This window comes from Thunnus albacares, chromosome 12, assembly GCF_914725855.1.
Source record: "Thunnus albacares chromosome 12, fThuAlb1.1, whole genome shotgun sequence".
NCBI classification, from domain to species: Eukaryota; Metazoa; Chordata; class Actinopteri; order Scombriformes; family Scombridae; genus Thunnus; species Thunnus albacares.
In genome coordinates, this window is record NC_058117.1 from 17,409,537 (window position 1) to 17,535,721 (window position 126,185).

At 40.2% G+C, this 126,185-nt stretch overlaps 1 protein-coding gene across 5 annotated transcripts; it reads right to left on the reverse strand.

Annotated features, from left to right (window-relative positions):
• Positions 1–11,177: 11,177 nt before the first annotated feature.
• LOC122993718 (adhesion G protein-coupled receptor L2-like) lies at positions 11,178–99,337 on the reverse strand. Of its 5 annotated transcripts, XM_044368108.1 has the most exons (23): positions 98,946–99,337; positions 77,339–77,551; positions 60,232–60,445; positions 55,887–55,996; positions 51,170–51,970; positions 42,564–42,863; positions 40,132–40,232; positions 37,952–38,137; positions 35,514–35,552; positions 31,970–32,153; positions 30,239–30,361; positions 29,094–29,299; positions 28,471–28,644; positions 27,150–27,359; positions 25,325–25,545; positions 24,486–24,552; positions 22,279–22,370; positions 20,699–20,867; positions 20,048–20,176; positions 18,379–18,475; positions 17,167–17,292; positions 13,807–13,845; positions 13,180–13,215 (listed from the first exon to the last, which is right to left on the reverse strand). In XM_044368108.1, exons 2-22 carry the CDS (start codon positions 77,412–77,414, stop codon positions 13,808–13,810), a joined length of 3,663 nt encoding a protein of 1,220 aa, XP_044224043.1. In that variant the 5' UTR covers positions 77,415–77,551; positions 98,946–99,337; the 3' UTR covers positions 13,180–13,215; position 13,807. The 5 variants fall into 5 exon arrangements, with proteins under 5 accessions (XP_044224038.1, XP_044224039.1, XP_044224041.1 ...); XM_044368103.1 differs by lacking the exon at positions 13,807–13,845 and having other exon boundaries at positions 11,178–13,215; XM_044368104.1 differs by lacking the exons at positions 13,807–13,845; positions 35,514–35,552 and having other exon boundaries at positions 11,178–13,215.
• Positions 99,338–126,185: the final 26,848 nt, after the last annotated feature.

Sequence of the window (126,185 nt, forward strand, 5' to 3'; positions counted from 1 at the left end):
ACCTCAAACTGAAATGAGGGGATGATGACACGTGCATGGCTGCGATTGCACAAATGAATAGAAAACAGGTGGAATCGGCATGCGCCCACCAGAGACGCGCAATTTTACGAGTGTTAATTTTTTGCAGGATGTGTCTCAACCATGTTTTTTTTTTTTTTTTTTTTTTTGCGAGGAGAATCCTTCTTTTTGGTTGTGCACAAAGAATTCACTTAAGCCACCCAGCCTCCATACAGCTTTTCCAATTGTACGCATGCCAGTTTCACACACCAGGCTCATCCTTTTATTTCAAACACTGAGGATTGAGACCTCTCCATCTAGACCTGGAACGAGGCCAGTTATATCAGTGGAGAGCTAAATGGAAAGTTCAGCACAGGACACTATTTAACGCTACAAATGGATGTCTGAAGACTTTTGTCAAGTCAAACGAAATGACTGCAATATTTAGTAACAATTTGCTGAACATACCCAACCAGTTTGAAAAGTATATTAGCATGATATTGATGCCAAAAACAATCATGGCTGACACGTTGGACATCCCGGCTTCTTTTCTATAAAAGTCCCATGAACATCATACCCCCACATCCATTGCCTGACTTGTCCCTGTCAAATTGCACCCTGATATTTTGTTTTAACAGAGCTGAGGTGATTTAAGAAACCCTAACAGAAGAAGACATGCGGTTTGTATTCTCATGGCTGTCTCAGCTTAAATGTCTCCAGATTCTTTATGGAAGGGATTGTAGGGGGTGATTTGCTGACGTTATTTACATGGAGAAGGTTTTGTAGCCTCCCTTTTGGCCAGAACATCAGGATTTTGGAATTTTTTGGCAGTGACCTACATCTGGATTTCTGCACTAGAGGGTGCCCCACCCCCTGACAGCCTCTCACAGAGCCACAAGCCTGATTTTCTCTCCCTCTCTCTCTCTCTCTCTTTTTTCTCTCTGAGTAACTCTGCAACACCACCACACTGTTGAGAATGTAACCCTTCAGTGTTCCCTGTCACACCTATCAGAGCAGAGTCCAGTTAAGGCCCAAAACAACACCTCCTGTTGTTGCAAATGTGAAGCAAAGGAGACAGAAACAGAAAGCGTCCTTCGAGTCTTATTCTTCATACTGCATGTGGAACAGTACGTGGAGCACCCAATCTGGTTTTCATCCTCAGTGCCCCACCCTGGCTGAAATACAATGGATTGGGAGCAGGCCTGTGACTTTTAACTCACTCTACAGATTCTATGCTCTGCCGCCAGTCTGGCCAATCTGCAGCCCAGAAAATTCCCTTGATGTGTCGGCCAAAGCAGCTTTGAATCCAATCATAAGGCCATAGGTTCCCTTGTAATAGTACATCCATGTTCCTTCACTTAGACACAAGGGAATTGCGTTTATGGTCAGCAATGTGGAAAAAGACAGATTGATTTTAGCCATGAATCTCACTTCCCAAAGTGATGTATTGCAAGACACCGATAGTTTAGTAAACCTTTTCAATAGTTAATCAGTGAACTCCCTGTGAATTCCCCTGCATATTTTGGGCTGGAAAACAGTTAAATAACTTTTTTTGTCAGTTGTTGAAATTTTACCATCATTTTAACATACAGTCGTATATATCGGTTGGCATACCGCCCAGAGTGTGTAATCAAATCTATATTTGTCTTTGTTACTTCCAGCCTGTTATTGAAGCACAGTTTTCCATAATAGAACAAGGATGGACACTTTAATTAAAGAAAGCTGGAATGAAAGAGTGAATAAGTCTATCAGTCTTTGAAACCCAGTTGTTCATCTGTCAAACTTTGAACCGCTGTTCTACAGACTTTCCGCAGTGGGTTTTGAATGATTTTCTTGTTGTAGCCACCGTACAAACAAAGGCACCCCTGTAGATTTATGTCTCATCCCTCTCTCTCATATTGGACTCTGAGGGCTTTAAGGCTGTAATTAAATTCCAATCCCCACTCTCACTTCTCCACTGACTGTCCCCGTCTCTGTGGGAGGTTGAGAAGCTGGGTTTACCGCCTGTTGTGGTTTGTTTGAAAGATCCAGAGTCCTCTGGAAACCCCAGCCATTATGATAGAATTCACACATGTGGTGCAGAGAGAGAAAGAAAAGGCCTCTGCTCATACACAGACGCGGGACTGGTGACATCCGGTCTGGTTGAGTAGTTGAGACATTGCAGCATGTGTGCGTGTTTTACCCACATCGCCACCTCTCCCTGTGAACTACAGGATTTGTGCATTCTCACGTTAAAGTCAAGGGAGTGCCATTCCAACATGCTGCTATTTCATGCATATGATAGCGCTTTTGGGGTGTTAAGATGCCCATATAAATAACTCCATCATTGTACCTATCAAAGCTTTTCCTTACCAGACGGCCACCCACTGCCAAAGCACAGATTACTGGCATCAGCCCATAGCAGGGCCAGCAAACTGGAATCAGCTGCAGCAGCAGGCTGTCAGTTGGGACTCCTGACAGCGATATGAGGGGCTAGGCTGAGCAAGTCCAGTCCAGCGGGGACCAGCGGGAGAGGAAGGATGAGTTCTGCACCACTGATCCAGAGTGACAGTGATGGACAGGTTCAGAGAGGAGAGCTGATGGCCAAGGTTTTTCTCCTGTCTGGACAGTGTTTGAAAAGATGGACATGACGGTCGCAAGGCTTCGAAGTCCAACAGGGCATGTGTGCCTGTGTGTGTGAGAGTGTGTGTGTGTGTGTGTATGAGTGCCTGTCCCAGAGTGTCGATGTGGGTGTGCAAGCATGTCAAACGGTCAAGCAGAGCCATAAATGTGAAAGGTGACACTGAAATCTGAGATCAAAAATTTGTTTTTATGTTACATTTTTGTCCATTTTAGAAAGAGTGATGTATTAAATATACAGCGTGTGATGTAAAAATACAGTGGGGCTGTGACTAATAAATATTTTCATTATCTATTATCTGTCAATTATTTTCTTTATTAATCCATTTATCTTTTGGCCTGTAAAATGCCAGAAAATAGAAAAATTGTGTCTATCACATTTTTTGAGAAACCAAGGTGAAACCTTTTTTTTAACCAACAGTCCAAAACGATAAAGATATTCAATATCTATCACATGAAAGAAAGAAAAGCGGTGAATCCTCACAAATAAACTGGTACAGAGAATGCTTCTTTTGCTTGAAAAACAATGAATTGATTATCAAAATAGTTGCAGCTCATTTTTCTGTTGATTAACTAAGCCCAATCAACTAATTGTTTCAGCTCTAAAATACATCAACAGCATTCTTTACAGCTTAGCCAATATTGGAGCTGCACTTACTTTATAAGCACCAGGAATAGAGGGACACATTTGCTCTTTATAGTGTTGGGAACCAGCTATGTCTTGTTAAAAACCTGAATTATTTGTCACAAAACATGTTCCTCTGCAAGTTCATGCTTCATCGAGAGTCAGGGTTTCCTCTGACAAGTAATTACGTCAAAAACAAATGTTCCCAAAGGCAGCAATTAATGCTGAACTCATAACACACAATGATACCCCAAGGCCCTGGATCTAATATGAACGTTGGCACCCCTTGTTGTGCCGTTTACCCAGTTGTCTGCTTTCATGACTCACATGCTCTCACAGTTTTTCTTATTAAGCTGCATGTATGTGTGTGCTTGTTTCATTCACATGCTTTCTCTCACTCAACTCAGCGCACAATATAAAATATTTCCTCTCTGCCCTTAATTCTATAGACTCCTGTCCTACAGACAGATTATATGTGCAATCATACCCAAGGACAAGTAATAGAGCTCATTCTTTTCCAAGGGAGCAGATTTTTTTCAGACACATACATTATCAAACTGTACAACTTCAGGACGCAGTCTGGCTATATATCCTCTTTATGATGAAATTAATCTTTTTCGATTTTTTCATCATGATTTGCTGTTCCTTCAGGAAATGCACGGTACATACAGGACAGATCCTTCTTCCCCCCCCTGTGGAAAAAGCCCTGTCCTCCTACTGGATGCCTTCAAGGTCTCTACTATATCTCACACACTACCCGTCCAAATTTAAATTATGTTTATGACAGCTCAACCGTAGTCAGGAGATTCTTTCAAAATCAAAACTTGATAGGCTTGGTCAGAATAAATGAAATGAAGTGACCGTTGCATCTGCCTGATGTGGAAGATTGACATGCAGCATTTGGAATCTGCGGTTTGAGGGACTGCTTCCTCTTTTGCGTGAGGTGGTCAAAGACAGCTCCGGGTTTGGGCTTTAGGGGCTTTGTGAGGTTGTTAAAAATGTTCCTGTTCACTTTTCCAGCTGTAGCCTTTTAACGGTGCATTAAACAACGGTTACCCCCGAAGAGTCACCAGGGAAAACAAGAAATGCCGTTTGAAAATCAAGGCAGGGTCAAGAACAATTCTTTTGCACCATTCAATCTTTTTTTGGGTGAGGGGGAGTTAGAGTTTGTGCAAAGAGAAAAAACAGATATACTTTTAAGGACATCTTAGATAGGAAAATTCTCCATGTGACCAAGAAAAGATATTAATGGCAATTTTGAACATTTAGATTCCAAACACTCTTTTAAAAAAAACAGACATTTTTGGAAAATGGTACACCAACAAGACTAAGAGACTATAGTCATGCTAGCAGCTCTGTGAGGCCGTACCTAATGGTGCTTTAAGCTAGAAAGCAAACATGGGAATGCTAACATGCTCACAATGACAATGCTAACATGCTGATGTTCAGCAGGTACAATATTTCAATGATGTTGTACTTAGTGGTGCTTTGAGCTGAATGCTAATGTCTGGACAACATACTGGCAAATAAAATGTCCTTTTGTTTTGACTGTATTGGACAGAAAACCATATAGATTGGAACTGAATGATCATTTGCTTTATAGACCTCAGAGAAAACAGCTCACTCTCAAGGCCACATTATTTTCATATAAACCAATAGAGAAAAAAATTATTACCATCACTGTGTAGCCTGCTTCTTTTATTTCTTCTACAAGGTTTCATTCAGATAATGACACAATACAGAGCATTCACATTCTCAGCACTCTTACAACAGTTTTGAGTCAAAGCCGTTTCTCGTTGTAGAAAAAGCAAAGTGATAAGGAAAGGAACACGGAGCGCACAACACATCCCCTGAGCGCAGTGGGGAATTTTCCTTTATACATTCCATGAAAAGACCTTTCTTGCCCTTTTTGCTCTGTCGAAGTGGGAAAAGCAAGTTCCTGAAATGCAGCTTATCATTTGAAATGCACCTCCTCAAGAAGTTTGTTTATGGTGAAATAAGCATGATGTGACCAAGACAGGAACAAGTGTTGCACTGTGCTCTCCATAGACTGAAATGTGAAATATGTATGGAGGTGTGGGGTGAAATCTTGGAGATTCCTTGGGCAGCCTCAAGCTTTAGTCTGATCTCTCACAGAACAGAGAACATAGAGCTGCAGCTCAGAGTGACTTACCATAAAATCACATGCTTTCTTTTCCTTCGACTGTTTCAATGTTTGTTTTTTTTCCTTTCCCTTTCTTGCATTGCATAAATGAAACAAGAAGAAAAAGCGATTGCTTCCAAACAACACAGAGGCAAGCATTTGCCCTTCTATCTATTATTTATTTTGCATCATTAAAATTCTTACATCGTGAAGTCTTTTTCTATCCAGGAAAAGTGAGTGAGCATGCTCGCATTTTATCAGCACATTTATACAGTCATTCGCAACCAGGAAAAATCATCAGGCGGAGGAAAAGGTGCCTTGCTTGTAGGCATGGTGATGACGGGAGGTTGAAACAGCTGAGGAGCTTCCTTCTAAAATTCTATCCCCTCGTCTATAAAAGTGTCGGGAATTCTTCCAGAGAGGTTATTGGCATCAACGTGAAGCACATGCTATGTAGTTATGTGTGTGATGAAAACCTTGTAAAAAAGATAGGTCTTTATTTATTTTTTCACATTGTCAGGAAGTTTAGATAGCCGAATCTTTCCAAAACAAATGTCACAATGAAACATCGTAGTTATTTTATTCTAGCTTTGTGTTTTCATGTGTTTGTGGGTGGTTTGCTGCATGTGTGTCTGTCTAACTCCAAAGCCAAATATTTTGATGAAATATGAACCTTTGTTGATGTAGTCTGTAGTAAAGGTCATTAAGTGGCAACATAGCAATAATAAAACATGTCACCATGTGCAGTAGCTCATTGCATCATAGCTCCACAGTTTCAAAGCTGAAGCCAAACCTTTATCCTACTTTTTCTTCTTTTTTTTTTAACCTGTCACTTTGATTTTCAAACCAATGGCGCAAGAAAACATTGCTTTGGGCATCTTTTGAATTGAACTTCAAGCATGACATTGATTATCTTAGCTTCATAATTATCTCCACATGCTACTGTACCACTGTGTTTCACATTCAGATGAGGCTCAGTACATCCTGTGTGAGTGATTATAGTGACTGTAAGTAAATTAGCTGTGAATAAAACTCTTTTAAATAAAGCATTAGTCAAAGAAACCCTGCAGTTTAATGCTATAAATTTTCTCAGTGATCCAACAGTGAAGTCGGTGGCAACACAGAAGGGTATCCACAGCCACACTGACATCCAGAAATGACTTATGTACAGAAAAACTATTATAAAATTCTGTTAATAGTTTTTCTTTGTACATTTGAAGCAGTATTTTACAAAAAGAATCAGACCAGCAGTGTTTTATTTCCACGTTTTGTCTCTTTTCTGTCCTTTTTTTTTTTTGCTGTAATAAATTTGAAATGCAAAATAGGTACAGATGTGTTTGTGTAATGGTGGGCTTTTCATGTAAATAATGGTGATACAGTTTCAGAGATATATTGAAAACATCTGCAAGAATGATCTGTAATTATCACTCTGAAATACCACTGAATAAAACAAGAACTAGGCGTTTTCTTGAAACATTTAGATACTTGTTTCAGTGAGAGAAAAAAAAAATCAGTCTCATTTATCAAAGATTTCTCTGTCCAAGCTGTTTTTGACAATGCTGTCTTTCAGAATTGGCATATCAAAAGGGACTTTGAAGTGTGGGACATACTGTTAAAATGACCATATTTTATTTTCAAGGCTGTTTTTCACATGTTTGAAGTCGTGTTGGATATGCAGTTTATTCAGATATTCACTTTTTTTTTTTCTCCCACTCCTACATTTTTAAAAATGACAATCATTATATTTTCGTCTCAAACAGCCAAAAACTGTGGAACCAATTGCTTAAATATGGGAAAATCGCTCTCTTGAGCTTTTTGACTAATAGCAGTCATATGTTATATTTGTGTCTCAGGGGAATTGCATTGCTATTATTTTAACACAGACAACCCAACAAAAACACAGGCCTCTGTAGAGTGTTTACTGTATAATGGGTGTGACAGGCTACCTTAGCCCAATTCTGAGGTCACTGCTGGTGTTTCCTACGAGGTATGACAGTTTTACAACTGCGGGGCTCAGACTCAGATTGTTTCTGACATGTAAGACTGCTGCTACTCTGTCCGTCTCGCAGTCTCTCCTTCTTTTCTCTTCTTCGGCCACTCTGACTTTCTATCTGAAACACCCTCGTTTTCTTTCTCCCATTTCCTCTCTCTCTCTCACACACACACACACACACACACACACGGGCAAGAAATTATATCAAGCCTTTCTCAGCCGGACTCAAAGAGGACTCTTGAGCATATTTTAAGCCTGAAGTCTTAATCTCTTATAATAGGCTTCTTTGTGGAAGTCGAGGAAGCCCATATTTCTTTTTAAACAGCTCTCGGTTGCAGGGGGCATAGTTGTGGTGATACCCTAACAAGCATTAAAATAACAAACTAGAAATGCCACACTGGTAAAATTAAAAATTTTGCAGCACAGTTAAAATGCAATAATTGCATCGAGAGATTACGCAACAGCTGAGAAAACCTGAAAAAAACACAAATGCTAATTTAAACAGCGGAGCAGCGTTTTCAGGTCATCATTAAAGAAAAAAAAAATTGTGGTTGTGGTTGCCATTTTGGTATGTGCAGCTTTTCCTCAACACGTATGCTCACACATTCACTTCCAGCCAATAACACAGCCTGTAAGTGCAATATACCTTATGTGCTACAGCTATAAAAAAAAAAAAAAAAAAAAGGTGAGGGAACCCGAATGGGCTTGTTTTGCTGTTTTTGTAGGCAGGAATTCTCGGTCTTTACTAGAGCTTTAAATGCACACAGAGAAGCCGAGTCACAGTTTAGTTTGTACGGTGAGACGGTGGCAGCAGAGCAGGAGTGATTCAGATGTTCTTTATCTTCCTGCTGCAGAGTGAAATGTAGAGGAATGTAAGCTGTACATTTACAGAGGCCCCAAGGAAATATAATACTCCTTCTGCATTGTGGCTGTTCTAATGTAATTATGCATAGTTCCTGCACTAGCTAAAGAAAAGATTGCTATCCAAGAATATAAACATTGTCTGCAAGAACGCCTTTTTATTTTAATAATAATGTTATTATTTTTTCCAGCAAGACCTTGGTGGAGTCGGTCAAAAGGCTGATTCTGTAAACATAATATTCATTCCAGTTTTGCAGAAAAGTTTAGGATAATTCATAAGGAAAAAAAATATATAGATACACCTCACATCTAAGCACGCACACATGTGTAAGTATATATAGACTACATACAGTTAACACACACACACACACACACACACACACACACACACACACACACACACACACACACACACACACACACAGATGTAGGCACACACACACACACACATCACATTTTGGACCAGGCTCTGTGATCTGATTTTGAATGCAGCATCTTGTTTGATGTCTTTTTGATGATGGACATGAAATAATGTCCAAATCACCAGAGGCTGGAACATCAAACAGATCCAAATGAAAACACGGTAATGTCTTCTCGGACTGAGCCTTATTGCGCCTTCATTTGCCACTGCCCAATGGAAGCTGGGCTTTGACTGTGAACAGATAAAAGACGAATTGATAAATGAAGCACTTTCATCTCCAACAAACTTTGACAACTTTTTCATTTGCAAACACTGCATGGCTAATATGCCGCATCATAATATTATCAGATAATCACAGGTGGTGATGTCAGTGACTCAATGAGAAGTCAAAGGTGACGGGAGTATCATCACAGCAGGATAGGAAAGCCCAGGATATGCTGATATGCTTTGTATCGAGACCCCTCTCCCACCCCCCCAGACTTATAGCAGAAAGGACGTGATCATCTATATATTGTTCAATTTCAGAATCCAATGTTCTTTGGGTGAGAGAGCTAATACAGAGCACAGGTGACTTAGTGATAATGAACCAATATATATGCATCATGCAAAACCGATCCTTATGCTTGGCAAAAGGGAGCTCAGCACATTCATTCATCACGATTTTGTCTGTTATGAAAACGCAGATGAGGAAACTTCCACTCCTCGAAGTGACATCACACACACCCTTAAAGGGTTAGCCTCATGTGAAGCCCATTGTGAGCTGCCATGTCGGTTCCCCACTGTTTATAATAAGGAAGCTTTCACAGACAATGCCTGCCCATTCCCAGCGAACCCTGGGCAGGTCATCAACTTTGCATTTAATTTGATTTATAACTGAACGGAAGCCAAGTTTCCATATAATTTACAGACCGGCTTGGTGTCTCCCAGGGCTTTTGGATGGCTCTGTGTAAACTGAGAGGCTGATATTCAAACAACAAGGCAGAGAGCCATAGTGGACTCAGAGCTTTGCCTTGGCTTCCGCATCAGTCTCCTGACAGCAAACTGGCACCCAGCTCCAACTAATAAAGTGCACCACCCAGCTTCTACAGCGAATGCATGTCCTGTGTGTCTGCTGAGTGTGTGTGTGGTCAGTTGGAGCAGAATACTCCTGGAAAACCACGGATGAAGGACATTCTGATCGCTAAATCTACTAAATTTACTGTATGATGTGAGTCTCATCCACTCATTCTCCTCTTCAGATGATGTGCTACAATTCAGCACATGGAACGATTTAGACACCAAGACCGATCAAAGTGATTACGGATCTTGTTAAACCTGCATAATTACTGTCATAGTGACAGCTAAAGGATAAGATGATGAGAAATCCTATGAAAACACCACAACTAATAATGAATTGATCCCACTAACAAATATTAGCTGTGTAGCCAAAGACTGATGTCTATTATTGCTCTGTCCAAAACCTATTAAAAATACATCAATGAGCCATGCTGTTGCACTGGGTGACATGTTCCTTCATTATGATCAACATGGGCACTGTAGTTTAGTTCAGGTAGTCCCACATACACAGCCTTACTGCCATAAGCTCTCATTAGCACAGCAAATGTGTATTAATCCACAGCTGAAAATAGTTCCTAACAAAAACACTATTTACTCCTGTTTGAGTGGAGTTTGCTAAGAAACTACAGTGCCCCGCTGATAAAGGAAGTTATTTAGCATTTTTCAAAAATGAAAGTAACGAATGGTAACGATCCACCTTCCATCTCCATGTAGTGATGATGTAACCTCATATAAGGCTTGTGAGAAAAAGTAACCTTCCTTTTTCAGAAATATTTGAGTGACTTTGGCAACATTTGGTAAATTTATTACATTTTGTGGCGTAAGATCATCTACTGATGCACCTGAGGCTGGGTGTGAATTTAAGATAAGAAATTATATATATTTACATGTATTTGTGGAATCATTTGGCTTTAATTTTTTAATATTTTTTCTTTTTTAAAATTATTACAGTTTATCCACTAATTGAACTCAATGTATTAATTACTATTGTCATCAATATTATTATTTTTTAATATTATTGTGGGTGGGTGATGGAGATGGTGAACATGGGAAGGCTTTGATGGGTGGCAGACACTGTGTGTAATTTTTCAAACCTTCTGACATAATCCTGTTTATTGTCTTTTCTTTTTATTAAAGATAATGTGTCATGGTAGTGTAAGCACATCCCAGTATGATATCAGGTGCGTAGGCAAAAAAACATGAAAGTACATCTTTGTGATCAGGTTTCTGTTCTTCACTATGAACAAATGGGTTTAGGGCTGAATACCCCAGACAGGCTGGGAAAGTCGACAAGTATAAAGAGACAGACTAACACATTGTTGGTTTTGGTCTTTTTATGGGATTTGTTGACAGTAACAAAAACACAGAATATCCCCAGCCTTATCCCTTTTCATTTTCCTTCTTGTGTGGATCACGGCAGATTTTTTTGTACAAATTATGAATGAGCAGCCAGACATCTGCGAACAAGAAAAAAATTCACATTTATTTGATATCAAACAGGAGTTGAATTAAATATCAGCTGATGATGGGCTCTTACAAAAGAAATAAAAGGAACCTAATCAGTGCTGCAACAACTTTTCACACTTTCCAACCATGTTCTTTTTTTATCTTTTATCTTTTATTCTGAATAGTTCAGTTAATAAATTAATTAGTGTCAAAGGATGAAACATGTCCGCAAAAACTGCAATATCGCATTGACACGAACATAAGTCTTTAAACCTGACAATTTCTTTCAAGTAAAATAAATTACACGAGTATCCAATTCACTCCAAATCTGTGCATGGCCCGGTGTTAACAAATATACTACTGGCAAAAACTCATCATTCATGAAAGCAAAAGCACTTCACAAGCAGAGACGTGAGCATATGGATTGATATCTCTCGAAACATTTTTTTTTTTCATATTCAAACATACTACAACGAGTCAAGTGTGAGAGGAAAAAGCACATTTCCACCATTTTGATTAACCTTGTCTGAAGAATCTTATTAACATTGAAAGGGCTTAACTACTGAATGGTTGCCGTTTCTTTTTTTTTTCAATTTTTTTTTATTTATTTACTTTTTACACTAGTGGTACAGCAAAATATATTTTCTTTAGCTGTTACTTTGACAACAGTTAAATGTGCAATAGAGAAAATATAAGGCCTGAGTCTGAATTAGTGGTTTCTTAACTTTACAGTCCTGACCGTGTAGTGGAGCCACACTAGTTCTAGTTCTGTACTTCATGACTAAAAAGACCCTGGTTCTGCAAAGTCCCCCAGCAAACTGTCAGGAGTTTCAAAGTTCTTTGCTTGGAGTATATTTTTTTTATCACTTATTCTTCAACTCTTCCTTCAGTACAACAGCAATGCCAGACTTATCTCTGACACAGTGGCCCGTGTGTTATTCTCTGCACCTCTTTAGTCCAACAGCAGAGCTTTCACAGTCCCCATTTGTCTGGCCTCGGATAGACGTGTTTTGTGTGTTAATGAGATCTGTGTGCAAAAGTCATTTATTCATTCCTTTTCCCACCCAACAACACTTCACTTCCTGTTCTAACAGGAAGGGCATGTGGAATGCAGAGCCAGACTCGCCAGCTCGCTTGACATCAACCGAAAGCACCCATCTGTTAAAACCTGTGCAAACAAAGCCGGCCGGCTCAGAGGCTAGTAATGAGCTGCATTTGTCCGTCGCTGGGGGCCTCTCCTTCCTGTGCACAGCCTTCATTGCTGGGTGGGATGATGCACCCGTCGCTGGTGCCTCGGTTTATGTGGTAGTAGGACAGAGGCTGCGGCGCATCGCCGAGCTCGGGCATGCTTTTATGATATGCGTCCTCGCTCTCGCTTCGAGGTGAGGGGGAGAGCTCCTCCTCCTCTTCCGGGGGGTACGATGAAGCTGAGGGCGAGGGTGAGTCTCTCAAGTTTGGCATGCTGGTGTAAAGGGAGTCTCTATTATTGTTGGGTGAATGGGAGCCCATGTCCTCCACTGCAGTAACAGTCTCAGAGCCATGGCCACCCTGCCCCTCCAGGTGCCTGGGGGCCTTCTGGGCACTGTAGAGCAGAGAGTGAGTCCTCTGGGGCAGGAGAGGGGCCTCCAGCGCCTCCTTGTGGTGGGGGTGCAGAAGCAGCTCCAGGGTGGCGTGGCCTCCTCTTCCACTTCCTCTCTGGGGGGATGAGGCCTCGGGGTGATCCACCACGATGGCGTCATCCTCGCTGCCACTCCCACCCCCACCTCGGTCCACTGTCACCCTGGTCTGGGGAGGCAAGGCTCTGTCCCTCTCCCTCTGGGCGTCGCGACCTTTGGGGGCCCCACGGGGCCTTAGGTTGTTGTGGACAATCTCAGATATAATCATCTTCTCAAAGGCAGCATCGTCCAGGTTGAGTCCCCCCAAGTCACCTGGGGCTCGAGCGCCCACAGCCTCATAGTCATCGTCTCGCAGGGAGTAGCTGTTGTTGAAATTGCCATTGAGAGGGAGGGTGTCCATGGCGCTGATGTCCCTGCTGTTGCTCAGAGAGTGCTGTCCTGCAAGAAAAGGCAAAAGGAACAGGTGAGATATAATTTTCCTCCGTTTTTTAGAACAAAAAAGTCTCCCATACACCATCCACATATACTTGATACTGCTCAGGACACTTGTGCTCTTTGATCTCTGGGTTAATTTTAACATTATACAAATACGTAAAAGTTTTAAAATTCAAAGGAGAACCCAATTAGCTCTGCACCATGTTCATACTCATTATGTCTGAATATCATTATAGCCAATCTAAGAGATTATCCTGAACAATATTGGAGAAATGAGAAAAAAAAAAGATGACAAGCGTAAAAAATATAATACAGCAACACGCTATAAAGTAGCCAAGTAACACCATAGCAGCATACAAAAAGCAACAGACGGGATGAGAGTAAAATGAATAAATAAATACAAGCTGATGAGGAAGTGGTGTGACATTAACAATGAATAAAACATTCCACCTGTTAAAAGAAAGCAAGACAAAAGAGTAATGTCAAACACAGATGGCCAGCCACCTCTCTGCACTGGGGCCCCACAAGCACAGCAACAACCCCCACACCACGACAGACAGGCACGGTGCAATGACTCACTTTGCCACCACTCACATCAAGTGTGTCTGCTCAGGCTATCTGGCCTAAGAACAGCTGATGTGCAAAAAAGTAAAACAGATGCTTTCTTTCAATTGCAGCAGAAACAACAAAATCACTGAAATAAGACAAAAGTGGAAGCTCGTAACATCCAGCCTGGATTCAGTCGATCCAACTCGGATTGTGTCCTTGCAATTAACTATAATTTAGAGCATGCAATGCTTTGCTCAAATTGTTGTAGGTGGATGGAGAATGACAGCGAAATTATGTGTTAAACAGTTTGAAAGAGCTAAAGGACAAATCAAGGACAACTGAATCCTGGACTCAGCAGGTGAAAGGGTTCAGCAGCAAGCACAGTCTTTTTAAGAAGTCTACAATAAAAGAAGGAACATTTCCTGATGAAATTATTTCACTCCCTTTTCTGAATGACACATGTATTTTCTTTCTTTTTGAAGTGTACATCTATCAATTTTATGTGAACAAAACACACATACACACACATGGGAGAGTACTTAAATTTTGTGCAGCCCTTTGACTAAGCTCTAGTAGCAGGATGAAAGTGAAGAGGACTATTTTGATTTTGATATGAGGATTTTATTTACTGGGTACAATGTGAGCCTGTAAGTGAAAGGCTGACATTTTGTATGTGAGGGGACGTTGTCACAGGCAGTCTTTGGAGGAAACTGTAGTCTTAGGTTTCAAACGAACGTGTCAGAAAACGGATGATAGTTGAAATCTCAACTCTAAAAACAACACCGGCATTTCTAAAAAGAGTGAGAGGAGAGCAGGAAGCAAAAGGGCAAAAAGAGGGGAGTAGAACGATTATTAGAGACTTCTACGAATAGACCCCGCTCCAAATTTGCATTTGTTTATGTGCAGGCAGTGATTTTATTGCAGACAGGTATTGTCTTCTGGGAGAGGGGGAAATGATGTGGACAGAATTCAACTGGACACCGCGACAGCTGCGCTCTGGGAACCGATCCAGGAGAGGTTCATCCAAGATGTTGCTTACCGATTTTACTGCATCAGATGAACATCTGCAGAGTATTACTTAGTATTAATACACGTATAACAGGAGACACGCTCATCCTTTTGCAGGAGCTAAATGTAATGACTATAGCAGGCAAAATTTGAAAAAGCTTATGTAAACTTGACAGTCTCTCAGCGCATCTTTCATACTTGGTTGGTGATCTTCACACCAGGTTTTGACATTTGTGTGTTATACTGTTGCCTGCTCTCCTCAAACTAGTTTCCATATGTTCAATTTTTGGGTTTTTTCCTGTTTGTCACTGCTGCTGTTAAATAAGGCTATATGTATGGGTAAAATTTCCTCTTGCAGTCAGTTGCTCTTGTGTTTGAACACAACAGTGGTTCGCCTCCGGGGGGAGAAGAAGCGTTTCTACAGGTAAAGGAGATGTTTACGCTGATCACCACTTTTTATCTGTCTCCAGCGCTCCAATGTTAACATGCAATTATTCTACAATGATTAAGCAGGTAAACATTTTAGGGTAATGAAACACAAGCTGTCTGCACACACGTTGAATTCTGCGTCTGAGCTACTCGACTGCTGCTGAGCTCACAAAAAAAAAAAAAAAAAAAAAAAAAAAAAACGTGGTTCACAAAATGTCTTTGATTTTCTCTGCAGACATTGTTTGGTCCCAACCCTGCTTCATTATCTGCGAGGGTGAAGTGCTCTCATTGTGCTGTAAGCAAGCTTGCAGCAGAAAACAAGACTGTAATGACTGCAGCGGGTTAAAGCTATATGTTACAACATATGCTTTCCTCACACACTTTCCATACTGCTGTTTTTGTATATTCCCTTTTATCATCAAATGCCTGAGAATATCTAAGGGCTATGACTCTGCCCGCATTGCGTCATGTGCTTCTGTTTTTTTTTTTTCTTTGATTGGGTTTCTTTTGCTCTGCCAGTGAGGAACTAGGTCACCATAAACACTGACATGATTTAAAAAAAAACTTGGTCTAATTTGAAGTGATCTCAATAAAATGTAAAGATTTCAACATGTCATCATCCATAAACATAGGGGTAACGGCATAAAGGATCAGGACCAACGTGCAAAGCTCATATTCAACACAGAGGAATTCCCATATGACTACTCAGTAGACGAAATAAGATAGCATTGTCGTCTATGAGTTTATCTCCTTCAGTGATTACAAAGGAGGAACTTGAGTAGATAAGAAGAACTACTGGAAATACAGAGAAGGAGGAAAAGAAGAAGAACAAATGATAAACCTGGAGTAATTATTCTAATTTTAACACATGCTGTGTCAGAGCCACATCCATTTTCTTGTTTTCAGTAAATCTAACACACTTAAAGGGTTAGTTAGACATTTTGGGAAATTCGCTCATTCACTTTTTGATGGGGAGTTAGATTAAAAGATCAATACCATTCTTAAATTTGTCCATTTTAATAAAAAGCTACCAGCAGCAGCCAGTAAGCTTAGCTTAGCATAAAGACTGGAGACAGGGGGAAACAGCTGGTTCTGTCAAATGGTAACAAAACCAACCCACCAGCACCTCTTAAAGTCCAACTGAAATTAAAGTAAAGCATTCATATCTCTCTGCTCTGTACATTTGTTCTGTGTTCTCCTCAGAAACCAAAAAGGGGGAATTTTTAAATTTTAATTCTTTAATTTCATGATGGTGCCCCGTAGTTTTACATCATTTCGATTAAATTCTGTTCTGTCATCTGCTTACATAGCTGGATTCCTTATTTTGATCCAGCATATCAAATCTTGAATAAAGAGATATCGTGGTATTTGATCATAGGCAGAGCAGACGGTCACACTGAGCCTGATAGCATCCTGCTACACAATGCAAGAGCCACGAACTCTAAACAAGAACCCACATCAGCTTTCCTGCTAGAGTCTTCTTCTTATTTTACTAACATAAAAACATGAACACACAGTCTTATCCTAGCTTGTTGAACGAGTCACCAAATAAATATTCATCAGGGTAAAACCACTAACGTCAGTTAGCCAGCTAGATAGCCTTAATAGCCCTAATTAGCTGCTCAGCTGCAGCACATAAAACAGCATGTTAACATACCAGAAGTGGCGTTATATGTCGTTTTTACACTTTGGTTTAAATACAGATTAAACAAATGAGATAGAATGTGTTGATTAAGTGAGATTTAGGGCTGCTGGAAGGCGGATTTTGTTACCTTTGCACAGAGGCAGTCTTTATGCTAAGCTAAGCTAACCGTCTGCTGGCTGTAGCTTTCTTTTGGCCAGACAAATCAGTCTTCCGATCTTACTTTACCCCAAAAAGTCAATAAGCATATTTCCCAAAATGTCAAACTGTTGCTTTAATACAAATACAAATCTATGTAAGAATAAATGCGGAAGGTAGTTGTGCACCTGGAGAGTGAAAGGCCGGTGGAGAGGGGGTGTTGCACACCACTGTTTCTGCCAGCAGGTTGTTATAAGGGTTAGTGTCGTGGGTTCGAAGGAGAGGGTTAGTTAGGAGGTAGTTGCCAGTCATCCCTGGAATAACAGGAAGAGAAAGAGAGAGAGAGAGAGAGAGAGAGGGAGAGAATTCAGAAGGGACAGAGAGGAAAAAACAGTCGAGGAAAAAGAGCATGAGGTACTTCATGGTCTGTGGTGCGCTGGGTAGCTGTCAACATAAACAAACACTGACATTCCCTGTCCAAAGTCTGACACCGCAAAAGATTTATGACCTGTGATCGGTCTGTCTTCTATTATGGACAGAACAACCATAGAAACGCTGGTCAAAGCAAGACATTATCCAAACAGTCAGCTAATGTAGCTGACAAACAATATTATCACGACAAGTGTTGACCAGAGCATAGCAACACAATCAGCTGCAGTGTTTATGTGAAACAAATTCATCTAAACAAACTCATCCAGTCGAGACACTAGACAAAACATGTCTAAGTGGCCTGCCATGAATAATACAGTATCCTTATCATCCACAGCATGCTTGTGTAAATCCTCAAGAATGTAATAACTATTCTCAGTCATTTAGATTGATGGCTGAGAAACACTGCACTAGCATGTGTGTGTGTGTGGTTTTTTTTTTTAATCTAAACTAATTCACAACTTCAGCCAAATTTGCATTGGCACAGTCTGGAGCCTAAGCTTCATGATGCCAAGATCTATCCCAAAACCTGCTCTGACCTCAGTCTGACTTTGCTTATCCCCCCACCTTCATCCTGACAGTTACTCTGAAGTGAAGATGAGGCTGCACAACCAAGCTCTCAAGACAGGATTTGAACTCAAGTCCTCATCAGTAAAATTTTATGCCGAACTAAATATCATACCTCTTTTCTGTCCCTATCCCTCTCCTTTTAGATGATCCCAATGAGCAGGAAAGCGTAGGAAAATGCTGTGAACTTTGATACACAAGCTTCATTTAACGCTATTTTTGATTGCTTAACAGTAAGAGAGAAAAAAAAAAAAAAAAAAATCGGGTTTCATCTTCCTCTTTTCCGGACTGCCACAGAGCCATGTAGGCTGTATCCATTGAAGTGTTTATTGTGAATTCCAAGCTCCATCACAAAGAGAATAGCATATGTGTCTTGTCTGGTGGTGGAAGCAACGCTCGCTTACCCTGGTTGAGTGTGGAGGTGCTGTTTATGTCTCCTGAGATGAAGGAGGACTCAGACTGCTTCCTCACAGTGTCGTTCCACATCCGCCTGATGCGACTCTGGATAGAGAGAAAAGGAGCCATTGATCAGGACTCAACATGGTTCCGCTGTTAGTGAAGGCTTTTGGCCCTGAGGATTGAGCGGCTACGTGGGTTTGCGATTCAAACCTACACTTGTAAACATGATTTAACTCATTCACTGCTTGATAATTGGTAGAGACAAAGCCTGCAAGTGCTATTGATCCTACCGATACCAAAAATGGATACTCTAACAATCTCAGCTTGTAATTTGAGAGATTGGCCCTAAGAGGTTCATTTTTCTCTTGAGCAGAAGCCACCACCAAATTCCCAGAAGAGCTGCTAAGATAGATGAAAGAAAGTCACCAGAGAAGAGTTTCTAAGAGGTCTGCATGTCCATTTCAACGCTATTTTCTTATCTGTGTTTAAGTTCTCTCGGTTTCTTTCTTTTCAAATAAGGTCTACCTCCCAGTCATTATAAGAAGCACAAAAAAGGCACATTCACTCATAGTGAGCTTGTAGCTACATTGTAACAAATTCCAGACCTAAAAAAAGGCACTCGTATCCCTTGATTTACAACCTTGGCCAACTATCAGCTTGATAACTAAGCTTAACACTACAATGTGAAACCTAAAATGTGATATAAGTACCATATTGAATTTTCTCTCTCAATGCCCAAACTGATATGGACACTTTGCTTTACAATGGTATCATTCAAGGTACAAGACGGACAAGAATTGAGAGTTATGCTTTTAAGAATACCATTCACTACCAAATCTTTCTTTAAGTCTAAGACTGCCCTTGATTTTTGTTATTGTCAAAACCAACAATGCGTTATATCTGTGAAGATTCTCAGTCGTCCAGGTCATGGTTATCCAAGGAGGGTTGAATCGAGAGCAACTGGACTTGGTTTCCTTTCGTGAAACGATAACAATAACAGTGTGTTAGTGGCTATGTCAGTGCTCTTACATACCCTCTCTATGGCACATCCCAAGCCCATTCATTCCTATTAAAGACATAAATCTTTAAAAACTGGTCACAACAGTGCACTGTAGCACTGTAGGTTTTATGAAATATTACTCCAACAAGAGTAAATTGAGCATTTGTTAGGGACTATTGTCAGCAGTGGATTTGGTGTGTTAGCAAGCAATTATGCACCAAGACAATGTATGTGGATTGACTCAAAATACATAACTGTGCTCAGGTTTGTTCTAATGAAGGAACATGTCACCCAGTGTGGTGCATTGATGTGTTTTTAATAGTTTATTTTTTTTTACAACAACGGAAGTCTGTGGAAGAAATGAATAAACTATATCAGGCTTTGGTTACACAGACAATACTTGTTAGTAGAATCATTTCATTATTGTTGTTGTTCTTTTCATGGGATTTGTTGACAATAACAAAAAACAGAATATCACTAGAAGTAAAAAGTAAAAGAAAAACTTCTTAAGATAGATTCTTGAAAATTTTTTTAAAAGCTTGTATTTCTGATATGTCCATAAAATATAAAAACAAAAGCTATGAACAAAATAAAATTAATCAAACATTTTCACACGTTTTTCTAAATCCTAAACCTTGATATCTGATGGTGTTGTTCTGGTGTTGTTCATGTACCTGTGTGGCAGATGAGTAACGGGCCGTGGATCGGGACGTGGCTGTCTTGGCTGAACTGTGGGAGCCCTCAGGTGGAAGTGCGCCGCAGCACTGGGACTGACGGAAACATTTGCTGTACTCTTTGCGGACCTGCAGAGGAACAAAAGATCAGGACAGATTGAGCACACAGACAGTGACACAATTCCCCCCCCCGCCATCTTTATCAAATGCCATCCAGCTGACAACAGTTTAAATGCCATATCTCTAAGGACAGGGATAATTAATACTGTGATAACATGTTGAAATTTTGTAAAGAGGAAGCACTTTGATGTGCGTGTTGCTAAAAGTAAGAATTTTAATACCATGCCTTTCATAAATTCAAATTTGAAAATGTTGCAATATTATTAACAAGATTTAATATTAAATATAAGTAAACAGTGAGAAAAATGGCAATTACAGTTTTCTAGAGCCCAGGGTGATGTTTTCAAACTGCATATTTTGTCTAACCAACATCAAATCTTCACATTTGAGAAGGTGAAACCAGGATGTGTTTGGCATTTTTGCTTAATAAATGACTGAAACTATTAATCAAATTTTTGTAGATTAATTTTCTTTTGATTGACTGAGCAATCATTTCAGTATTATATGAAAGTCATGCAGAACAAAACATACCTTTTTCTGGAGGAGGCAATGGAAGATGAAGATGAACATCCCTTGCAGAGTGTTGAAGATAGTGAAGAGGTAAGCCATTACGATGGAGGATTCGTTGAGGAAGAACAAGCCAAAGGACCATGTCAGCCCCAAAAGACAAAGTAGGGCAAACGCTCCCAACACCCACGACCTGTGAAAGAGAAAGAAGCAATATTAACTAGTGAAACAGCAAAACCGCAGTGGATTTCATCTTTGTTTGTGACGTTTTCACTTCTTCTGGGCAGCAGCTTGTTAAAAAAAAAAAAAAAAAAAAAAAAGCAAAAAACCTCATTTCCTTTTTTGCTTTTGGACAAGTTGCACTAACAGCAGGGTGGCATATAAATCCTGATGCAAAGTTTTGGAATAAACGTGCATTTGGTATTTGACACTGAATCAAAAAATATTCCCTTGGAGTTGGCTAAAGATACTGCAAACACAGCAAGTTTTTCCTTGGTGGCTTCCAGGAAAGCCTAGAGGAAATAAGATAACTTAACAGTCAGTTTCAATGACGATGGCTGGTCATTATTGATACACAAGAGAGAACTGAGCCACCCCGAGAGAGATACGGTGAGCCTGGAGAAGAGAGAGGAAATAGGACAGCAGCATGTCACTGGGAGATCCATATACAGGAGGAGAAAAACAAGAAATGGTGTTAAGAGCGATGGCTGATTCCATTTGCTGCCCAGCTTTGTACAAGGATACAATTTTGTGTCTGAAAAATCCCACCGCAAGCAAGCAATTATTTCACTTTTTAACAAGTTACCACATTTGACACAGAAACTAAAATACACATTGGATTTGAGGTAGACCCTAATTAATGACAGTTAATGAGTTTTGACTACTTAAGATAAAGTGTGAAATCCAGCATGTAGAAACTCAGGCTTCTGTGTGCTAAAAACATTCAGATTATAAACCTGAAAGCCAATTTGTTGCTTTTTTTGGTTTGGAGAGAAATCTGAGTGGCTGCCCAAAAATCAAACACCCACGTAAGATATGTTGGCCTCCCCTCAAACATATTGTTGAACAAGAATCCAGGCACAGAAATGGTCAGGGACTTGTCTTTTTATCGAGCAATGCAGCCCACTGGAAGCGGAAAGATGGGGGCCCCTTTTTCCGTTTTTGTCATCCTTAAATCTACAAGGCATGTGGTTGAATCTGTCCTCTAAGGAAAGCCTGTGAACGTTGCCAGCACAGGAGCAAAAAGATACCAAAGGTCAGGAATGTAGTTATGAAGAAATAAAAAAAAAAGGCAATATAACCCTGCGTAGTGCAAATACTGAAATCATAAAATGGACTAAAAAGGCACCACCTACGGACAAAAATAAAATCTGTTAGGGAAAAATGCCGGTCTGGTCGGGTTTAAGAGAAGAGAAAATCAAATAAATGTGTAAGTCAAATGCACCTTTGAAATTTCAGGAGGGAGGCAAAAGCGGTAATGGTGCATATTATTTTCCTTTTCGCACACAAGTGATCCCCACACTCAACACACACACACGCACATTCAGCCTCAGACCAGGCAACCACAGTGCGGCCACCTAATCTCCCAGAGTGACACCCCTCACCTGATACCCCCCAGCCTGGACGAGTCCGGTTTCATGGAGGTGGAATGCTTCACCATCTTGTACATCGTCACCACCAGGAAGATGACATTGACCTGTCAAAACAGACGTATCAGGGGGTTAACGGACTGCACTCAGGATGGCATCCGGTTCCTGTTGCTAACACTCGTAGTTGTGTTTCACATTGACTTATGGCAGCTTTAGAATATTGCTTAATCTATAGTGGTTTTTAGCTCTACAGCGAGCGCCAACACCAGCATACCTTTACCGAGAGGAATATGAAAATTTAATGCCTCAGTGCGGATCATAAAGTACACTGACTTCCAAGAGAAAAAATAACAGTGAGAGGTTAACGCTTTGGTCTACTTCACACAGCTCTGGCCTTCAACATAAGCTGCACTCAAAGTTTCTCTTCCCTCTCTCCTTGTTGACATTATACTCAATCCCAGGCCTTGAGCAAACACACGGTGAAAATCCTCATCTGTACGAATATAAGAATCTATATCTGATTACGCCCAGACAGATCTGACGCAGCACGGACAACAGCTCTAGAAAAATACAGAGAGGAAAGAACGGAGATGAGTGCCATATTTTAGAAACAAATTTTCTGAAGCCAGGGAAAACACTGAAGTGATTCAAGCCATACATCCAGAAAGGTTTCCATACTTACAGGATGTCTCTCTGTAAGCACCGGAGGGCCTGCCACCAAGGGAAAGGGAATGTGCTTCAATTTGTGCTTAATATCGAATTAAACCTTTGAAATGCTCTTCAGTAAATATTCAATGAAAAAAAAAAACTATATGCAGATTTTTACGTTATTAAAAACTTCCATACCATATTTGCTCTGATCAATTATTTTGAAAGTGTGCCCAATCTAGTCTACATGAAGGAAAATAAATTATTTAAAAAAAAGCATGAGTTGGCAAAGAAAAGAAAGCATAATGATCTAGATGTAGTGTACTCTGGTGATCAAACACTTTATTTTCAATGCTTCATTCAACTGAATTCACAAAGGAGCCGAAAGCTCCACATCATATTCCCATATGGATGCATTCTGAAACACTACAAGGCAACGGAAAAAGGGTCTTTAAATGGAAACAAAGAGAAATGTGAGCAGAAAGCAGATGGAAACCAACAACAGCAGGGAAAGATGGAAGGAAAAAGGAGTGGCTAACAAGACAGTAGGAGGCTTTTAGATCACAGCTTAGAGTAATGCCGAGTTTTGTCTCCCAGCCACTGGGGCCGATTTACATCCGCATGAGTCGAGTAGCTGGAGATGCATTTAACACAGCCGCAAGTGATGACACAGATCCGATGAGACAGACAGACAGACGGACGGACGGACGGACAGCGAGGCGAGGAGGCACTCTGCTGAAAGCTGAGGCAAACTGCATGTGGACTCTCCCTCTTTCTAAGTCTCCAAGGGGCCGTCCTCTACAATATTCAGGTCTCTCACTTCTCTGCCAAATACAGCGCAAAAAAACATTGCTGCCGACGCAGCACTTCTTGAGGTTTTACATGTATTTACAGCCTATGGACAGATTTACATGTGTGTTACCGTCTATATGGATATGCAGTGTGTGTTTGTCCAGGGACTCTGTGCATGCATTCTTCCATGCATGCATGTGCACGTGTCGTGTGTGTGTGTGTCTATGTGCGTCGAGGCACTGTGAACACCCGGTGCACCACATGAAATATTAAAAGGTGAAGATGGAGATGTCCGTGTGCTGCGATTGGCTGGGGACCTGTCATGATCCTCAGCAGGGCTATGAGCTGTGGTAATGGTTGTCTGGCCCACCCACTCATTACTTCCATGTCCACCCCCCGCACCACCGCCACCACCTCCACCACCACCACCACCACCACCACCACCCTTGTTTTCCCACCGAGCAAATGACCTTCATGCCTGAGATGATTTCTCCTCCTGATTGCGAGGGGAGTATTCTCTAGATGTACAGCAAGGACCAAACAGCTTTAAGTTGTTGCCGCTCACCAATTCTGATTTCAGAGGATTTCATAGCTGAGTGGACACTGATGTCCTCGTGTCAGCTATAATGGGACCACTTTCCTTTCATGCAAATTGATCTGAGAATGCAGAGCTAAGAGGCTGCCAGCACACAGAGAGAGAAAATCTATAAACTGTTTTCAAAGCTTTTCTTTGAAAAGAAGAAAAAAATGTTATCACACTTGTGCATAAAATTACAACTTACCACAATTATGAAGGTTACAGGTCCGATGAAGCTCCAGATGAAGTGGTTATCAACCCTCAGCCAGCATCTATAGGGTGCAAAAGTTGATATTCAGTTCATTAAATCATCTCATTGCCAAAACAAAGTTGTGTCTCATCGATCAGGGCCCAGCAGAGCAGGAATGATGATAGGCCACAGCAACAGAATAGAGACTCCTCTGACCACAGAGAAGAAAACCCGACCTTGAGGGAGTTTTGGCCTCGTGCCATGAGAAGCTGCAGTCTGAGAGGCAGTGGTTATAGGACTCATGACTTCACAGTCTGCAAATGTCTACAAATGTGGGATCTCTGACTGTGTGTACCTAAGACTCTGAACAGTAAACAATGTATTGTAGACAGTTAAAGAATGAATTGTACATCCATCTGTGTTTATCACCAGGAAACACAAATGAAGTAAAGACTACAGCAATAAAATGGAGTTTGAAAAAGGCAGTTTACTTAAATCCCATAAATTAGAGGATTGCAGTCTTACAAATCATAAAGCTTGCTGCTTGGATGAAGACCAGTGGAGAAGTGCATAAACTTTTAACTGACAAGAGCGGCAATTATCCACATGCAAAGAATAAAAACTCAGCAGGCCAGTGTAGCTAGCCGGCACATTCATTAATGTTGCAGCTTTGCTCAATGCTTCTACTTTTAGAAGTGACAGGGTGTAAATTTGCCAGGGAGCAGAGGTGGGCTGCTCTTTGTGATATTACTATCATTAGCACATACATGCATGCTGTTTGGGCGTGTCTTTATGGAGAGGAGGGAGGACTAATGCTTGTGATTTTCATCCCTGTGCAAAGACGCCACACTTACGCCCGCTGCGTGCCGTAGCTTCGGTAGTCGATGGCTGCTGAGATGCCCACCACCACAGCTGGGAAGAGGTACCCAGAGATGTAGTAGTACTTTCGGCGTGAGAACTCGCTCTCAAACACCTCGACCAGCATGAGGTACAGCTGCACGCCCTCCAGACACATCCAGGCAAACGCAGCCAGGAAGCAGAAGTGGAGAACCCCGGCAATGACCGAGCACACCAGCTGACAAGAAGATAGATGCAGATGTCACACACAAGAATACATTTTTTAATAAAAGGATAAAGTAGATTGGGTTTTTTATGCTTTTGCTTGTGATATTAGTGCAACAAACACTTAATTATTGGATGTCTAAAGGACCAAAAGAACAAAAACATTTACATATCTTAATCAGCATTTTACTACAAGTAAAGGGATCCTACATAACACCTGTTTTTCACCCTAAGTTAGAAGACTTTAGGTTGTTTCACATGAGAGATTTCTCTCTTTTTTTCTCTTTGCCTTTCTCGCTGGTCTGAAGTGGGTGGGGTCAGTTGGAAAAAGGTGATGTCATGATTTTCTGTGCACCAATCAGGATTTAGCAACATTTAAATCAAAATCTGATGACAGTTTGGGTGGGTGTTTGTTTCACTGTCAGTCAAATCTGATCAAATCACACCCACAGTCCTGACAAGCAGATGTTTGAGTCAAAACCCTTAAATAATACCTATTATTTTTTCGCTTTTTGCTTATATTTAGTCATGAATATTTAATGTTATAAAGAAATACTTAACATTTGAAGCCACATTTTTAGGGGCTTTAAAGGTAGGAAAATACACCTTTTGAATGTTTTCAATGACAAACATCTGGCTGAACTATAGTACAACTTGTGAACATATTTATTATTATTATTTATATTATTTAATATATTTATACAAACCGTATACTATGAAAAAGACATGTCTCACTACTTTTAAACAGAGCTATTACTGATCCCATAGCTATCAAATAACTAAGCTAAGCTAAGCTAATATACCTGGTCAACAAACAACAACATCTGAACAATAAACAGATATTTTTTCCTCATTCTGGATAACTAGACAGAAATTGTACAATTTTCCAAAAATCAGCTTGTGGGTCCACTGTTAAAGAACACTTTATGCAGCCAAGATTTATTAATTTAAGTGGTGGAATCCAAAGTTTCCAAAGATGCAAATGATATAAGAGAACTGTGTATAAAATCCTGCACAGAATATTTCTATTTGATTTATTAGTGCGGCCACAAAAGTATTGCACTGACTCAGAATTAGCATCATATAGATTTGATGTGGCATTGGAACAAGCAGATACAGAGTAAATATATGATATATTCTCACTTTAAAGTTACTTGAGGAAAAATTGAAGGGGAAATTTAAAGTCCCAGTGAAATGAAATATATTCCCAGTTTTAATCCTGTATCCCTGTTATTTATCTCTTGTTATATGCCAAATATATGTCAAAAAATCCATATCAGAGTATTTTAGATCAAACTCCCTGTCTTTTCTCTTCTTATAAAACGGTTTCAAATTTTTGATGACTCATCCTGCACTCTTACCTTGCGAGGAAACTGAATTCGCAAGATCAAGAAATCGCAAGATCACGCGAGAAGGATTTTATTTCAGTCCCTCATGTTACTTCACACCGCTCAAATATACCGTTTCTCTGATAAATACGTCACAGTGCAGAGGCTAAAGACGCTCTACCTTCCGTTTTACTGGGACTTTAAGTGCTTAAAGGTTAATCACAGCTGATGACACCATTCATTAGTAGTATCAAAGTTGAAACTCTCTGCACTGTAATTTCCACGTTACCTTTGGTTCGGTCATATTGATGCCAACAAGGAAGACCAGCTCTCCTATGAAGAGGTTGAGGCAGAGGTTTTTGTGAATAGTGTTGCGGTCACTTTGCAGACCTCTGAAGAAGCAGAAGGTGAAGAGGCTAATGGCCAGGCAGACGAGAGACACTGCAATACCCATCCTGGTGATGACAGTAAGAAGAAGCTCATGGACGCTCCCCTCCCCCTACGGAGAAACAGACATTATGACATGACCTTCCCTCATGAACTCCCCACTCATCATAATGGTAGCATTTAAGCACATAATGGTCATACTGTAGCTATATTTACTTAAGTGTAACACTACAAAACAACACTGACCTGATGAAAACCTCTATATATTCTGTCCTAAACCTCATTGCACCTGCTGACATCTTGCTCTCAAACTGAACATGCTTAGATCACATTATGTGGTCCATGTGACATTAAGTGATGTAAGCTGAAAAACCAAGTGGCCATGAGATGTGACGTCCAAACGTTGGTTCTGTTTTTGAGGTTGAATCACGCTGCGTTTCTGATGATCTAAAACTGAGCATGTTTCAAGATGGGCACTAGGCAAATGTGAAAATAGCAGACCTGACCATACAAAATATCACTCAAGGACTTGGTGGCCTGAAAGTGAAGCAATTCCTCCTGTGATATTTGTAATTTTATTGAGGGCAGGAGCTGCAGTTGAGGTGATGTGTAGGGAATTGGTGTGAGGCTAAGCCTAGCCTCGGGGCTCTGGTTTCAAGCTGTGGTTAAGGTTGAGGTTAAGACAGATGACAGGGACAGAGTTCATGAGTTGGGACATATTATTAAACGAACCACAAACTTATCCTCCACTTTTATTACTGGCTAGGTCCTCGCTACACATGCTATTTATCATGTAATTGGATTGTAATTGCATTTCACAACCAAATGGATCCTACACCACTTCAAGAGGAGTGGAAACATACGTTTAAGATGAGGTTATACTTTTTCCCATGATTCTCAGTGACATATACATGGAGGAATATTAGACACGGACCATAGGTAAAATATAATTACTTCTGATAATGGTATGGCACTTCCTACCCTGATCCACAATCTCGCTCTTTTAAAGTGACAGCCTGCTTCCTTTTCTCCACCTCCTCTCCCTTCCTCCACCACCCACCCACCCCCCTTACCTTCTCCTCCAGCAATAATCTAATTATCTCCACCGAAATGCCAGTCTTGCTCTTGCCGTGTGAGCACAAATCTATCAGCGATACGGAAGAACAACTGACTGAGGCAGAGAGAAAGCTCTCGCTCGCAACCACAAGGCGAGAGCCACTTACCACATTTCCCCGATGAGCCATGAGGATGGCGAAGTTGGTCAAGTGACTGCAGGAGCAAGTGGTGTGGCTCTTGTTGGTTTCTAGCAGTTTACAGCCTTGAGTGGACCAGTATCCCATCATGCTCCGCTCTGAGTAATTCCAGAAAGAACAGTTGGGATTGTAGTAGTGCTCCTTCTACAAAATACAAACAGAGAGAGACAGAAAAATGATTAAACATATATGAACATGCACTGCAATATGCATGATTGTACACAAACTGTACTACAGAATATGTATATTTCATATCTCTAACTGTATGTCAATGCAGATGATTTGTAATTAAGATTTTTTAAGTGTTATGAGTTGTTGGAAGAAATGAGATGAAAGAGATCCAAATAAAGAAATAAAACAGAATCTTAATGAGATGAGATGTGAGAAGGGTTACTATGGCAATGTCCAAGCACAAAAACCAAACTTACTTCTCTAATGTGTAATGATGTTTTCTCTTTAACTGTTTTTCTATTTCAACAATACATACAAGTGCTGGATTTGCCCCTCACTGTAAAAGGCTGTACAGCCGTTTCAGGATTTTTAATATCCTAGCCATATAGTGTGGTCTGAAGAGGTGTCAAGAGGTGGCTTACATCCAGGTGCTCAAGTGTGAAGATCACGGGGTCGGCCACAAACACACGGCTGGACTCCTTGGTAATAGAGGCTGACAGGATGTGAGAGTTGACGGTGAGCGAGAGGTTGTGTTTGTTCATGTCCCCTATTCCCCTCAGTGTAGCGTTCTCTGTGCTGAGGAACTGACCCAGGTGTTTGTAGAGCACAAACACTAGCTTGGCCACACCTGCAATAATAAAATCAGAAATAATTGAGCATAAACAAGCAAGGGCACAATTGAGACATATTAATTCATTGGTAGTATATACAGTAAAGCCTTAAAAGAAGTAGTTTGACATTGTGGGACTCGCTTTTTTTAATAGGTATATTTAGCTTACGGACATGAGAGTGGTATTGATCTTCTCATCTCACTCTCAGCAAGAAAGTGAATAAACATATTTTCCAAAATGCCATCCTATTCCTCTAATGCATTCATTGCTGCCTCTTATGTCTATAAAAAAGCACTGAGACAATTATAAATTTGCACCATGGATAAATTAAAAGACTTCGCTAGCTGTGGGGATGCAACAAAATATATATATAAAAGACACATATCTTAGCTTGACTATTGATTTAATTATCAGTTTGATTATGACATTTTAAAAATTGTGGTCCCCATTTAATCCAAGATCATGTAGCTCTCGTCTGAGATATCATAGTTTAGTAAAGGAGTAGTCCGACATTTAGGGAAATACACTTTTTGACACCATTAGGTTGCCAGACAACTAGTGCAGAATCCAAGATGTCACTGTGCAAACTACTGATCACCAAAAATAGTTGTAGCACATGACTAGCAGCAACACCACATATTGTTGTTTTAACATTTCTGTTTTTGTGCAGGTTAACAAGCAAGGTACGTGTTAATTAGTGAGCTTTAGAGGTGTTGGTGGGTATATTTTAGCCCCTGTTTCCAAGCTTTATGCTAAGCTAAGCTAATCGCCTCCCAGCTCTCACTTCATAGTTAATGCATAGACATGAGAGTGGCGTCAATCTACTCAACAAAAAAGTCAAACAGGGGGTGATTTTATTTCACTGGTTGCAATCGTCCCAAAAAAACAAAAAGGTTAAAAAACAGCCAAAACTTAAGAATCATTAAATATTTATGCAGCAGTTGTGTATTTCTCACCATTTTTACTGTTGACTTTGACCGTGTTGGAGGAAAGTTGAAGAGATGCTCCACCTTTATTTGTCTGAGGAAATCTGAAGTCTTGCACCTGACCGTCGGTGCTTAACACATACACATCCAACACTGAGAGAGGCAAGAGGTGAAGGGAAAGAGAGCGAGAGTGAGAGAGAGAGAGATGTATTACTCGAATGAAAACATTTCAAAAAGCAATACATGGTATTTAATTGAGCTCTGACGTTGAGGCCCGGCAGGGTGCATGTAAAAACTTGAGGTTCATTGTAAGAGTAACAGAATCCAATCTTATTGGCAAGACCCCATGGAGTATCATTTAGTTAAAAAAAAACATGTCACTAAGCTGTTGGTTGGCACTGTGAAAGCCTCCGAGGCAAGAGCTAAAGAAAAAATAACAACAAGGGTGGGAATAGAGGATGAGCAAACGCAGGCACACAACCTACCGCAGCATGAATGTCAAATATTCATAGGATCAAAAATATCATTGAGCTTTTACTTTTACTTTTTCTTTCCCCTGTGGGTTTAGATAACTCTGGGCTCGACGAGCAAATCTCTGAAAATCCTCCAAATTCCTGCAGCCCCTCTCTATGGTATGCCAGCTGCCGGGTGGTGCTCCCTTTGATGTGTGAAATTACTGAAGGGTCAGGAGGACACACATATCAGCACACTCCCTCCCATCAGAAACGGCCTCACTTCCTCAGATAGATGGCTTCTGACAGACAGAGATGAGGAATTGTTCTCTGGTCGCTCTCCCCCTCTGTCTAGTTTTTAGTTCCCTCTTTGCTCTCCCTCCCTTTTCCCTTGCCTTGCCCTTGATGCTCGCCTGGAGGTGCCATTTGGGCTTTGACAAACTGCTAATTAGGAGCAACAATCATTTTCACTCTTTTTTTTTCAACTCTTCAAGGGAGGTCAGGTAAGCTAGTCTCTGAGATTTAGATTGTGTTTCCTCATGTGGGTGTATTTATGTTTCTCCACTGGAATATTATCTCTATTGCGCAGATAAGCGAGAGCTTGACAAGCTCATAAAAACTGACTGAATGCAGTGATTAAATAGCCAATATACAGCCTATTACAAAATGTATTAATCAGTGCTTCGGTAGAGACAGAGCAACTAGTCCTTATCAGCTTAGCTAACTACCACTTAATGGGAAAGGCTTGCAGAGAACAGATAGAGAGCTGCATGAATGGAACAATGCCATTCAATTGGTTTCTTTGTTTTGCACCTGGAGGTCTGTACAGTTCATCTTGCAGCACATATTCAATGAGGTGACTATACTATGCAAGAAAAAGATTAAAAATCAATGAGGTATAAGACAAAAGGGATGAGTGGGAGACCATAACCATAGTAACATACAGTAGCGCTATGAATAGAAATAAGACAGTTCGCTGCACAAAGCTGACTTAAATGAATGAGATCATGTTGCTAATAAACTGCCTGTGAGGATACATTTCTTTGTTTTTCAGCAGCAGAGACCAAGTCTTTTTTATGACCTCGGCAAGATGAGATATGGCCATTTTTAAAAAAAACATCTTCTCCTTAAGGAATAGCTGTCCCAGTACCAAAAAAAAAAAAAAATTACCCTGAAGACAATTTCATGGCTCACAACAGTTTTAGTGAAACAGCCAAGAAGAGGAATAACCATCAGCATCGAAGATTTTGACTGACAGACATGTACATGTAGTTTTATCAGTTTTATAGCTGGCTGGAGAGCGACTTACTGATATTCTCTGCAGGCACTTTTACGATCGCGGGCTCGATCAGGTTTTCTGCAAGGACAAACGCCCCTTCCTCCAGGGTATCCAGTAACATTGTAGCGGCGTGCGTTTGTTCTGTGGAATTCATGTCTTTCCAGGATTTCAGAGCTTCCGGCCTCAGGAGGTTGTCAACAGTGTCCACGATTGCCTGTATCCATGGAGACAAGTGAAATGTCAGCTTGCTGATTCCTCCCATCATAACTTCAGTTTAATAACAAAGAGCGGGGGACTGGGCAGCAAATGACAAAAAAAGGGCATGCATGGCCAACAGTGACAGCAACAACAACTGAAATATCAAGATCACTCCGACTGAAGACATGAGGGTTCAAGGAAGTCGAGGGTAACTGAAATAATAATGATGATAAAAAATGCAACATGTAGTATTATTTAAAATTCTGTTTACGAAAAATAGGCTTAATCTGAGGAAGTCTCTTTTGGTCCCCTCTTTCCTTTACTGAATAATAATGCAAAAACGCTTGAAGGGAAAAAGAAATACAGACCAAATGTTTTTTCCCCTCTGCTGAACATAGCCGTCTACTGCTGCATTCTCAATTCCTGGTTTTTACTTTCCAAAGAACAATTATCTTCATAAACAAAAGTCTTATTTCCATAACAGGATCTGCCCATAATGGCCTTGAATACTATTCTCCTGAAGGAAAGAGGGCATTATCATGTAATCCATGTCCAGAGTGGCAGTCTGAGTCAAGATAGGGGGAAAAGTTCTGCTTGTTTTCAATGGCAAATCCTTTCATTTCCTGGTTTCTGATAAGCACTAAGTAAGGAAAACATTCCACAAAACCCACACAAGTATCATATGTTGATAAAACAAGAGTTTCCTTTGACCCTGGCAGAGTGAGTTCATGACTTTTTGCCTGGCACAGCGTCTTTAACTGTCTAAAATCCCTCTAAAGACAGACAGTTGTACAAAGATTCAGAATCTAGAGCTGCTCTTGGTGTGATAAATCAGAGTGACAAGTTAACCATAGGTGCCATTAACCACAGCAAGGCCCTCCACAACAACGGTAATTAACCAAAACAAGCCCTTGCTCACTGTACCAATTAGTCACAGCTGTGATTATCCAAAACACTCATTGTACAATAAGGGGATTAGGATTATTAATGATTTATTAAAAGAAAGTAGTTTGTCATTTCATCAGATTCAGACTACATATGGAATAACTTTATCTCACTTTTTTCTTCAAATTTGCATTTCCATAATGGTCAAATGTCCAGATTTAAGCAATATGCCTCCTTTACACAATATGGAGAAATTATAATATATAGACAGGATTAACCGTTTGCCTGGAATAACAAGAACAGGGATCAACCAAAGTCATCACCAATATATGATTAACCACAACATTTAACCACCAAGTTCACATTAACCACAGCAAAGATGACTGTATCCAGACACAGGGCTCTCAGTGTGTCTTTATATCTCAGGCCTGAGCACAGAAATCAATCTCTGTGGCCCTGACCTTGCAGGCAACTGGAAGCTTGCGAACTGTGACTATGATGGGAATTAAGTGCGTGTGTGTGTGTGCAGGAGAGAGAGTAGTGGTGATTACAGGGTCGTAGCCATTACAACCAGACAGACACTAAATGGTTCTCCCCCCCTGGAGAGCCATCCTCAAAGGACCCATGAAATCCAAAAGGATAAAAAAAAAAAGTCTGCTGTCTCTAATTTGTGTAGCACAGAAAGAAACTGTGTTCTGATTGAATCCTCTTTAATTCTCGCCTGGATGGAGGTCACTTTACAAATCACAGGGGTGCTACAAGGGGAGCCCCTGTGGCTTGCAGGCTAGAGAAGTTCATTGCTTGGTGAGAGCTAAGCAGACACTAAAACTTGATGAACAATGACAACAACAAGCAATTGTGTGTTCAGAGTGCAAAGTAAATTTTAGAGGCAGCATGCAAATTCAATGGAAAGACACTATTAAATGGCGCTGAGACATGTCAGTGAATCTATTTCATAAAGGTATAGAGACCAGAGGAAAAATAACAGAGAAAACCAGAGTTTCTGGTTCACAAGTTCTAGGTACACAAACACACCAGCACACACAGTTGGTGCATCAGTTGCTAGCGTAGCATCTGTTGCCTGTTCTGTGAGCCTGTACTTAGGCATGGCAGTGGTGCTTTGAGCCAAATGCTCAGCAGGTTTACCATTTTCACTATCTTAGTTTAGTGTGTAAGCATGCTAACATTTGCTAATTAGCACTGAAAACAAAGTTCAGCTGAGGCTGATAAATATATAATTACTTTTGCAGATATTAAGTCATAAAGCAAAGAGTTGGACAAATCAAAAATTTTACTTGATGCTAGAACTTAAAGAAACACCAAAGTTGTTACAATTAATCCTGGGGGGGATTCATTTTCATGGCAATCCGTCCAATAGTTGTTGAGACATTTCACTTATGTCAAGCTCATGGTAGTGCTAGAGAAAAGTCAGTAGGATACCTCGTCTAGGAACCATGAATGTCTGTACAAAATTTTGTTCCAATCTGCCAGGTAGCTGTTGACATATTTCACTTGATAAGTGCAAAGTTTGATGCTTGGGGAAAAGTCAGAGGATCATCAAAGTCAGTAGGTTTCATCCACTGGGGACCATGAATGTCTTTACATCCATCCATCTGACAGTTGTTGAGATATTTAGTCTGGGCCATTCATGGTCATGCCACTAGAATGAATAAAAATAAGTGAGGGGAAATGCATCACCCCTTTCTCACAGTAAAATGAGTCCTCAGGTAAAGACAACCTGAACTGATGGGGAGCCCCCATGAGCCACTGAGAGATATAAAATCTGATCATTTGTTTTATGCCATGCAAGGTATCACATCCTGAGTGCTTATGCCATGGCCTTGTCTCTCAGCAGAACCTACCCGATGAAATAAATTCTGTCACAGCAAAGGAAAAGCAAAATGTCTGGGGAGGAGACCGAAAAATCAGAATGGAGCACAAATGTATTAATGGGCTCAGAAATTAATCCCACAGATAAAACACAACTGCAACGGGAGAGGAGATTTTCTTTTTTTTAGCTAAGGGGACAAGGGAGACTAGAAACTGTACAATGTAAGCAAGTGAAAATTGAGCACACTGCCACTTTGATCACACTTCTGGCTGACAGGGAGGTGCAATTACGGCCGTGGGAAGGCAATTATTCACACAACGTATAAAGAGTAGACAGGAGAGACGGAGAGAGAGAGAAAGAGTGGGGGAGGAAGAAAATGAGGGGAGAGAAAAATGAAAGAAAGATATACAAAGTGATAGCGCAGAGGAGTGAAATAGGACAAAGACGGAGTGATATTGACAGTGGCATCCTCAGATGGACAGCATGACAGGAGAACAGACAGCCGAGTCAGATGAGGAAGCAGCCGTATCTTGTACAAGCACACCAGGCACATACTGTAACAAAACAATCAAGGACATGGAGACAGACAGTGCTGCATGCTGCTGGTCAGGCGGTAGGGATCAGGGTAAAAAAGCAACATGGAAAGCCTAGTTGTTATACCTTCATATATGCCCTGCATGTCTTCTCTCTTTTTTGAAGCTTTTCCACACAACAAGAGAATCAAGCACAAAAGACAAATTGTAGAAAGAGGCGGTAAGAAAAGATCTTAAAAGACAGGAAGCATTAAATCATGCCACTTACCATAAAATTACAGAATTCAGGAAAAGAAAGATAAGGTACAGGTCTATGAACTACAACCTTAAAAGAATGCGACAGCTCTAAATGCTTTTGAGGGGAACAGTATTTGAATTCTGAATATGAATATGGATCGCATAATAGTGAGGGGAAGTGATGAGAAATGCACAGCAGTGTGGAGGAAAAATGCTGAGACTGGATTCTGATGCTCCCCCCATTAGTGGTGCTTTAAAATACATTGAGAAGATAAACAATGTGGGATGAGGTCATTTGTATTTCATGGCATGGAGAGAATAATATAGCACAAGCTCTTTTTAAAACCCTTTGTGGGTCTCTTGGTATTAAATAAGTCGACTTCTTTTCCTAATTGAGTCAAACTGGAGAATATCACTTGCTCTCTCTCTATCTTCTATCTTTCACACACACACACACACACACACACACACATGGGAAAACAAAGAGATAAAAAGTTCTTAACAAGCTTTGGGTTTTAAGCACATCATAAATACCTCAAGCAAAGACACACAGGAAACCAAAATGTTTCTTCAACTGAGTCAAAATTTCTCCCATGGACATCACCACTTACGTGTTGATTTGTGGGAAAGGGCTGCATTAAACCTAAAGGGCCATATTGGTGGTTTTGCAAGTTTTAGCTCTTTAAATATGACCATAATCAATATTTCTATACTAACAATAAATGAAATGACTGTGTGTAATGTGAAATGGGTCTCTTGTAGTGATGAACGCACAGAGAATTATCACCTGACTCTGCAGTTCCTCTCAGTGTTTTAGCCTCTTTCAGCTCATTGTTTTGGTTTTAGGGCCCGCAACTTTACTGTTTTGCTTCACTCTCACCGCTCTCATTAGCATTGTTTGCAACCACAGCAGGCAGCTGTTTTCAGCAAAAAGCTCTGATAAAAAGTTAGTGACTAGCTGGTGAACATAGTGGAGCATTTAGCAGCCAAATGTTTCCCTCAGGAGTTGGTAGAAAGAACTAAAAGGAGAGTAAATATTGGACTTTATTATTAGATTTTTTGGGTGGTCAGAATCATAACTTAAATTAAAGCTGATGTTATTCCATGTTTGCAGGATGTAAAACTGGTAACTATTTAATCAATATTTGTTCTCGAAAGGCCAAAAAACTTTCACACTTTACACTTTTGCTGTCCTTTTTTAAAAGCATGTGGTTTCTTGATTTTCACATTTTCAGTCAGGTTTTAGACACCCATTGGTACCATTTATTTCCAAATGGCATAAAAATCTAGCGGCAGACTCTTGAAACTTGCTCAAGTCATCTGACCCATCACAGATAACATCCTCCCTGCATTAACATGTTGAATTATTGTTGCCATACAGGCTTTTTCAATCAAACTGCAATTAATCTACATTACCGAGCAGAGATAGTGTAACTTTAACAAAAATAAATGCAAACCTGATATTCAGTGCACTGCAAGTTTTCAAAAGATTTTCATATTGTGCAGAAATGAATAGGAACCAATCAGAATAAATCAAAAAATCTAATCAGAAGTTGTGATGTGAGGTGTTTGTGATTTGTGGTTAATAGGATAAAACATGCAAAACCACTGGTATGGTCCTCTAACTTCTGACAAGGTTGCTTGTCATCAGCCAGTCGTGCGTTGTTGTTGTGATGAACAAATCACAGCAACACTATCAGCGATGCAGTGAGAAACCTGTTAGCTCTCATCTGGAAATGCATAATAGCAATGTAGCCGTCTGAACATAAGGGCACAAACAACTGGCGTCATCTTGGTGCAAATCACCTTGTTTACAGAGCAACCGCTGTCTAGAAAGTCTGAATAACAATGTAATTTTTCAAACTGTCACTCATCTCTCCACGGGACTGCTAGCAGCTGAGAGATGTAAGTATATCTTGGGCTTACTTTTTTCTTGCTGAGTGCCTGCAGAAACTCCAGCAGAAAGCAGTTCCACACTTGTCAGCCATGAGGAGTTATTCTTTGGGGCTCATGGCCATTAGCTCCTTAAAGGTGGAACTACCAGGTGAGCCTGTGTTTCCAAAGCCGGTAATTACCAGGGAGCTGTAGAGGAATGAGCTTCCCCTCAGGGCTAGACCTACCTTCTTAGCCCCCTCACCTGAGACTGTGTGTGTCCATGAGTATGTGTGTGCACATGTAAGCAGGTTTGCACATGTGGGCTTGTGTTTGTGTGTATCGGTAGGTGTCCTGCTAATGAATGTCCTGAGTCACGCTGACACCGAGTTGGAGCAAAAGAGGGACAAAGTTTAATGAGAGGTTACAATAGGCCAGGTAGGAATTTCACAGTACCTTGTTGAAGCTGCGTCCAGCTGAGTCCTTCTCACTGGGTCTGAGCTCCTGCAGCTGGGCATCCAGGATGTCCACGAGCTGCTCCATCAGGCGCACTGAGGAACTGACGTCTCCGGCGAACACCGGTCCCTGCGTATGACGTGCCAGCTCATTGGCTAAATTAGCGGCATTTTCGCCACTTCGAATCTAAAAAAAGCAACAAGGAACAAGGAAAACAAAGAGGTGCCAGTGAAGTGTTACTGAAGCAGGCTTGAAATGATGGTTCTGCAATGTGAAGCTGAAATAATAATGTACCTCACATACAGTACACCTCAGAGTCATAAGCCATTACAACACGGCTTGCTCAGAGGGAACAATTCATTGTGCGCAGAATGAATGTAAACAAAGGGATTGCATATGTAATAGGAAATATAATAGCAAAAGAAAACAGGCCACCAGTGTTCCACAATAATGATAAGTTGTCTGTGTTATGTAATATCATCTGTGATCAGTGCCCAGAAGTTATTTTGTGTTCTAATTTTAATTTCAATTCACCCATCCGCCCCCTACCTGCCTTGAATGAACCGTGACCTAATTTCTTACAATATACTAACTTCATGCAATATGTACTACATGCTAATCTTCAATATACTGTTTTTGCAGTAAGTATACAAGAAGTCAATGTACTTTTACATTTGTACTAGCAGAATATGAGCCAATACATGCGCCAATGGAGATTAAATTATTGTTTTTGTTTTTCAAAGATTGTTTTGAAACTGTCTCACTACCATCCTGTATTTATTTTAATGTTTTGCATCCATAAGTAGCTCCTCTATATTGTTCATGTATTGCATTGTGACAAAATTTCAACATCCGTTCTGACTTTTTGAGTCAACATGTGCATATAGTATGGAACTAGGACACAGCTCATTTCCTACATTTCCCAGAATGCCTGTTTACAACACTCATCAACCCTTGGTGTTTTTCCAGTCAACAGAAAAAAGCCTCTCTTTCTTAAGGCCCCAACGCACTGAGAGTGATAACTGACGCGCCTCATTTAATGCGTGTCAATTTATGCTCCAATGGTGCCTTGCAACACAACAGAACCAACGCAGCTTTGTCCTGTTGTTCTTTGTATTTACTGCCGCATTAGTTGGATGTAATGAATGAATGAAAAGGAGAAATGCAGAGGACGAAAAAGAAACTGAGAGCGTCTGTTTCCACAGTAAATCATCTGTTGACTGTTTGATGGTTATTTATTTGTGCTTTAGAATGTAACCGCTGTGAAACAATGAGAAAATAACATTTTGTTTCTCTCATTCAGCGGCTTTGTTCTTTGCTACCGCTCCCTCTCCTTGCTCAACCACCGCCACACTGTCTCTCTCTCTCTCTCTCTTGCTTGTGCTCTAAGCTCGCTCACACTATCTCTCTCTCTTCTTCAGCTGCAGAAAAAACAGCCCTGGTCACTGACGCTCCAAAATTGAAACAAGGTCTGAGTAGGCACGTCAAGGCAGTTTGGCGCACCTCATACCACTTTTGGTGCGGGTTCGGCCATTTAAAACAATAGGTGTACTTCAAAACGTGTTTGTCAGACACTCTCAGTGCATTTGGGCCCTTAGAATGCAATATGTTTTGTGTTTGTACTGCATTATAGCCTGCTCAGGCTGCTGAGACTCTTATCTGTGCATCTATGTTCGATTTCTACCTGCATGACTTTTGAAGATCAAAGCAGACAAGTCACTGAAGAAAGAAGCTCTGGCTCTTTGATTCTGAGTAACTGACTGCAGCGGTTGGCATTTACTCCTGATGTTTTAGATAGCTTATTTTTTTCCTGCTACCAAACTATATTGTAGCTACCCTTGAAATAAGCTTAAAGGATAGGTTCAGGTTTTTTCAAGTCCTGTTCCAAGAATATAGCTTCAGAGCCAGTATGGAGAGTAGGGATTGTTACAACAACCAAAACCCATTTCCACATGAATATGAGCTTGCTAGTAGTCTATTAAGACAGACTTGAAAAACCGGAACCTGACCTTTAAGTATTTTCACGTTACGTAACTTCCGCTCGTCATATGCCAGAAGAAGAAGTTAAACAAGCAAGCAAGCAAAGCACAAGTCAAAAATTGCCACTAGATGTTTGGCTTTAGCAGTGTAATATGTTTTTTTTCTGCTATATTTTGTAATAGACACATTCCCATTTTTACCTTTTGTGCCACTTGAGTCACCCAGTGGGACGTGCAGTTGCTGAGGTCTGGCCCTTTGGAGCACCAGGTCCCTGCCACAGTGCAGAGGAAGGAGGCGATGCCTGCAGTACCACAGAATAAACACAACAGTTGGAGGGTGGCCAAAACCTTGCTCAGATACTGTTTCTCATGCTGATCTTTCATTCATCCCGACTCTCTGCTGCAGGAAACTAAGTGTTCGGCAGGAACAGCCATTTCCAAACAATGTCAAAGCCTGCCAGCTTTGTACAGCATACAAGAACAAAAAAAATGAACATGTAGAAGGGATACTAAAAGACTATCAGGTTGCTACACAGCTTGGACAAAACTGTCAGAAAAAACAATAGACTCTGGGTTGTTATTGCCTGTAAACAGACACATTTGAGAATTGTAAACATTTCATATTCTCTCATTGTATGCATGTCTAAATAAAATACAAGATTACGCCTAATGAATGCCGCTTCACTGACAACAGCGACAACACTCGAAATCCAAGTCTCTTTCCCTTTTCACCCCAACAGTCAAAACATTGTCTCTACCTTGCTTTCATCCTCCAATAGCCCGTCTTTATATTTTGACACTTCTGTCAGTCTCTGTGATAGGGTGTTAAGGTAACTTCTGTGAGGTTCCCGTGTGAGTATCATTGTCAACTGAACTGGTATAACGACCATCAGCACAATGCTCATCCTCACTGCTGCTTTTGATACCTGACTTCCCACACCTCCAGAAGTTGTTTTTTTTTTTTTAGCTATGATGAGTCACTGTGATTTACTGATACCATCTGAATATACCTGTTCAACCAATTTCCCAGGTAATAGAAAAATGTTGGAGGTGATAATGGTAATAGGTAATAATGTAATAATGTTTGGACTCCCCAAATATTGTCCATTATTTTCATTGGTTGTTCCTTTGTTTTGTGAGTGGGAAATAAGCAACAGCATTTTTTTTTCTCCTCATGAACTCTCATTGCAAGAAGAAACAGACATACAATAACAATGTATATTATGCCATTATGTTTAAGAAAAAAAAAAGTCTTGTTACCTATTTATCGGGAATGTGAGAGGCCCTAATCATGCTTGATTTACCCGAAAGCCGAAATGTCACAAACTCAGTACATGCAGAAGAAGCTAAGATGAAAATAGCATATTAACATCTAAATAAGCACAAATAAAGTAAGAGGGCCATTTTAATATGTTCTGTCAGAATCTTTGAAGCATTTGTTCCTGTTCATTTGGATGATGCAAGTGTGATTTTGAGACTTTCTTTAGCACACTTGTTAATGGAAACAGTAATGACTAATCAAGATGATTAAAAGTTGTTGTTGAACTTGAACACACGAATGGTAATGCAATCTAATACTTTAGCTTTGCAACCTAACAGTACTTTTGGGAAGTTTGAATAGCCCTGTTTTTGTTGACACTTTGTCAGAAAATGTTAAACTTTGGCAATTTTTGAACTGCAGTTTGTGGTCTTTTTGTACTGGATTGTATCAGGTTATAAGTTGGGCTATTGTATTGAATTTCATTAGATTTACAGATGTTTTCTATTTTTGCCAACTTAGACTAAGCTAAAGTTTTGTTACTGTGAAGTTGCTGTAATTAAGCCTTTAAAGGAACACTTTGACATGTTGGAAAAAAAAAAGTTATCACTTTCTTGTTGAGTTAGATGAAAAGCCTGACACATTAAGTACGGAGCTAAAGCTAGAAGGCTATTAGCCTAGCATATCATAAAGATTAGAAGCAAGGGTAAACAACTAGGGTGGCTGTGTCCAAAGTAAAAAAATATGCCAGTACCTCTGAAGTTCACTAATTAACATGTTGTAGGGTTTTTTTAATATCATTTTGCCATTGTTGACATTGTTGATTTTGACATTTCTGTTTATGTACTGATTAAACAAGATATAACATGTGTCCATGCTAGCTGTTTTACCCTCTTTCCTGTCTTTATGTTGAGCTAAGCTAATCGCCCTCTAGCTCTAACTCCATGCTTCGTGCACAGACATGACAGCAGTATCAATTATCTCATTGAAATTTGGTAAAGAGGGCAAATAAGCAATTTTCCCTAAATGTCAAACATTTCCTTTAGCAACAACCACCTGGAGTCATCATGTTTTCAAGGTTTCAGTTGTATCTTCTGCTGTGCATTGTACTGGGATTATTAAAATGAGAATAATGATGTAAAAACGATCACTCCTTCTACTATCGCAAATCATATCACAATTGCAAAATCAGTCAAAATAAACACAATTAGATATTTTTTTCAAAGTCGTGAAGCTCTCAGCGCTAGCATTCTTTTCCCACTAGTGGGCGGTAAAAGGTATAAATAAATCTAGATGACTTTATAGAATAAAGTGTACAAGTAATGAAAAATTTGGGTTCCAATAAGTTATAAATCACACCATAAGGTAGGCTTACCTCTGGTTCCTTTGGGGCAGGGCCTCTCCACAGTGGTTCCAGTGTGGGTCTGGGGCCAGTCGATGGCTCTCCTCCTCGTCGCCTCACAGAAGCGTCGGGGTGTCGGCGGCAGCTCAGGGACTGTGGGCTCCACTGTACCTGAGCCACGGGTGTCCTCAAACGGATCTCTCCCATCCCTAGGGTCTGCTCCTGCTGCAGTGGTGTCACCCTGCCCCTTCACAGTGGACACTGCGGTGGTAGTAATGAGTGTGGCAGTCTTGGGCACGGATGATGAGACGGAGAAATCTTCAATAGTTGGCACTGGAGCGAGAGAAAGAGTGAAGCTGTTAGAGCTCGAGTCAGTAAATGTCCTTGCCTTGAACTCCTGTCGTTTCTAGCAGCGGGAAAACTTCAACTATTGTGAGTCCTACTGCTGGAGTTATTGCTGGAAATAAAAACTCTGTGTAGCTTTCACTCGCAACTCCACTTCTTTTTGGGTCCTTCACGGAGCAAAATCAAGGCAATACTATCTATCACTTAAACTCATAAATAAGACAAACTGGTGACAGACTGGTGGAGGGGCATCCATTAACATAGCAGTAAAATCTTCCCAACAGAGTCAGTACCTTGAGCTGATTAAATGTCAAAAATAAAGACAAAGCCTGCCTGCCTGCATTTTACTTTTTTCTGCCTGGTTCATCTCTCTCACTTGGATAAAAGCTGGTGTGCGGAAGCAGAACTGCACTGCTCCAAGCAAAAACCATACATCAGCAATAATGCGATTCCACTGTATTCAGTCCACGCCTGGCCCTGCGAAGCAAATCTATGTGTGAATGTGCACATGCACGTGTGCAAGTGCGCTCATGTTTGCTCCATTGCTCAGGTGTGTTTCTGCTTAAAATCACTGCCTGCGCACAGATGGATATCTGCTGCGGAGAGCCTGGAGATAACTAGGAAATGAGAGCAGAAATAGAAAATCTATCAATTTTATACAGTATGAATAGCCAATATGAATAAAACACAAAACACAGTGCATGTTTGTGTGTAGGTGCATGTGTGTCTACATGGATATACAAGGAGACCTCTCTCCTGCATGAATGATCATACATTTTACCCACAACAACCTGATTGTATTTTGAGATAAAAGCAGCCCCACAATGAGGTCTGCCGTCCCTATAGTGTTCTCTTCAGGTTCCCTGGGTGCTTCTGGGAAAATGCAATATCATGCTATCTGACACTCCGTCATCAGACACATATCTCCATTTCCTGAGAGAGAATGGTGACAAGGCCCACATTTCACGTTTCACACTAATCAGCCAGTCAGGGGGAATCTTTTTTCATTCCAGCGAAATATCTGAGTTTATTACAAAGCTGATATCTGGTGATGTGGTCAGGAGGCCACAGCAGGGAGAGAATAGTGGTCCTGTGAAGCTCACTATAAAAAATTTAAAAAACACCAGCCCACCCTACAGTGAGGTTGAATTGTGACATTTTACTCAGTGACCTTTTCCCCTGGCAGGCGCCCTGGCTAATTACTTTACACTCATTCAGTCATTGTGTGTCTGTCACCCACACATTCACAGGTTGGCCTGGCTGACATGGCTGCAAAAGTAACAGCTGACATGTGTGGTTAGCATGATGAGTAGATGATCACGAAGCACTCGGTTAGCACCCTCAGCTATGAAGGTATACACTATTACTCTGAGGAAATGAGGTAAGAAAAGGGCTGTGCAAAAATAGCTAAAAAAAAAAGACAAGAAAATCGAAGAAAAGGACGTGAGATTATTAGAAACGTCATTCTTAGTAGAAAACAGGATCACCATAGAGAGTAGTCTTCCTTTTGTATCTTCCCTTCCATAGACTTTCTACGTTTTTAAGGATATTTAAAGTACACTGAAATAAAATTTATTAAAAAATTGCTTTTATTTTTTCATAAATGGACAAATAACTCTGAGCAGGCTATATTATAATAGTATAACAATGCTACGTTTAAAACAAAAAAACAAGAACAGTTTCAAATATAATATGTATTGCCTGTGAAGATTTTTATTGACTCAGGAAAAGTGAGATGATTCATAGGCTGACTCGGTTGATTCAATATGAGCGTATAATGCAATACCAGGGCAAGTGTAATTGGGTTTCAGAATATTAAACCTCTCCATACCTGAGCAAACTTCATCTTTTCCAAGGCCTGATATAAGCCCTAATATGCATCTGCCTGTAACAGCATGCTTGCATCACCTGATTAACCTGCTCCTGAGACCAGACTGCTCCAACTCAGGAGTCCAAAGCACCTGCCTTTCACATTTTAGCACATATGGTAACAAGAAATATTCAGTTTGGTCTTGACATTTCTTTTTAACGTATCTTTGTCATTTTGGTAAATATAAATTGTTTTTAATAGCATATGTCATCCTTAGTGATTCAATCAGTTTAGAGATGCTGCAAACAACTGAGAGTATAAAGTGCGAGGTGAAGAGTATGGTATAAATGTCAGGAAATTGTGTAAAATGTCCGCTAAGGTGACGTCTTCGACTAGTTTTGTTATGACCTGTAATCCAAACCGCAAAATATTCAATTTATCATCATAGAAGGCTAAGAAAAAACACAAATATTCACATTTGGAACCAGAATTTTTGTCATTTTTGCCTAAAATTTTGTGTTGTTCAACTAATCAATTTATCTGCTAATCATTTCATCTCTTCTACCTGCTTCAAATGCATGTAATTCTTGGGATTTCCATGTTTATTTTTGTTGACAAATACATCCATTTCCAAATGATTATCTAGCCTAAAATACCATTTGTTGACATCATTAATTAACATCAAATTACGGCTGAAATGTTTAGTTGATAATTCAATTAGTTAATTGATAGAAAATTAAGCATCAACTATTTTGATAATCATTGAATTGTTTAAGTCATTTTTCAAACAAATATACCAAATAATCTCTCACTCCACGTTGTTTGAATGTGAGGATTCTTCTGTTTTATACCACTGTAAATTTAGTATCTTTGGGTTTTTTGGCTGTTTAAAAAAATAACCAAATACATCACCCTGGGTTTTCTGGAATATTGTGCTTGGCAGTTTTCAATATATTCTGACATTTTATAAACCAAAGGATTAATCAATAAATCAAGAAATCATTCAGTAGATTAACTGTAAATTTAATTAAATGAAAATAATCACTAGTTGTGGTCCTTCATCACACACAAAATCCTATGAAAATGAGAGTTTAGGAACATTAAGACAACCGCTTCTAGTCTAGTTTACAAAAAGGCACCAAATTAGCCTTTTTCCTGAATTAAAATAATTTCTCAGTTGTTTAAGGCCACAAGACACTTGGCCTCTCATGTTCAGTCTTACAGGCAGAATCACAAAATCGTATCACTTTAATTAGGAGGGGCACTCAGATGTTGACTGAGTGATTTTATAAATCAAAGACAAGATACAGTCTTTGTGGATGTTTACAGACAGCATGTCGTGGGTTTCATATCAGAGTTTGCTTGTGAATAACATAAGAAACATCAAATATACAACACATCTATTCAATACTACATCAAGTAATGGGCTTGTCAGATGTCGATGCATTTGTGGGCTTATTTTGATGTCTCTGCACCAAGCGCGCTACAATTTTCTTTTGATTGCGAAGAGCAAATTCCCCTCCAGTAAGAGCCCTGTGTCCTCTGATAGCACTCAACCAAGAGAGGACTGCACCAATTAGCTACCATTTCTCTCAAGAGGCAATGAAGTCACTCTTTATGGGCAATCTGACACCAAAGGCATACTGTTGCCATATGCTGAATAATACCTCTTGTAAATAATGTAAGAGTTGGAGATTGAACACTTGAAAATGGCTGTCATCAGACTCTAAACAGAGTGTGTAAATTAAAACAGAGCTAAAAGGAAGGAAAATCATTATGCAAGATCATCAATCAAGACATTGGAGATGAAGCAGTATTAGTTTTTTCACTTTATAGGCCCCCAGAGTCATTTACGTATCTGCTCGGAAGATGAAAAAAAAATATTAAACCATTATCAGATGATCAGAGGCCTCCATATTCTGTTTGTCCTTGCTTTTGTAGCTCACACCACTGCACTAAAAAAACATTTTATCTCAAATTACACACACATAGTCAGAGCAGTCAAGACTATCTACCTGTCCATACAGACATCATAATAAATGCATCATAAACTGCCTAATACCCAGTATTAAGAAAAGCAATGGCAACTTGCAGACAAATCAAGCTGTTTTAAATTTTGGAGATTAATCACTTACAAGGCTAATCCTCTCAGTACAATAACAAATAGACCCATATTGTTGAAAGGGAATATTAAATAAACAGAACCCAGTTAAAAAAAATCATCACTTAGCAGCAATCCGCTTAGGATATGGAAATACAGCAGCTGTGGCACTGTTTTTACATTTTTTCACACATTGTGAACATGACCAAATTCAAGAACATGAACAGAGCACAGTAGAAGTACGGTGCGGTAAATATATGGCTACAGCCAGCAGTTGGTTAGCTTAGCTTAGTACAAAGACAAAAACAGGCGGAAACAGCTAGCCTAGCTTTGTATAAAGATGAAAAAATGTTTTATGTTTGTTTAATCCATACAATCCTGGAGTCTGTGCTGTCTGCAACTGCTCAGAGCCAAGAAATAGTCCATCATAAAACACTGTATTGTTGTTTCTCATACAGATTTAATAAACAAGATGCTATAGCCAGCTGTTTCTCTCGCTAAACTAAGCTAACAACCTCCTGGCTGTAGCTTCACATTTACTGTACAGACATGATAGTGGTATACCTCTCCACCAGAAAGCAATTACCCGTTCAAAAAATGTTTAATTTTATGCTTTAACTAATCAAGTAGGCATGTTACAACTCTGATAATGTCCAACCGCAATGAGTTAGACATGTGCGCGTCTATATACATCCATGTGTCTTTATTCGTTGAGCAGCTTGACTCGATAACAAGACTGTCTCAGAGGATAGGAACAGTGTAAGAGCTACAGTTGGTCTCTTTGCTGCTTTACCTGGAGCCAGTGCTGGTAATTAATGACAGAGAAACAAATCCCACAAGACATGAATTTTACATTAGGCTGTTTATATACACTCATGCTGTTCTGCTTCATTCAAGCCAACGTGACGGGAGCACACGGCTTGGCATGAAAGGTAAGGGGCCACAAGAAATTCATGTGCAGTTTCTTATCCAACACACGAGGAATATATCATTATTTCTGCAGATGAAAAGACACAGGTCATTGAGAAATTGTTGTGAAGTTCACTGCATTATTGACACTTGTTCTTTAAAGAGCAGTAAACAGAAAAAGCTCCGCTCTGGACATATCCTTTGCATGCGTGGGGTAATTTATGAGGCTTGAAACTGAATACTGTGGAGCAGCAGACATAGCACAGTCACAACTAGACAGTCTGACTCAGAGGAGAGGTGGCAAAGAGGCTCACAATAAAGACACACACACGCAGAGAGGAAGATATATGTGCAGACAGAAATACTCTCCAAAAGTCTCTGTCGTCTACGCCCTATAATGTCCACTTAAACGATTTTCTGCAATAATCTTGCTGGCATTGAGCAATGGCAACAAGCAGAACAATTAGAGCTTTTCCAAATCTCTTGACTCCCTTACTTCAGCCTCTATTTCTGTTAGTGAACTTCATGCTTCAGAGGGTGGAACACAGGCTTAGTGCATGATACATCTATAAATGTCCTCCATCTAAAAGGCTCACCTGGAGGCGTCATTCAGGAATACAAAAGCAAACCAAAGTGGAGCGAGGTGCACAGCTGGTTTTAGCCACAAAATGGCTGAGCAAAAACATGAGCTTTGCGATGATAGATATGTGTGGCATGCAAGATATGAAATAGTGGTTTTGCTTGACATTTCAATTCGGCGCAGAGCCCACTTGTGCTCGCCGCTACCAGATTACTCCAAGTGGCTAAGCCTTTCAGACAAAGCCATTCATTTTATGCCTCTCGTCTTTAGGCCTCAGATCAATGCTACCTCAAAGACAAATTAATTTTCTCCTTTCTCTCCTTGTTAGTTTGAAATGCTCTCTGTATTCATGTGACTGAAATTCATTGGATTGAAATCAGTTAACGTCTTTGCACATCACAGAGAATACATTACCGGCGTCCCTCTAAGTTTTGTAACAGCCGGCACTTTGGTGTGCTTTTTTATTGACATGCACCTCTTCTGAGATCTCTGAGGAGTACGCCTTCTCAGAGTATCGATCATTGCTGTTTTGTGTTCACAGTGCATTAGCCGAGCATAGACATTTTCTTTAAATGCGCGTGAATTGTTTGGAACAATAAGCAGAAACATCAATACGGGCGAATGATCTTAGCTAATCACTTCAACTAGGACCAGAATTAAGAAACCTGCAGTCTTACACCAACAAAAGGTAAAGGAAATATCGACAAAGTTGCTGAGGTCAATTATTTTCTGCTTTGATCACTTTGCTAAAACTGCCTAATATAAACCTCTAATCCTGCTGGCACTTCAGCGTCTCTCTAGGATGAGCATTACAGCCAAGGTTGATGCTTCTGACAGCAAAGGACACACACGCTCTCATTGTGTTACATGCGTTCTACAAAAAGAAGGAGAGAAATACACTGGGTTTGGTGTTCGAGGTAACTTCACTCTGTTGTCGATGAATCTTAATGGGCACAATTAATTTTCTTTACGCCTCAAGTGCCCCTCAGTTTCAGAGAGAGAGAGAGAGATACAGAGAGAGAGAGACAGAGAGAGAGAGAGAGAGAGAGAGAGAGAGAGAGAGAGAGAGAGACATTATTTCAGCACCATTAGATTACCCTGCATAATAGGTTGTTTAATTCAACACCATATCATAGGCAGTAATAAATCCTAATAGCTACACAGTAAAGAAGTTAAAGGTGTAGATCTGAAAAAAAACCTAATAAACAAGAACCAATTATTTTCAAGTGCCATTCACAAACCTGGCACTACTACTGTTGCTGCTGGCCGTGGCATCTCAAGATGCCTCCTCTCTCCTCTTGAGCTAAGAACATTTCAAAATGATGCCATAAAACACACACTTAATGACCCACAGTGACAAGTTCTGCTGCAAAGACAAATTTCTGATTGGATCCCAATAACAGAATTGTGGCAGGAAACTGGTGTTTACAATAATGAGTGAAATCAACAACTATGTTCTGTTGGGTTCCTTGATTAAATGCACTGTTGCTGCAGCAAGTGGTAACTCCAAGCCTATGTGGCATTTATGTTTACCGAGGCATTACAGTAGCTGAGAGAGCATATTAAACCCTTCATTGAAAATGCTCTGTGATGGCCACTTTCCTCCTCTCCCTGAGCCTCTTTTGAGACATGGAGGGTAATTATGATAATTCAGTTGTTAATTACATTTACATACATCAGGAACGTGAACAGTCAAGCAGGCAGTTTGCATGCATGGAGAACTCATTAAAGTTTGAGTATTTTTCATATCTCCTCTAACATACTCTTAATTGAGGCTTTGGTTGTTCAGCAAAACAGACACAAACTTTGAGCCGCTTGGGTGTCGAGTTATCATGCTGGGGAGATTCCAGGGAACGGCAGGAAAACAAACAGACATGTTGACAAGAGGCCAGAGTTCAGGAGCACACAGCCTCCATTGAGACATCAACGCCAACCCCCCACCCCACCCTTCAACAGCTTGGGTCAAGAATCATATTTCCTGCTGGCAGCCCCTCCCAAATATCCAGAAGTTAAAAATCATAACCTAATCTGGACCAGTGCTCGGGGGCAACCTGAGCCTCTAACATAGTGTGGAGTCGGGTCAAGATCGTTGTTTCCCCACTTCACACAGCGGGCTTAGCTCGGCTCTGTGGGATAAGGTGACTGCAGTCAGGTAATTAAGCCCATTATCAGCTTGATGTAAGGTCCCTGTCTGATGACACGTATGTCGCCTCTCAACACTTCACAGATTAATTTAAGCCCTCTAACCGCCTGACAAGATTCTTCACTGTAATTGATCTCTCTTTGCAGCGTTCAGCCATTCCTCTACCTTGATTCACCATGTGGTACAATAGTAACGCACACTTCAGCCTGGTGGTTTCAAAAAAATATTATGCCACAATAGGAAGGTGATTATCTCCTGATCTATTTCAAAAATGGCTCCTGTGTGAGTTGACGATGTAGCCATAGCAACACAAACTGAAATCCCACGGTAAGGAAGAGAGGATAACCTCTGTCATAATGTGCATGATACTTCTCAAACATATTCCAAGCATTAGAGAGAAGTTCAGGGGGGCAGTGTTCATAATGGTTTTGGATAAGGCCTGAGATTAAGGAATTTGACAGGGTCCAAGCTTCAGCTGCAGTGAGTGCCTCAGCTTGCCTCATGGTAATAAAGAAGCAGGGTTTGTAGCGGCGCGATCCCACAGGGAGCTCTCCCTCATTCCAAGGTGCATCTGTAATTTCAGTCTGCAAATGAGCCCTTTCCCCAAGACTTACACAACCCTCTTTTCTTTATCGCACCTGAATTGCATCCAAAATTAAAAGGCAGCCATCTGTGACATCCCACGCTGCAAACATACAATAGAAGAATTACACAAAGACAATGAACTAAACCAGAATGGATCAGTGCTCACCTTCAGCGGGATCCGGTGGCCCAAAGTCCAGGTCATAGCGCAGGATGTAAAAGTTATTCCACACGTATAGCTGGTTGTCCCTGGGGTTGTAATCCACAGCGGTGATGTACTGGTACTGGTTGGGGAAGAGAATGTCAGTGTACTCGCCCTGGCTCAGCTTGGTGTTGTAGATGTAATCGATTTGGCTCCTGCTGGCCTCGCTCTCGTTCTCTTCATAGGTCGAGCGCACCACATGGAGCACGCCGCACACCATAAAGGCGTTAGAGGCCGAGCGCTTGTCATACGCCGTTTCCCATGTGGCCTCAAAGCGAAGCGTATACGGGTTGAGCTGGCTCACCACAATGCGCCCATTGTTCTGCTCTGTGGCGTAGATTACCCATAAACCCCTCTCGTCTACTGCCAGGTCAATGTCCGTCTTGCCGCCCCAGCGGTATGGTGAGGTGTCGTGATAGTTGGCGTTATTAACGATAGCCTCGCCGCTTTTGATGCGTGTGCGCAGGTCAAACTTGACAATGTTGCGTGTGCGTTCCTTGTTAAAGAAGATAGCACCGTCATAGGCTACAAAGCCTGTCCCGTCAACACGGTGCGGTAGTTTATAGGTGGTCGTCTGGCGAGCATTTTTGAAGTCCTCCAGAGAGGCGTACTCGATGAGGGTGTCGGTGCGGTACGGCGTCCAGGGCATGAAGAAGACTTTGTCTCCAGCCTGCAGTGGGTCTTTGCACCATGAACCCGCTTGCTGCTCTGCCTCAAACAGGAAGGTGGCGTCTCCTACACCCTTCAGAGTCCCGGGACAAATGAAAACTAGTGACAGAGAAGAGAGTGAAACAAAATAGAGTAAGACAAAATATTTCAAACATATGTAGCACATTTGGCTACGACAAGCATCATTCTCGCTGCTGTACAAATCAAGTGCAGGACAAAAAGATCAGGGACTGTGAACTTGGGAGGAATATTTTACACTTACGCTAATGAATGGGGGGAAAAAAGAAAATAAATGAACATGTCAGAGTGATTATTCAGAATGAGAAATGTAAGGTTAAGAGAACTTGCATCTCAAGGGTCTGCTGCTATATCCTAACAGGGACAAACGAAATAAAAAGTGAAATGTGTAAAAAACCTGCAAATGAAAGACACAGGAAATGGGAAAAGTAGAGAGTAGACAGACACCTTTTTTCTTCTTCTTTTTTTTTTTTTTTTTTTTTTTTTTAAATACCAGCCTGTCTCTGACGTCAAATGCCACATGAATAGCTGGGTATATGGACACACAGCGCATGCATACTCACATGACTGAGGTCATAAACCAAAATGATAAGGGAACAGACTTCACATCTTGTGATAAGAGTGAACAACAGGTTGTCAATGGTGGTGGCGGCAGCAAAGCAGAGGTAAAATGAAAGTGGAGGTTGGGGAATAGATAAAACAACAGTGGTAAAAAGGATTTTCACTACTTCTGTGGCAAAAGACAAGAGTAACCACTGATGGGTGAGGGAGGTGGTGCCAAGGTTCCCATTTAGACGATTTAAATTAATTGGTTCTGGATGAGGAAAAGGGACACAGTGAATTCTTGTTTTCTTTTCAAACTTTTTTTTTTTTTTTCAGCCTGTGCCAATCTCACTCAGCCATCACTGCTATTTCACATCACGTGCTATGGGTGCAGCAGAAGTTGGGCCAAGCAAACTAAGACTGAGCCAAATAAGAATATATAAACAACTACTCAGTCTTCAAGGGTTAATACAGTGCTAAGCAAGAGTCCCTGGAAAAATCGACACCGAACAGTTGGTGTTTTCTTACACGTTGCGAGAAAAATACTACATTCGATGACCGTGGATGTCATTTGAAATTCTGTTTTGAAATTCATTTGGACTCCATGGGTGCAAACAATCCTCCTATGGGTTAAGCATTTGACAGGAGAGGCAATCAGGGGGGGAAGGAGACGTGAGGGGAGCTGTACTCAACACCACAGAACAAGGAGCCGGAGAAGGGGGGAGAAGGGGGACCAGACCACTCATTTACCTTTTTGCTCCACTTCTATTTCAGGCATTGGAAAAGAAAGCAAAAAAGAGTGCAAAAGGGAGAGAAAGGTTATCATGAGTCAACTACCAGGTACAAGAGAAGAATTAGTTGGAGGATATGACCATGAGATGAACTGCAAGGCTGCTTTGGGAAGAAGAGCTAGGAGAAAGAAAAAAAAAAAGCATGTTTGTTAGTGAACGGCCTCTCATCCTAGGATATAAAAACAGACAAGTTATGACTGGAGACAAGCTATGTGCCATGCTTTCCAGCGCATTAAATTTTTCATTCCTACCGCCTTTAACTGCCAACAAAATAATGCACTGGCCACTGTAAAAGCAGAATAAATCCCTCTAAAAACGCTTCTCCTAAGTGGCAGGAGAAAAAAAAAATCAAAATCCTGGTCATATTTAGATGGATAACATTCTTAGAGAAACAGCACAGGAGTTATTTTTGGCATATATTGACTAAGGGTGGAATTTGTTCAAACTTTACAAACACAAATCAGAATTTGATTCCAAACTCGCTCGCCCACACACACGTATAACATGACACAGTGCTAATGTTACAGACCGAGCTCTTAAATGAGCCAAACAGAGCAACAGCACATGAGATGACTGATGAACAGTCTGCCTAATATGGAGTTTCTTTAGTGGGCTGTTGAAGCTGCATACACTGGGTGTGGAGGGAGGGGGGAGAGAGAAGCTAGAGACAATATATGAAAGATTGGAAGTTAAAAAAAATGAGAGCAAAGAGGTTAGTCGGGGAGGGCAGGGGGGGAGGACGGGACAGGAGGTGAAAGGGAGGTCTGTTTGAAAGAAGAAAAAAAAAAGAATGAATATTTCTGAACATGTTTACAATTCATCAATTTAAATGCTAAGTACTTTCACAGGCAGGGACGAAAGCCTAGATCTGTACTTAGAAACTACTCTGAAACAACCTTTTAAGGTAGATTAACTCAAATCAGACACAGAGACTGTTTAAAATAGTGCGTGATTTAATAAACTCCACAGTACATTTAATTGAGTCATTTACACGATGGAAGACCAGAGCTGATCCCTGACAGGAATTTGGTTAATCTGAGAAAAGATGCAGAATGATCCCACTATTTTAGGATTTCACTGCACTGTCTTACTCAAACATCCCCTGTAATATGTTCCAACGTGACATTACTGAGTATTATGTGCTAATAGAACACCTAAACTGAACATTTGTGTGGGTAGTTTCTCCTTGATTATCTAAATGAAAGACACCAAATCTGTCAGTAAAACCATTTAAAGGGTCAGTACACCCAAATTAAAAGAAAACGTATTTTCTCACTTATCCCCAGTAGAGTCTAGCCACGCTGATAAATTTGGTTTTATTTGTCCAGGTCTGCCTCTGTGATTTTTGCCACCACCTCAATACAATAGAAGCGACTGGAATTTTGTTTGTGGTGCTCACAGCAGTGAAATAAAAACATTTTTGTAGAGACTCTTTCAGTAGGAATAATTCCAAAAAAAACTGTTCACATGAAGGTCAGTGCATTATCCAGAGGAAAGAGATTTTGCTGCTGAGTTTCTTAAAATTACATTTGTCCGTCTCTGTTAGCACTGCAAACTAAATTCCACTTATGTCTGGTGTACCTGGGTGAAGGCAGACACCTCTGACAGACAGGGATGTTGTTTGAAAGGATTTTATGAAATCCAAATCCAGTATCAAATCCACATTTCATATCTATCGAATCTTGTAATCAGATTTAGCTTTCAACATGTGTAAAGAACTAAAGCTATAGATAACTACACCTCAAAGATTCAATTTATATTTGCAATCACCTAAACAGTTTATTGTTGTAGCTTAATTATGTTCATAACCTGTAGCTACAACCTGAAAATGAGATGAGCAGCGCATGATATAAAATAAAATTACATATGTATCATTACATATAAATATTTTTCTCAAAATACTGAAAATTCCAAAACAGAAAGATCAAGTTGTGGTTAAAACATAGATATACGCACAATTGTTTAATTGGGAAATTCTCCAGATGTTGAGATGATCAGCTAAATAATTTCTCACCAATCTAGTTTAATAAACTTTGGTCTTACTGAACTACAAAAACACATGGTTACAGAGTGATGTTCGACTTCCTTCCCAACATAAACAATCTTTGGCTGAATGAGAGCAGATTAACCAGACAACAGCCAAAAGTTTAATTTGAGCTCTTAAGGAGTTAATGTAAATGAGTGAATCATTTTAACCGGTGAAAGTGAATGTTCACATTCAGAAATCTTCACATTGCTTTGTGGTCTTTGCTAAAAAAAGAGACAAAGAAATGTCCAAAAAGAGATTCATATGCAGTGAGCTTAATGAATCTGGGCATTTATCCAACCATATTGGAGTCCAAAACCTTAGAACGGAAACCTGGTCAAATAAAACTAAAACAATCTGCAGGGCTATACATCACTAGAGATGTAGTGAGAAAAAATGTTGGGTTTTTTTTCACAATTTGGGTGAACTGGCCTCGTAAATTACTGCAATGCTTCATACTTCAACACAATGTATACTTATAAATGCTAATCTGCTTCCATATACTTCCACATGAGTTGAAGTATCATCTGTAAAACAAACATTAGTTACAGCACATCTGTCTAGTCTACAGACACTTTAAAAAAACACACACACACACAATAAGAGTTCAGTATGAGATTTGGATGGCGATACTTACTATAGGGAACACACTCATACTGGACCTCTAAGTACTTGTAGGTGCCAGGGCATGGATCAGGAAAGACATCAGAGCCAGTGACAACCACACACTGCGTACGGTTGTTGCACCTAGAAGAAGAAAAGATTGACCAGAGATTTTATCATGACTACCCACACAAAGAGTACTCGGCAAAGACAACATTAATAAGACAGAGGGGTGGGGGGGTTCATCGTTACAGCTACAATGAAACTGATGAAATCCCAGCCAGCACTGTCACATAGTATGTATTCTAGCTTAAACCTTGGCAAACAGAGAGAGGAATGAAAGAATTAGGGAAGAGTAAACGAATGTGAATTAATGCGATAATGAATAACAGAGCGAGAGAGCAGCTAAAGGCATGTTAGGAATTAGCCATGGCATTTCCTTTAACGGCGTCTTCATACCACTATTGAAAGGGAAGACATTCATTAAAACACACACGACAGGTGGCTGGTGACACGCAGTGGACTGGAATGGTGGCCTCTGGTGAACAGAGCGGCTCCTGTACATGTGCGCAACATACGCGACATTAATGTGTTTTTTCTCTGAAAGGTTATTTGTCCTCCAGTATGAAACGATGTCCCTCAGCGAATTAACAGTGTGATGTGTGAATTGCAAAGTTAGCGTGTATGTGTGTGTGTGTGTGTGTGTGTGTGTGTTTGCAGATGTTTCTGGGTGCTAAAAAAAAAGTTCAAGTAAAAGAGGGAGGGGGGGGGGAGAAAAGCACAGGACTGAGTTTGTGTAAATACTGTATAGGGTGAAATTGGCTCCACTTCAATCAAGCTATGTTGAGGCAGAGGGATTGAGAATAATGTCAGCAGTAACAGAGGCAAACAGGAAAAAAAATTGGCACCAAAATAGGACATTCAACAATTTGCAAGCCTGAGATAAATATTTCAGAAGGTCAGCAGCAGTCATGCAAGTTGGACATACATTTCAACATTGGACTTGACTTTCAAAGAACCATTAGTAATTCAAGAGGCTTTCTGTCACTGCAAAATGGGATTGTGCAGCACAACAAGCACACAAAGCCCATCAATGCACTTTTATCTACACACGATGGCAATAATTTAATGAATAAAAAGGTAAATGTGTGTACATTAACCAGAAAGAGACTTCACTTCCCAAGCTGCACTCTAAATCAAGCTATGCATTTTCATAAGAAAAACCTTCCCCTTGAAACTAATGTAGTATTAAACATTATATATGAATAAAAAGACAAAAAGTCCATTATGGAGTTAACAAATAGCATCAGCATCATCAATGATGCTTTAGACATCAATGAAAACGTGTTGCCAGCTGCACTTAAGAGATTCACTTTTATGGCTTGACTGAAGTGAATGCTCGAGAGAGCTGCTGCGAGGGAAAAGGGTCACCGCATCAAAATGTGAAAAGACTGACAGCAGATGAGAGCAACAGAATCACTTCAACTGCACCCAGAGATATTCTATTTAATTCGGCGTATAGAGTTTATAAGTCTGACTGACACTAGTTCTCAGCGGTGGAAAGTAATGAAGTACACTTACTCAAGTGCTGTACTTATGTACAATTTTGAAGTATTTGTACTTGATTTGAGTATTTTCATTTTAATACTATTTTGTATCACTCCATTTCAGCTGTAGTTACCAGTTATTTTTGAATATTAGGGTTTTACCTACAAAACCTCTGATTACTTTTTTAAAGGTACTTGTCAATATACATCAGTTTATTATGTAGCTAAAATTAGCTCTGCCTACACTCAAGATGCTAGTCATATATTAATTCAGTGATAATAATCCAATATAAAATATATTTGATAATATACATTCATAGTATCTTTAAGCTTGATAAAATTAAGTACATTTTACTGTTAATTTTTTTGTATTTTACTTAACGCTTCTCTCATCAATATTTTTATGTTAACAATGGATGAAATAAAAATGCATGATGCAAAATGTGTCGCTCAAAATGACAAAACACAAAGAATTATCATCAAGTTCAGCAGTTCCCCTCAGCTATACAGAACTTTTTATCCTCTTTCAGTTCATTGTTTTGATTTCCTGCTACTTCTATGTTTCAGTTCACTGTCACCGCTCATATCAGTGTAATTTTCAGCCAGTTTTCAGCAAAAAAATGACTCTCTGACTGTCTGACTTATGTTGCTCTTTGTCTGCAAAAAAAATAAATTAGTGCAGGTTCAAGTAAGATGTTCAATATAGCACTTTTACTAGTAATAATAATAATAATTTTACATCATGGCATTGCACTTCTACTTTAGTGAAAGGATCTGAATACTCCATCCATCACAACCTTTCAAGATGTAAGATTCACTCTGGAAATTATTCTACTGTAATTTTCAGATGCTCCTGCTTTTGGATTAAAGGGGGCTGTTGTTGCTAAGCCTTCAGTTTTAAACTGCCACTGAAATCACTGCATGTAAACTTTACCACACCAAGCACAGTCTTTGTAAGTGCTGCACCTCTGACCAGGTAAAAGATTTATTCTATTAGTTTTTCTGGGTCAGAGAATAGGTTGCTATTGAAATAGGGTAATGCAAGTCAGCAAAACAGCCTTATTTGGATTATCTTCTCATGTGTAGACAGTTTTTTTGTACCTACACTACAGAGAAAACAGAGAGGTGGAGGGAACAAGGCAGGTAGAGAAAGAGGTCGGACATACCGTCCATTTACAGTACATGTCTGCAGGAGTGATCACCTGAATATTAAACAGGCCCAGTAACCTGAGTTTCCATCAGTTCCTTCATACATTTTTCATCCAGCCACTTTTTTTTGTCAACAACCAAACATTTTACTAGACAAAACACTTTGATGTAGATGTTGAAAATCACGTTGTTTGATTTCTGTCTAGTTCTTTTTCTTGAGAAAAACGGGCTGTTGATGTATACGTTCTGTCGCAATTTCCAAACCAACAAAACAGCCGCTCAGCGCAGCAGACTTCCCACTGTTTCCCTCTCCCCAATCTTATTTAATATGTTTGTTTATCTGTCTGTGGAGCTATTGCCTTTTATTAATCTTGACTGAGAACAAAAGAACACTTCGCAAATCCATTTCATGAGGCAGGTGCATAGAAGAGGAATGAATTGATCAAAACCTTACAGACGTTTGTTAATCTTCCCAATACTGGCAGTGCATTGTGTCTTAATGTGACGCAGTTAAAAAGTCCTCCTTGTTTTAGTTTGCTGCAGAATGGAGGACGACTGATCAAGGCCTCCCAAAGTTTTGAGTGCTCTAACATCCCTGGTTATCACATCAACCTTAATTATGGTCAGGAGCCCATTTCCTCTGATCTGAATCATTAGAATAATTCTGGTTAAAGGCTTGCGTTGCAGAGCCTTCACAAAGTTTTTTTCGCTCACACAACGCCTACAGGGAATTTCCGATGGAGATAAGTTTGAAGTGTAGCTTCAGCGAGTGAATTTAACTTGTCAACAGATGTGGTTTGCAATGTAGCTATGTATGTTATTGTATAGTACTGGGAATCGACTTTAAACTTAGAAAGACAGAGTAAGACAGAAGGATTTAATCTATTCCTGAGCTATTCTGTAGGCCTGCATCTCATGGGAGTAAATAAAGAAGCGAATGAAGCCGAGGGAAACCCCAGAGGTATAAGATGGTGGGCTATGATGTTCAGAAGCTAGCTTTAGGGGGGCGAGGTAAGGACAGAGCAGTGCATTAGAAGATGAACTGTGCTGGTTACTATTTATGAATAGTTCATCCGGTGCCCTTTAAAAAAACACACACCTCTAGGGGTAGTAGCCGTCGAGCTGAAGTGTTACTGAGCTGTCGTTTGACAGCAAGGCAGCATCCTGCGAGAGGGTAACCAGGATAAAAGGCATGATGATGGGCACTGCTCACTACCTAAGGCAGAGCCACTTCAATGCAATACAAGTGTTTGAACAAAGCAAGCCCAATGTTCCAGATAGGGAATTAAGAGGGTGTTCATGTGACTCGCAGACTCTCTGAGCTACGCTGATTATGACTCAATAGCAGCAAAAATGCGCAGCTGGTGTGAACAGCTCTGGCACACGGATGTCAATTCCTGCCTGTCAAGAATTAATCTGCGCCCCAGTTTTCTGAATTTCAAAATGCCACCTACATAATCTAGTCAATGAAGGAATAAAAAATGTAAAAGGTGTGAGATGTTGATTAATTGTCCAGCATGTAGGTGGCTGTAAGAGCAGGATGATCATTCTATAGAAATGTGTCTTTTGTGTGCAGAGCGCAGAGAAAAAAAACCCACCCAGCCCCCATGAGGTTCATACTTCGCCTCCCCAGCTCCCGGTTATGTTTGTGAAATAAGATCCCTCCTCTCCCAAGCATTTTACCTTTGTGATATAATCTTGTAGGCATCGGGGAGGTAGCAGTTGACGTTCTCCATCTGGAATGGGTCAGCGTCACAGATCTTGTCGTCAGTCCGGCCGTAGTTGGCCGTCTCGATCATAATGACATCACTCCCCGGGCAGCGGAGATCAATTGCATATCCCTCACATGAGAGCTCCCTCCTGACCAGCCCGAAAGGCAAGGCCGCCCGGCTGAACCCTGATAGAAGGCGAGACACAGAAGAGAGACAGAGACAGAGAAGAAAACTTTAAGCAAATAAAAAAATAATGTGTAAAAAGGATCACTGCATCAATACAATGAGACCCACACATCATGGTAAAAACCCATTGGCACAAAATAAAGAGGCAACAGCAGCAGTCCAATATTTACCACAGTTTTAAACAGACGGGCCATTACACGCGATACAGAAACGGGGAAAGACGAAACAATTCATCTATCCATCTCTCTGTGGTCTTGGATGTTGGCTAAGACATCAAATCTAAGTCATTGGAGACCAATGGTAACCTCATAAATTCTTGAGCAAATACAAAGGCTGCAGTGCATCAAGAAGGTCTCCACCTAGAGAACATCCACCTCAAAGGCAAACCTATCTGGATTGAGAATAGTTGAGTTTGTTTTACAGTCGTACAATCCCCTCATTTGTTTCTTTTGCTTTACTTGCTCTGTAAAGCAAGACACAGAAAAAGGCAGAATCCCGGCAGAATGGAGTGTAATATAATCCATTTTACAGTGTCGGCGATCGAAGAGGGGACTGTCTGGAGTCCACACAGGAGGAAAAATCTATACATGGAACACAGCAGATGGGAGCCCAGCCAAATAGCTTTACTTTGGGGGAAAATTAGCTATTTCACTCATATCTGTCCCCCTCTTTCAGCAAATTACAATGAAATAGGTTATTCGTCAGTATTTCCCTTTTCTTGGTAATAAAATGTCATGTCACAAATAGGTTGGATATGGAGATATGCAGGGAGAGAAGAAAGTGACAAAAAAAGCTTTAAGACAGAAAGAAAGAAAGAAAAAGAAATCCATTATCGGAGCTTAAAATGATACAAAGTAAAAACAAATGTGACTGTCTGCAATTCTGAGAAAACAATTAGGTAAAATCTAAGTAGAACATGCAAATGTGTTCCATTTAAGAAGTGCAAGCAGAGCGCTGCATGAACTGTCAATAATCGCTGTTGTTTGCAGCAATAGTGGGTCCCTGAGGGGGCAGCTACCATTTTTATTTTCTGCATTGCTCTCTCCTAATTAGCCCTTCTTTCAGCCTGTTACCTTTTCCATGCTCCCATTGGCTCCCAAGCATTGTCATGTACTAACACTTACCACCCGGGGTTCACTTTGCCCCCTCACTCTAATTATCCTCACACTTTTGACAGTCAGGGCCTGACGCAATTAGCATTGTTTGAACTGCTCAAAGTTGAAGTGATTCCGGCTTGAAATTCCTACCCTGAAACCCCGACCCACATGCCTGAGAGTCATTTCATCCTGCTGTGCCTGACTCGGTTATAATGATATTCTATGTCAGTCTGCACATGTCACACTGGCAAACAGAAGAAAAAATGTACAGACATCTGTGAAACATACACTGTTGAAAATATAATGTTGAAGTCATTGGATATTAAGAGAAACTTCTGTACACACTAGTAGTGGTAGCAGTATAACAAAATATGAAACTAATGGTATAAATTCTCTGGCATTCGGCCACTAGACATTTCATTATATTACCATGATCTATCTAATGGCCAGTAGATTCTGCTTAGCTGGACTGTTTATCACCTCATTAGAGACGTCAGCGTAGCCGAACCATAAGTGGAGGGCTGTGGGGTCACTCCATCTATTCCAATAACCACTACAATTACCCGAACCTTTCAGAAAACCTGTCCAGAATGGTGGATGATAAAACACAGAGTGAAGTCGCCGGCTTTACTGCGGAGACTAATGATCGTCCCGCCTGCCATTCCTCATGGAAGGAGTGACGGGTTTATCACGGCAGCTACAGAGCGCAGACAGAAAGAATGCATTTCACGGGGTTTTAAAATTCTGAAGGGAGACAACGTCTTTTCGCTGAAAAACCCTCATGGACGCATAAGCGCATGCCATCTGCCTTTGTAACCTCCTTTCTCTGGCTGTCCACTAGTGACTCTGCCCATCTATCAGACCTCTATGGCATGATGGCATGCTGCTGTCAACAGAGGCCTGGCGATTGATTAGGCTTGTGCCTTGCCGTCCTCCTCCTCCCTCGCCTGTATAGATCTCTCTGGTCATAGGCTAACACTACATCAATTAGGGGGAGTATCTAGACTGTACTGGCGGGCTAAAGAACAAATTGCTTCTTCTCCAAACTGCGAATAGTCTCAGTCTCATTAATGACTGCCTTGTCAACCTGTAATTGGGCAAGTAATGACAAATCTGTCTAAAAATTTTAAATATATATATAAAGGAGATTTTTTGCTCTCTGTAGGAAGAGGAGAGCTGAATTCAAAGAAGTATATTCTTTGTCGACTTAACTGTGTGTTGCTCAAGATCTTTGGGTTTAAGCACAGCTAAGGTGGAAAAACCTTGTGACAACAAAGGTCTCTGGATGTAGGTAGTCTTCTATGCTGATTTCTTTGGTTAAAACAAGTTCTGCAAGATTTTGGAGAGAGGGGAAAGATTGTTTGTGTGCACAAATGTCAACGTCTTAGGGAGGTATGAAAAGCTTTTCATCTTGCGTTCTGTGCTTTGTTTGACTGCTCAACTTTGCAGCAGTTGAAGACTGCGACAGAAGGGCACCAGCTGCAGGGGAAACTGCAGGAAAAAATCCATAACACGATCCCTGTGTGTCCAAAAAAGAAAAAAAAAAGAAAAGACAGGCTGCTGTCTCTTTATCTGTACCTCCAATTAACATTAAATTACACAATCAGAGAGGGAATTGAATAATGCTTTATATAGAACATTTAGTCAAATTGCCATGGTAACCACTTTGACTTAGCTATAATTGGCTGTGATCCCTATTCCTGGCCTTGTTGACACAAAGCCTTATCATGCATTCTGGTCAGTGAGTGACTGCGAGGAAAGTAGCTTTTCAGATTCCTCCCCCTGACCTGCCTGCTAAGCCTTCTATTGAGCTCAAGAGAGCAAAGCAAGGGCCGGGAACGCTTCTCAATATGTTGCGTTCTGGGAGTTTTTCTTCTTCTCCAGTGGACAGCCTATAATTCACTGGCGACAATCCCCCCTCATAATACATATTTTGTTTTCTATCAACACCCTTGAAATTGGAAGTGGCACTGTGGCTCAGATGGGTGCATCTGAAACCATCCACAGAGCAACACTCTGCGGCTTTTAAAACCCTGGAGATGAAACGAAAAGATAATGGAGGTTTGGTGTCGAGATATTGCCATTTGGCAACTGCAAGCACCAGACCATAACACACATGTTTGTTGCTGTTCTGTGTGTTGGTTCTCAAGAGTGCAGTCGTGACCAACCTTTTAACCCTACAAACGCCGCTGCCTCGGGACGTTAGACAGCGGGAGAAAAAAACTGGTGGAATGTTTGATCAGTCTTTTTTAAAAAAGAAGAAAAAAAACTGGGCCATTTTTGGAGGGTAGACAGAGTGGCGAGGGCTGGCACAGACAGAGAGCAAAGGCGTTGGTTGACGCTTGTCAACCTCCATTAAGGTTCCTTTGATTGGCCTTTGTGGTCCTGGAAACGGCAAACAGCTGCATGCAAATGGCCCTGTTTCCCCAAGGCTGGCCCCCATTGTTCTGAGCTTGGGTTTGACAGGGACGCTTTCTCTGCAGCATAAAGGAGGGTGTAGCCTTTAGTCAAATAAGAGTGCCCCCACCGTGGTCACAGCAGGAGTACTTCAAGATTGTTTGTCTTTTAATGTTGTTTTATTCCCGATATTACTGGTAGCCAACATCTTTGGAAGAAAGAGCAGATCTCAGAGTCAAGCTTTGCCTCCAACAGCAGGGGATGCCTCTATAATCCAATATCCGGAGTGACAGAGTGGTCATACAGCATGTTTTGCTCTGGTGGAGTTAAGATTTTCAATGGGAATTCATAAAGTAGGACAAAAAAAATAGAAAAACATATTTGAATTCTTAATAATAGGGAACAAAGCGTCATCAGTGTTTTCGCCTGTTTTTTTCCATGCTCTTTGTTCTTTACTGCAGCATTTCTAATCTGTTCAGTGGAACTTTCTGATAGCTGGCCAAGGAATAAAATTAGCTTAAAAAACAATATTCAAGAGACCAGTGCGGTAAACCTTTTATGTGTTAAATAAAACACAAGTACACTTCACTGTCCATGCTCATGCCTCAAAACTGGCAAACTAAATACTTTGACTAATACAACTTACACTGTACAAAGACAGCACTCAAAATGTCCATTTCCAGACACTCAAATTTGTATAAAGGCAGCCAGTGTTGTTTCCTAAAATGTGCAATTCAACTTTACAAGTGCAGTACATGACCGCCCATCAGATGTGAGAGACACATAGGAGCAAGGTGGGAGATGAGAAAGGAGATTTGGGATTCACAAAACAACACCTGTTTTTCAAATACAGACAACACCCATGAGAACTCTTTACTATGCCACGACGGCTCATATTTCATTTCAACTGTCGAAATGCGGTGAAACACTGAAAATCTAGTTGGACATATGGCACCATTTCCCATGACACTTAAGTCCCCGCTCTGGTCCACCTTGCTGGGAATTGTTTCTAAACGCAGTGTCAGACAAGACCACAAACCCCGGGGCTACACCCGCCTTTCCCAGACAACTGCTATCAGACACTCTTGATTCCGATATAAGTATTCCAAAATAGAAACTGGCAATATAGAACGAAGTCCATTTGTGGTTAGACAGAGCGCTCTGAGTCATATCCCTTTTCTCTTTCTGGTGATACATGAATTCAGCGTTACCACTTAAAATTCCAAAACGAACATTTATATTCATGGTCATGGCCTTTTCTCTAATTCACCCCCCTTGTTTTCTTGTTTTCTCGAATGTTTTCTTGATTTAAAAAAAGGAAAAAAACAGAAACAGTGGGTGGGAAGAGAGCCACATGCTCCATGTTGATGCATATCTTGTTGAAGGGGTTTAAGGAGAAGGATTTGTCATATTGCCGAGGCTAAGGCCATATTCAGACCAAATCAGGCATTGCAGCGCGCCTCCACAGGGTTGTGCAAGTTGCACTGTGGGGGCGGGGGTGTGGCCGTGTTTATCCGTAACCACTGTGAAACAATCAGAAAATAGCATTTTATTTCTCTCATTAACTGCCTTCTTACTACCACCGCTTGCTCTCCTCATTCACTCTCTAGCTCGCGCGACCACCACAGCTCTCTCTCTCTCTCTCTCTCTTTCTCTCTCTCTCTGGTGCTGCCAGCTCGCTTGCGCTCTCTCTCTCTCTCTCTCTCTCTCGCTGGTGCTGTCAGCTCGTTTGCGCTCTCCCTCTCTGTTTTTCTCTCATCTTTTTCGGTAAACCTTCAGCAAAGCCTGACTGATCGCCGGCTGTGATTGGCCACTGCAGCATGACGTCATTTCTCCAATAGTTGATTCTGGTTCAATTTTCTCGCCGCAGGCTGCTGCGGCGCAACTGCAGTCGCCACCCCCACCGCCTAAACACACTACTCCTATTCAAATGAATGGGAGGAATGGCGTTTTCACTGTAACGTATTACTGGTGGTCGCCTTTGTGAAAATTCCAGCATGTGATATTGACAGAACGAAAAAGGCAGAACTCAACTGCAAGGGCAGTGCAACACCCGGACAGTCTGCAATGCACACACGCTACAGTTATGTTGTAATGCATCTTCAAAACATACAGTGGTTGCAAGCATGATTTGATTTAATGAACATATAATTACCTTTGCAAGAACAACGTGAAGAATATTGTAAACTTCCTACGCCGTCACTCAGAGACTAATGTTAGCGGACTGACCAGCTGACCAACGCACACTGCAGCATAAACAACTTAAACCAACTCTGAGGTGAAGAAAATAACTTGGTGCTTAGTCTGTTTCACCTCAAAAACCCTGCGCCCGCTCAGCGTGTAGGACAGAAATTGTCTTTCCCTGGAGCTAACAGTGCAGTAGAGAGGTTGCTCTCCACTGCTGGAGACATGATGTTAATAACAACACAGCGGAGCACTCCGCCTCCCCCTCAGTTTGTTATTCTCATACAGGCAGGAGACTGTAAGATGTTTTCATATTAATTAATTAATCAATGCAGTTCATGATTTAAAATGAAAAGGCTGCAGACCATTTATCTTAATTGCCAGTTCTGTTTCATATTGTTTTTCAGTGGACTAAGGACACCAGTCAATGGTTTGACATACAGTATACTGGAGCATGAGACTGAAAATACAGCCCCTTTTTCTATTCATTCAATGGAGAATCAGTTTTGAAACGAGGAATCGATTTTGAATCGAACCGGTGCCCAAGTATTGTCGTAGCATCAAATCGGGAGATAAACATATCATCCCAGGCTTAGAAAATCAAGACCGTAATTTGTCACAACCTTTAATTTTCATCTCTTTGTTCCATCTTGGTATAAAACCTAAATCCCTATGGACACTTACGTCTGTCAAATCGTGATTTCTTTCCACTATAAAGGTGCGCACATATGTTCCCCAGCCTTTGCCACCTTTGTCTCAAAAAATATCCAGGGAAAACCCTGGCAATCATAACTAGGTACTGCAGGTAGCTTTGTGTGCATGGAAATGGTGTGCATGGAGCTCTAACGAGAGCGGCAATACTTGGCATGTTAAGTGTTTGGAGAGTGGTTTTTAGTCTTCTTTTTTAAAGAGCAAAAGTGTTGAATCTTTTTTTTTAGCTCAGTTAGCTGGATGGAAGCACAGGTAAGGATCCCTGCAGAGCATTGCTGCCTGTTGCACCTCCGCCGGTGCATTTTTTAGCTTTAGCTATCTGGTTAGCTACAACAGTTTAATCCAAGGGGATACTTTCTGTGTTTCAGTCAAAGTGTGGGATAAGTGTTTGAAATTATTTTCATATTTCCCAAACCTGTACAATGGAGTTGGTGAGTGCGAAGTTAGCACGACCCATTAGTGGGTGTTAGATGTATTGCTGGGGACTCAAGGAAGTGCAATGTCAAGTATGAAGTTGTTTGGATGAGCGGTTCTCAAGAAATATATAAAAATACCTCATCAACAACATTGATTTCTTCTTCTATCTGTGGAGTCAGCAAACAGAGATACGGACAGCGCCACTCTGCCATTTCAACCCACATTGTGGTGGGAGGTGGGATTACATCCGTAGTGTTAATGACTTAAAAAAGCTTAAGAGGTTAAGCTCTAATATTGAACTGTGTTCTGTGTACCAACCAACGAAACTTGCCATGTACTTTCAAGACTTACTGAGGGATGTCTCAGACATGTTTGGAATTGGCACTGCAGTTCATCTAACTAAAAAACAAGGAATCTCTGTCTGTCTGTTTGTCCTTTGCATATCTCTTGAACCATTCATCCGATAAACTTCACACTCGGCGGGTGTATTGCTGGAGATCCAAGGACGCGCAGTGTCGAATTTGGTACAAATTGGACACGCGACAACTTTAATATTAATAAGCTTTGAATAAACAAGTGAACAGCAAGCCACTCAGCTCCATGTCTGAGTGCAGCGGGGACTGTTTGATATAAACACTGTCACATCACAGCGGGGCGGAGCTTCTGGGCTCTGACTCGACTTCACACTTGGCGGTTGTACTGCTGAGGACCCAAGGAAGTGCAGTGTCGAATTTGGTGCAATTTGGACACGCAACAGGTTTAATAAACGTTGAATAAGCAAGCGAACAGCGAGCCGCTCAGCTCCGTGTATGAGCGCAGTGGGGGCTGTTTGTTATAAACACCGTCAAATCACAGCGAGGTGGGGCTTCTGGGTTCTGACTTGCTGAGCGGGACAAAGGCACACTCCCTGCTCAGTTAAACCGCCCGAGAGAGACGAACGAGCATACACGAGAGAAAAAAACAGAGACGGAGGCAGCAAACCTAGCCAAGAATCAAACAATGGAAGGCCGTAAACTGCTTCTACGATTTAACCTCTGTTTAGTCTCACTGGTGAAGTTTGTATGGATTTAAACCATTTAATGCATTAATTCATTACTGTTTTAATTGATACGTTTGTCAATTGATACATACATATGCGGTTCTCGAGAAATAACAAGCAATTGGCCTGTTCCGAACAGGCACGTTTTGAACGGGCATTGCACTAGTGTGTTAAAATAATACGTTGGTGGGGACATGATGCTTCATGTACTAGTAAGACAAGAAATATGATCCAGGAAGTCCAGATTGAGTAACAGATCCATGAGTTTGAAGACTTATCAGGCGGAAAAACACTGAACACTGGTTTATAATACTGTAGACTTTACAGCAATTTATCATGATAGAAATTATTTTATCTTTAGTTGTGACAATCACAAGGTAAACAGTAGAAATACTGTGTTCATGTTACAAAGTAATCTTGGTCAGTGCAGTGCCTTGCCAGAGAATGTCACCTTGCAGTCCCGCAAAAGTTGAGCCTGGTTACACTTTCTTGAATTTTTTTTTTGCTCCTCTGCTTTGCCAGACTAGTCTTAAGTCAGTCTGAACTCAACACAACCTTTGTCAGAATGGCCACATTTGAGAGGTTGAAAAATACGAGTTTTTCTTGCAAACCCCTTTATCACACATCTAACAGCCCCACAATGTAAACAACATATTTGAAATGCACAGACCGTTCTGTTTTGATGTTGCAGAAATCACTGTCTGGGATTTCACAACGCACAGAAAATGTTCAAGTTTTGCCACGACTGATGCACAGTCGACACGGTGGATTATTTTGGTTCTGCAGAACAGCCGGCTCAGCTGCAGAAGACTTCAGATGAAGAATTTCTCCCAGAGGAGTGAGAACTGAAGAAAAAAGCCTGAAAGTGGAGGGTATAATGACTGTGTCTTGATTTGGCCGCGAGAATCGAGGTTTTCTCCTCTGTCGATTGGTTGGATGATCCCTGACCCTGTGGCGCACATCAAAGAAAACCAGCAAGGAAAGAGGGGAGCATCATTACATTACTAATACATATAATCCTCTAAATGCAAAGAGGGTCAGTGCTTAATATAAGTCATGACAAGAATAATTCAGTTGAAGAGACATTACCAGATCTAATGTCTTCTTATGTTCAGTCTTTCCACACATCACTCGGATTAAAGCAAAGTATAATTCGACACCTTGTATAGTCTACTGAGAAAACAACTCTTTCCTAAAGATACAAATAACTGTCACAGAGGCTAAACATTTTTAAAAAAAAAGGTGTTCGACTTGGAAGATGAAAAAAACCTATATGCTCCCGGGAGAGTGCCATTTTGACAGAATTAGTTCATTGCTTGTTCAATATCTAACATACAGTATTGTTGCATCTCTTTTTTTTTCCAGGGGAGTTGATGCAACACGCAGAAAGAGGTGAGTTAAAGAGACTCTCCCAAGTGTAGCAGGGGTATAGTTTCACAGGTTTGATCTACCCTGAGTGATTCTTAACTCCCCTTAAAGCCCATATTTTACCCCTGCACTTAAACCCCAGCTGGATTTTCCGATCAAGAAAATGTCTCAAAATAAGTCAGGTGCCTCCCTCAGGGTGGGGATGGAGAGGAAAGAAAGAGGGGGGTGGAGGAGGAGGAGGAGGAGGAGGAGGAGGAGGATGTGGGTTTGTCTCCATCACATGCTTGTGTCTCTGTTCTTGTTTGCTGGGGCAGAGTCTCCCCATTTCACCCTCTCAAATCAACCCCCCCACCCACCCACCCTCTACCCAGCCCTGCCTAAACACAGCGTAGTCCAGCAGGCTTGCTCAGTACGTCACATAGACAGGGTGTCAGGAGAAGCTGCAACTGGAGCACGGATTACATGAATAATGAGCCAGAGACTACAAGGACGACGAGGAACAGAGATCAGGGCCCTGAGATGATAATGAACAGACAATTCTGATAAGAGACACAGGCTTTATTTTCATGCAGACGCAGAGCTAGCAGTTTCCTTAACACAGCCGCAGTATCACTTTCATTGTCCATTTCGGTACTTTCATGTTTCCCAAAACGAACCCACTCGTGCCGAAGTGGGTGGAGTGCTGTAGTCGAGGTTGTGTTCATGCAGATGAGGTGGTGCAGTGCAATTTTGCTACATGTCCGAGTATGAAATTGTGTTTTTGTGCTTCATCGAAAAACACAAGTAATTTTTTCACCTTTAGATGAGACACACAAAATATTTAAAAAAAAACCTTTTATGTAGGTTTTGTTTGCCTCCTTCATTTTGGCATACATTTTTCATCAATAGCATATTTCAGTACACATTAAAATACAATTTTTAATGCAATTAAGGCAGAGTCTGTGCTGGCTTTGATTAATGTCTGATTCTTATCAGTAATGTCTTCAGGACATATCCTGAGCTCCTGCTTACAATGTTCATCCTGCTTTAGCCCCTTTTCCAGATTGCATAAGCTGTACCAGGACTGGACTTTGCATCTGGTCAACAACATTTCAGAAATCTGTCAGTCACACCCATGACTCAGTCTGAGTCTGCACTTGAACACTGTTTTTAGGAAAATAGAGCAAATAGATGCATACAGAAATGCAGCTACAAAATGGTTATTTGTATTACACATGCACTTATCCATCCAGTCCTCCGATTGACATGACAAAATATATCATTTGCAACCTCCAGAATGACACATTTAAGTGTTTTTTGATCTAACAACTCTGACTAAACCTCAACACCTTTGCGAAAATTACTTGGTTAGGGTTGTGGGAAGGTCATTTTGGGTTAGGGTTAGGGTTAGAAATAATGTCTATCATCCAGTCTTTTCCTCTTTCTTGCATAATGTTGTAGCTTTACCTCCTCAAGCTTCAAGTATTCAAATGAAAGAATCTAAGAAGTCAAAATCCCTCTTCGACTGAACTGCTCACAACCTGTAGTCATGCATGTTGGCGTGACAAGGGGGTCACAAGGAGACATTGTTTTATAATAAAGGGTCACAAGCCAAAAAAGGTTGGGAACCACTAGATTAGGGAACAATTGCAGTCAAGGTTAAAAGAAACCAACGTTGATTGTCAGTAGGAAACAGAAAATGAACAGCGGTCTCCCATATCAAAGTCTGACTTTTTTGACCCATCCAACCACTTGGACCTCCTCCCCTGCAGACTAATAATTTCTACAGTCTTTAAAGGTCTTCATCACTTGAACATAAACAAATGTTGTTTTGGGGCATTTTCTTAAACGACTGATGCTGTTATTTTTCTTGGGAGGGTAGTTTGTGTACAGCGCAACAAGGAGAGCCTATGTGGAGCTCAGTCTAGAGTCTCTCAGAGATTTGCCAGGAAAGTCAGTGTGAAAAAAAACATCTAGGCACATTCCTTGGCAATAACCCCCTGCTATCTCTGGAACACTGACCACTTTGATTGACTTGAGCGTGATGACCTTGCCCCATTCCCTTCCACCAGCATTCCGGTCAATGCGAGTAGAGAACAGGAGCGCTGATAAGAGATGCACAGATGGGGAGATCTTGATGACAGACAGTTTCCTGCCCCTCATCTTTGATGAGGCCATTGTGCATTGCACAGTCAATGGGGATACATGCTACAAAAGGGGGTCAATACCGATAGCGTAAGGCAAACAAAAACGTTCTTTGTGCTTCACTGTTTCTCTGACTTTCTTCTTGCTGCGTACTTATTCAATTTCCTGCACGGCAGGAGAGGGCTTCCTTATCTTAGACTGTTTATACCTGCAAATCGGCTGGTGGCCTTTTGTTTGCAGGTGACCCACCCTGAGGTGACATTTAATTCCTGGACAAAAAATGTGTGGTCATGCTCTATGGCACAGGCTCTCAGCCTGAGGAGATTACTAATACAGTGAATGCAACAGAGCTGCATTCATGGCCTGTAGTGAGAGCCAGTTGGGAGACACAGAGAGAGACCCAACACACATCATTACACTGATTTGAATCATATATGACCATTAGCTGCGCAAACGTGAGTGAAATGAACAAGAAACCAATGGTAGGCTAACCAAAGTGGGACCAGTTTCATCTTATATTTACACATCAGTCTCTCTCAGACTATTTTTCTCCTCCTCTGACTAAAGAACAGACTTGTCGGAAAATCTGCGCACACACTAGAACACACACTTGAATCACAGAAAGCATACAAAAGCACATTTACCGAATCCATCATAATTTCTTTTATTGATTGCCATCCTTTCCCCACTGTCAACATTAGTTTGAACACCAGCATTTACGGTGTAAATCATAACCAGCAGTAACAAAAATGTAAGACCTGAGCTGTTATGACATTTCTGATACGGAGCGAGGAAGACGGGTAGAGACAAATGCGTGATTTTTTAACAATTTTCACACTGAGTAAATATAATTGTAGCCTCCTTCTATTTTTCTTTTTCTAACAGTGTGGGTCTTTTTGTTCAAATGGCCTTTGTGTTCTTTTACACAAATGATGTGTCTAAAAAATCAAGCTCATTTTAACACATTAAGGCTCAAAATGTATGTCATGATTAACGAAAAAACAGCTGGAGAGGCTGTGCTACAAAAAAAAAATTCAATGCCGCAGGTATTTAGTCAGAGCAACAATCTGCTTTGATTGCCTTACCACAGTGTCTCTTTGGTGTTAAATGTTATATGCCTGCTTTTGTTTTTCTATGTTTGTTTAGCTCTTGTGATTTTTGTTCAAATGAAATTAGTTCTGACATGCCTCCAAGCTACTTAAAAAGTGAACACTGAACAACACCAAAATCCGACAGGTTCTTGTTGCCTTCTTAAATACTTTTGTCCCTGTTCCAAACCTGATTTATATTGTCGGAAAACACCTCTCCAAACACAAAGAAAGGAAAAAAGTCTACCGCATTCTATAGTGTAGACTTGATTTTATTAGAAACCCCTCTGCTTCCTCTCAAGATTAAATGCATTTCTTTGTTATGACAGCTGAACCCTCCTGTGAAGCAGTGACTTACATGGAGCAAATCCAAAAGTTTAGATTCTGACGCAAACTACTTTGTGCTTGTAAGCTGGACTCATCTATTATTTGAATTAGGCTGCCTGGAGAATTAAAACAAGTGCAGACAGCATTTAAGAAAAGGGAAGACTGAGGTAGGGATCTGGCCGAATGTTTATACAACTTGTTACCATAAAGGGTGTGAATTGAACGGCTTGGAGATGCTGCGAGCAAGTGAGATTTAAGGCATGCTTAACAAATGAAATCAAACTGTCACAAAACTGTAGTTCCAAGCCCATTAAATTAAGTGTTTGTTCATCAACCGGCCATATAACAGCAGCTTTTACAGTCATGTCTAAACACACAGTAAAGCACAAGCCTCTCTCCTAAAGTAAAAGAGGCTTGCTCTCACTTTTCGCATATTGGATACATGGATTGGAAACATTATTGCTGCTTTTGCTTTACCAAAAAATGCACTCAGGAAATCGCTGTTGCAATAAATCTAGGATGACCCTATCAAGGGTGATATTGTATTTCATTTCCTCTGAGTGAAATTCTGATCCTGGAGATTCATATGACTCTGGCTCATTTCAATTTCATGTTCTCTTATGATTCAAAACTTTCCAGGTTCTCTGCTATTCTTAACACAGCATATTGTTACGCAAGACTACACAGAAATATGTCTTGTGCACTGCAGAAAAGCTGCATGAGGGATTGGGGCAAAATGCTGACAAAACTGGATTAGTAAATAAGACAAAACAAATTAAAAAGTAAGAAATATGATGATTTATCTGTTTCAATATGGCTCCCAATCTGCAGAAAGGCCCATTCAATCCAGATAATGAACCCCTGCCTTATTTCTTGAAATGTTTCCAGTTGGGCTGAATTTCCATGCAAGACTGATATATCAGATTTTTTTTTTCCTGTGTGCTTGTTCTCACCACACAGATTGACCAGTCATCTGTGAATCTCCCATGGTTTAGCTGATAATTCATGATCGCCCTGCCATGGACCCGCAGCATTCAATATGAATTATAAAATGGCAAGCCAAGCATATCAATGGATGACAGACTGGATGTGTATGGCCCGGGGCCAGAGAGGAGTTAAAGCACAATAGCTTCCCCATTCAGTCAACCCCAGGACTGGAAATACCAGTGTGGCACAAGGGAGGGTCTTCCATCAGCACAATGTATGGCACTGCTTGAGACAAATGTTGTGCTGAGACATATTGTTAACCTTTACAACCTTTTGGGGGGAAACACAAGCGTGCTGGTATGTTCATTCGAGGAATATTTCACAATCAAGAAAGTCTCCCCTCGAGAGAAATGTATACTGTACTCAAAACTAACAGAAAAAAGCAGAATCAGGAATCTACTTTTTTTCATTATCTTTGTATATCAGACTCTTTTCTACTGATTCTGAGTAAAAAAAACTGCATACTTATGTCTCTTATTCACACAGTCTGCCCGTCTACCACACTTGCTAGGACCTAAACAAACATTCCCTCTTCACTCTGATCTCCATCTCTGCAGATATGACACAGCTATCGCACACAAACCACTTAATCTTTTACATTTCCTTTTTGTGCAATATTTAGATATCAAGCCTGAGGTTCCCGCTCTCCGTTTGGCATTTAAACACAACAGCCAACTAAAAGTATTGACACTGACTGCACGACATAATCCCCCCTAAATCTGCCTTTCTTTACTTTAAACACTCAGATAACAGCTTTCATTCAGGCACAGCAGGTATGTGCCTGCGTACTTGCCCCACCTTTGTGGTAGCTCCCTTTGAATCTGGCCGTCTTCTTTCATATCTGCAGACTGGGCGGTCTGAATCACCTAAAACAAATCTGATACCTGCATGACCTAGTTTACTCTAGCAGCAGCGTCATTTTATGGATCTGTTATATAATGGCACAAGGATGTGGGAGAAATGGATTACAAATAATGAGAACAAGGAATAACATATAGGGAGACTTTAGAGAACACAGTGTAATGTTTCTTCAGCTTCTTTATACCCTATTAAATATACTAAAAAGATACAAAAATGGCATAATTTAAAATTGTAATCCTTAATATTTTCATGAAATCAAACCCAATTTTGATACTATTTATGGTCAGCATTTCTTTCTGCAATAGATATTTCATGTATTTACATTCAGTAATTACCTCCCTATATAGTAGTTTTCATTGTTGGTGGCCCTGTATTCAAATACCCTTCCTATGCATGCAGGATTCACAAGAAATGATGAAGCATATAATCCAGTATTACTGTTTTTCATTTTATCTCATCAATGACATGTTCACTGTTACACAGTCTTTTCAGAAATGTTTTAAGTACTGCTAAGCAAACTGAACATTTCCTTCTGCCACTGCTTCACATTATCAGCCTTCAACTGCAAAAACACAGGGTGGCTTTTATTATAAAGCAGTCAAAGGAAATATATTTGTCACCCAGACTAGAGCTAACAATGACCGTTATCAAAAATATGCCTATAAAACTAAAATTTGTCATTTTAATAATCCGTGTTTTACGACATGCATTTACTACACTTTCCTTGGTTCCATTTGATTTTGCACAAATTGATTCAGTTTCTCAACACAGACACCGGACTGTTATTCATTCTTTCTGCTGGCCAGACAAGTCAGTACCAGCAGAGAGAAAAATCACTTTCTTTTCAGCTATGTCAATGAGAATTTCAAAGCACTCGGAATGTTTTGGATGAAAACGATAACCTGATTATACTCTCTCCTGGTGAGGGACAGAAGGTAATTATCAAGTGGAGTTTTTCTTCACAGCGACTCAGATGGAAACGGAGACCATAAGCAATGGGATGCTAGCCCTCAGAGCTGGACAGGCTGAAGGTGAGTGGCATGCGGATAGAATCAGATATTGTTTTCAGAGGCACCCATACACACACACATTCCTTTATTGATGGATGGGCAAATATGCATTCTTAGCGCTGAGAGCCCTCACATCAACTGAAACCCAAAACCTGGAGTTTCTGCATACCAAAGCAGTATTCCTCTTTAAGAAATTCAACAGGACTATTCAACTCAGTTTCTAAGCGAGGCCAAATCAGAGGTCTATTCTTCAAAAGCCTCAGTAACATTTCTGAGTAAGACTCTTCCATATTATCTTTAATTGCTAATCTACCCGCAAGAAAAAAACATATCTCTGCTTGAAAGACTGCGGGGATAGCCTGCTCTATAGCAATCTGTCTTTGTTAACAAATTGTACACCGCAGCTAGACCTAAAATAAAACCGGAAGAGAAATCTATCACAGAACAAGACAGCAAGAGCGAGAAAAAAAAGGCAAAATCCAAATTGAAAAGGAGTCCCCTGAAATAATGTACTTCAACATCTATCTGTAATCAATGCTTGGCACACTAGTATGTGATTTAGGGTTACTTTGTTTGCCGGTACAATAGGACTGAAAGGGGAAAAATGTAATGATCATCATTAAGCAGACATACCAACATCAGCGGTTTTGATGGGCACGTAACAGACGGGAGTGTTTTGTGACAATACTTGTAATTACAGCCAAATGTACTAATCAAAAGTGAGGGAAGGAACCAAAAACGAGCCTTGGGATGTCATTGCACACAATTAAAAACACTGACACATTCTTTCCTTGTTCCTGAGTCTGGCATTGAATCAAGTGCCCTGCTTTTGATGGTGCCAGGTATACTGGCTGCTCAGAACGGTCTGATTTAGGTGCAAATAAAAAATGTATCTACTCTCCAAGGCTCTGGTGCCTCAAAGAATACTGACACAATCTGTTAAGAAGCTCATCATGCAGAAAAGGTGCAGTTATGAACCTTTAGGGGAAGGACTCTGTTCTGGAAGTGAAGAAATGTGTCAGTGCAAGTGTCCATGGGCCGCTAGGAATATTCAATGAGTTCAATATGATGTGTTTGAAATACTTTTTTTTCAAACTACAAGGGTAAAACCACTGAACAGCAACCTTGCTACGTAACCGTTCTTCATTTCTTTTATATGTCCACAACAATGTGTGCTAATAAATTCAATATATTCATAAGCTGAATAATAAGTGGCTTCTTGAAAGGTTGACCAGACTGACATTAAGACTACTTTCCGCCACGCAACTCCATGGTAACTCACCTTGTGAACAATGCAAGCAAAAGAGAAGGAGCAAGAGGCAGCGAAACACTGGACACCTCCACAGTGCAGAAGCCATTGTGTGCTGTATGCAAACAATCCAGGAGCTTGATGGCTGATAATAGTGGTTCAACGCGTTGCAGTGGGAGAGAGGAAAGCTGGAGAGATGTCAACGATCAGTAGTTCTCGGAGAAGCATCACCAGTCATCTTCTCATCTGGAAAAAGGAAGGAGAGACATCATAAAAAATGGAGGAAATTGATGATTGTCATTATTACCCTCACAGCCTTGGATTTTCTGGTGTGCGGTGTCAGTTTTTATCTGGCTTCAACACGTGTGCATTGTCATAGAAGAAGTCATGTGTGAGCTGCTTGTGACACGTAGTCAAGCACAAATCTGAGCACTGGGAAAACAAAATTCCTGACTGCGGTTTGATTGAGTAAACAAAAGGATTTTTTCACACAAATATTAAAACTTTGTTCTCAGATGTGCGTGAAAACAAAGCAGATAAAGTGCCTGGTGTTCAGCACTTATTTGGCACTCGGCGGCGTGTTACGACTGAATGTTTACACTGCCTCATTCTCCCACTCTTCCCCGTTCCACCTTCCCCATTTACTCCCAGATCCTCATGAGAAAAAGCTTGTCGCTCCGGCAACACGTTCACACAGGACGCCATTAGAGACACGACTGCATTGTGAGCTACTTTTGTCTCCTTCCTTATCAAGGGGTGGCAAAAACAGTCCTTTGTCTGCAAAAAGCAGCAAAAGGTTAGAGTCTGAGACAGACGAACACACCAGACAGATAAGCTGCTTACCAAAGTCAAACACCGAGGAGGGATCCGTTGTGTCATATGTGAAATGCCACACACACACACACACACATTCACTGACTCACATATGCATGCCTGCACAAACATATAGCCGAGGACATGCACACTCCTGCCGACGTGGGCGTAGAAAAATAGCCTATGCATCAACACACACACACACACACACACACACACACACACATTGATTGTATCTTGTTTATTCCCTTGTGGTTGCCATCCAGCATGTCCCCAATGTGCGCACACATGTATCAGCACACACACACACACAGGATTGGTCACTTGGTAGCTGTCACCATGCAGAGGAGAGTGAATGTTTCTAGTTTCTGAATGCGCTCCTCCAGAGCCACCCGTCAACTACCCTGATTATTTTATAATGAACCTAAATTTAAGCAGCAGAGCAGTCAGCTCTGATCGCTCTTCGGGCCTCGCTAATGCTCTTGGATATTTTTGGCAACATGAAAACCCACAAAACATGGGAAGCTTTTACATTAGCATACTGAGTAATAATTTAAGTCACTATTGGGTTCATTCTATACATAACCGATGCCTGGTCGGGGGATAGTAGTCGAATAAAAGCCCACTGGATCTCCACCTCGCCTGACACAGTATTTATTTTCATTTGAGGTCACTCTGGTCGAGCAGTTGTGCAGCACAGTCTGTGCCAAGGAAACACACATACAGCTAGCTTATAATTTATCAGTTAAACTTGGGTGGTTTTATAGGAATTGCGGTTTTATTTGTCTTCCAGTTGTTTATCTGCCAGTGGCGCCGAACCAGATCAGATAAGACAAAACTGGAGGGTGCGAGCTCCCCTGCATGGGAAGTCTCATACCACTGTAGCTGCTCAGAATCTCAAGTCTTCCAACAAGACTGCCACCAGTTCAATACTGGGCAGAGCACCAAATCTCCAGAGACGCACGTGACTTCTTCCTCTCTTTGCACTCAGCCATTTATCATCTCCAAATATGTGGCATGGACCCATAGGGGTAACCATAATGGTGGTTGACAGGAGGAGATTGGAAACTGTTGGGGGGACGTCCCCCTGCCCTTCTGGCCTGCTGGGCCTGCTGAGCAACTCAACCCCTCTAGACATCAGGGGGCGAGAGCCTGCCAGGCCCCGCGGACACAGGCTTGCCCTCACCACCCCGGGGTTCTTTCTCCTGATTAGCCCCCGCCTGCTCCGTCGCCCTGCTGAGTAACATGTCTCCTTTCTCCTTTAAGCTGGTGGAGGATACAGCCATGCTCATCTTCCTAAAAACACTGTTTTGTTTGGTGGGATTTCTGCACTGAATTGGTCCGGCCTTGAGATAAAAGGATTAGGCGATTAACATTAAGATGCTTTACACAAGTACTGACAGACGTATCATAATTTCACATCAGGGGACAGGGGGGATGATGGTTGTGGGGGGCTGAGATGTTCTCAAGCAGAAAATGATTTTAAGAGGTAAGTGAGGCATCGTTAACCCCTCAGAGATTGCGCTGAGGAATTATCTACAACAAGCCCCCCCCTCCCTCTGAGTCTGGGAATTGAGGTTACATGATACTCGGCCAGCAATTTTCACATAATGATCGTCATGTTCCACTGAGACAGATTTGTACAAAAAAAAGGTACACAGTTATGACTAACTGTCAACACCTACTCTAAATCTAATGAACTCAAACACAGAATATACACCAGAAGACCATTGACTAAATCAAAGTTATTCATTTTCATTTTCTGCGCCTTGAGCTCCTCTTCCTAAAAAAATACAGGTATGTACATTCCCTCAGGGTTTCTCTTTCTATTAACAGTATATCTTTCTGGAAACGAGACAAAAAAAAATCCACCAATGAAATGAATAATGATACACAAACATTCATGACATCTGTTTTTCTTTTGTCTCCTATACATACACAGTGGAAACCCGAGGAGAGAAATCTATCATCAGTTAAGATAATGGAGAAAATCACAGTCCACAGCAAATTTTTCACATCAGCCTGATAGAAATAATAAGCAAGCATTTAAAAGAGGACGGCAGGCAATTAAAACATAATTAAAATAAATGGATAGAAGGAGACAGCCCACATGTCTTAACATGAAATACAAGGCTGTGTGCAACAGCCGGCTGAATGAATGTGAGGCTCCTCTGACAAAGCTTGTGTCTGCCTCACTCAAGCTGGAGAGGCGTCCAGAGAAAGAGAGTGAGAGAAGGGGGGAGTTTGGGAGTTTCTAAGCCGGGAGGGACTAAATGGATGGGAGAGGGAGAGCAGAGGAGGAGAAGAATGGAAGGGGGAGAAAGAAAGGGGCGGTAGGGTCACAGTAGAGGATTGACAGGCTGTGAGTATGGCCTGACCTCCTGGGTTCGCCTCCAAGTTTTCTCCACAGGCTTAGAGAAGACAAAAATAAAGCCCAGGAATGTTAATTTATTTTCAATTGTCAACTCCGAGAAGAGAGAGATAAAGAGTGCATACATACATATCAAGTAAGACTGGAACAAAACTAATGTGCAAGTCCAAGTGTAAGCTGAAAACCTACAAGTGAAATAGAGATGTGGCTCTGTTGAGCTGGATCTTGCCAACACAATGATTCGTCTTCCACTCTTTGAATAACTACTAATTTGGAGAACTTTCTGCCCCGCCCCCATGCCCTACATTCAAGACCAAAAAAAAAAAAGAAAAAAAAAAAAAAGACACACATGTGAGAGGGGAATTTCAAACATCAGAAAATGGTTGATGGGCTAGAAGAGGGAGACCAGGAACTACAGGAACTAAGAAAACACAGCCTCCAGACACTTTTCTTCTGTCCTCGGTACACTCTGATGTTCCCAAGGAACTCTTTTGTCATGACAGTCCTGTCAGGGCTGCGCTTTCAACCCCTGCAGGGACATGATGTCATTTCCTTGGCTCCACCAGTGATGTAGAGAACTTGCCATCAGCTGCCAGAAACAGTGCTGGTCCGACATCGAGCACAGTGTACAGAGTGTGTTTTCTCATTGTAGAGCTTATAAGATATGAGGAGTAGGATGATCAGGTTGAAAACAAAAAACAGAGATGGGCTGACATGGTTTAGAGCTGCACACACTGAAATTGTAATTGTAAAATGTCTTGAAAAGAGCTGAGACAATGGATCAATTAGTCTATCGACAGAATCAAATTAAGTCTTTTTATTTTAAAGGAAAAACTACAAAACTTAACTGGTTTCAGCTTCTCAAATGTGAATATTTACAGATTTCTCCTGTGATAGTAAAAAAAAAAGTTTTGGGCTTTTGTTGCAAAAAACAAGACATTTGAATGTATAAACTTGGGGTTTGGGAAATTGTGATTGACATTTTTAAACTATTTCTGGACATTTTACAGACCAAGTGATTTATCCAGAACTGGTTTAAGAGTAGTTTTAAGAGTAACACAATATCTCCCTTGTAAAGGAGATCATGTATCTCAGGAGACTTCATAGTTAAATAAAATAAAAATAAAAAACAAACTTTTTTATACTTTTTTAACTTTTTTTGACGGAGGATTACGTAGCAACCAAACTAGACTAAGAAGTGATAAATGATGTTGCTTTACTCCAGTTTGCATGTGTGTTGCATGGTTGGTTTGGATGTTTTGGGGATTGCGTGTTCTCACGCTGATTTTTTTTTTTTTTTTTAGAAAATTTAGCTTTTGATTTGTTCATATGAGTCAGCGTGGGCAAGTTATTTCATCATAATTACTGCTGGGGTTCGGTGTCCTTAAATAAATATTTCAACAGGTGTTTATTAAGATGGTTAATATTTCTCCCAGAACTTCTTACAAGATCTTTTTGTTTTAAGTCTGGGTCAGAACAAGTTCCTGTAACATTTAAATAAACTCTAAATCAAGGCACTTAAACTGCAGCTTTTATGTCTTGTTTTCTTCTGGATAAATGGCTCTAGATTAAAAGAAGACATCAGAAAATGCTTTTAAAGTTAAAGATGTTCTCCAAAAAGCCCAAACAGAAACCCCTCTGAAAGGTGCAATTCTTTACTATTTTATTGAGAGTGCACAACAGTTGGTGTGTTCAGCGGCTCTTGGCCAAATGATTGAGGGAGTAGATAAGATAGAGTGCCAGCGGGCAGATGGACATAGTGAAACAGAGAGGGGTGAGCAAAGAAGCTAAGAAGCTTAGCAAAGTAAAGAGAACAAAGAAGACCCAGGATGAACAACCAGGTTAGTGTCAAGCAAAATGAAGAGAGGGCAGTGTGTAGTCTTCAAAAGAGCTATGCAGCCGAGCAGACTCTTGGAAAAGGGGTAAAAGTCGATGTTTTTGTCAAGGTTTGTAGTTGAAATCGGCTGCCAACTAAATAATGAAACTCACCATTACTGTCTAAGTCTGCTTCACCTGTCAAGAGAAATACTAACTTTAGGACTGCATCTAACAATCATTAATTTAGCAGCAAAATATCAAAACATATTCCCAGAGCTCATGGTGATCAACAGAAAATTAATCAGCAACTATTTTAACACTCAAATAATCTTTTTAGTTATTTTTTTAAGCAAAAATGTCAAATATTTGCCGGTTGCCGCTTCTCAAATGTGTGGATTTGAAGCAATCTCTTTGTTGATCAGACAAAACAAGACATTTGAAGAAGTTGAGCTCTAAGAAATAAAAACTGGCATTTTTCACTATTTTCTGATATTTTATAGACATTAATTGCTTAGTTGAGAAAATAATGAGCAGATTAATCTAATAAAAATCTAATAAAAATGCCCAAAACATACAAAAAAAATAGTTTGGTATCATAGAAAATTGACAAATTGGAACCACTGAATTCTTGTCATTTTTGCTTAAAAATTACTTAAATGAAAATAAAAACTGATTATTTTTCTGCTTGATTAACTGATCAATTGTATCAGCTCTAACTGACTTCATTACAAACACTGTCAATACTGATTGTTACTGGTAATCTTGAAATACTGAAACCAATTGCTTGCTGCAGAAATTTTATATGGTAAAACATCTGTTTTCCGATTCTCCAACTGAACGAAAAAATCAAGAATATGTGCGGAAAATGACTAAAACGCCGTTTTCATTCTATAATACTCGGCTACAGGACACTCTGAGCTCAGTAGCTGTTTCTGCTTGGCAGTGAAATGAATAGGCTGACCTCAGAGCAGTTGGTTAAGCAGTGGGGTCACCGGAGAGGAGCAGAGAGCAGCTCGACACTGACATGGAAAAGAGAGGTTCTCCTTTCAATCAGTCTCTTCATAAATTTACTGAAAGCCTCACTTCTCGCCTCCTCCACACATAATTCTAGCACTCCCCTGCATGCTCTTTATCCACTGCGCCTCCAGCACACACACAAACACACCCACACACACACTGCTCACCTTCAGCTCTCTCCGACGTTAAATCACATTTTTTATAAGGGAAACTGTGTAAAAAAAAAAAAAACCTTGACAACATCACCTCCACCTAAACTCACAACATGAGCAGCACATACACAACAAATTAATTCACCCCTTCAACAACGTTTCCAGCAGATGATGTGTCGATGTTCACACCTTCTGAGGAAAAATGCATTGACACAATGTAAAATTTTTACACACTATAGCAACATTCAGACCAGACTGTTTTCAGGAAGATGTACGGAAAGTAACTGCTAACACGTAACATGTGTGATGTTAATGAATAACATGCAGGAGATCTGTGTCATCAGACTCCAGTGTTACAGAGCTCCATTCAAACGTTGCCATCACGCCAGAAATGTATTGTAATAATCAAACACAATTCCCACAACTGACATTGACATGTTTAAACAATAATGAAACAACAAAAAGAAATGTTGCATCTGGACCAGAGTGATCTCAGCCAGAAGAGCGTGCAGAGTTCTTTCCTCCCAAAGGAAATGACACATTATTTGCAAACTATCTCAGCGTTATCATTTCGGATGGGAGTACAGCTGAGATTTTATCAGAGGTTATGTCTCCTGGCGCAAGAGGTCCTGGTTTTGGCTGGGTGCTAAAATCCATACAAGTTACTGACATGGCAGATTCACATGGGACCAAAATTGACAGACGTGCTCCATTTTCGATTACATTTTCCCACCTTCCCCCCTGTGCGAGTAATCCCATCCAAATGGGGCTCATGACAAAGTGGCACAATAACAAAGTGACACGTTTGTTGCCAAAAGTGAAAAGAAGCAAGTTGTCACTAAGAAATATATGCAAATAGAACAAACACCATTAAATCCTTGAGGGGAGCAAGTAGTTAACGGAGCAACCGAAAAACAAATTTTAAATTGTGTACGGGGGCATAAATTTGGTTTCAGATGTGTGTGTGTGTGTGTGTGTGTGTGTGTGTGTGCAAGGAACATGAAGTCAGCCTTTTCTAGCCTTGAGTTTACCTGCAGTCTTCCTCTAAGGCTGCAGGAACAACCTCCACCAATCAGAGGGTAGTATGTAGCCGGAGAGGCGAAATCCAGGACAAATAAATTCCACAAAGCCTCTCTTCTGTCATCTGGATTTTAGCAGCTGGACAGTCAAAGGTTGGTGAGTAAATCAAGCTGCAACTATAAAAATGGAGTGGACGAAAACTAGATTTTGAAAGGTGAGATAACTCCACATCCCCAATAGAAATGACGCCCTTGATTATATGTCTATATTGTCACCAAGCACAAGTCACACTAACTCATTATTCCATTCAATCATCACTGAATAGTCTCTAAAGGCTGTCCTCACTCAAGTTAGCTTTGGATAAAACTCATGTAACATGCACTCAACTCACATCTGCCAATAATACAAGCATCTCCATCTCCCTCCTTGAGTTTCAGCCACACAGCTATTATGTCACCAGTGGAGATGTCACGCGTCAAATAGGGGGACTTCATTTTCTGTCAGTGCAACATGAACTGTTAACCAGACATTTTACATCATTTAAACAAGCTGCTGTGTCTCTCCTGACATCCTGATTTTCACGTCATGCTCACTGCATTTTCCTATCGATTTTAGAAGCTATTTAAAGTTCTATGTCTCCTTTCAGCTAGAAACAATTAAATGCAGCGAATGTGTAGCCACAACGACAACTTCACGGCTCGCTACACATACAGTTATACATTCGTTCTTCTGGTTTCATCACGTTCCTGGAGTGGATTCACTGTAAAGTTAAAAGTTTGTTCAACTTGAGGCACATTTTTGTCTAAAAACCCAATATGCTTCACATTACCTATGCATGGTCAGCACATGTGCTGCATTTTAACTGCGGACTGTATGTGTGGTCTCTATTCACTCAGTGTCTTCAGTGACTGACATGCATTAATTCGCCTTAATTCAGGGTTATAATGTGCTCTCATATGCACATTCATGGTCATGGAAATGTTGCTTAAGTGTGACACACAGATCTCAGTCACACAAGCACAAAACTGTTGATAAAAATATTTTTCTGTCATTGAAATAAACAGCACCACAAACTACAACTTCTCAAATGACAGTTTCAACAAAAACTGAACATTGTAACCTTCATGAAGGCTGATGTATTATACTATATTAATTTTAGCTAGGTGTGCCTACTAAACTAGTAACTCTGTGCTTGTTACGATATGATAATGTATGCAAACTGCATATAAAATAATCTAGAACTAAATTAAATGCTCTCAGGTACCAGCTTCTCAACAGTGAGGATTCGCTGTTTATCTCTGTTTCAAATCATTACAAATTGAACATGTTTGGGTTTGGGACTGTGGAGCGGACAAAACAAGTGTATTTGAAGAAGTCACCATGGGCTGTGAGACAATGTGAGTGGCATTTTTCATCATTTACTGACATTTTAAAGGCCAAGCGATGAATCGATTAATTAAGATCATAATCTTTAGATTAACATTAATGAAAATAATTGTTACCGCAGCCTTTGCTAAAATCAATTAGGGCTGCAACTAACGATTATTTTTATTATTGATTAATCTGTCCATTATGTTCTTAATGAATTGATAGGTTGTTTGGACTACATAATGTCAAAAATGGTGAAAAATGATAATTTTTCCCTAAGATCAAATGTCTTGTTTTGTCCCAACCAGCAGTCAATTAGGCTGGGCATTGTTTAAAAAATTATGATACCAGTACCAATACCAGTACCCCTAAAGTGATACTGATACCAATAGAGAACTTCATTCAATACCTTTTTTTCTACTTCATTTGATACCCATCATGTGAATGGAAGCATTCAGTTGCATAAAATGCCCAAACTCCTCCCCATCCATGATTTTTACACATTTGTGTAAAAATCACAAATGTGTAAAAATCTAACCCCAGGATTCCGCCGGCGTTCCGGCTCCGACCCGTTTTTGCTCCGTCCCCTGCACAGCGCCCTATTCCACTGAGAGCGTGTCAGAGGCGAAGCGTCTCTTCTCTTTGGGGAAGCCTTCCCCCGTTAAAAGTCAGTTAAACTCCTACTACAGTAATTACAGCAGCCTAGTCAAAACTGATAAAGTCCCTTAAGGCTACCGTGATTACTGCAGTAGCAGGGCAACTAAACTGCTCAATTTTGTTAACTTGCTCTGCTTTCGTTGATTTGGTCATTTTCCTTGATTTTTGTGCTTCTACTATTGTTCAGTAGGCTACGTAGTTAAGTGGTTTCTTTATTTGTCTGTTTTAATTGCGTTTATTGTTGATATACAACCAGGAGTCTGCCTTCCTGCCCAGCTCGATCTGCTCTGTGCTGCTTGACGCGGCCTCCGTAAAAAATAGACAAGGCACCTATCTTTAGCGTAGCGGAGAGCCGCTTCTGGGACGCTTCTGAAACGCGCTGCGCCACGCCCGATGGAATCGGATACATTGACTAGAGTGACCGCGATCAGCTCCAGCAGCCGCGTCGGAGCCGAAACGCAGCGCACACACGCCCGGTGGAATTTAGGGGTAAGTGTCACCACAGATTGTATGGATTATAGCTGCTGCAGTAGTGGGCCAAACACACGTCGCATTAAATCGAAGAACACTTGTGGTGATTGGCTGTGAAAAAAAAAGGATCAAACGCAGGTATCGTTTGACTGACCACTCGGTACTGAGTTATTTTGGTCAATACCTTAAATGTATTGAGTACCGATACTCAACCCTATCAGTCCACAACCCAAAGATATTCTGTCATAGAAGACAAAAGAAACCGGAAAATTTTCACATTCAAGAAAGTGGAACCAGAGAATTTTAGCATTTAAAAAAAACTACTCAAAATGATTAATCAACTAATCGTTGCAGCCATAAAATTAATATTTAGCTTTTTCCAATATTGTTATGTATATTATGATACAGTAACTGTAAGTAAAAGTACATATAAAATGATCAATTGGCTGTTAAATTCCATTATTATGTCTTACATCAAGCAAAACTCTTCACACAACTCATATTGTTAGTTTTTAATTAGAAACTTATTTAATTATACAATTCTGTATGATATGAACTTATCATGATAGAATTAGTTAAGTTGATAATTAACTGTTAATAATCCCAAACACCTTTAAAGGGATGTATTGAATACAAAAGCCCTGAATATTAATGAGGGAGAGCTACAGTGCAGGGGGTGAAGATGTAAATCTTTTAAAACATATAAATATCAGGATCTTTACAACAGGTAGGACTATCTACAAGTCCTTAAGTGTGTAATTTTCTTGAAGAACTAAAGTCTATGGTTGTGTGAGAGCTGGAGGAGGTGAAAATAGACTCTGTGCTCTGCAGGATTTCCCATGCTGTTAAATGATGTTTAGGTCTGGTGATTGAGGAAACCATTCCAGGTACTGGATTTAATTCATGAAACCGCTGCATTGTGGGGTGCAGCTACAGTAATGCTGTGAAATTACCTCATATACCTTGACCATTACACAACTGTGAGGAGTAATCGTCAGTCCTAATGAGTCCCATGAGATGGCTGCCAATACTATTATGGACCCACCACCATGTTTAACATTCAACAGCAGACATCTTCTGGCTTTCCCTGCTGTTAAACCCTCCAGAGTGCAGGAAAAAGTGAGAAGTGATCAATACCATTTTATTTTTTCAGTTTCTCTGTCTTTAGATTCTCAGATCAGGTAACCTGCTGCATGTCTTGAGATTTGGTCTTAAATAAAAGTGTTTTCTAAAGGGCAGCTCCACCATCAGTACCTGCCTTGTAAAAGTAATGATGTATGTATGTATGTATGTAGCTGAGGATGTTTTACAGTGTAGTTAGTTCAAACATGTTTACCAGCTATCCTCATAGGTGTCTGTGTATAATGTAAGTGAGCTTTGATTCATATTATATGTGCTTTCTTGGAGGTCCTGTTTGACTAAGGCTGGGTATTGAACCACAATACCTCTATTTTTACCAATCTAAATGTTTCCTTTAGCAGAAGATATCAAATACCGTAAAGTACTGAAAGTTGCAGTTGGATGCTGATTTGTAATCTTGTTTAGCTATTTCATTTGATTTAAGGCAGAATTCATTCATTAAGTTGTTATAGCAAACTTTTACACCCTGGAGTTTATTTGGAGTTGTGTTTCTGGCCACATGAAGAATGTAAGTCCAACATTCACTCTTCTGGTCTTTAAACCTCACGAAACAAATATCTGGCTTTTTAGCTGCCAAATGTTCCACTATTTTCACCAAGTAATTGCTAACTTTAACTGCTTGCCGTTTGGTGCTAAGTGGGTAGTGCACAGTGGGTTTATCAGAGCATTTTTGGTGAAATCAGCTGCCTGCTGTGACTGTAAACGACAGCGAGACTGAATAAAAACAGTACTGTTGTGGGCCATAAAACCAAAATGCTCCATGAAGCTGAGGGAAGTGCAGGTTTGAACAACACCAGAATACGCACGCACATCCAAACCAAAGAGGGCAAGTGCTCGGCTGGAAATGAGCAAATGTAGAAATAAACAAATAAACAGCTCGCACACTGCAGGACTCCAGTGTCCACTTTATTTATTTATTGCACCAAGCTGATGTTTTGAGCACCACTGCTCTTCATCAGACTCCAATTGCAGGTTTGGTAATAATATGTGGATTAGTCACAATGAGTGACTCTCTACTCATTACATATAGTCATTTGATCCATTGTTAATATAAAAATTTTTGATTAGGGCAGCTTTAAATCATAATTTTGCCAATTTATGTCTATTTTATTTAGGCAACATTTTTGTTTAGACAGTATTTGTTTTGCAAAAAACCTCAAAATTAAATAAAATCTGTTTATATTCCTCCATAAATATAGAAAAAAAAAGTGTTGGTACTGATATTCAGCTATCATCTTGACACTAGTTTCAAAAATTCAAAACAGCATCCAGCAATATATTAAACATGTGTTGTCATGATTTTCCAGACTGTTTTTTATTTTTATGGCTGACTACAAATCAGGCAGTTACTTTTTATAACTGTTAGTTTCACCATTTCAGTTGATAAAGTGGTGATTTGTCTCTTTTGAAGCTGGCACACAACTAATAACTTAACTAGATAACGAACTCTAGAGAAGCAACTGAAATGTTGCTACATTTCAATTTTTAAAAGAAGAGCCAGAGAGAAAATTAAGCATGCCTGGCAACATGTTAGAAAATAAATAATTTATGGATATTTGAATCAGGAAAATTACATTAAATTCATAGATGTGCTCCATTTTGAGCTGCAATAATCACAAAAAAAATTATAATCACTGACTCTGATTTGTATTTTAACTGTATTTTGCTAAAACATAAAAAATGTTCAATAATGCTGAATTAAAACATGTTCATGTGGTGGTTTGTTCAAATCTAATAGCATTTATCAAAGAAGATTATTCTGAATTACTCCTCTAATTAGAAAAAAAACCTTTTGCAGAAATACAGTATTTCACCAAGGCTTAAAATATCAAGCTAATATATTTTGGCCATATTGTCCAACTATTTGGCTGTACTGAGTTGGAAATGAGCCATGAACTTAATATGTGCACATCCACTGTAGGTCTGGACAGGTTTCATGCTTGTTTTCAATTCAAAGTCTTTTTTTTTTTCTCTGTATTGGTTTCTATTAATTTGTCCACCCACTCTGTCTGTTCCTCTGGAAACCGAGACACAGGCATCAATCTGCAGCACCTCCAGTGGGAAATAGGAACCGGTCGGACCTGTTTTTCTTGTCTCTGTGTACATAATTACGTTTTTTGTTCTCTTCCTGTCTTCACTTACACAGTCTCAAGTTATTATTTTAGAGTTACGACCCCTGATTCAGCTGTAAACTACTTCATTTTCATTTCGAAACCAGTGGACATTTACCAGTAGGCCTAAAATGTCTCTTCCTTCATTGCAGTTAAACTCACCCCTAGAAGAACAGCTGAAAACACACTTTTCTTAAGGACTCATTACAGATGCAACCTGAGCTTTAACAAGTCATGAGTGGACAGAAATACAACAAAATTACACAACACAGCCTCTAAACAACTAGATAAGTTGCCCAATAGAAGAGTACAGTCTTGGAATGCAACACTGGCCAGACTTTATGTCTTAAATATACCAAATCTTTGACATTTTGACAAAAGACAGACTGCTTTCAGGGCCAAATGTTGCAATTTTTGGCTTAAAAATATCTACATCTCTAAATAAATGTTAAAATTAAACCAAAAATGTAGCTTAAATGACAACACTGCTGAATTTCTGCATGCCAAATTTGCGCTTTACCAGTATTTCCATGAGTTTGTTCTGCTCTCTCCATTGTAATGCAAACTGGAGGGCCATGGGAGTGCATAGAGAATGAATTGGAACAATGATGAAAGTGCGTTCAATAAGAATCAGGACAGCTGTCGGAGTGTGTGGGCATACTTTTACCGGTTAAAAACTGATTTTACAGAAATGTACTTTTATGTATGAGTTTCAACAGTTATTCTGTGCCTGCAACACATTACACTGTTTGCCATTCAGGGTCAAAGCAGCAGCTCAAACCTCTCTTTCACTATTTTATAACAGATTGAACTATGTGGTTGCTTTACACACACAAAAGTTCATAAATACTGTTTATGCTACCTTGGATCAAGGATATAAGAATACAAAAGGCTTCATGTCAGAAAATATTTATTCAATTTTGAAATTCTTGAGCAACATATGTGCCTTATTCAACCAAACCCTGGACTTGGACTGTGAATGCTTTGTATCACCCGGACAGTTAACCGTCTCTACAAACTTCAAATGTTCAGTCAAAGTCTAAAAAATGACTTGTTTAGTCCTTCACCTGACAGCTTCACATGACATCACACACTAAGCATCCGGTGTTAATAAAAGTCTCTAACTTGAAACATTTGTTCCTACAGAATACAAAAAAAAGCAGAGGCAGAGCTCTGTGTGTACTCCCATATAAACCAACAAATATAAGCAAGAACTACACAACCACCATACCACTTCTCCATGCTTCAAAAACAGAGAAAAGGCTTCTGTAGATGCATTGCTTTTCTCTGCTGCCAAGTCTCGCTTGTGCTGTGGCTTAGCCCAACAGTAGTGTAAAGGATGCATGCTTCTTTTATTTTATTTTCAGCCCCCTGTCTCCGTTTTTTTTTTTTTTTTTTTTTCTCCTCCAGTACATCATTCCTTTGGGTGTTTGTGTGGTGTCCCTTAGTTACCGGATAAGAGACCCAGCAGCTCAGAGAGTTAAAAGCCTGCCCTGTCCCACTCATACGAACAAGACCATCAATAATTCACCCTCATCGGGAAGCATTATCTAACAGCCTTATAAAAATTTGAAGATTGTGGGTGACAACACGGAACCATGAAGAAAGTGCTCCGTAAGAGGACACTCCAGGTGGCAGCAACGTTGGCAACAGATATGTTCAAGTGGAGTCTGCACTGCTGTGTCAGCTGGCCCTGTGAGGCTGATTTAACCATTACACATAAAAGACAGACGCCTCGCTGAATTAAAGGATAGTCAACAAGAAGATGCATCCCCTCTCGTCACCACCAGCCTTGCCTGTGTGTGTGTAGATGTGTGTGTGTGTGTGTGTGTGTGAGCGCTGCACAGAGGTGGAAGCATTTGCTCGGCTGTATTAACGCCTAGGCTCATTCTCATTGACAGTGAAATCCCTCTAAGCCTAGATCAATTACATTCAGCTCTGCTGTAATTAAAATGTCCTAACAAAGGTCTTAGGAGCACAGGACAGAAACCTACCTATTGAAAATAAGCTCAGTCCAATCTATAGCACTATCTCCAAGAAAATAGTTCTAGATTAGATTCAGGCTTTCTTTGGTGATAAACACAATCAAAAAGCATCCGTGCAGGGCCGCCGGGCTCAAAATAAGTCTATTTTATCCCTTAATAAGGTCAACAGAAACCAAGATATGATTTAAGATAAGGTGCAAAGTAAATGAGCTCATATGAAACACAATTATGCTGCAATATTTTTAATAATAATTAATCCATATGACAAAAAAAAAAACCTGTGTTTGTGTTTTGTAGCCCTAACTACTAAGAAAAATAATTATTTGTTCTCTTAGTACATCTGATGCTTGACTATGCTCTGCTGAGAAATGACAGAATGCTCATGAGTCTCCTAATTAAAACTCAGCAGTGGAGTGATTAGCAATCACAACTCCGCTCTTCAAATATCAAGATCTGATTTGCTTGGCTGATCAACAACAAGCTTCCTTCTCTCACTGCAACTCCCAGAGCCTGCAGTCTCTCTCTCGCTCTCTCTCTCTCTATGTCTCTCTGTATTAAGGAGGCTTTTGAAATGGAGGAAATCAGTACAACTCCACAAGAAAGGGGCTCAGCTGAATTTTGAATTCTATACTACCTTTTTTTTTGCCAGGATGCAATACCTTGTTGTTTTTTAAAGTTTACTGCCAGCAATCATAAAACAGATTACACACCAGCTGAAGAATGTGTAAATTTTTCCAGTTTTATACTATAATTTATCATATGCTGAAACCTAAGTATAAAACACTACCTATGGCAGCCACTAAAATTAAACTTGAAAGCTGTTTCCTCGTTGCGTCGAGGAGGGACTATTCCACAGACACAGAGAGAGCAAGATGGCTGACTGCACTGACACATTGTGAAAGCACGCCTTGCCATCCTAGGTAATAGATTCTCTTTGCTGTGTGACTCCCACAGCTTCTCATCTTCGGTGTCAACGCCTGCCAATCAGAGCAGAGGGAAGGGCTTTGACAATATCTCCTCACCTTGAAACCACATTGGCTTCATCACAAGACACCAAGTGACACCAAGTAGGCATCAAATAGCCATTAGACACGGCAGACAAAGAAGTGACAGACTACAGGTGATCCTGCGCCTCTGAAATCTGTTTTATTTTCCCCCGACAGCTATCTCTCAAACTTGCATTCAGAAGTATCCTCTCTATACACGTAGAAACAACAACAACAACAAATGCCAGCAATACTGTGGGAGGTGACATTTAAACGACGGACAGACAGTGCACCGCATGACAGCACTAAATGTGGAAGGCTTTTATGATCATGTGAGAGCACGTGCAATGTAAAACCATGTTTAAAACTGAGGTAAGTGGAAGAACTTCCAAAAAAATTTAATTTAGCCACTCAATGGACTGAATTACAGATTTTTTTCAGGAAACAAATGTGCCTGTGCTGAACATGTGAAAGCATTTAAGAGAATAATTCAAGCTGTCTGTGACATGAAGAGGCCCTGCAGATTACTCATTTGGAAAATAAAAAGTGTGTGTGTGTGTGTGTGCGTGTACCTGTTCCAATTTCTTTTCTTTTCAATGCAAAATGAGAAATAACAATGTTACACCACATCAGTCAAGTGATTTACATTTTTATATGATTCATGAATACCATGAAGAGGAACACAGAGACAGTTTTCTGCAGTGAAGCATGGCCTGAACCTCAATTTCTAGAGATAATTATATGATACTATTTAGGAATTTGAGGAAGAAAAGAAAAAAGCATTTCCCCAGCTGAAGAAAGATGACCTGTCAGATGCACCTAATACTGACACAAAGCCTTCAGCCTTTAATCTGCACACTTCCTGTGCCCTATACTGTGACAGAACCAAATAAAGCACACTATCTTTGTATCCCCATGAGACAGTGCAGTGTCCTCATATGCTAATGTCAGCCAGTGCTGGAAGAAGAAGCTCCGAGGGCGGCCCAGACAACTCACAGGTCAGTGCTAATCTTCTGATAGATGGAGCCTAAAGACCCGGGACACATCCATCACACACCGCCGACGGCTCCCCGACTGGGTGAGATCTGCACACACCAAAGGGTTAACACACACACACGCATACACACGCACACACACACACAAACACTCCAAGAGACCTCTGATGATCCATCACTCAAACACCAGCCTCCTTTAAGCGCAGCGTCCTTTAACAACACCGAGGGGGCAGCTTTCTTAGCGGAGGACTGCATCAGGGTGCTTGGCGGTGAGTGCGTATAGAGCCAGCGTGACTGCTTGACCTAAGCTCCAAGCCTCTGTTGATCATTAAACATCCATTTTAAAGCAGTGGGGGAAAGTTAACTGTCATTTTAAAAGCAGGAGGTGGTAGTATATAGGAGAGAATTTTCCTCCTCCCCTCAGATGTACGTTCTCTGCGAAAGGAGCGAGACCGTATATCCATCCATCGAGTTAACTACCCTAACACATAATCATTCGTTCCAGTCATCTGTCGCTTTATTTTTGAGGCAAGCCACAAAAGGGTTGTGATGGGCATCTGCAGTTAAATGAGAAACTCACCCCACAGCACTTTGTTAAACAAACAAAATGCTCCTTTGCTTTTGCTTTTTTTTTTTTTTTTTTTTTTTGAAGCCAATTCTGTGGTGTATTTTGCTTTCTCTACTGGCTAAGAGGCCGAAATGTGAACAACAAGAGCACACTCGCACTCCACCGCAGCTTCCATGTTGTGTCATAGTGGAAAAGAAAAAAAATCTAAGGAGGAAGGGTGGGTGGTTCTTCACAGCATCACCGGTAAAATGCCAGGTTTGGCGTCAGCCCCTCAGAATCAGAGACTACTTTCCTGAATCTAGAGCATCCTGCAGCAACACTCACCAAGGAAGAAATCCATCTTTAGAAGAGAGAAGTGACGCCAATTTCTCCACCGATGGCAGCCTCCACGGAGCAGAATGCATGCACCTCTCCTCTTCAGCGGCTTTTTAATAATTGGAAAACCGGGCACACCGCAGCATGGTTTCCACTCGACTCTCACTTTTTTCTTGACTTGACAATCTCACTACGCCTGCTATTGCTATCTCTCCTGCCCCATCCACCTACACGCATATACAATGAAGACAGCCCTGTTCTCCGAGCTTTGTCAAGGGTCATTGTAACACAAAAAATCACTAACAAGAGTAGAAGTAGATGAGGCGAACTGATGCACTGATGTCAGTACAACAGCAGGGGAAAAAAAGACCATTCATCATGAAATGCACCCAACATCACAAATTGATGATGTCTAACCAATGTAAGGAGTATCCCACGGTCGATTTCTCCTCTAAGACCGATGTAATCAAAACTGTCTTATTCATCACTCCCTCTTTTTACTCTCTCTGTCCATTTGTATGTCCAACTTTTTCACAGCAAGCGTGTCAGAGGAATTGAACAAGACAGCTGTCAAACCCGCCCGCCGTGAGTGAAGATGGCAGGTGAAGTTCTCTCTCCCTCTCTTTCTCTTTTTTCTTTTTTCTTTTTGCTCTCTGGGTTCAAAACGGAAACCTGCCCTCCCCGCTCTTGCCTCTCCCCAAGTTTTGTGATGCTATTTCGTGCGAACAAAGGAAGGAGCAAGCTTTCTTCTCTATAGCAGGTTGGGGAGCAGTTGGCTCACGTTATTACCCAGGAGCAGGATGACCATGAAGGGGCCACCGACCCCTACTGTGCTCCCAATGGCATTTACATTCCCCTGTCTCTGTGTAATAATATCTCACATGCTGTACTTTCTTTCACTATTAACCTATGCCGGTCCTATTCTCAAAGTAAGGGCACGGACAAACGCCTTTTCCTTTTGTTTTTCTTTGTGCTCGGTGCAAATGTGCATGAGTGTTTATTTTCTATCTGTTAAACTTGTCAGAAAAATTGCAGAGAACTTAAAGTCATGTATCACAAGACAGGAGAAGAGGGGAAAAAAAGAAGAAGAAATCCATCAAAATAAACAGTGTCTTGCTGCATTCTTTCACTGAAAAACAACAGCTGCACAGAATGGGAAATAAATATTATCTCTGCGACAGGAAAACAATCAGACACCGCTAGGTACTCAGGGTCTCACACAAAGCTCGAATGCTCAGTGTCTTTATATCTACACTTACTGAATGTGGAATTAAACCATTTATTTTGTAAGGAAGCAGCGGCAGACAAATTCATTTTAGGCCTTTTAGATGTACACTGCCGTGGCCAAAACTGATTTTCGTCAACTTATTTATGCATATTTTTTACTCTATCACTCTCTCTCTCTCTCTCTCTCTCTCTCTCTCTCTCTCTCTCTCTCTCTCTCTCTCTCTCCCTCTCTCTCTCTCTCTCCTTGAAAATAAAAAGCAGACCTTTGTTGATGTTTTATGCTCGCACTGAGAAATGCTGGGGAAATGTTTTAACAGACGAAATCTTTTTAAAACATGACCACGTCTCTGAGAGGAGTCCAAGATTTCCGCTAAATACATGGCTTTTGGTGTTATATTATGGCCAACAAATTCTCTCAGTCCACACTGAATCTGTTTCCAACACAAACACTTACAAAGACACACACACACACACACACACACACACACACAGACACACACAACCGACTGCAGTGTCCAGCATTCCTGTCAGTAGCCTCCACCAGCAGCAGCAGCAGCAACACTCTATCAGAACAAAACTGCTTAGAGGAAAGGGGGGCTGGTAGCTCAAGTTCTCCCTATTGAAATGCAGACACTTTGATATGGAAATTGGCAGTTACAAAAACCCGCTAGAATTCACACTAGCATGCATTGAAACCATTTGCGCAATGTGAGATGAGATGGCACTTCCTCCCAAGACAACACAGACAAATGGACCAAACAAGCACGTCTGGGTTGGGTGAGAGAGATGGAGTGGACCTAGAGAAGGGTGTGTATGTGTGTGTGTGTGTGTGTGTGTGTGTGTGTGTGTGTGTGTTTCTGTGTGTATGTGGGGGTGGTGGTGGTGGGGGGGCAAGCAACAGAACATTTGTCCCCCCTCCCCCTCCCCTCCACTCCCTGTTTGAATTCCTAACATCCACTATCCCAGCATTCATTTCAAGAAATAAGACTTGCAAGATTTCCAAAGTATAACATCTGCATTGAACATCAGTGCTGGTCACTCATTGACATGCACCAGCTGTCAATATAAGAACTAAAACAAGCACTTTCACTTTAAATGCACTTTAATGCACTGAGCTCCTAACTGTTTGTTCTTTTTTTGTTCTTTTTTTCCTCTTGGGATTCATATGTTTATCATTTTTAAGGGAATTTTTAGATATATATTCATCCTTTTTGTTGTTGTTGCCCTGCTGTGGAGTGCTGTGTGTGTGTGTGTGTGTGTGTGTGTGTGTGTGTGTGTGTGTGTGTGTGTGTGTGTGTGTGTGTGTGTGTGTGTGTGCGTGTGTGTATGAAAGTACACAAAAAAATTACAATAAACTAAATCTTGAATCTTGAATCTTGCTGGCAGGAGGAGGAAATGACCTTTTCATCTTTTCAGGAATCACCGATGGGCACGTCAGTATTAAAACGGCCACATTATCCAACTGGACTTTTTGTCTTAGTCTTCCAGAATAGCTGGCATGAAAGAAAAAACTTATGTGCCACAGTCAAAATATACCAGGACATGTCTGGTGGCATGAAAATTTTCCTCACATTGTGCTTATGGCTTATATAATGTTGAAGTTTTCCGTCTTTAAAACCATGCAGCAGAATGAGTTAGTAAGCTTTCATCACTAAAAAAAACAACTGGAACTGAAAAGTCACCATATTCCCTGCACGAAAAGCTGTTATATAAGTGAATGTCTGGGAAGCTCTCAGTTTCCTAACTTGTCAGTATGGCTTATATAATGTTGCAGCACTATCCTGATTTGGCATAGGCGGTATGGATTATGTGTGAATGTTATTTAACCTTGATACTTCAGTCTTGCTCACCAGGGGGTTTCTGGCTGAAGTCTATGTAGCCATATCTCTAAAAAGCTTCACGTGAGAATGAGATATGGCCTGTAAAAACTCTGTGTATGTGTGTATGTGTGTGTGTGTGTGAGTGTGTGTCACATCATCACACATGGCTGGCTCAGGTCTGTGAATTATGCATGCTGTGTGAAATGATCTTATTTTATAGCCGCAAAATGGAGAAGTAAATGGAGACAGTAACTGACATCCAACTACTTAGCTCCTGGTGTCCTGGACTGGGTGGAGATGTTTTGTGTGAGCTCCACCATATTATCACGCTGAATAGCTTAGAAATCAACTCCCAACTGGTGTTTACAGGCTTTACATTCATAACAAGGGCTTGTTTTTCCCCCCAAACATCTTAAATAAATAAATAAAAATCACATTTGTAACACCTGAAGACACCTTACATATAAGCATTTCCCCCCCAGATTCATCAGATTTCATCCTTAAGTGGGCTTTTAATTTAAATTACACAGAGATATTTAAACTGAAAGCCACTTCAGCCAAGCAACTTCATATTAATTAAAAGTCTGGAAGCTCCACCGCCACCAAATAACATCATACACTATAGGCTGTGTATTGATTTCACCACAACAGTTTTAAACTGCCAGAGGAGCCCGTGGGCCCGTTTTCTGACATCTGCCTTATCCTATCCTGGGAGTGTAAATAAATGCTATATTGATTCAACGAGGCCTGTAACCCAGCATCTCCCTTGAAAGACTCAAAACATCCGCTGTTAAAAGGCTACTTACGTTGGTGCGCCGTGCCAAAATATGGATCCCGGCGTGGAGTGTGAATTTCGGATCAACAACAGGAGCCCCCCCCCCCTTTTCCACCTCCTCTCCGTTTTTCAGAAGAGGCCCCCAGAAACTAAGCAGCGGGTCGCACAAAGACGGCTGGGGCTCGGCTGCATGCTCCACTTTCCTCACAAGGGACGGATGGTGGGGTTTCCTGTGGCAGGTATCTGTTCTTCTTCAAGCCAATACGTCCGGGACCGGACGAATAGCTCCATTGCGAGAGGTCTGTTCAAAAGTAATGATCGTTACTTCCCCCCCTCTCTCTCTCTCTCTGTATGTGTCTCTCTGCCTCTCTCTCTCTCTCCCTCTCTCTCTCTCTCTCTCTGGTGCGTGCACCCAGGCTTCCTCCGACGGGAGCGCTGAGGATAGACTGCATTAAAAAAAGGAGCACTTCAAGGAGACGAGATGCGCCCCAGTCTCGTTGCAAAAATGAAACTCCCGAGCACGTCTCCGACAATGTCAAGTCTGTGTGAAAGTCTCCAGCGGCCTGGGTCACAGATACAGCCCGAAGAGAGATGATATGACTTCTTTTAGTCTGGCTTTTCGGTGCGCTCCCGGTTGTTCCCTCTGCGCCTCATCCACACGCCGCGCAGACAGTCAGAGCTGCAGCCGGACTGGAGGCAAACGAGGCGAGGAGGAACGGCGCACCGGTCCCCTGCTCTGCAGCAGCTGGCTGTGGAGGGGAGCACGCAAAACCTGGAGCGGATTCCTGGCAGGAAACGGATTGGATCCCGATGCTAATTATGACAGCCCCGCATTAAAGGGAAATTCCGGTTTATTTCAACCTGGACCCTATTTCCCCATCATCTGGTCAATCAGTGCTGCTACAGACGGATAGTTCCTGTGTTTACTTTCGTTGTCAGACACTAATAATAACAATCTGTCAGTGGCAAAAACAAGCACTTTTAGTGGACATATTTTGATGGGTGCAATTGCCCCCAAGGATTACACTGCAGTCTGTTTCTGTTGGCTGAAGCGATCTCACTCATTACTGGACCAATTCCAAAAAAAATTGTCCCCATTACCCACAAAATGATGGGAAAATAGGGTCCAGGCTGAAAATTACCAGAATTTCCCTTTAATGGTAATATTAAACCCCTTTGTCATCGTGTGCTCAGATTTCATGCATGTGTTAAAGCACAAACAAGTTCTGCTGTATTTTCTCCAAGCTGCTTTACTCCTACAGATACACACAGCACAGTCTTTTAATCAGCACTCCCTGATGTTTAATCAAGAGAAGTGTGCTAAAACATGCAAGGCCATTCATTAGCGAAAACCCTCTCAAAGTAGTTCATATAACATGCTATTTTTCATTCCTTAAGAATATTAGTATTGTGGGCAGCAGTTTGCACCTGGATAATTATATAATAAAACTACCAGGCTGTAATAAGATTAGGTTTGATTTGGCCAGTTGAGTCCAAAGACTTAATGGATCAAGTGGTAAATGCATCAAAGAGATAAGAAAATAAACTTTCATCAAAGTCATTAGATTAAATGACTGGACCTGGTCTGAATCCTCATTTCTGCACTTGAAACTCTTTTCTTGTAGCTATTTTATATGGTTAGATTGACTTTTATTGTTGTTGCACATATTACAACAAAATCCAAATAGTCCAGATAGCAGCAAAGCACATATAAAGGGAATGTACAGTAGAGCTGAAACAATTAGTGGACTGACAGAAAGTTAATCTGCAACCGTTTTGATAATTGATTAATCCTTTAAGTCATTTATCAAGTAAAAACTGCTGAGCATTCTTCAATTACAGCATCTGCATTGTAAGGATTTGTTGCTGTTCTTTGTCTTATGTGACAGTAAACTGGATATCTTGTAGTTTTGGACTGTTAGTTAGACAAAACAAGCAATTTGAGGATGTCACCTTGGGCTTTAGGTAGTCGATGGGCATTTTTCAGTTTTACATGACAGCAGTTATTCGATTGGTCAACAAAATAATTGGCAGATTATTCAATGGTGACATAATCGTTAGTTGCTGTCTTAATGTGCAGAGTGAACAAAAAACCAAAAGGGGGAGTCGTAAGATGAGATGTAACTGTGATACATACTGTAAACTGAAAAATAACCAACATATAGAACAAAGGAAAGCAACGTTGATATGTAACTGTAACTAATAGTTACTGTAACTAACAGTTACAGTACTGACAGTACTAGTACAGTTACCATATTAAAGTATGGACACAGCAATAAATAGTATGAATCTAGGTTTGTTATGTACAGTAAAAACACAAACAAGTGTATTACAGTGTAAAAGGAATCAGTTAAAATGCATTAAACCTGAAAATACTTGCGTCAAAACATTTGGTTTGGCAACTCCTGGTGATCAGGCTTAACCCTCAAACTTAACCCTGCGATAAAATAACTACAGTAATCCTATAATCACACAAATAAACTATGAGTACACAGTTGTGTTCAATCAAGTTTTTCAGAGCAGATGCTGAAACATGTTGTGTGCAAACATTTAGTATCCATCCATATGTTCATGGCAAGAAATTGCAACGTTCAACAACTTAATTTGAATGTTATTCTTGTCAACATGGAAAAGCATCTGAAACAGGATTTAGACCGTTACAATACTACATTGAAACCCTGGATGATACAGTAATACTGATAATAATAACATCTTCATATTTAAATATGTTTAATTTAATTTACAATCCCTCTCTAATATATATTATATATTAACAAATTATTATCAAGTCGTATTTTTGTATCAGATTCAAAATGAATTTTTCATTATTTAATTTATAAACATAATTTTCACAACCATACCCCCATTATACTATATATATGCATATATATCACATTCACATGTGCAGTAAAGAGTTAAAGTTATATAACCTACATGTTTGCCTTTCCTTACCTTTGATTTAAACCTTGATTTTGATTACTATTTTCCAATGTATGCTAATTAGTTTTAGATATTTAAATGTGTTTTATAGCCATTAGTTTCCATTCTATACAGTAAGAACAGAGTTAACATCTGCATTAGTTTTGTTTTTTGTTTTTTTTTACCAAAGTTGAGTTATCATTGTGAGGTAATTTTTCAAATACACCTGCTGTTAAATTGAATTAATAAATAAAAATAATGCAACAATAAGATTTTTATACTGTATGAAAATGAATGGAAACCAAAATCTGACTGAAATTTTTCATGAATATATTCAAATTTCTAAAATACAGCAGTGTGGTTTGTAATTGTAATATAAAATATACAGTATACTATCTGTAAATAGTAAATGGGGTAAAACATGACATAAAAAACACTGATATGGTCCTTTAATTTCACATGCAAACATACAATTTACTGCACAGTAAATGTAATTTTCACCATTTTTGGTTTTGTGTCACATTTGTGTCTGGAAAGTACATCAAGTTGTTTTTCACATATAATAATAAATAATAGATAATAAGTAAGTGAAATATCCTGCATCATTTAAATCATTTTGGAGCTGAATGGCACTGATCAGATAATATTTGATTTTTAATCAAAGGCTTATACCAGCTTGGTGTAAACAGTTTCATGTCCTATCGGAATACTGTGTGATTATTATTGCAATAGGTGATAAAAACACTACAGAGTGCTATACCACTAACACTGAGTCACTATCTTGCCCTGCAGGATCCCTACAAGTCCTCATAGGAATAGTTCAGCAGTTTTTCAGACCACAATCTATATCTCTGGCCATTGTGGGTTTTTTTTTTATTGAATGTGAGAATACCATTATGCATATATTTATGTGTAATGTGTCACCACAGTTTGCACAGATGCTTGGCTTTAAATGAAAACAACTATCTGCACACAGTCATTTTTGTTGTATTGACCCTGCTTTTATTTATGAAAGCACACGTCTGTCTGTCGTTTAAAATGGAGAGGGGGGCAAATTGAATCCTGATTTTACAGTCGTTAATGGAGACCGGAATTGTGACTGATTTGGCACCCCAAAAAAAAAAACATGAAACTACAAGCTGACTGGAAACGATTCGGCATTGTCGATGGAATTACACTTCAAAGCTGAGAGCCCATTAGGATTTTACGGTAAGCTGCAGAACATTAGCATTAAACTGCTATTTGCAAACAAATATGATATAATCTTAATGACAAACTGGACAACGTCATGTTTGTGCTCGGCAGATCCCCAGTTATTTAGTCATGATTTTGTTGACTGTTTCACATATGCCAGCTGCAGGCTACTTATTTTTCTGTTCAACAAAAAACAGGAACAAAAAGGTGGAGAAATAAATGTGTTCTTATTTATTCAGTCACCACACTAAGGCATCATCAGAAACCATTACACCCATGATAAGCAAACGCAACACAACACACTGATGGCTCACGAGATGTCTAATGTCTACCTGTGCTCTTCAACCAGCGGTGTCCTCATTGTGAACAGAGGTGTCTCTACACATCCACCCCTCTGCACAGGCAACGTGCAATTTTTGATATGCTGTCTGAGCTCTGTCATTTCGCCTCTAAATATCATGTTGAAGTTTCTGTTGTCATTTCTCAACAATCGATGTACTGGAAGGAAAATGATCTGCCCAGCTGGAAGCGGGTGGTAACATTTTCCTCAGGTTTCTAAAGTTCAGCCCCATGCAGTTTCCTTTTGAACATGATATTATACTGTTAGTAGGAGCTTTCATTCTTCCCCGACGCTACTCCTATTTTTAGATCTTTACTTTCAGCATTGTAATAAAAGAGCTGCCTCAGTGGTGCAAATTCAGGCGAAGGACATATTTGCTCGAGAAAAGTCTGTCTAAGAACAAACACTTGAAGTTTGGAACTATTAATGTCCTAAATATCACGTCTCTTCTCTTCCTCTCATGAGCCAAAGTACACAGCCAGGTCAGTGGTCTCCGTTACACGTGGCTTCAATAAAAAACAGTCCCCTGGCCGCACAGGGGAAATGTGAATTTGGGTTAAATTCACCAGGTGGAAAGTGAGAGGATTAGTGCAGAGCTCGCTGTTTTCTGAGGCGTAGTTTTACATAATAAAGAAAAGCAGAGTAAAAGAAAACAGATGTAATGATGCTGATCCACTGGCACATATTCTTATTTAGAGAAACAATGTTTATGTATGGAGTACTACTGAAAGAGTAAACTCTCTATTTCATTTAAACTGACCCAGGAGAGCCTGGCTTGCTGGTGTTTTATTCATTGTGGTCAATGCAGTATATATGTAAATACACGCTGCCGGCCCTTTTCTCTGCTTTTTTCTTTCTTTTCTTTTTTCCTTCTTTCTTTTGAGGACTAATGAAGTTGTCAGAAAATGCTTGGCTTTGCTTTTTCTCTACAGCCTGTCACTCTTGCCTGTGTTCAGCATGCAATCAAAACCCAGAGTAATAGCACAAAAGAAGAAGAGTGAGATTCAGTCTTGCTGCTGACTCATCTGAAGAGTGTAAATAAATTTCACTGTGAGAGATCAGACTTTATCATAAGAACAGACTCCATGCTGTAAATTATAGGTCTTTATGAACCTCCAATTCAAGCCACGTTGAAATTATAGCAGCAGCAGCAGCAGAAGCTCCGAATCAACAGCTGCTTTTTCCTGTATACTCCCCCCTCACTTTATGCCATAGCTTAACTTCCACATTCAACTGTAGCTTTTGCTTACTCAATTTGCTTTAATTAGCAGTGGGGAGAATAAATACCATCCATCCATACACATTACATCACCTACGATTGCTCATGATTGCTATGTTACTGCTTTTTCTCTGCAATAAAGCTTTAATGTCAGACAGAAACAATAAACATCCTACTGGATTATTTTGTTCTACAATATATAGAGAGTATATGCAAATACATTATGTCAAATTTGACTTGTGAATATATATTTCATTAGCAATTAAGTTGTTGATTTATTGCGGTGTCTGACACTGCAGTGGTTTCAAATTAATTCATGCTGCTGAGTCTTTACCTTGAAAAAATAGCTGCAGAAATATGAGCAAACAGCAGCCTACATGCATTAAAATACACAGTCATCTCCCCTTCTTGCCATTTCAAACTTCAGATGTTACATTGGATTATAGGAGTGATAATTAAATTTTTTTGGTGGTAGGGTTTTTGTGGGTTTTGGCAGCCACAGAGACCCCACAGAGACGGACGCAGTTTCAGAATCCAAGTCCCTTCACCTCGACATGTTGTCTTTGATTTTTGTCCTCTCATGAGTTGTGTGTGTTCCTCTTTTAAATGTGCCGTTCACTTTATGGGCAAAAACCTCATGCAGTATTGTGGGGCGTTTTAACAAACATTCATGCGGTAAATAAGAGGGCAGCAGGGAATGCTGCGGTAAATATGTCTCGAGTCATTATTAGGTGGTTTTACTCATTAAGATCAAAAGCCACAAATTCAAAGAGGATCTCAAACCTTAAAGGGAAAAGCAAATTATCAAAAAAAGAGAAATCAAAGGATCTAAACTGAGTTTTTGCGGATTTTCTATGGGATTTTATGAAGGCTCTTGTTCCACGCAGACAGAAACACTCTGTTCTCTCTGCATCAAGAGGAAGCTAATTCCTTGCGGCATCCATTTCCCAGCTTATTGTGTAGAATAGCTTTCAATAGTTTTGTAATCATAGAGCAGCAAAAAAGGAGGGTGGAAATGATCATGATCTTGATAGTCATGTAATGGCAGTTCCCATGATGGAAAGGGCTTGATTATAAAGCTCAACCACAAGTGAACTCACATTCACGATAAGACAATGACTTAATTCAGTGAGAAGACAAATCAGCTTGCACCAGCTATTTGTAACATCCATCAATGTCTTTCCCAAGTTCAGTAACTTCTAGCTAATCTCAAACTAGTGATATACTATATTAGGCTGCAACTGGAATCACTTTTAGTCATCTCTTTTTGCAGGAAAAAATAAGGTCAATGTGTATTTTATATGTATTTTAAAGTCCCTTTCCTCTCAAAAATGTGTTTTTCCTCTTGTTACTTCACTTGAATGTTTCAGCTTCACTGTGCCGAATGATGTATGTGCAGAGTTTGATACTAGAAGGCTGTTTTCACATTCATCTGCTGAAGGAGGAAAGTTTCTCTGTGCTCACCTTAAATCTGAGTTTAAGGTGTGTACCTATGAGCATGATCCAGTATCTCCTGGTCCAGCATGCGACTCACACAAGTGTGATGTAGAAACCCTGAGCCTCTGGTGAGCATACACTGAGAATGGGCTTATCAGTGAGGTAGGACACATCTCGCATTCAGCAGTTAAACTGAAAAATATTTGGATTTTTCAATGAGGTACAAGAAGTAGGTGTCATTTTAAGGATTTTAACGAGGTAATTGAACTTTTTTTTGTGGAAAAAACATATTACACACAAATTATTATACAAAGCAGAGAACTGTAATATATCTTAAAACATGTCTGGAGGGGATCTTTAATATTTTTATTTTCAAAAGGAGGAAAAAATGAGCATTTCTGAAATTTTCATCTCAGTCCGTTGGAGGGGTATGTAGGTGTCTTGTTTGATTGACCGCAGCTGGCAAGTAAACAAACTTGTGCTTTATAGCCTAAATATCATGGGCAAACAGTATGTTGTTTACTCATGATGGGCCAAGATGGGACACGGAGCTGGTGTGGGGTGGCCATGGCATAGAGAATCTTGATGAATGGCAGGTAATCAAAATGCGTAAATACAGATGTTCAGTGCATCACATTGCTTCAGCCTAGACACAGGTAAACTCATGTTTTAGCATCCACTGTAATGTTTGTACTCAAGGCCAGGTTGATGTTTTTATATTTTATAATACAGCGTTAAACTAAAGGTGCCATGCTGACCACCCACAACAGCTTAATTTAATATTACAACCTAGAACAGCACTAACACGCAGCTACCGTTCTATTTAGTTTTCTATTCCATGTACATTACATTTTCCATTTCCACCTATCACACTCTCCGGGAAGCATAGGTTGTATAAACATGTCTATTTTCAATCAGTAATTATGTTCCGGATAGGCTACATATTTTCTAAGCGTTTCCCTGTAATGGAGTAAATATGTCATATGTTAAAGGTTCAGAATGAAGCCCTGGTCCAAACTGGTGCAACACATTTATTCACAGGGGTCACCTGCAACAAAACATATTTAAAACAGTTGTCAGCAATGTTATTCATATCGTCGTGGTGTTAGCTCAGCTTGCATCAGCTCTACTATCTCTGAACCATGAACTTCCCTGTAATAACTTTAGCTTACAGTCCTGCTTTAAAGTTCTCAATGGACTTCACTTACTTAAAACATCCTGTACACAATGCTACAAACATTTACATGTGTAAATACAGAAACAATATGGAGCAAACACAATTATAAACATATTTTCTCATCTGCATGAGTAAAACTCTGCTCTTGCTCAGTTTAACTAATTGAAAACATCACATTACACCTTTAACTGTGTTAACTGAATGATCTCAACAGTCTAACAATAGCTGGGAAACACAATAAACCTCATTTTCCAGCCTACATCTACATGAAGCCCACAGGTTTAACTTGGCTGGTTAACTGCCTGTATTCAACAATAATCTCACTCTCACACACCCTGAACACAAATGACATTACCTACATGACACAGTAAAATGCTATTAAACAAAATTGAACAAACTACTGTGGTGGGTGTATATAAACTAAACATTTTACGGGCTTTGTTGTATCAAAATTGCCATTAATGCTATCTATTAAAACGACTGTGAATTATATATGCTAATCGTAAGTGCAAAACGCTAATGCTTCCAGCACAAATACACATATCCCGGCCCCACTTGTACATTTAAATTCACATTGTATGCAACCCCAAACCAGTGTTCACAGTACTTACAGGAGTGTACGCTATTTTGTCACCATAATAGTACCATTTTAGATTTCTTACCTGTGCAAAACATATTTAAAACAGCTGTCAACACGTTACTCATGATGGCGTGATCTCAGCTTGCAGTCACTGTGACAGGAGTCCTGAATCCTGACAGCCAGCACATACTTTGGATTTCCAGACCTGCTTTTTTTCTGACTCACGGTCAAAAGTCTGCTGACTAGAGATCAGCTCTCACGGCCTCAGTCCTACAATTACTATAGTAGAAAGAAATGGCAAACACTTATTGTGTCTCTGTACTGCCAATTTCCCATCTAAGACCTAGTAACATTTCAGGGAAAATGCTGGTCCAGCTGTGTTGTGAATAAAATAACTTTCCAACTCACAAATAACATTGCAGGGACAAGCACGTAAAGGGTTTGTCTGACGCTTTCACATGGAGCAAGCAAACCAATCACAAGACTCTGCTGATGATATATTAGAATCCGTGACTTGTTTATGGTTGCCCTGCCAATGCTTTTGCGGGTGATTTGTCTTGCAAACTTGATGAATATTAAATACATTACAAGAACATTGGCTTAACTGTCAATCCTTTTGGTATCGCTTCGTTTTAATTATATATGCAGCGACTGTGAAGTATGTTTCGGAGAAGTATCGGAGAAGTAGGCTATCTCATTTGGCCTTACATTGTTGGTAAAACATTTTGTAATTTGAGATACAAAGTGTTATTTTGTGGAATGCCATTTAAAATTTCCAAGTCATTGTCATCAAACATTTTGCTCAAGTGTGACATGTTGACCATATTTCATATTACCTCTTCTACTCCCCACTCTCACTCAGGTTATATTAGCAAGATAACATTAGCTTTAACAGTCAGATCAGTTAGCTATGCAACAGTTACACCTGGCAGTTAGTGGATGTAAATATTGGTATTTAGCAACAACTAATCTTTTTGTAAGAACTAGTTTATGTGGTGCAATCCATTTTAATTTAGTGATACGTAAAGTCTATTTAAGGCACAATTGAGAGCATACATATGACCTACTACATACAAAATTCTTATATCTTAGTTAAATGTTTTGTGGATGGAAAACACATATTGTGCCTTGCTCAAATCTTTTTCTTGCAAAAATGTTTACAGACGATACAAATAGCTAACGCCAGCTAATTTGGAAGCCACATGCTGTCGACAAGTCATTGTATTGTACTCAGTCACTGATTTGGGCCTTACAGTTGCTTTGGAGATGGTTTTGAATTTCAGAACCATGCAGTATATTCTCCCTTCTGGAAGGTATGCAGTGCTCCATTCTTTCCCCCATGAGACTTGTGTCGACTGCAGACTGTGCTGACAGAAGTTAGATCAAGCATGGAAAGCGAATTCAACTCTACAATACAGTAGATAAAATCTGACAAGCAACATGGATCCAGACTTGTCTCCTCTCTAGATCTTTTTGGCTCACAGGACTTTGCCTTTCCCCTGTCTTTGGGACATCTGTAAAAATGCTCTTATATGGGGAAAAGAACCGAACAAATAAATGTAATGTACCAGAGTCACTGCTTTCCAACTGTGTGATTTGCTCCAAAAATATCAACATGTCTCAGCCCCAAAAACAAGCTTATCTGAAAAAAAGCTTTTCAATCTATACTTGAGCATTTCAAATGCACTTGGTAAAGCACTTAAGAACATTTGTTTTAATTTAGTTTCCAATGGTGGATGTTTATCTTGAGTGTAGTTGCAAGTGTTGTTGCGCTTGTTGTTGTGCAGCGAGTCTACCCTCTTCTACATAGAGACTGAAACACTGAAAAATGGAAACAGATGCTCATTGTTCCAGTGTGAAAAGGAAAAGGAAAAAGGACAGGAAGAAAAAAAAAAAGATTTACAGCATCTAATGAATCCATTCAACAGTAGCCGATAGTTAAGTTTTCTTCACACTGTTGCCAAATCAGACTTATCTTTGGAAGAACACAGACAGCAGAATAAAACTGTAATACTAAATTATCTTTTAAACGGCTGCTCTGGCAGAAAATACCATAGCTGAATAAAGCAGTAGATGTATTGAAATAACATCATACAGGGGTTGAGGGTTAACTTTTGAGGAAAAAGGGAAATGGGTCATCTTTGCGTGCCAGTGAAAGGAATCCTGTCATTCAAGCAGGAGTTCTGGGACTGCCTCTATTTTTAGCATCTGGAGCTCAGACACATACCATACAGTTTAACCCCGACACAAACACAGACGCGATAAATAATAAATCGCCCAAACAGGAAGATATTATCCTCTCAAGGGTTGGATGGAAGTCATTAATTTGCAAAGCAGCTCACAAGGAAAACTGGGTGAAAGAAACCTCTTATGCAAAAAGACAAGGTGAAATACGTGTTAGTGGAACACAAAGCTATCCTTTTACTGAGGTGAGACTTTGGCTATATTTCCCCCTTTCTGTCCAAGCTAACTTATGTTCACTTAGACTCCTTCACACAATTTATTTCTCCTAAATCTTTTCTTTTATCTTCCTGAAAAGCTACGGATAAAGTCTCAGATAAATTGATATCTATGACTGTGCTGGATATTTGAAGACCTTATTATTTCCACCAAGATAAAACAATTATTTATTGCGATTACACTGTTGGCCCCGCACACATGTTTTCACTTTGTTGATTACTGTGACAGTTTGACCTTTATATAGACATTGTACTGTACATTGTACTTCTTCATTTCCCATCTGCTTGCCTGTAAATAATACCTTATGTCTGCTTATCTCTGTTAGCTTGCTGTACTTGTTTAGCTGTATGTCTTCTGTATGTGTATCATTGTATGTGAGTACATTGAAAGCCACTGGAAACTGGTGTCAAATTCCTTGTGTGTTCAAACATACTTGGCCAATAAAGCTGATTGTGATTCTGATTCGACTTCTTGTCAGGACTGTGTACTAACTGTGCATGATCTTACTCTCCTGTTAAGTTTTTGCACCTGTTGGGGAGGGATTACTAATACACATAAATCACTGGGTTAAAATTTCACCCTGTTTGGGTCAATATAGTTCCAACACAATACTGGTTTAATGTTACCCAGAAAGCCACTCAAGACAAGGGGTTGTTTTGTCCCAGTTGTAGTGTTTTTTTTTTTATTGGTTTATTTACCCAAACTAAAGCTTGTTATAATCTACTCTTTTAAAACTTACATGTTTGTTATTGATTGTTAATAATGTTAATAACTTGTGTATCCAAATGTCATATGTATACTGTTTTGTACAAGAAACAATGAATTTGTGAGTTTTTAGCTAAAGCATGTTGTGTGTAACACTGGGTCAAAATAACAGACTGCGACTGGGTAAAGTTAACCCAATGTTGTATTGGTGTCACATTGACCCAATCAAGTGATTTTTTTGTGTGTACCTTTATCATTTTTATTAGTATATAGGTACGGTCACATTAGTCTTTTGTCCAACAAAATTGCCCTGTACAAAGGATGTGATGTCACAGTTCAACGTAGGTAATAAATAAGAGCTGTAAACATTCCTTGAAAGTATAGACTGTGATAGATGAAGTCTTGTAGTGTAAAATTGAACAAAATAAGATGATGAAAATGGAAATGTGCTTGAATTTGTCCTTCATCCAGCCTTGGTCTAAAGGTACTTTAAACAGCAGTTCAGATGAGGCTTGTGCTGCATTAGCACAATGTTGGCAAATGTTCCTCGTTGTCACGCCATATAAAAACCCTAAACTAGTTATTTTTATTTTGTTTGTAGCAGTTCATTAACAAGCCAAGCCAGATACAAACAACAAAACAAAATGGTGTATAACTCCTTTTTAATTGGCTGAAGTGACTGAATTAGAGCTAATAATGATTTTTTTTAACCGCCAACCATTTTGCCAATGGTTTGTTGAAACCTCTGTAGTTTTTCTTTCTTTTTGGTGAGTGGAAGTTATCGATGCCGTAGCCTCCTAATATCTCTGACTTTATTACAGAACTAGGAGGCTGATGTGAACAGTTTTTTCCAACTTCATTATTTGTAATTACTGTCTGAAAACACCAAAGTGCTGTCAAAGCCTCATTTGAGCTGTAGTTGTTGAATACTAACACAACTTTCTGATTACTACCAACTACAGTAGTACATATCCATTTAGTTTTGAATATGGGCAGAAAACCACAGTATTGTGTTGTAGCTTTCCAGATAGAAAGATTTAAAAAAAAAAAAAAAAAAAGTCCTATTGAGCGTGGAACACAAACTAGCCTTGAAGATGGTTCCCCAGAGTTTGTTGTCAGCAGCTAGTCATCTAGGCCCTTACACATGACCAGCATTGTGATTCAAAATATTACCAGTGAACCACACAGAAGAAATAGCATCAATGGGGCAAAATATGTTTTTATTATATTGTCAAAACTGTCTAAAAATGTTCAACCTACATTGCTTCAAACATGCATCCAATCAATAAGTGAGCCCAATTTTTTAATCAATAACAACACCATCACTGTCAGCTACTGACTTTGAGAACCTTTGTGTAAAATCACTTTCATGTTCAGGTGAATGTGCTCAGAAAACATGACTCATTGCAGGCTGCCTCTCGGCAGTTAGAAACCATCATCTTTCTGCACAGCTCCTTTCTGCACAGCATTGCCTCTAATGATAATCATGGCATTTCAGCCACAGGTATGTCAGCATGGAAAGAGCCGTCCAAAAGAGGCTGTTGTAGCACAGGTTTCAGGCAGCGTGTGCTCTAACTGCAGGCTCTTGTTATCTGAAATGCTGCAAATTGATGGAAAATACAGGTACAGTGTGCTACCTGGTGGGAGCAGAGGCAGAAGTATAGTATGATATTGATTTGATAGCTACATTATAAATGGCATATGTCTGCCATAAACACACACTGAGAACTGAACATGGTTGTTTGGTCTGATATAGTCGTGCATTTGTGCTGTTTTCTGTTAATACTAGCAAAAAACATACTATTTTTACTCGAAATTGGGGTCATTACACTTGCAATAAGGTCCTCCAAGGGGGTTATATCAATAATAAACAAGGTTATGCAGATCCAGATTTAGTCAACTCCACTGGGCTCATGTATGTTTGAGCTGTGATAGATGTGGGAGGAAGCTTGGAAGGGAGTTACTTGGGGTATTTGCAAGATAAGAGTAGCAAAGGTGTCAGTTTTTCAAAGCATTCATGGTGACCACATCAATCTGGGCCCATGTCAAACATGACATGATTCAAGAGCGCATTTCATGCCATGACATTTGTCTTGGGACTAAATTGAGACTGAGCAGCAGGCGGAATAAATATGCCAATCACCACTGCTGTCAGAACCTCATTGTTCAAGAGCATTTTATGATTTATTCCTTTCAAGTAGGATTGTTTCACATATCAGTTTTTCCTCAACCACTGGATTTCTACCTTTTATTTCATATGCGTGCCATGTGTGGAGGTCTGTGGATGTACTACCGTGGTAGTATTCAGGCTTCATGACAGATACTTTACACATGCCAGACTGTTAGACGATGGAAGACTGTGAGACAACGATAAAATGTTCATATTAAAAGCATTTACCCCTCTCCAGGCGCCAGACTGTCTGACACTGGCTCAAATTGATTCTTAATTGGGTTTGTATGGACCCTGGATCTACTGTTGATGAGCACAGTGAAAAGTGGACATCTACTGCTCCAACTCGCGGTCCGAAGAAACGTGATAACACAACTGACCTGACGAAGGGGAAAATGACTTCTTATAGTTCTCAGCCCATAAAAAAAATAATAATTATGAAATGGGTAATGCACATCTTGGAAACGGATTTAAAAGAATGATCCATCATCCAGACACAGCAGAACAAAGCTACTGATTCAAAGGGATGTCATTACTCATCACAAGTCACAACCAGTTGGCATTAACCAGCTGTGTAGCTAGATGTCTTTCGAAGGCTTGGGCTTGGGCTTTTTTTTTTTTTTTTAGTTGTAATAAATCACTCAGAGTTGCTGTGGAATGTAAGCCAGTCCTCTGGAACAGCTTGGTCTTGGTAGAGGTGATTTTCTGTTTCTAGGCTGACATTCCTCATTATCTATTTTGGCTTGCCTTGCGTGCACACTGGGTTGTGGAAAGGCTGGTTAAAAACTGAGGACTGAGGGTGGAGGGGGAGTGAATGAAAGGGGCTCAAATGCTCCCCTGTGCCCCCCTACTGACACCCTCTCCAGTGAAGCTCAGCATGCCTCTATTTGAAGAGGAAAGGACGGAGGTTATCCATACCTTTGCCTTGCTTATGAATATTTTCTCCCCTGGTCACAGAAGAGGCTTGTTACCAGAGCAAGCAGACGTAGCGGAGAGCCACGCTGCAAAGCTTTATTCAAGCTGAGGGAGAATCTGCTGTGGATTAAGCCTCGTCCACAGTCTGGTCTGGTCTTAATTTCACTCCTTTTGTGCAGTCATACTGGAGGGGTGTTTCAGATCACTGTCAACCTCTGATGTTGGCTCACTGCAATTTGATCAATTTCAGGAGTGAATGATAATAATAATAATGACGACAAAAGAATAATTTGCGTGTGATTGCTGTGTGCATTGATGCTGACTGTCATCATTTTTGGATGACTTTATAATCTTATGAAAACTGATTGACCTTAATGTATTAGATGAGGTATATTACTCTACTAAATTGTACATGTTATCATAATGCACTCAATGCACGCATTTTGAGATTTGAATGGCATGCCGCGATGGGTATAAATGCAATGGGTCTGAATGGGCCTTTAATGTACTTTATAACTCATAATAACTCATAAACTGTACATGCCATCATAATGGACTTATACATACTGGATTGCTGCGTAATACTGAGCATTTTCAAATTTAAATGGAGTGTCTACTAATTACAGTTACGGAGATGACAACGAAGGTTAAGTAGCCTCTATAGACAATAATTCATTATGCAACTCATAATTTGTTTGTGTACCGTTTGCCAGTGTGCAATACTGAACATTTAAAAATGTGAATAGAGCTTGTACTGTATACAGGTGCTGGGTTATACAATGGGACACAATGAGCCTACATACACTTAAATGCAATTACTAATAACCTGTAGATGCAGTCATAATGAGCTTATGTGCACTTGATTATTGTGCGATAATGAGAATTCTGAAATATCAGTGGAGTTTGTACTGTATAAGGTACTTGAGATATAAATACAATGTATGTCTATGGTGTTATCAATAAGAATAGTCATAGCAGCCATCTACAGTAGAATAGTATCAGTTTTCTTGGTAGCTTTAAAACTAAAACAGTATGAGGAAATATGATTCACAGGAGTCTTTTTCAGCAATAGCTTATTAATTATTCAAATGCAGCACATTTTATGAAAACGCAGCAAACTGTTTAAAATTAGCTGCAGCATAGCAATCGCTCTGATAATAGTGACAGAATTTGTTGGGGTAATAAACTATCAAAAAATACACACTTGTATGGAAGCAGGAAGTAAAGTAGCAGGTCCATGACTCAGCCACTTGCCTTCTAAAGTGTCTACAATGCAATCTCCCCTTGTAGGTGTCATAAATCGGTCCAGGCACCCTGGGTTTGGCAGCCTGCTGGGGTGGTCCTCCACCAGCCCCAAACCCAGGGTGGGCTAACGTCAGCTTGCAGGCCCAGTGGGCTCGTCAATGTCGCTTTGCTGCTTCTATTCTGGTCGCCAAGTGGAGAGGAGTAAGTGTTTGAGTGGGAGTCAAAACAAAAGAGGAAGAACCTGTTGTGAGTGAAGGTATGTTCCAAGCACATGGTGGTCTCTTCATTTTTCAGAGTAGTAAAGTACATTTAAAGCAGGAGCGAGGAATTTACAAGGTGACGCTGCAAAGTGCTTCCGTTTGAGGACGGGGATTCACAAACTGATATTGCAAGAATGTCATGTGTGAGCTGTAAAAAGCCTCCATGTATTTTTTTTCATTATCTGGCGGGAGGAAGTGGTAAACAAGAAAGCCAGAGTTTTGACCACTGATCTCTCTCTTAAATCAAAACTTACATTTTACCCCACGATTGTTCCATATTTGTCTCTGTTAAAAAAATGCCATAGTCATTAATCTTCAAAACAGACATTCAGAACCACGATTGCTGCCAATAAAGCAAGATTTGGGTGTTTTCCCAGCAGTCGGATTTTTGTTATATTAATCTGCACTGTATTTAAGCCATTTTTCATCTGTGTTCAACAAAGGAGCAAAGTAATGCCAAGCCAAATGTCCAAATGTTCCCATTTAAAGGCTTCCATTATGTTTCTCTCTGTCGTTAATGTAACACATTTTCAAAAAGGAGGGTATTATGTTATAATTATACCCTATTAATTAATATGCAAATAACAAGTGGTAAAACTGCCAACATATTATTGTTTTGACGTTCAGTTCCAAATTAGGTTTAACAAATTGCATGATTTTATGTGCTGCAGATTTTTTTTCTACTTCCCAGACAGAACATTCCTATGTTATGTGATAACCAAAAACCCTGTTGCAGGATGTGACCGCCCCTTTCTTTATATCCCATAAATAAATGATTGTGATCTATTTGTTCCTTTATATCCCTCATTTGGTCCGGTGACATTCTTAGATCCTTTGTGTAAAGTCAAATTGGGCTTTTTTTATATGTTTTATTGCATTCCAGCTCTAACCAAATTCCTCTTGTGCTTTAATGGGTAGATGTTCCTCTGTATTTTCACTGAGAAAACGCTGCTGCTGCCAGATCTGTGGCCTGTTGTGGTCCGAAAGAACAGCACCACAGGGAGCTTCAGAAAAACTCAAATTTCAGTTTTTGAAATACAGTCGTGCCGAGGGGGTGAGAGCATCTCCCAGCCCGATATTTCAAATCAGAGATGGAGTGGTACTCTGTTCTGAAAGGAAGGGGGAACAGCCTCCCACAGAATAAAGTACTAAATAACACGAAGACCCACGTACAATAGGCTGGCTGTGTGTTGCCGGGTGCACGTGATAACAGGCTGACACTTAAGTAACCCCTTGACAGGTGCTGAAGTGAAGGGCAGCTTAAGAGTTTTCTACTTTTTTACAAGCTCAGCCTTGGTTTGTTCACCTCACACATGGCAGTGTTTTACAGTACTCGGGCAAATGGCATGACACGACTGCACTCCATAATGTCACAGTGTGCACAGTTAGAGTGAAGACAGCCATTGTGGATTTCTGGAAATACACAACCATTTACAGCGTCTATTGTACAGCATTTATTGTTTAATAACATATGGTTTTAGGTTTCTGAACCTTTATGTTATGGCTGTATATGTGTATATTGTAAAAAACTAGAAAATGTAAATCGATCGATACCACTCTCGTGTCTGTAGGGTAAATACTGTATGTATCTGGAGCCTGCAGCCACTAAGCTTAGTTTAGCATAATGACTGGAAGCAGTCCACACTTGTTAAGCTCACTTATTAACACGTTATATCTCCAGGAAGGTACTTATACTGTTACACTGTTTTTTTTGCATGGAATAAACAAACAAGATATAAATGAGCTTTAGAGGCACTGATAGGAGGATTTTTTTTTCTAACTTTGGACAGAGTCAAGCTAGTTGTTTCCCCATTTCCAGCTTTTATGCTAAGCCAAGCTAACTGTCTCCTGGCTGGGCTGTGGTTATCTTCTCATGTACCTCTCTGCAAGGAAGCGATTACACAAAGCTCCCAAAATGTTGAACTATTCCTTTAACAAGCCATTTTTGGGGCAAAATTGAGCTCTGTTGAAAAGTCTCCTTTATCTGATGGCCCCTAAGGACAAAACACACACACACAAAGCAAAAGCACAAACTTTAAAACTGTGAGTGCAGGACTTTTACATATAAATGAACATCCGTTACATTCAAGCCCTTGCCAAACGAGTTCACACAATGCTGATTAAGCCCATCACCGCCAGATAAATTCCTCTGTATTTCACAGTATAAAGAGTTTTTAAATCTGATATCTGGTATGACATTCCCACACTGATGCGCCGGTAGTGCCAAAGGCAGCGACTGACACTAAGTGTCCCAGAATGCATTTGGCACCAACCAGCAGAGATGGTGGAGATTAAGCTGTTGTAACTTTCACTGTAGGACTGTTAATATGTCACTTTAGTTTTAATATTTTTTCAGGCAAGAAAGTAACCATTTAGATTCCCAATATTTGGTCAGTTTATGCAAATTATGTCTATTTGGAAATTTGCTCCGACGTCTTCGGGGATGTGAGGAGCCGCTGGCTGTGTGAGACCAGCAGATCGGCATACGTCATAAAAATACATGTCGACACATAATTACTCTCCAGAAGGGGCAGACAAAAGTTCTGCACTGCAAGTTTGAGGAAATGTGCTCCAAATCCAAAAACACTACAAATGGTTAAATGAATACAAAACACACACAACAAAGATAAGACGCTGTGAGGTCAAAGAGTTAATCTCTCCCCCTAGCAGCTGCTTCAAAAAAGACTTGATGGCATTTCTCCTTTTGTGTGTGTTTTGCCATTTGCAGCTTTTTCTTGGTTTTGGAGAACATTGTTCCTAAATGTCTGTATTTTCATGTGTTTTTGAATCATTTTATGGATTTGAAGCACATTTTTCCTAATGGCTCTTTTCACTCCTTCAAAAATGTCAATCTATTCAGAAACAAAACGAAAATCTTTATAGCCTATTGTGAACTGAAATTGAATAGATGGAACAAAATATACAAATAAAAGACTTTGTTGTATTTCAAAAGAGTCTGAACTATGGATCAAAGATGTTTACGCAACCCTGCCTTAACTTGTTTAAAACAGGGCCTTTCTGAAACAGGTAAAAGTTATGCTTCTCCAGTATATTCAGTATATTGTAAATGTGTATTTAAGTGAAGTCTGGAGTATCATGTATACACAGCATACACTGATGAGTTCCTGCGTGGGATAAACCCAAACTCCCCCATCTCTGCTTCTAATGTTGCTCATTGGAAATATGCTAATGAGACCCGTCACGATCGCTGATTCCCTTTGAACTTTTTATTTCGTCACGGGCTGAGTGAAATCACAGAGGTAGAGAGCAGGAGGTTCTCTGCCGCAAGCCTACGGCCCCTCTTCCACCATCTGCCGGACCTCATTTCATTTGAATAATAAATGATAGCCTTTTTTTTTCCCTCTCTCTGCTACACAGAAGCGCTTCGGCTTCTTACATGTTTTTGCAGTTCAAGGAAAAACGGCCACCAGCCATGACGGAGGATTGTTGTCTCTCACTGTAAAGCCCTGCCCAGAGTCTACAGGCCACACCAGCCTGCACACTACCATGAACCCAGCAGCAGCACAAACATTTTTTTTCATGTATTCAAAGCTAAAACGTATTCTTCTGAGCCTCACAGTAAAGGCCTTGGATCTTTCTTTTATTTTCAGTAACTGCACATGAATTGAAAAGCCCGGGCATCCTGTTTTTCTTAAAGAACAAAAAGATGCTGAAAAGTATTTTCATGCTGGGTTAATTCCCTCAAACAAAAAAAAGTGCTGTCTAAAAGAACAAGACCAGAAATAGATTTTATCAGCAGGACATGCTCATATGGTTGCATTCTTGCTGTTGATGGCTACCAGATAAGAAGAGGAGCCTATTCAATCACTGGTACATGACAATTTATATACTAGTCATTCAGTGTAGCAGATATAAAATGCTAGTGCCCATGGCTGCAGAGCCAATGGTGAAGGCTTTAACTTTTCTTGCACAGATAAGGTGCCTTGCTGTTGATTTACATAGTTCCCAGCTGGAGATGTGCTGAAGCAAATCTAATTCAAACTTTTCAAACCTCAAAGACACACAGCAGTGCTCCAAATAGAAATAAAGCCACTGGCCTCTGCCCTCTGGTGTACTTCCCATTGCCACACTTTATAACCCCAGTTCTCAGTGTTGAGATTGGAACATGTGCTCACCAATGGATTCAAATAGAGTCAATAGGAGCTTCTTTCCCCTTCAGCAGTCAGCATGTGGATCTCAAATAGCAAAGCAGTGTGATTAGCATGCACATACTTGGTTAGAATTCAAGCCATTATAATTTACACTTCATATGAAACAGAACCACAATATAAATGTTAACAGGATGCTAATCCTCTTTCTGTCAAGAACAAAACAAATGATGTCTGAACCTCACAGTGGACATTTTCTTTGAAGGGGCAATTTTACAGGAATGTAAAAACTGGTATTTATTAAGAACAAACGTCCTGGTCATTCTGTCAAAGGGAATATGGAGAGAGTACATAAATCTGGTCCCCTGCTGTGCGTCTCCACCAGCTTTTAGAATGATTGACCTCTGCAGGTTTCCAGAAGCCTGGAAACAGGGAATGCCCTTGACACACTAGGTATGAGAGAAAAAAGAAAAACCGGCTGAAACCCGAGGGATCAGTGGGGGCAGTGAAGCAGGTTGTTCCATTTCGCCTTCGTTTAAAAACTACTGCCAAGCTCTGCGTAGGCTTGGACCCATGTGCCTGGTCGGGAACAATGGGAGCCAGCTAGAATTAATGAAACAATTATCGGCAAACCACGCAATTAACCAGCCCTCCAAATTCTACTCTGCATGAGTTGCTGACAGAATATCAGTTTGGGTAAAATATACATAGGCACCATAATAGAACAACAGACTCTAATAGACTCTGAGCGTCTCAGAGGCTCCTGGGACAGAGAGACAAGCCTCCTTTTCCCCTTCCTGTTTCCCTTTCTGATCAAAACTATTAGTAGTGATAATAGCTAAGCACTCATCCCAGCTGCTGCCTTGCACCAGCATTTCAATTAGCTAGGTGTTTAAAATATCTCATTATCATAGCTAAAGTATGATCACCGGTCTATACCAACTGAGTGCATTCAACACTCCTGACGATAACAAGGTGCTAATCACTGGAATAAGCACAAGCCCTACTGTGAAAACATTGTGCATTGTCACCTTTGATCAAGTGAGGGCCAGATGTATGAGAGGCAATGTTAATGGCACTAACATGAAACAGCAGGAGGTTGCAGCACGTTGCAGCACTTGCTAGTGTTTTGAATCACCCCTAATCCTGAAATGGGTTTTTGATGTAATGTGACATTGTGGTGCAGCACCTTTGGGTACCTATTAAGTGTAATTTCATGGTGAGTGCGGCTTGTTAGTTATACTGGTCAGTGTGCCAACTGAGCTACCATGCTGAAAATCTACTCAACCCGACAAAACACAGTTTACTTGGTCAAAATGTAGTTAAGACCTGAATGTGTCTTTTTGGCATCTGTTTACAATATCTGTGGTCACAGCTTTTTAAATTTACAGTGACTAAAAAACTGAGCTAAAACGAAGCCAAACCACAGTAACTATAGCAACAGCCAAAGCAAGAGTGTTAACTCTTAGCTGGTAAGATAGCTACAGGTAGCTGAAACTAAAGCTAAATTTACTCATTGATTTTCCATAGCTGTTATCTGTAATTGAAAAATATATTTTTTTATGAACTGACATCTCAGTTAATCCACATAAATAATAAGGCAGTAGCTAAATACAATCATTATGTATAGTGCATTACTGCTGCTTTATTGAGCCTTTGACATAAAGTGCCTGACATGTCATTTATGAGAAGTAAAGTCCAAACTGAGAAATATCTCAATAACATTACATGTTACCTTGATGAATGCTTGCTATAAAAACGGGTGCTTTCAAGAATATATATGATCCTTTGGATTTCTACTCTTCAAACACAGATAACAAACTTACAAATAAGCATATGTAAGTAAATGTTTGAGGCAAATAAATGGACATAAAATGTACTCAATCCCCTGGACAAAGCAGCTGCAGCAGTGGTTGCATTCACCAATAAACAAACATAAGGACATTATGTTCTATGCCGTGCAGTCAAACAACTGTTCAGGTGATTTAGTTTTAATTATCCTCTCGAGGCAAACCTTTAGTTTTGCTTTTCATCTTGCTTGACTATTTTCAATGAATTTGAATTTGTCTGTTGCACTGCCAGGTTCATGGTTTTTGTGTACAAATACAAATGGAATAGAGAGACTTGTGGTGCATTGGTGCACATTTGTCTGACAGTCTAGAATTATGGTAGGCAGACTGGATCCTGGCCGTGAGCGGGAGGAGAGAGAGAGGGCCCCCGGCAAGCTGCCCTGGCTTTGTTTACAACAAAAAGCCATTGTTTGATGTGGTCGCGCAGCCGGCTCCAAAGCTCCCGCTCCCACAGGATGTGCTCTGGGTAAAATGCCAGACGGAGTTCACTGCTGGATGACTTCGACCTCACCATACTGGGACTCTGAGCAAAGTCCTCCTGAGGCCTCAAGAGACTTCCAGAAATATATAAAACAACAGTAACTTGATGTAGTCTTGTTTTGTACCTATAGGAAAGAAATGTGTGAGGAGTATTGTTAAGCTGTTATCTCTCAATAGCCCTCAGGTGAGGTGCCCTCAGAGAGAAGTAGAGGTAACACTATCAGTTTTTAAATGAATTATTATTATTTATATTTGTCAATTTGATTGTGACCCTCAAAATTGGCAGGGTCACATTTTTCATTTGCATTGCCAAATATTTGGTCAAATTGATGTTTTGGCAACATTGTTCTTGAAACTTTCATACCAATAAAGCTCATCGAATTGAAAAATTGAATTGAATATTAATTTCCATACCACATATCTTCTATTCAAAGTCTGCACTCCCCAGAAACATAATGAATATTTTTTTTCCTCACTCTTTCTGACACGCTTTGCCTGACACTTCTTTTCTCTGCCAAATCATTAACACAATCAAGCCACGCGCTACCAGTTTACAGAATACTGCAAACCCAGAGAGCCCTCATTGTGTTTATGGTACAACTATTCAATTGAAACAAATGTAGGCCATGTAAGGCATGTGCTGTCAGGAGAGACTGCAAGCATACCCTAAGCTTTATTAATCTTTTATCACACACAGTGTCCTTAAAGGGGGTGTCCGGCTGAATGCTTGGCTGGAAATCTTCTAATAAACAGTGAGGGAAAAAATGTTATGCTAAAATACAGTGTTTTTTTTTAAATTGATGAAATAGTACATAAATAAGAAGTAAATGTGCAGAGATACACAAAAAAATAAAGCTAAACATGAAGTCTACACAGGTGAAGCATTTCAAACTAATGCTCATTAAATGGCTTCTAGTTCTGCTTTGTTGATGTATATTTTGGTTGGAAATCCTTTAGGCCTCCTTAAATTTCTTGATGTTTGTGTATATTTGTATCAGTGAAGTGAGTAAAGGGCTTTGCTCGCGTTAATATGGAAGGAAAAAGGTAGGAAGAGTGTCTCCTGACACGCCAATCAGGATCTGGCGAGCCACACAGAGCCACAAAGGTGGACTGTAACAGTAGCCGGTATATGGTGATAATCTCTGCCTAAAGCAAGACTGGGCAAGCAAAGAAACATGTGGTGGTGAGCCAAGCTCAAATCCCCTCTGACCTTGCCCTTCTCCTGCAGCCAGGATGAGATGAAAGGAAGTGTTGATGCCTCTACTGCCCCCCAGAGGTGCTGGCTTCACAGGCAGGAAGGGGAAGCATCTTCAAGGCTAATCTTCAAATACATCACTAATAGCTTTAGAGTTACATAAACTCCACTTCGCCTGATGAGGCATTTGAGCTATTAAATCCATACTTTAGCAGTTTTGATTTACTGTTCTTGGACAAACAAGGGATCTCGACAGAGGTTCAACATATTGTTGGTCTCGACTGTTTCAAGCAGGGTTCATTCCTTTAATTTTTCATGTCAGTGGAAGTACAGAGCATGCACTAAACCCTTGAAAAAAGGCTACCTATAAAGTCCTTGAGGAATCCTAAGAAACAGTCCTAAGTGAACTGTTAGGAGATGAAATATGCTCTCTGTCCTTCCTCTTAAGATGTGATGGTTCTGGCAGAGTCAGGGAATAGCGATGATAGAGGAAATACAAATTACCAACACAAAGACTGTCTAACTACAGCTGTCCTTTCTTTCTCTCTTTTTGCACAACGCACAAGTTTGTCAAGATGGTTTACGGCCAGCTGTTTCATCTTTCAGCAGTCATGGCTGGAATTAATAGACCCTTAAACACAGGCAGCTGTGAATTTTCTATACTGTGGCTTGTGGCATCAGGAATAACAGTTGTTTTTCTGATATGATGAAACATCCCTCTCCAGTATGGTATAACTGCAGCGTTTCATCTCGCTAAGAACAAGGCGGCAGACAGCACGATATGCAAACTCACTCGAATAATCAGATTGTTCTGAGGTGGCTTTGATGGAAGCTGGTGATCCCGCATTTGTTTTGTACAGTTATTAAAGAAATACATTGTATAAATATGAAGCCATGCTGACATCTGATTGGCATCTTGTGTGGGCTCTTCTGAAAAAAAAAATTGAGATTAATAAAAAATTTAAGCAATGTGTGAAGTCATTATGCAAACACACGAATTTCTGGTTCACTTCTGACTGTCATATGTAAATGATTGATTTGCTTTTTCTTTGTCGTCTATAAATGACGAAAAGTATAAGAGGATTTTTCTCTTCTAGTGATCTGCAGAAGCACTCTTAATACTTCTTCCTGCACCATGTTGAGTCAGGGTAAATCCATATACTGAATATAAATAAGATTGTGCCTGCAGAGCTCTGTAGCCTATATCTGCACCTCCTCTTACACTGGCAGTAGACTCTCCACACTGCAGGACCAGCAATCTGGGAGCCTGAACTGTCAGTGACCTGAGCTCCTGGATCTGCTCCCTATGTGTGTGTGTACACAGGCCTTGTAAGCCTCACCAGGATCCTGTTTTGCCCCATGCTGTCAGGACAGCTGGGTCTGAACTTGTCATGACAACACCTACCATCTTAAGCTATTCACCTCCTGATCAATACACTATTGGCTGCCACCACACTGCGCAGGCAACTGAGCTTCAATCAACGCCTACTGCAAGACCACCGGCCCGTTGCTCCTCTCACCATTAATTTAAACACAAATTAAAAATCTCAATCATATTAAATTGATGAATTAATCACCGCTGTAAGAGATTTCCGTCGGTTGCTGCTCTTGTGAGCTTACGCATTAATTTTTTGAGTTTGTGTTTATCTAAAGGATGCTAATAATTATTGTGAGCCATTTCATGGCTAAAGGTATACAATACAGACAACCTCCATCACAACAACAACAATAATAATAGATAATAAGTCTTAATACATTAAAAATACTAAAATAGATAAATTAGCATTAAAATTGCACATCAACATCTTTCTTTGAGAGCTTAATTATTGCTTGTCTGTAAAAAAGGTAGCCACAGGTGTCACAGAACAACAATAGAGGGCATTTTGTTCAGCAAGTGACATTACTGACAAGTTCTTGTGATTGTCCGAATTGCTCATTTCTAGCCAATATGTGTATTATCCTACATGAGAGTATTTGACAGCTCCACTGCTTTTAAAACTGCGATTAGAATAATTACATAGGACCACCTCTCAGCTGAAACTGAGGACAACTTTGAATGTAGCACTGGAATTTCAATTAGGCTCAAAGCCAGGATCCTACTTCTATGAAAAACCATAGGAGAATCAGAAACTTTGGAGGGAAAAATCACTTTCATATCAATTTTGTCTGAAGTTAAACATCACTGTGTGTTGCCGACAGAGTAAACTAGTGTCAGAGAGCTGAGAACCGCAACACAAAAAGAATTGGTGATACACAAATCTCAATGGAGCTGCATCCATATCAAAGCCAATGATTATATGAGCGAAGCCTTGTCTGATTGCAATAGCGGCTAGTGAGGAGATGAAAGAATAATTTATTATGTGATGTCTACCTTTATACCTTTGAAAAAGCGCCACATGTGCTATAGTGGGTAGATTGCTTTCACCTTTAAGTGGTGTCAAAAATGTGAAAGAGGCATCTGGGAGTCAAATGGAAATTGCGGCATCCCTCAAGTGGCAACACATCTTAGGTTAACTCCCACTGGGCAGCAAAACGTCAGCCATGACTGCAGCATTTACTGGTAAATAATAAGTTTGGTACATGGATAGGTGGCTGGATAGACTAAAAGAGCTAAATCATCCTCTGCTGCCAGCCTGACAGATATAAGGATAGACTGTAAAAAGAACCTGCTTATGTTCTTTGGCATCAATAAAGATTATAAATTGTTCTTACTTATCAGCATTTAAAGTAACATTTCTGTTGTGCAAACAAACATAACTAATCTAAAGTGAGTAAACTCTGATGTCTCGCAATCTGTAGCTGAGATTCATATAAGTGCGAAAGTTCTGTAAACTTGTGTTCTTTGATCAGTGGGATAGCATGAAATCAGCAGCAGGAATGTGTAGCATGTTCACGCACGTGTGTGTGTCACCTCGTGTGTGTGCACAATACAAACAAAACGGGGACCCAGTTGTAAAAACATTGCGTCATTAGTGGTAAAAAAACTCCACAGTGTTTCTTTAAGTCTTTTTACATT

Bases quoted from the DNA above. Each gene is read 5' to 3' on its own strand.
- LOC122993718 (XM_044368103.1), bottom strand. From the start codon at position 77,414: ATGGCTTCTGCACTGTGGAGGTGTCCAGTGTTTCGCTGCCTCTTGCTC. The intron at 55,997-60,231 runs GTAAAATGCTTG...TTCTTCTTCTAG, and splicing joins TACAAGATTATATCACAAAG to GTGCAACAACCGTACGCAGT. The intron at 28,645-29,093 runs GTAAGCCACCTC...TGTATTTTGTAG, and splicing joins TCACACTTGAGCACCTGGAT to AAGGAGCACTACTACAATCC.